This window comes from Amblyomma mixtum, chromosome 2 (genome assembly GCF_055824585.1).
Source record: "Amblyomma mixtum isolate Tamu chromosome 2, ASM5582458v1, whole genome shotgun sequence".
NCBI lineage: Eukaryota > Metazoa > Arthropoda > Arachnida > Ixodida > Ixodidae > Amblyomma > Amblyomma mixtum.
Genome location: NC_143013.1, coordinates 284905029 through 285042382, shown reverse-complemented (window position 1 = coordinate 285042382; position 137354 = coordinate 284905029). Strand labels below are relative to the sequence as shown.

The 137354-nt window shown below is 45.8% G+C and overlaps 5 protein-coding genes, 3 long non-coding RNA genes and 1 other non-coding gene across 11 annotated transcripts; 3 read left to right on the top strand and 6 right to left on the bottom strand.

Moving 5' to 3' along the window:
• Positions 1-16535: 16535 nt before the first annotated feature.
• Positions 16536-24241, bottom strand: LOC149364332 (uncharacterized). Its single transcript, XM_089574271.1, has 4 exons — positions 22706-24241; positions 21841-22094; positions 20630-20774; positions 16536-19075 (listed from the first exon to the last, which is right to left on the bottom strand). The coding sequence occupies exons 1-2, from the start codon at positions 23210-23212 to the stop codon at positions 21909-21911; spliced, it is 693 nt and encodes a 230-aa protein (XP_089430397.1). The 5' UTR covers positions 23213-24241; the 3' UTR covers positions 16536-19075; positions 20630-20774; positions 21841-21908.
• Positions 24242-25172: 931 nt separating this feature from the next.
• Positions 25173-25244, bottom strand: TRNAA-UGC (transfer RNA alanine (anticodon UGC)). The gene has a single exon. It is a non-coding gene; the product is annotated as a tRNA-Ala (tRNA).
• Positions 25245-36042: 10798 nt separating this feature from the next.
• On the bottom strand, positions 36043-47155 carry LOC149364329 (vacuolar protein sorting-associated protein 37B-like). Of its 2 annotated transcripts, XM_089574269.1 has the most exons (5): positions 46985-47155; positions 46454-46601; positions 42633-42804; positions 40305-40387; positions 36043-38364 (listed from the first exon to the last, which is right to left on the bottom strand). In XM_089574269.1, exons 2-5 carry the CDS (start codon positions 46589-46591, stop codon positions 38101-38103), a joined length of 657 nt encoding a protein of 218 aa, XP_089430395.1. In that variant the 5' UTR covers positions 46592-46601; positions 46985-47155; the 3' UTR covers positions 36043-38100. The 2 variants fall into 2 exon arrangements, with proteins under 2 accessions (XP_089430395.1, XP_089430394.1); XM_089574268.1 differs by lacking the exon at positions 46985-47155 and having other exon boundaries at positions 46454-46790.
• LOC149364330 (uncharacterized) lies at positions 37369-39992 on the top strand. The gene is made up of 2 exons (XR_016289174.1): positions 37369-38428; positions 39059-39992. It is a non-coding gene; the product is annotated as an uncharacterized LOC149364330 (long non-coding RNA).
• A 4055-nt stretch (positions 47156-51210) lies between the features above and the next one.
• LOC149364327 (replication factor C subunit 1-like) lies at positions 51211-88849 on the bottom strand. Its single transcript, XM_089574267.1, has 23 exons — positions 88541-88849; positions 88048-88236; positions 86555-86612; positions 86329-86418; positions 85837-86045; positions 85034-85108; positions 84028-84127; positions 81516-81608; positions 81045-81331; positions 76928-77056; positions 74311-74490; positions 72561-72872; positions 71420-71558; positions 70331-70434; positions 68993-69101; positions 64501-64583; positions 63985-64122; positions 61287-61382; positions 61087-61185; positions 60045-60199; positions 57554-57817; positions 56547-56760; positions 51211-52954 (listed from the first exon to the last, which is right to left on the bottom strand). Exons 1-23 carry the CDS (start codon positions 88541-88543, stop codon positions 52751-52753), a joined length of 3330 nt encoding a protein of 1109 aa, XP_089430393.1. The 5' UTR covers positions 88544-88849; the 3' UTR covers positions 51211-52750.
• On the top strand, positions 53446-58362 carry LOC149364328 (uncharacterized). Its single transcript, XR_016289173.1, has 2 exons — positions 53446-53616; positions 57577-58362. It is a non-coding gene; the product is annotated as an uncharacterized LOC149364328 (long non-coding RNA).
• A 3400-nt stretch (positions 88850-92249) lies between the features above and the next one.
• On the bottom strand, positions 92250-93128 carry LOC149364326 (uncharacterized). The gene is made up of 2 exons (XR_016288614.1): positions 92873-93128; positions 92250-92371 (listed from the first exon to the last, which is right to left on the bottom strand). It is a non-coding gene; the product is annotated as an uncharacterized LOC149364326 (long non-coding RNA).
• A 3573-nt stretch (positions 93129-96701) lies between these two features.
• LOC149364325 (uncharacterized) lies at positions 96702-98431 on the bottom strand. The gene is made up of 4 exons (XM_089570079.1): positions 98314-98431; positions 98134-98250; positions 97459-97515; positions 96702-97359 (listed from the first exon to the last, which is right to left on the bottom strand). Exons 1-4 carry the CDS (start codon positions 98396-98398, stop codon positions 96821-96823), a joined length of 798 nt encoding a protein of 265 aa, XP_089426205.1. The 5' UTR covers positions 98399-98431; the 3' UTR covers positions 96702-96820.
• A 288-nt stretch (positions 98432-98719) lies between these two features.
• Positions 98720-126916, top strand: LOC149364324 (uncharacterized). Of its 2 annotated transcripts, XM_089574265.1 has the most exons (14): positions 98720-98941; positions 107245-107533; positions 109477-109633; positions 111112-111289; positions 114570-114679; positions 114995-115569; positions 115717-115829; positions 118663-118966; positions 120654-120810; positions 121095-121263; positions 122021-122133; positions 122421-122739; positions 123339-123618; positions 125997-126916. In XM_089574265.1, the coding sequence occupies exons 1-14, from the start codon at positions 98896-98898 to the stop codon at positions 126127-126129; spliced, it is 2943 nt and encodes a 980-aa protein (XP_089430391.1). In that variant the 5' UTR covers positions 98720-98895; the 3' UTR covers positions 126130-126916. The 2 variants fall into 2 exon arrangements, with proteins under 2 accessions (XP_089430391.1, XP_089430392.1); XM_089574266.1 differs by lacking the exons at positions 123339-123618; positions 125997-126916 and having other exon boundaries at positions 122377-122558.
• Positions 126917-137354: the final 10438 nt, after the last annotated feature.

Genomic DNA, 137354 nt, shown 5'->3' with positions numbered 1-137354 from the left:
CGGCCAGTTTTCAGATTGTTCACGGGCCTTCACGGGCGATTTGTAGGACTGTAAATACGATTTTAATCGCTAAGCAGATCACCGAGTAAATTTAGACGGCGGGTAAAACGAGGACTATAGGTGCGGGGTTTCCCCTCAGCTAGAGGACATCTGGCTCCCTTTTTACCTTTCTGTTTAGAGTGCGGCGTTCATCTAAGCCAGAGCACATCGCTTCACGACGAATTCACCATCATCGTTCGCTCGCTGTGGGTCGTGCTAATTAACAAAGAAGCATATACAGAATTAACTTTTCATTCTCTCACTGCGTCCACACCAAGCAGTTTTCAATGGTTTTGTTTTGCGGATAGGATTCCAGGGGGGATTCCAATTTTCTCTTGATACAAGGCTTCCCACTAAGGACGGTCCCCATAGTATTATGCGAGGCCTGATGAAACCCCAGAATCGCACAGTAATTTCAATTCTGTGGAATTAAATACAGAAAAAAAAGCTCAAGAATTAAAATAGTAAAATTCAAGCGCATTGCATTCATTGATGGCCGCACGCGGCGTGTTCAAATGGTCGAGAGGCAGAACTGAGCATCGCGGAAAGTGCCAAGCGCAGCCGATTTCTGTTGCGTTTAACGGCAGTTAAAAATGCCCGTCTAAGCGGGTTATCATCTGCATACATGCCAGAGCAACACTGGCTATGACTGATGGTCTACCTGTGGCTTGAGTGAATCCCGACATTCTGGTCATGCACCGGCAGACTTCCCCTTCTCTGCTGCTGCGAAGGATGCTCTGTTGAGCGAGTCGTTCTGGGACGATAGTAAGCTTTCGTTGTTGGTGTTGGGGGTGGCTGTGTACCCGATCGGAAGAATATATTTCTCGCACCATTCATTTTACCGAGCTCATTTAAGCGTTTTCTACTGAAAACAACCCCGGTTTTCAATTTCATGCACTTAGTATGCAGGCAAGCGGATACGCGGGTGTTCTTGTTCCAGTTAAGGCTGCCTAATGAAAGACTACCAGTTAGACATTCGATAGGTTGGGGCAACCAAAAGGAAATAAAAATAATAAGCCCCTGCCTGCACTACCAGTTAGACAGTGAGATTTCTGTAACAGTCGCCGCTCAAGATGAACATTTCCGAAGCTTTCCAGATTATTCCATCACCTTATACTGTCAGAGGCCGCGGCTGACACGCATTCCACATAGCGGAGGAATGAAGTGTTGACGGTGTTCAGTGTAATGGAGAATCCCAGGAAGAGCAAAGGTGAGACAATTAAGCCGAACCGCCGCCGCGGTGGCTCAGCGGTTATGGTGCTCGGCTGCTAACCCGAAAGACGCGGGTTCGATCCCGGCCGCAGCGGTTGAATTTCTTTGGAGGAGAAATTCTAGAGGCTCGTGTACTGTGCGATGTCAGTGCACGTTAAAGAACCCCAGGTGGTCGAAATTTCTGGAGCCCTCCACTACGGCGTCTCTGATAGCCTTAGTCGCTTTGGGACGTTAAACCCCGTAAACCAAACCAAACCAAACCAATTAAGCCGAACCAAAGAGAAAAAGAAAAGTATGTGGTGGATCTGTCACAACAAAGGCCACAACAGTTTGTAAACTGCGTGCACGTCATGCCGGTATATATACTAGCCACGGGGTCAAAAAAGTTTTGGAAGGGCCGCTGGATAGATAGCTCTTCTTGCAAAGGTTCCAGGCGCGCGATAGTTTGCGACAGTGCGAGGCCCACACGAACCATCGGAAGGGGCGCTGCGCGCTAATGAGATGGCTATGATTGATCGATTCTCCTTCTTAGCGATATGGCGGCCCCCGTTCTTTCATTCCGTGATCTTCCATCACTGAAGTGGCAAAAGCGCGTGCACGACCCGTGCGCAGACTTTAGTCTTCATTCTCTGGGCCGTTCATATAATCATTTTTCTTATCTGCTGTTGTGCCATATGAAGCGCTGTCCCCGTGCGAAGGGCAAGGGTGGATACCATGTACGCCTTTACAGCACTCTCCTTGGGCAGATAAGAGATTTTTAATATTAGCTTTGTTCCCAGCGGCAAAATAAAATGAAGATGGCAAAGGAGAGGGAAAGGGGGAGAAAAGGGGGCGTGTCAAAATACGAATAGAATGAAGCTGGTGGATATTACAGTGGCTTCAAACAGTACTTCATCGTCGGGTGGTTCCAATTCACTGCAAACGAAAGGATAGTTACAAGTTTTTTCCTACTACTCGCATGTCTCGCCGACTATGGCCACCGTGTTGTTACGCCCAGGGCCACTGTGCAACTCAGAACCAAATACAAGATACGTCAAAGGTTCCCAAACCACGGGGTCTGCTTTCTGCAGTATATTCTGGCACCTATTATGCCTATGAAGCTGCCAAGGTTCTAAGAGGTGAGAGTGATTCTTCAACACACCGTACAGAGATTCTGAGGTCCGTGAATGTCGCAGATGTCCAACTACACAGCTCAAACCAGACCCAGTGGTATGTGAACTTTTTACGCACCCACTACATCGCTTAAGAATCGACCGTTTTGACAGGTGCCCAATTTGTTTTAAACGAGGAAGTTATGTCATTATTTTCATAGGAACAAATGTTATGTCATTGATGCAAAAATGCAGTCCGGGACAAAACAAGCAAGACGGTCTAGTCCCCAGTCTAGCCTTATTCGCGGTCTAGACCTTCCCCAAGCTGGATTTCAGGAATGGCGTATAATTGGCTCATTGTGTACATGGACCCCTCAACTGCACCGTGAGCAAAAAATTGGCAGTGGCTTAGCTCGGCTATGCCACGATATATGTAGCGAAAGCAGGACTCACGTCTCTCCTCCGGCTGCTGTCGCTGCTGATAGCGGTCGAGACATCGGACGTTAAACGTGCAAGCGTCTCGCGACGGCATATTCACGGCGTTTAGTCAGTCGTACGGCGTGCTGTTCCTCTGTGTCCTGGGCGAGTCGTTTCCTCTTCATATCGTTACGATGTCGATTCCAGGCCTCCTTCTGCTTAGCAGACTTGTCGCCGCCCGTACTGCCGCCTCAGCTGTGCTTGCGGCGCACGCGAGCTCTCCTGTTCAATCCTCCGACAAGTTATCAGGCATGCGACACAGCTGGCGAAGCCAGCGGAGGCGAGCGCGACGACAAGGCAAGCGGTGTGACTTCATACGAAACGGCGGCGGCGGCGGCTCCGCGGTGAGGCGCGCGGTGTGACGTCATGCCAGATGGCGCGGCGAAAGCGCAGCGTCCGCCATCTGTGGCGGTTGCTACTTAACGGCTCAAGGTCGGTCTCTGTGCCTCCTAGGAGCACCGCCACAGCGAAATCGCAAGTTCATGGCCAATGTAGCTACCCGCCGCGGTGGCTCAGTGGTACGGCGCTCGTCTAACGAGCCGGAGTACCCGGGTTCGAACCCGGCCGCGGCGGCCGCGTTTCGATGGAGGCGAAACGCAAGAGGTGCCCGTGTGTTGTGCGATGTCAGTGCACGTTGAAGATCCCCAGGTGGTCGGTGGAGGCGAAACGCAAGAGGCGCCCGTGTGCTGTGCAATGTCAGTGCACGTTAAAGATCCCCAGGTGGTCGAAATTATTCCGGAGACCTCCACTACGGCACCTCTTTCTCTCTTCCTTCTTTCACTCCTCCCTTCCTCCCTTCCCTTAGGCGCGGTTCAGGTGTCCGCCGAGATATGTGAGACAGATACTGCGCCATTTCCTTTCCTCACAAACCAATACACCAATTTACCAATGTAGCTCTCGCTACAGAATTGCTGGCGGTTTAGCGTTGCTAACCAAGGAATATATATTTATTGAGCAAAAGAAGGTTTTTGTGGCTCAGTGGTAAGGCGCTCGTCTACCGAGCCGGAGTACCCGGGTTGGAACCCAATCGGGGCGGCCGCGTTTCGATGGAGGCGAAACGCAAGAGGCGCACGTGTGCTGTGCGATCTCAGTGCACGTTAAAGATCCCCAGGTGGTCGAAATTAGACCTCCACTACGGCACCTCTTTCTCTCTTTCTTCTTTCACTCCCACCTTCCTCCCTTCCCTTACGGCGCGGTTCAGGTGTCCGCCGAGATATGTGAAACAGATACTGCGCCATTTCCTTTCCCCAAAAACCAATTTACCAATTTAGGTGGGCACCAACGCCAGTACATGAAAGCGATATTGAGGTGTCCACTGACCCAGGGACACGTTTTGTTTGGCTTTTGAGGAAAGGAAATGGAGCATTAACTGTCACATCTTCGTGCACACTGACAACGCGTTGTGCCAGAAACGCGGCGCTGCAGCCATAGGCCTTCAGCATTCGTTGTGTTCATTGGCGTTGTCAACATTTTACACTCCGATCATTTTAAGGAAAGGAAATGCGCATAACGCTCCCTGGGTCAGTGGACGCCTGAATCGCGCTTAAAGGTACGCGGGGTGATGAGAGAGAGATGTGGGCTGAACGTGGTGTTGATTCGAACCGCGCCGTAAGGGAAGGGATAAAGGAGGGAGTGAAAGAAAGAAAGAAAGAAGGAAAGAAAGAAAGGAAGGAAGGAAGAAAGAAAGAAAGAAAGAAAGAAAGAAAGAAAGAGAAAGAAAGGAAGAAAGAAAGAAAGAAAGAAAGAAAGAAAGAAAGAAAGAAAGAAAGAAAGAAAGAAAGAAAGAAAGAAAGAAAGAAAGAAAGAAAGAAAGAAAGAAAGAAAGAAAGAAAGAAAGAAAGAAAGAAATTGAAAATTGCTTTTGAGGAAGGAAGTGGGGGAATATCTGTCCCACATCTAGGTGGACACCTGAACCGCGCCTTAAAGGATGGTTTAGAGGAGGCAATGAGAGAAGATATATCATGTAGCTACCACACCTCTACCGCTCCTCCACTTGACGGTCAAATTGCGGCGCCGATGATCTTGGCTTGAGTAGGCCAGTAAAACTTTCGCTCTAAAACAAATGGCGCAGCAATTGTCTCACATCTCGGTGGACACCCGAACCGCGCCATAAAGGAACGACGGTGGGAGTGAAAGAAGAAAGAGGTGCCGTAGGAGGTCTCCAAAATAATTTCTGTCACCTGAGGTGGTGGTGAAAACTTTATTTACAACTGGGGAGTTTGGGACACACAGGTCCGTGGGCCCCCGCACGGCCCCACTGCACTCAAACGTTCATGTCCCGGAGGCTCTGACGCTGGCAGCCCGGCCGGTGGCGATGGCTTGCCTGGCCGGGTCCTCAGAACGCAGTAGGGTCTCCCAAGCCTCCCAAGTGGTAAGGTGCTCCAGGCCCCGCGGGGGAGGATCCGCCGAACAGAGGTAAAGGATATGGTCTAGAGTGGCTTTGGGGTGGTGACGGAGGGTACAGGAGGGGTTTGTGAAGACTTGGTGATAGCGCGAGCGTATATAAGGGGAGGGTAAGGTGCGTGTTTGAAGCCGCCTCCAAAGTGTCTGATGATAATCTTTAACGTGCACTGACATCGCACAGTACACCGGCACCTTTGCGGTTCGCTTTCATCGAAACGCGGCCGCCGCGGCCGGACTCCGGCTTAGTTGCCGAGCGACCTATCCACTGAGCCACCGCGGCGGGTGCCATAAGTTTACAACATATTTACTGTTTATTTCTTGAGCCCTTACTTTTCATAAACCTTTCCTCCTCCCTGTGCCGAAACAGAGACGTTGAGAAAGGTTCAAACTACAATCACAAATCATGCAACTGTTCCGAATGCGTCTGAATATACTAAGGATATGGAGATTTCGCTCGAGTTCAAGAGAGTTAAAAAGTTAAAAACACGCGCAGGTGAAGTGCGAAGCTAAAGCCATTTTTTGTTGAACATTCGAGTTCGCAACCAGCACAGCTTTGTGCGCATTTCGCAAAGACATGCTGATACCGTAACAAACGAATGTTGACTTTTTCTGTGCAACACCAGACTTCTCAGTACAGCCGCAGCTTTGTACAGCCGCAGCTTTGTACAGCCGATGTACGGTTGTCTTTTCAGACAATGGTGCAATAAAATTCTCTTCAAAGCTTTGTTCATTACCCCAAGGGGACGTCATGTATAGAGTCTGTCTGTTCAAATAAACTTCTCTTTTTGTGAGCTTTGTGCGCTGCGCTTTACACAAGGGCATGCTGATGCCGTAGCTCACTCTCCTATATAGATCACGACAAACTGGGAGGGAGGCTTAATTGGGGTATCTGTTACAGCCGGAGTCGTCGTTTCGGCGGACGCGGTTCTTGCGACGCGCGTCTGTTTTTGAAGAGAAAAGCTTCAGTAGGCTAGTCAACACCGCGCTTCGCGTGAGCCGAAGCCCAGATGTGCCCCTTCTGCACATGCGCGAAACCGAGTGACGTCACGCACGGTGCAGGTGGCCGCAGCCGTCGCCGCCGATTCGTCACTACTTAAAAAAAAGAAACTGTGTCGAAGCTGGGAATCGAACCAGGGCCTTCGGCATTTGTAGCGGAGAGGCTACCTCTCCGCCTTGAAGGCTCAAAGTTTGAGCATGAATAAAGGCGCATCTAGTGAATGCATGGGTTTCATAAATAAAATAAAAGGAATGAAAGAGTAAAAATAATGAAAAAATAAACAAAAGTAGTGGAAGATTAAAAAACAATTAAAATAAAAGAAGAAACAAATATAAAAAATGAAATGAAAAATAAAATATGAAAATTTTTAAGAAAAAAAAACAAATAAAAATCAAATGGAAAAGGCAATATGAAAAATGAAATAATAAATACAATAAAATAAGAAAAGAAACAAAAAATAAAATGGAAAATATGTAAAATAAAAACAGTGCGCCACGAAACGATTTCGCTTTGCATGCTAACCGCGCCGATTACCGTCTCCTCCTCCGCCTCCGCACAGGCAGTGTGTGGACGGCCGAACGCCTCCACCGTTATCGCGGTGCTCCCAGTGCGCGAACTGCGACATCCATGACGTCAAACCAAGCATAACTGCAGCTTTTCGCTTGTATATCCAGGCTTAACCAGAGCTAAGCCGCTGCCTAATTTTTTCAAGCTTTCCTTTCGCATCTTCCAGCTCTCCTCTGTCTGCACGTGGCAACGACTGTGGCTCAGCCCGAGCCAGTGGGCAGGCCCGTTCACTTTCATTATCATCCAAAAGCGGAAGAATCAAAATCTTAAAAAATCCAAGGCTAGGTTGCCCTCTCCCGCGTCTAAAATAAGTGCGGCACCGCAGCCGTTACCGCCAGTGTGGGAAGAGAGCACGATGGTCGAGGCGGCACTCCCAACCCCGGTGAAACGTAAAATGCACGAGGTGGACCCCTCTCAGCCACTAGAAGAGAGAAAGACGAGGCTTGAGGAAAAGCTAGACGATTTCATCAATCGCGTAATGACCGCCATGCAAAACCAGGCGGAAGAAACTCAGAGGTTACGTACCGAATGTCGAACTCACATTCTCACAACTACATAATGGCCAGTCATGCTGACACCCAAATTTGGCAGTGTAACTGTCGAGGCTTCCGCCGCAAGCGGGCGATATTGCAACAACACCTGGCCTTGCTAGATATTATGCCATTGGTGTTTGGATTGCAGGAAACCCGGGGTCCGGCAAAGCTAATCTGGGTATCAGGCCTTTCACAGCGATAAGGGCGCAAAATCGACCGTAACGACGTTAGTAAAACGTAACGTTGCGGCAATACAACATGAGTTTGATTCGTGAGACATTGAGAATGTCTTCGTAGAAATTTTCACAGTCAAGCGGACAGAGATGAACCTGTTTGTGTTAAACGTGTATAGCTCACCAAAGCAGCGGAAGGCAAAATTCAAAGCCTTGCTGCGTATGGCACTAAACATCAGTGGACAAGAATCAATCGTTATAATTGGGGATTTTAATGCGCATCATCTAGCATGGGGATAACCTGAACAGTGCATAAAAGGAAGGCAGCTATGGCAGGATCTCCAAGACTCCGGGCTAGCACTACACACTGGCCTTTCCGATCCGATGAGGATTGGGAACGGCGTCAGTCGGGACTCGTCCCGCGCTCCGAGGATCCGGCCAAGCAAGCCATCGCCGTAGGCCGGGCTGCCAGCGTCATAAGCCTCCGGGACATGAACGTTTGAGTGCAGTGGGGCCGTGCGGGGGGCCAAGGACCTACGTGTCCCAAACTCCCCAGTTTCAAATAAAGTTTTCACCACCATCCCCGGACCTCACAATCTCGAAAAACACCAATGGTTTAGAGTGATACAACTCAGGCTTGAATTTCGGCAGTGATCACTTTGTACTGATCTCCGTGCTCCAGAAAACTCTCAAGAGGCGTAGAAGGAAGGCGCCCACTGTGGCAAAGTGGGACCACTTCGGAGCGGCCAGGGATGAAGTGGAGGCAGAGCCAGTTCGTGAAATTGCAGAATGGACGGAAGAACTAAAATCGGACGTGGGCAGGGCAACTGTGATATTAGAAGGAGAAGGCGCGCCAGAAGTAGCCGATAGTCGACTCCTGCACATGTGGGAGGCGAAACAGGGTCTGGAAAGGAGTCTTAAGAAACAAAAATGGAATCGCAGTCTTCGCCGCAGATTAGCGAGACATTATAAAGAAATAGAAGAATACGCATTCAAACTATAGGGCCAAAATTGGGGCAATAGATGCGATCGCATGGAAGGTGAAATGAACATCACCTACTGGACCCTGAAAAGACAAAAAGCCTGCCAAGCCTTAGACTAGCAAAGGTCCGGCATGCATTCAAGGGAGATGACGAGGATTTCGTGGCACAAATGACGGCGATGTATATAGGTGACACTTCGCGGGACACACTCCCGCAGTATACCTGGGAATCAAACGAAATACTCGGAAATCGAAGCTAAACTACAAAAGACAACTGACATAATAGTCAAATATGCGGCGGAAAGAGGACTCGCCTGCGCCACAAATAAGTCGGAAAGTTTCGTATACAGTCCAAAAAGGCTCAGAGGCTCAGAGTGGCCCGTCCACTCTCGCGCACTGTCACCTTCGCCAATTCCTTTTTTCCCCGAACAGCTGCAGACTGGAACGGCTTTCCAAGCGACATTGCCACCATCACCTGCTCATCCAAGTTCAATGAAAATGTAACAAATTATGTACAATTGTAAGAACGTCTTTTTTATATGTTACCACCCCTTATGTAATACTCCAAGCATGGGGCCTTTAACGAAATAAAATGAAATGAAATGAACAGCCCTATAACAGAGGCAGAGGTCAGGGCAGAGCTAACGAAACTCCGCACAAACTCGGACCCCGGTCCAGATGAGATACCAAACCGAATGCTTAGGAACCTGGAAGACGGAACAACCAACCAGTTAACAAAATATATGCAGGAATGCTGGGGAAAAAAAGGAGCTGCCGCAAGAATGGAAAACAGCGGACGTAGTATTAATACCCAAGCCAGGAAAACCCGCGATAATCGAAAATCTCAGACCCACATCGCTAACATCGTGTGTGGGAAAGCTCATGGAGCACATAGTGCGAACAAGACTACTCAAATACCTCGAGCACGAGGGACTCATGCCTCACACCATGATTGGGTTCAGTTCCAGCTCGTACACGCCGGACATACGAGGTCTGTTAGAAAAGTATCCGACTTTATTTTTTTTTTTACGAACACCTGATGGATTTGAAACAAGCACGCTTGCACCAGCCTACCTTGAACCTTCGTGCGCATGCACAAATTTTTTCTCGCCTGCCGATAGCGTCAGTCACTGGCACGCAGCGTTTGAGTGAGGCAGTGCGCAGTGCTCTCGTCGGTTTTTTATTGCAAGGAAAATGGCGGAGCGACAGGAGCAGAGCTATACTGCATCAAATTTTGCCAGAAACTAGGCGACAGCAAAGTGGAAACCATTCGGAATATTCAGACGGCTTTCGGTGACAATTCTATGAGCAGCACACAGATTAAGCAGTGGTACAATTGGTTTAAAGACGGCCGCACATCGATGCAGAGAGAGCCACGCTCCGGTCGGCCATCAACATGCCGAAATGACCAGGTCATTGCCGAAGTGAACGCTGTGGTGAAGCGGGACAATCGTGTGACTATCCGAGAAATTGTGGAATAGGTGGACATCAATTTTTCTGCACGTTCCATTATCACCGAAAATTTGGCCATGGAGAAAGATGCGGCGAAATTCGCGCCGAAGCTGCTCACGGTGGAGCAAAAGCAGCTTCGTGTTGAAGTCTCATAGGATATGCTGGATTCCACAAACAGTGACCCCGACTTCATCAACACCATAATCGCTGGTGACGAGTCTTGGGTGTACAGGTACGACCCGGAAACCAAATCCCAGTCGCCACAATGGCAGCATTCCACGTCACCAAGACCAAAGAAGGCCCGCTAAGCGCGCAGCAATGTCAGAGTGATGCTGCTGACTGCTTTCTTTGACTCCCTCTGTGTAGCACACCACGCGTACGCACCCCACAAAGTAAACATTGACCAAAAGAATGATACAGGGATGTCCTCCGTCACCTGCGTGGTGACGCAGACCTGTGCGGCGCAAGAGGCCGAAGTTGAGGTCAACAGGAAATCGGCGCATCCATCATGACAATGCTTCTGCACATTCCTCGCACTAAATTCACACTTTTTTCGCGAAAAACCAGACCGCTGTAGTTCAACAGACTCCTTACTCTCCTGATATGGTCTTTTGTGACTTCTGGCTGTTTCCCAAAATCAAGAGGCCATTGAAGGGAGCACGATTTCAGACAAAAGAGGACACTATGGCTGCAACGACAGCTGAGCTAAACTCCATTCCGAAAGGGGCCTTTTCGGAATACTTCCAACAACGGCAGCACCCCTCGGAGAAGTATGTGGAGTCCCAAGAAGACTACTTTGAAGGTGATCAGGTTTCCAACACTCCAGTTATGCCAGTTTTTTTTCTTCGGCTAAAGGTCGGATACTTTTCTAACAGACCTCGTAACGCTGCAACTAAAGCACGACATAATAGGCTCGTGGTCGAAGGACGCGAAGGTAATCGTACAACTAGATCTTACGAAGGCATTTGATACATCAGCCTAAACGTCGGGTACATCAAGGACTTCCTCTCTAACCGGACGGCTCGAATACAATTTCAATCTGTGGAATCCCAAACCATTGAACTAGGAAACAAGGGTACCCCGCAAAGGTCGGTACTATCACCACTCTTATTTAACGTAGCCCTTCTGGCGCTCCCGGCGAAATTGGAAAAAGTTGAGGGACTTAACTTCAGCCTATAAGCTGACGATATCACGATGTGGGTCAATCGCGGCAGACTCGGAAATCGAAGCTAAACTACAAAGGACAACTGACATAATAGTCAAATATGCGGCGGAAATAGGACTCGCCTGCTCCCAAAAGAAGTCGGAAATTTTCGTATACAGTCCAAAAAGGCTCAGATGAATGACGCATGCAGATATTCGAGTATCAGTAGAAGGGAAAGAGATGCCGAAGGTAGAGCAGATAAGGGTCCTCGGCCTGACGCTAGACTCACGGCTTCAATGGGGAAACTCGAACAGCTACAGCGCCATGCGATGCAGACGTTGAATATCATCAAAAGAATAGCCAGCAAAGGACGAGGGCTGAAAGAAAGGAACCTGATGAGGCTATTGCAGGCCTTTGTATTCAGTGGGATGTATACTCGACGCCGTATTTGGACCTGAAGATGGCTGAACAAGACAAGATAGATGCGCTGATATGTAGATGCGTAAAGCGAGCGCTAGGACTACCTGGGTGTATGTCCACCGAGAGACTCTTGTCGCTCGGTGCGCTCAACGCTTGGTCAGAAACGGCAGAAGCGGTACGTGTAGCTCAGATACAGAGGCTTAGCGGCACAAAAACTGGCCGGGCGCTACTCGACAGGGTTGGGATAGCGCCCAGTGGGGGTCTACCCCAAAGGTTGAGTTGGACAGAAACGTCAGGGAGAGGTTGGTAACACAACCGTTACCGACGAACATGCACCCTGAACACAATGCAGTTTGGTGAGAAAAAAGAGCGGAGGCCATTGGCCGACGCTACAGCAACATGCAGCACAAACTAGTGGCCTACACAGACGCGGCGTGCGGGCGAGACCGTAAGGCGGTCGCCGTGGTAGTGGACGGGCAAGGGGAAGCGGTTACGGCCGCAACGATCAGAACCAGGGCGGCCGAAGAAGCGGAAGAAGTTGCAATAGCGCTGGTTTGCGTGAGCACGGAAACAACATTCATAATCAGCGACAGCAAAAATGCCATCCTAAATTTCGGTAAGGGCATGATTTCGCTCCCTGCGGCGAGACACAACGGAACCCTGCGAGAGCATTCAGGTTAATCTGGACGTCGGCACATGCATGCCTCCATCCCTAGCAACGAGGCGGCACACAAGCTAGCCCGAGGTATTTACCGCCGGACTGATTCGGGACCCCTCGACCAAGGGAGCGGAGAGCGCATGGTAAAATTCGGAGAGATTGCACAACACTACAAACTAGAGCTCAGGCTGGCGCCACCACCAGACGCGTCGTTAGATAATAAACAGGCGACTCCAAACTTATAAATACCCGAATCCAGTTCCCGTGAACGCAATGTTCCCCGAATTATGATCGGCTCAGTGTTAACGCTGCGGCGAGACGGAATTTCCAGACATTGTCTGGAAATGCTCTTTTCCCCGGGAAGGGCATTAAATATCGATAGTGAAGTAGCCTGGGAAGCCCTGCTGCGGAGCTCGAACCCCGAGACCCAGCCGAAACTCGTCCGACTGGCTGAGGAGGCCGCCGAGGAATAACATATCCCGGCCAGCATCCAAGGCAGTGTCTCCCCCTGACATCCTCGGCCTGCGGCCGAGGTTGTTGGGGCGCGCACGTTCTCTGTAGGACATGTTCTCACTCTCTCTCTCCCTACGGTCGCAACAACTCTCCTCCCTATGCACGTGGCAACGGTTGTGGCTCAGCTCAAGCCAGCAGGCAGGCCCGTGCAATTTCCTTTTCATTCTTCATTCAGTCGCAACGACGAATGTTGATAGGTTGGAGGTAGGGGTATCTGTTCTTTCAATCTTTCCTCTCACATATTTCAGCTCTCCGCTGTCTGCACGTGGCAGCGATTGTGGCTCAGCCCGAGCCAGCCATGGGCAGGCCCATGCACTTTCTTTTCATACTTCTTTCAGTCGCAACAACAACAACAATGGATTTTGATAGGTTGGAGGGAGGGGTATCTGTTACAGCCGGCGTCGTCGCTTCGGCGGACGCGTTTGCGACGCGTGTCTGTCCTTCGGTTTTTCCTGACATCTTTTCCTGCCTTCACACGTGACCAAGGAGGCACTCGTCCATGTCCTCAGCCAACGTGGGAAGTTCTTGACCGTCATAGTGCCCCACGTTGGGTCTCACCTGGAGTACGCGGTATATGTCCGTACTTCAACGTCCTCAATCTCAAACAACATGCGCGCGTCGCTGGTCATCGGGTCACTTTCGACTACAGAGGCATGCAGCGCGTCTTCCAGCGACGCGGCTCCTCGGGCCGCTTCTGGGAGCAATATTCGGCGCCTTTTTGCCGTCGCTACGGCATCCATGGCCACCAGAGCAACGACTGTGCGCTTCCTTGCCAACGCTGCGGGGATGACCACCCGACAGTGGCGTCTCCTACGCGCCATTCCTACTCGGACGCGCTGGCGCCCCTCCTCACCAAGCTCCAGCTGACTGCCATCCGCCTGGATCTATACAGCCGAGCAGATCGAGGCGCAAAATGGACCATGGCGAAGGTCCCTCGTCAAGCACGCGCACTGCCACGTCCGGCTCTAGTGTAGCACCGGAAGGAACACGCATCAGTGACCTGGCGTTCGTTAAGTGAGCGGCTGGTCTAACCGCGCGCCGTTTCTGCCATGTCTGCGTCTACAGCTGGTCCCGATGTGGCCCCACCTGCGCTGGGCGCGCCTTGCGCAATCGAGGCGGTTTCTGCTGCCGCGTCGATGTCTCCTGCGTCGCCGGCCCGTCTAAGGTTCGCGGAGCCCAGGGCAAGCAAGCGGGCCGTGTAAAGACGCTGCAAGTAGGCACGACCTGCGACTGTGATCCCCTCCAAGGTCCGTGGTACCCTGGGAAAGCAAAATGGTTGTGTCGTGAAGCTAACAGCAACCCCTGCGTCTGCGGGCCTCTCCAAGGTACGTGGTGCTCTGGCTAAACGGGACGCGTAAAGAAGCTGCCAGCGTTGTGCAAGTTGGTTTATGGGTTTTAAGGTACCAAAGCGACTCAGGCGATGAGGGACGCCGTAGTGAAGAGCTCCGGAAATTTCGACCACCTGGGGTTATTTAACAACATGCACTGACATCGCACTGTACACGGGCTTCTAGAATTTCATCTCCATAGAAATTCGACCGCCGCGGCCGGGATCGAACCCGCGTCCTTCGGGTCAGCAGCCGAGCACCATAACCACTGAGCAACCGCGGCGGCGGCGTTGTGCCAGGATCTATATATTCTCTTGCAACGCTGAACTCGCACCATAAAATGCTTCTCTCGTTTAAACCGCTCCCTTATTCACGCCGGAATTTGACGCAGATATGGCATGTACTTTCCTGATTTGATCAGGAGCCGCACTCGGGTGCATGCAACCGTGCACAAGGCGCCAGCCCAGATATGCCAGGAGCGTGACGTGGACATCCCAACGGCACTTTCAGCCCCGGTGTAGGCATGCAGTTTCCCAAGCGTTCGCCAAGAACTGAGTGAGTGCGATGTTGAGCTGGGGCTCTTACGTGAAGTGAATCACTGTGAATTATCTTCGAACTCTGGGTTTGACGCAGCGCAAGACGGACTTGGACCGGAGGAGCAGCCTCCCAAGTCCCGTCCTTCCTCTGGAGGGACGGCATCAGACTTTCTATATTTAAATATCAAGGGATTTCGTAGCCACCGGAACCAAACTGAAGTGACCGATTAGGCTTATATAACCCCACATCATATTTTATGCCTACAAGAGACCAATTTTACAACCTATTTTTAAACGTGCTTCAGCTGGACTACTGCTTTTCATTCGTCATTTCACGCTTGGGTCGCATTGGAATCGTGGCGCTGGATACATCCCTTTTGCAATATCATCATTTCCCTTATGACTGGTTTGGACTTGTGCCGACTTTCCATTGCGTCTATTAATTCTCTGAGGTTGCATATTTTCTGCATTTGGACGGCGGTGACTGCAAGCCCAGTGACTTCTTTCGGGGTTTGGATCTGTACCACCTATACGGCTGCCATGTCACCACTGTGAACGACTGTAATTGCCTCTTAGACACTTCTGCTGAAATATAGGGCCACGGTCGGGGTCGGCTGACCTGGAACACCCATAAGCTGCGGCATCTTATCCAGCAGTTCGCGCTTCTCGACGCGCACGGACTCCCCTCGGGGTTTTTATGTTACATGACGTCATGGTTCATCGGCTAGCAGGCCCGACCCCGTGCGTGTATGAGCCTCATCCACTTTATGCACACATGCCGGCCCAGGCTTTAGCCATAATTTAGCCGCAGTCGTAGTATCGGCCAAGCCTAAATGTCTCCACATCTGCGTTTCAAGTGCTGAAAAGGAAATGTGCCGCACGTTAGTAAAGGTGCTTGGGTACAAACTGCATTATGCTGTGCCATAGCAAAAGCATTAGTAGTCCCATTATGAGAAAAAACTGGCATCATGTCTGTACTCGCAGATGGTACAGAAAAACCCAGCGATGGCAAAATAGGCTGACGTCATCAAGCAGCCAAACCGAAGACCGCCACTTCAGACAATCCTATACATTTCTTTCGCAGACATATATTCACCTATGACCAACCTCCATGTGATGCCAGTTTTCTCTGAAATTCGTACAAAGATTGTGACACAAACGTTTGTCGTACAGCGTTCCGGGTGGTGTCATACGATTTCTCATTGCATATAGCTTACATATGCTAGTCAAGTTGGAAGCTAACTTGCGACAGGAATTCAAACCGATGACTTGTGGGCCTTCAGTCATATGCCTTCCCAGACTTTGTTATAATGAGGGGTTCCAGGTGGTGTCATACGCACCCAGGGACAGTAATGCTTTCGTATTTCCACACATAAGCAGTCGTGTATGTGCCGAATTTTTTTTAGAGCGAAAACTCTTACTTCACGACCAAAGCTGCAAAAGCCGGGGCATCGCTGAATAAATAAATATTGCCGTGACTAAGATTCCAACCAGCAGCGGCACGAACTGGACAAGAGCACTATGCTATCACCACAGCCTATCACACCTTGTTTTGTTGCCTCTGAAGCAATAGCACCTCGTGTTAAACTGCAACACACCCTCTTGCCGTGCACTGCACATCATCGTCTTCATCAACCTCCATCAACAGCGTGAACAGATAAGATCAGCTTAACCTAGCTCAGAGATTAATACGAGTCCAATATCGTCACCAGACGTGCTAACAACACAGCGAAGCAAAACCATAAGCCAATCAAGCTAAACACGTTCTTTCACATATCTACTCAGTTTAACTATGTTAAAACCCTGCCACCTTTTTTTTGCTCAATGCTAATCCAAGGGCTTTAGAGAAAAATGCAATGGCAACAGAATTTGCTGGATACGTAGAGGCTCTATGTGAGTGTTCGTTACTAAATGAACATTTTATCAGTCCCTTCATTACCAATATCTTCACTTTTTAAAGCCAATCCTATTCGTGCCTTCAGCACTGGTTGGTTTCTCATAAAGTTTAATTTAGAAGTCAATATTTACACTTTGATCGTGCGCACAGGCTTCTTGAATATTTGAAGCCATCAGGCATTTTCAGCATACACAACTAAACTTATCTTCAGTGGCAAGCCTCTTTGCTTTTGTATATATAAGGTGTATATCTGCTTGCGAAGTCAATGTTCCATAACCTTCGGCAGCATCATGGCAGCGACCGTTCGTTGGCGCTGTTGATTTGTGGCATCCTTTCATGCTGCAGTCATCTTAACACATGGCTCGCGGTGATGCACTCAAAACACAGTTTTTTTTTATGACTTGGCTGCCTCCTGAAAAAGGCTGGAAAAAATGAATTGCAAAAGGTAAATAAAAAGAAGAAAAGAAGAGTTGGGAGTGGGGAGGGACACTTTGGTAGGGTTTCGCACAGGGCACAGAATGAGGTAAGGCTTACCCTGCCCATCACTCCAAAATAGTGGTACAGGGCAAGCTTTACCTCGCAATCGTGGTCGAGGAAAATACCTGAAATTTAGCAACTGGATCTTTGCGCCGTGATTTAAGCTACTTAATGCACATAGATGTTGGACAACCTGATGACGTGACATCTCATACATAGGAGGACCAGCTAATGCGTAAGAACAGTTACAGTAATGGGCAAGCATGCTATGTGGCTTTCACATTCCAAAACTGCACAGAGGCTATGAGGGAGGCTACAATGCAGGGCTCCAATTAATTTAGGCCACACGTAGAGTTTTAAAGTGATAGCAAATTAATTTAGGCCACACATAGAGTTTTAACGTGATAGCATTAGAGGTATCGTGGGATGAAAAATCCAGTGGTGTCACAAAATTCTCACTGGTCAACAGGGCCATGACATCACAACCACACAACCTCACGTAGGTATTCCAAACAGCACACAATGATCACACTGTATGACAGTGATGACATCACTACACAATTCCTCACTGGTCTACAGGGTCATGATGTCATTCGACCACACTATTTTTCACTGGTGTACAGGGTCATGACATCATCAGACCACACTATGTTGTGCCTCCAAAGAAAGATAAGCGTTGCACTGAAAAGAAAAAAGGTCGAGTTGGGACTCAAGCCACTGCCCTTTGGGTCGTGAGCCAAGCACGCTACCCTACAGCCGCTGTGGCCAGAATTCTATTCCATGGCCTTGTGCTCCGCAGGAGAAAGCCTTAGCCACCGTGCTACCATGGTGGGTAATCACAATAGCAATAGCAGCTGCAACATTTATGAGCGACAAATACAGCCACTCCTCCTTCTAGGTATTTCTTAGTAGGCTTCATTAGGAATATCATGAGAATGCGGGCTGTCATCGTCACTGTGAAAGGTGACAATGTACAGATGAAGATCTTATTGGCGGGAGTAGGTCTGATACGCCTTTACTTGCCACAGCATACCAAAAAGCTCATTATGAAATCTGTACATGCCACAATGTGCTTACATTTCTCAGTTCACCAGCAGCTGACTGCTTTTCACCACGTACAGTGCAGAAATATTGTCACATAGTGGTGACTGCAGTCCGGAGAGCAGGAAGATGGCGTAAATGATCTTCTAAACAAAACTCTTTATTTGGGCTGACTTGCACCCGCAAAGAATTGAATGAGTCTGCGGTGGCGTAGCAACAAGCGTGCTTGGTGTTCGTCGAACCGAATTCTGGCCGCTCTCGGCCGTGCTGAATTTAAAGTTGATAGCGAACTTTCGAGATAAGGCGAGCAAAGTTACTAAAACATTCTGGAACAGCATAGAAACAGCTCCGCCTGGATGCGGAGCTTAGAGGAGTCTGGTCACTTCTTGCATAACAAAGTGATAAAGCGGCGTGTTGGCAGCTTTGAAGAATGAACAAACACTACAAAGATTCGCAGCAGTATGCAGGGGCCAAATGTACTAAACACAAATTAGCCGGAGCAACACCAGTGTGCTATGCTGCATGATGGATCAAAAATCGGAACTGATTCATTTAACACAAGCCAACAATCATAGCAGTGGAAGCAGTGTCCCTCTTTTGCAGCAAATGCACTGTTTCACAGTGTTGGTCTGTTCTGTTTTTCCTGCCTAACTTTCATTTCACTCTCATGCATCGCAGCTGTCATCATATCTTTTAGAACTTCTTTTTCTCTCTTTCAGAACAGCAACTGCTGCCATAACAAAATGGTTTATGGGTCATGGGGACTTAACGTCCCAAAGCAACTTGGGCTATGAGGGACACCATAGTGGAGGGCTCCGGAAATTTCGACCACCTTCGTTTCTTTAACGTGCACTGACATCGCACAGTACACGGGCCTCTAGAATTTCACCTCCATCGAAATTCAACCACCGCGGCCGGGATCAAACCTGTGTCTTTTGGGTCAGCAGCCAAGCACCATAACCAGTGAGCCACCACAGCTAACAAAGTGGTCTGGTCTAAGACACTTTATAGGCTTCTTCAGTCAACTCCATCCAGTCTGTGATCATGATGGCAATGATAAGTCCATTTGCTTCAGATATATAACATAACCTTCCCAGGTTTTCCATCTTCACATTGGTACTGGTGTTTCATTTGGCTGCAAGGAGATCAAAGAGGAGTCAAGCAAGTTCCTGAACGCCATTCCACATTCAACTAACGATGCATTTCTCACATGCATGCTACCATTCTGCGCAGCTTCAACAAGTAGGATGTTGTTATGGGCAACATCAAACGGAGAGTATGCCCAGTATTTTTGCCACTAGCACCTAGTGCATGATGCTAGTGACAAAATGAATGAGCTCCTTTGTCCCAAGCTACACGTAGTAGCCTTCCATCAACTTCTGATTGCTTGGCATTTTTTCCATTTTTTTCGCTTTTGCCGTCCACCTCCACTTAATTACGCTTGAAATCTCTGGGATCAAACCCATGAACTCATGCTGAGCAGCCAAATGCTATACCTACTGAAGCCTAAAAAGGCTATGAAACCTAAAATTGTTGCATTTGAGAACACAGCTCCAGCGACGAGCAAATTATTTCTCTAGGGTCTTGAGTTGGCTGTTATTGAAGTCTTCGATATTTGTTTCTACCTTTCTCTGAATTGCAGGCTGCATACCTGAAACAGCAACATGCAGGCTTAAAATAAGTAAATAATCACAAATAACACCCAGGTGACCGCAAGTTCACACCTACAAAGCAAAGCTATAAAGCTTCCTGAAATGTTTGTAGGTGAAAAAAATTTGTCCTGGCTCACAGGTCGAACCTAAGCCCACTGTCTTACTGAGGCAGTCACTCTATCAAGAAAGGACAAACTGCATTTAGGTTTTATGTTTTATGAGGGTTTAACGTCCCAAAACAGCTCAGGCTATGAGGGACACCAGACACCATAGTGGAGGGCTGAGATAATTTCGACCATCTGGAATTCATTGACGTGCACACGCATCGCACAGTGCACGGGTCTCTAACATTTCGCTTCCATCAAAATGCAACTGTATTTGAACCTTGTTTAAAATTTATCCGACACCAGGGGACTCCTCTAAGCACGTTTCACTGACATGTGGGTTCTTAAGCATGCGTTCAATTCACAGTTCAACTTGCAGTGAGTCTCCAATAGCTTTGTCAACAGCCATGTTTGGCTGCGACCCAATGGGAATACTGAGGGTTGATCCAGGCATGATTCAGATGATATTCTACACTTAATTCAGGCCCAAAGGCATCTGGCAACCTTGGTTGTGTACCACCATTACAAATTTTGTACAGCATCTTGCCTCAACCCAGAATGTAAAGCTGTCCTTGACCTCAAACAGGCCTCAGGAAATGTATAAAAATAGTGCACTGCAACTCATAAGAAAAAGCAGAATGAAAGAATAACTACAAGGCCAGTGAGCAAGAGAAAGATTCAAAACAAAATTAAAACTATCGCACACTGTAATGGAAGCAAGCAGCAGTTTCACTATGTCACTATGCTGATCGACATCTTCAGGGGAAAAATGCGTGCCCATGCATGCTGTTTTCACTGCTGCAGGCGGCACTGATGACAGGCACTTTATGATATACATTCTGTGAATACTCTGCTTGGTGACCATCATCCCTGAAGTGAAGAAAGTCTATGCCATTGATCAACTGAGCTATTTCAAATGACCTATGCACACACCTGGGACCTCCTGCATCTGGTGGCGCATGTGACCAACTTTTGCCCCTGTTGCCATGTCCATGACTGATTCCATTTCAGAGGAATGGGTACCAGATTCTGAAAGCTGGAGATGCTTGAGACTGTGTATTCCCAGCCGTCTACATTCCTAAGGAGGATAGTGCACACAATTTTCAAATGCTGGGATAAATGAGAAAAAAAAATGCCTGTAGAAGATTGATGCAAGTTAACCCTCTGGTAAACAGCAGACACAATGCCACAGTAATTCTGAACAGTTCAGCAAGGGAAAAATAATTTGCAGTATGCAATAAGACACTGGAAGTAGTTGCATTTGTAAGTTTTGCAGAACACAAGAACAAACTTTGTAGAACAAAAAAAGCTTTTGCCTTTCCCGCCTAAATTATGATTAACAGCGCTTGAAAAAAGTTGAGCACACAGTCAATGTATTTCTCCAGTTCTGACTTGTGGTGCTGAAACTTGGAAGCTAGTAAAAGGACTTGAGATTAAGGACATCACAGCAAACAATTGTAAGGAAGATAGCTCTCACACTAAGAAACAGAAAGAATTCCGCATGTACTTATAGTACACATGTACAGGTTATACGACACAAATTTAATTAATATGAACATGGGCAGAGCATTTAATGCACAGAAATGACAAATTAATGGTCCATTAGAGTTACATAGCAGATGCCAAGAGGACAAAACATGGTGGTGGCTCAAATGACTAGCTTAGGTACTGCAGTAACGACGCCACAGCTAATGCAAAAGCACAATAAATGGCAGAGATTGGGAGAGACCTTTGTCCAACAGTGAGCACAACTGATGATGACATAACAGATTTGCAGTGAAGTGGTATGTGTATAAGAAAAGAAGTATAGAACTGCACTGAGCTACATGCCTATACTTTGCTCGATCACAGCTGCCTGCACTGCTCTATCTGATGAAGTTATCTGGTATCGTGCCTTATTTTCTGTTTGACTTGCAGCATGAACTGTCTTTGTACGACCAATGTGTACTGATTGTGGACACACATAGTGATGACCTGTTCCAACTTCATCACTGTTCCCAGTTTGACGTGCATGCTTTTTGTGGAAAGCTGCGTGAATGAAACAACACAATATGAGAAAGGAAAGTCCAGCAGCAGACCCTGTAGTTCTAAAATAACACAAACACAGGTTAATGTTTGAATAATCAACTGAAGCCTGAACATACCGCTTTGAACACTTTTAGAGTGTTTGGTTGATCGATTGTGTGTCCTGAGTGCTGCTTTTTTCTTGTCTTCAGTATGCGGCCCTTTTAGCAAGTATGCCTTCCGTGCCACTCCAAATTTCCATCTGGCTGGTATTTGCACCGCCAAGATTTGCGTCTCTGCATTCCAGTGGCACTTTCTTCATTGAATCAACAAGAGGTGTGGCTTGCAGCTCCACATGCTGCTTGCTCTCTTGAAGCAGCAGTTCAGCAACAATCTAAATCCCAAAGATACTGAACATATTATGTGGCATCCGGATAATAGGCAACTGCAGAAAGCACTGTTCGTCGAAGGTTTGCAAGGCTCGATATAATCTAACAGTAATTAAGGCAATGCATGTCAAGGGAAATTGAGAAGAAAAATTTCATTTCCCCTGTTTTGTCCTCGGTAGGTTTGGTTAATAGGTTTCGTTCATTAACGTCCCAAGGCGACTCGGGCTATGGAGGGATGCCGTAGTGGAGGGCTCCGGAAATTTTGACCACTTGGGGTTCTTTAACATGCACTGACATTGCACAGTACACAGGCCTCAAGAATTTAAATAAGTAAAATAAATTGGTTTTTGAGGAAAGGAAATGGCGCAGTAACTGTCTCATATCTCGGTGGACACCCGAACCACACCGCAAGGGAAGGGAGGAAGGTGGGAGTGAAAAAAATTCGCCTTATCGAAGTTCGACCACCGCGTGTCCTCGGTAGGTGAAATGTCAGTGACAACTGTGCAATTCTCGCGCAACAAGGCAGAGCGTTTCTCGGTTCTGTTCGACGAGAACACATACAACACACTGACAATTGTTTTCACACTGACAATTGTTTTCAAGATTCAGCACACACCTCAACGTTTTCCGATTCACCCGAGGATTCGCTGCCCGAAAGCTCGTCATCCTGCGCGCATGAGGGTGCGTCGGACTCTGTCCACTTCTTATCGCGCACGTCGCAGGCAATATCGAACGGGTTGAGAAACACTTCCACGGACTCTGCGTCGTTAACAGGAAGCTGCAAACGACGCGCACTCACATCACCCAGGCACATATGGAACCGACGAAGTCTCTTCGCCTCTGCTTCGCGTAACCGTATCTCTACGTCCTCGCGTCTCCGTTTTTGTGCCTCCGCTGCGCGCTTTTTCCATTCTGGGTCTGCTCGCCTTCGTCTGATGGCATCCGCTTCGCGTTGTCTCACAGCTGGGTCCTCTCGCCTTCGTCTCCTCGCTTCACGTTCAGCCTCTCGCTTCTCTTCACTCTGGGTACGACGCCGCTCGCGAGCTGCGGCGGCGCGCTGCGCCTTCAACGCTCTCTCTTCGGATGGTGTGCGCACTTTCCGCGGCCTCCCTGGCCTCCCCATGGAGAGGAGTACGGTACACCCAGTACACCGGCTTTGTGTTAGTGCCAAGTGCTCTTACAGCTGTATGATCATTCGAGTTACGAAACTCCGAATCAAAATTCGGGCAATTCAGGTGTGACCTAAAGCCGCTTTCTGGAGGTTAGCAGACGGAGGCGCTGCCTACGAGCTGGGAAGTAAGCTTCTTGTGCCGCTGTTCAACCTTCTTTTCGTTTTTTTTTTTTTTATGCGCGATGCAGCCCACACAGCTGTGCAACTCGTTTGTATCATTAACAGCCTGTAACCTCATGTATGAACTCGTCCATCTGTCGCCGTCATAGTTTTGCCTGTTGCATTGACACAGGATTTGGAAATAATCGAGGCCATTCTGGTTTGGTTTTAAGGGGGTTTAACGTCCCAAAGCGACTCAGGCTATGAGGGGCGCCGTAGTGGAGGGCTCCGGAAATTTCGTCCACTTGTGGTTTTTTAACGCGCACTGACATCGCACAGTACACGGGCCTGCGCGATCGAGATCATTCTGACAAAAAAAAAAATTAAAAATTAAGCAGAGACCAGTATAGCTTTTGCGCCTAGAATAAGCAGTTAAACGCAAATTCTTTTTTGCGCAAAACAAAGCTAACTTTCGCAAGCATGTTAGCAGATGATGAAAAGAACAGAGTTTCTAAACAAGAAATTCAATGGAAAAGAAAACAGACAGAGGCGCCGCCTATGCATTTCCATTTAGCCAATTAGCTACCGGAAGCGCTCTGCAGCTTACTGCAGCTTTGAGCCATACAGTTTTGAGCTTATCTGAGCAGTTCTGACAGATGACATCCACACACCTCCAGCTCCTTCAGCTGTTCGAATTTCTAACAAAAGAATGAAAACCTGACAGTATGCAGAAACAGCGGAAGGGATATACCTTTTCTCGAGCAAAGGAAAAAAACCCTACAGAGTGAGCACGCAGCAGGCGCAAATTTCACTAACTCCAGCGCAAATACTGTGGCGTGGCTACGGCAGAGCGAGCTCGCTCACGCGACAACCCACGTGACATCACACGAAGGTCGACGCGTACTCGAAAGAAATCAAGCATTTCGATTCGCGAAGCATATGGCTCGAACCCGTGAACTTCTTAAATCAGCCTGTAACAATCTGCAGTAAACAGTAGCCTCGCTGTAAAACGGAGACCGGCGCATTGAAAACCGAGAAACGCCGATGTCTTCCAGCGCGCCGATCTCCTGTCCGTACCAGATCCGCACAGAAACCACGGTGTAAGAAATATATTGAAACGCACGAACCTCTCTCCGTCTCCTCTTCGCAAAAGCGCCTCTAACCTATTCCTGTTTGTGTTTTCTTGCAAAAACAGAAGGCGCAACGCCGGGCTCCAGACGCAGCCCTTTCATCGACATCCCTAAGCTTCTCAGCAACGCCGGGCTGGTTTCATAATCACTGTCCACAAAGTAGTCCACGCAAAGGAAGGCGTTCGGCGACGCCACCCACTGCGGCCGCGACGGTTCCGCTGCGCGAATCCATATTCTGCGAAGTTTCTCGTCTTTTGGAAAACTGTGGCAAGGCGTATCCCTCCCGATGATACTGTTTCCGCACCCTTGTGCGCAACAACGCCTAGGCATTCCGTAAGTGTGTAAGGGAACGCTGAAAACGAAGGAGCTCGAGGAAGAGTGAAGATAAAACAGCAGCTAACGCAGCACGGGATGGCAAGCATAAGCTGGGCAAACGTGCCGTCACATCCGCCGTTTTCGCCAGGTTTGCTAACCATGGCGAATCATATGCTTGCAAACACGGAAGAAGGAAAGAATGCTTGCAATCATTGCCGGTTCGATCGCTATGACATAAAACAAGCCGAAACGTTTGCAAGTGTCCGTCACCCTTTACGCCATCATTACCTAGAACCTGGTATGTCCAAGTACTGCTGGCATCGAAATGCAAAGAAATATAAGATGACAAAGTAAAAAAAAAAAAGTAGTGGAGGTGCCGGGGATCGAACCCGGGGCCTTCCACATGCAAAGCGAACGCTCTACCACTGAGCTACACCCCCAACTGGAAGGGCCTTCCGAAAGGTATCTACTTAATCCGTTGGCGAAGTAAATTATGTTTTAGTCATATTTGCTTGAAAAAAGAATCCACAGTGCATTCAACAGTTTTGAACCACGATATAAACGTTCCCCTGCGACGTTCCTTTAGACCCGGTATTCAAACCATACCATCGTCAAACCCTCGCGCTCGCCGGAGTGCAACGTGGTTACCCTTACGCTAACGTGTTGCTCTCGCGCTGTTTTTACAGTAATTGTACGTTCTTGATAACAGATACTGATTTGCTGTCTGTATAGTTTTAACGTTACGAGGAGTGCAGAAATCGCTTAAGGTCTTATGGTTTATGGGGGTTTAACGTCCCAAGCAACTCGGGCTATGAGGGACGCCGTGGCGAAGGGCTCCGGAAATTACGACCACCTGGAGTTCTTTAACGTGCACTGACATCGCACAGTACACGGGTCTTTAGAAGTTCGCCTCCATCAATTCGTTAACTTTACACCGTGAGTAGGGTCGTGCGGAGACCCAGGATGCCTGCGGGCCTCGAATTCTCTGGCCAAAAACTTTGTAGAGTTCACCGCGGCGACTCGCATCGAAGCAATGCGAAAGCAAAACGCCCACATGCTATTTCGACGTCCTTGTACTATATCGACGTCTATGGTTATTTTGACGCCTACGAGTATTTTTTAGCGTTTACCTCATCAACCAAAGTTTTCCCACTGCAACATTTAAATCGCACGCTATCTGTCACAATCACACTTTCACACATTTATCTTCAGAGAACGACGTAATCGTGCGGACAAAATTGCGGGCGCTTTTTTCTGACGCGACAGAGCCATATATTGCTCTTGCATTAATAAAGTTTCACCACCGTCGCGGCCTAGATCGAACGCGCCTCTTTCGGGCTGCCGCACCATAACCACTTAGCCACCGCGGTGGCTCACTTTAGGTTTTAATTACACAACTAGCTTTCAATAAATAAAATTATTAAAATGCTAAAGGCTGGCCATCCATCCAACATTTTCATAACCCTGCAATCACAGGATACACAATAATGAGCATGGATGACAACTGCAAAGCTCTAGTGAACTGGAGAACACACTGAAGTTAGCCATGACTGAGAGCAGCAGAAGACTGTCATAATTTTTTTAACCTTGCCTCTCACCTGAAGGCAAACTAGCAGTGAGGAAGTGTGCCAAGCGTCCAATTATACCACAGAACAAACACTGTTTTGTATACCTGTACAGTGTTGACAGGTCAAAATGGCATGATAAGGCACGTGCGATGTGATGTCCCAAAAAGATGCATAAGGGCTGTGGAGACGCCATAGCAGAGAGCTCCAGTTTAATTTCAACCACTTGGGGTTCTTTAACACACACTACCAATGCACACACCACACGTGTTGTTGCATTTCACCCGTCAAAATAAGGCCGCTTTAGCCGGGACTCGATCCCATGGCCGTGTACTTGGCAGCAGAAGGAGTTAGCCGAGAAGCGTTTGCGGGACGGCAGGCTGGAAACGCTGATTGGTCGATGGGATGCGCTTCTCCGTGACGTTTTTTGACTTCGCCCTCGTTCTCAACCGGACGTGGCGTCAGCGCGCCTTTCTCGACCTCTCCCTAGAGCGCCTGGGGAATCGCTAGGTGCACCCGCCGCGCCGCGCGTGCGTGGTGAGCGGGCATGCCGCATTCGTTTCGTGATCCTCGGCGCGCTCGTTTCGAGGCGTGTGCAGCTATGGCGTTCGTGCGTGGTGCGCTCGGCGGCGACAGCCAGCTGAAATTTCTGTGCAGTTTTTGCTTGCGGCTTTCGCCGTTTCCCCAGGAGCACGTGGCTAGTGTCGTGCTCGTATTTAAAGTTTTTGCCGCGGCACTACAAGGATCCGCATCAGGCGCGCTTTGAGGACCGCCGTTTGACAGCTACGCTGACGCGCTTGTCGGGGGTGCGCATTCTCAACCCTGAGGTAAGGACTGAACTACATTGTCGCAAGTTTTCTCGTGCATTGAGGACTCACCAAATTGCGGTGCTTGTAACGAAACTTTTTTTTTTTTTTTGCAGCGTCGTTCCCTGGATATGCTTCTCGGAAGCCGATGTCATTGTTCGCCGCGGACGCTGGGCCTACTGCTCGCCGCCACGCCGCTGTAGGTTGACGTTGAAGAGCTGCTCCAAACGGCCCTTTTCAGGGCCGCTTCATTGCTTCCTGGAAGATTGCGGGCATCAATCTCGCGGCCGTGTTCCCTCTCTTTGTCGAAATCGGCGCCAGACATCAGAACCCGCGCTAGGCCTCGTTGCAGGGTTAAACGAGTGCAGTGTGGCTTTAGAGAAGTTATGACTTGCGCTTAGTCTATCTATATCATTCATTCAGTGCAGTGTGCCTTTGCTTCTTTAGCGACTTCTCACGCCTTGTCGAAATCGGATTTAAAGCTCACGCCACGCCTCGTTGAATGGGTTAACCGAGTGCAGCGCCTAGCTTTGTTTTTGTGTTCTAACCTGTAAGCAGTGCACCTTTCTTCGCTCCTTACTTTTGTTCTTTTCAGTCGTTTCCTGAATCCGTCGAAAGAGCCAGGCTTGCCGGATGGTTGTTCGCCGTGAATGGAACCACGAGGCGATCGCATCTGTATACACAGCGCGACTTTGTTCCCTCGTGTTTTTTTTTACCAAGGATTGCTTCGACAGCTCGTGCAAAACGAGGACTGCGCACGCCGTGTCGTCGCTGCTTAGTGAAGAGGCACAAAACGGATGTCGTCCTTACTAAAGGCCCTTCTCGGGGCCACCTCAGTGTTTCCTGGCAGACCACGCGCTTTCCGCCCTGTGCACATGTTCCCCTCATTTCCAATCATTTGTAAGTTGCATATCAATGAATTAATAAATCAGTCAATGCACTTTATTTACCAGAAAAATCTGGCTGGTCACCCTGGGCTAAAAGCTGTGCACACAGCTTGACAAGGCCCAGGGGACCATTAGATGACAGATTTGAACGTAGGAAAAACAAGTTGGTACTTTAAAAGAACATGGAAAGTACACCAAACAATATAAGAGATAAACATTACAATCGCGCATTGCAGTAAAGAAAAAGAAAACACTTTGACAGCAGACATACAGTATCAATTTACACTATAATACATACAAAAATCACGACATTCAGCATTATGGCACGAAATATAAGAACAGCACATAAAGCAAAAAAGAGAATGCAAGTTACAATAGTACAGATAGATTAGCTGTTTACATTTGCATATGCATAAAATTAGTCCTCGTCTCCTTGGGCCTCCTTCAAATCCTGCAGAAGGCTTGAATTTGCAACTGCTAATATCAAAGAAGATTTAGAAGAACTTCAGTTTGGGATACACGGTGCATAGTACTTGAGAAAACAAACAATAGCGCCTACAATGACACACACAGAAGAATAACTATGCAGCACAAGCGCTATCCTGCGCTCTACAGTATGGAACTGTGACTGAAAAATGAACCTTCACGTCAGTGAAATATGAGCCTTTAGGCTGTCTACAAATTGTTATTACAGAAAGAAAGAAATATTAGTGAATGTTGTGTGAGAGGCTTGCATATTACTCTGTTTGTTTATTTATTTATTTACCCCTCAAGGCCAGTGGCATTACACAGATGTTAGGGTGGGCTAGTCTAAAAGGAAAGTAAAATAATAGAGCCCGGCCCGCACCGCTTAGAGCACAACGGGCTAGTGGCATTACACAGGGGGAATGGTAAATATACTAAAACTGAGAGAAAAATACAGTTGATTACATGAACATTAAACAGCGCCTGAATATACAATGTTAGCTAGTGCTACGCGGAACTGCTCGTAATTTTCAGTGCCGGCAACTTCTGCGGTAAGGTGGTTCCAGTCGCATGAGGTTCGCGGCAGGAATGACTGCGAGCAGCATTTTCTGTTGCATGACATACTTCCAACTTTGTGATCATGATCAATGCGGCGGGATACAGAAATTGTACGGGGGATGAGGTGATCACGAAGAGCGGGATGATGGTACAGCTTGTGGAACAGGGTGATACGAAACACTTTTCTACGCGATGTCAGTTATGGGAGGCAGATATTAGACTTCATAGCTGTGCGGTTGCAGTTAACAAGGATTAAACGCACAGAGTTATTTTGCACCAGCTCAAGATCATTAATGAAGTCATGAGCAGGGTGCCATACACGTGTTGCATGCTCGAGTTTTTATCGTATTAGTGTTTGATAAAGCAGTAGTTTCAAATTGGAAGGAACGTTAAAGAAGTTGCGACGTAAGTAGCAAAGCATGCGATTAGCATTTTCAATTATGTTCTCGGTATGAAGAGACCAGTTAAGATAATAAGTAATGTGGACGCCGATGCACTTATATGATGAGGCTGATTCCAACGAAATGTTATCGATGTAGTAGTGAGGTGGGACGGAAGTTTTTCTAGATACACGCATGACTTTGCATTTGTTCATATATAGCTGCATTCACCATTCTTCGCACTGAAGTCAGTGGCGGTCTCGTCAAGTAGTCCCCTGCTTTGTACGTTCACCTTGTTAGCGGCTGTCTTATTTCACACAATTCCACGTTCTACACGTTGATAGGTATCGTGTTCCTGCCTTGGTGGTAGTGGTTTATTTAAAAAAAAAAGGAAGCAAAAGAGTGTTGACGGCTGCGGCAATTGCTATCTAATATCTTAAGCACCCGAGCTGCAGCCGGCGGAAACGACAGGGAAAGGGAGAGGATAGTAAGGAGAAGTATAGAGGGGAGCGACAGCAAGAAAGGACAGGGGAGAGCTTTGTACACTATTTACAAAATACAAAAGTAATCAAGTTCCCGCCACCGTTGTCTTGCCATGCCGCCGGCGCGGCGGCGACGGCGGTGCCATTTACCTGCGGTTGCGGTGGCCAACAACCTCGTCGGCGGGAGGGGGGGGGGGGAGCCACCCATTCATGTCTTTATCCCACCAGGGACACAGCGACGCAAGCGAGGGGACCATCCCTTTCTGGCTTGACAAGGAGCGCCGACCAGCCGCCTTGGGGACTGAGGGCAGAACAAATTAAGCCACTTCCCAGAACTGATAAATGAAGGCCGCTAACCCCACTGGTGAAATGTCCGGGCAGGTGCTTTGACCTTAGTGGACATGTCGTGGCAATTATCTCAGACGTCGATTCGTTTCCCCTGGTATCGAAATGAATATATCTCGCGTAAACGTTAACATTCAAAGATTGAGTAATGGTATAACGTCTATACCTTTCGCCATTTATTTTTCAATAACAAAGCGCAAAAAAAATTTTGTGCAAATAAAATGAAAAATCGTTGTTTCTATTTTTTCTTTTTTTATATACAGCAGTCTGTCCGCTCCCCCTAAAACCACTCTCTGTGACCGCCACTGACTGAAGTAATGTAAGGTTGTTAGTGTTGGTTATTTCTCTAAAAATGACGCAAACATCAGCGAATAGGTGAATATGAGAATCCATAAGAGAGCGGGGATCATTAATGTTAGATCAGGAACAGTAGCTAGGGTCCAAGAACTGAACCTTGTGGAACTCCGGAAGACACCTCTGTAAAACAGGTGTTATAACCGTAAGCAATAACTAATTGTGAGCGATTAAGTAGACATTCAATCCATTTCAATAAGTTACAGTCAATATTAAGATGTTTTAGTTTGTGAGCCAAAAGGTTGTGACATACATCGTCGAAAGCCTTTGAAAAATTCAGAAATATACAGCCAGTTAGTGATGATAGGTCTAGAATACAGTGCAATGCATGTGTAAACTATATTAACTGTGTTTCGCAAGAGTAAAGTTTTCGAAAACAATGTTGCGCTGACATAAAAAGTTGTTCAATGAAAGGAAGTTAACAAGGTTGGTGAATATTATATGTTTGAACATTTTGGGTCAAGTATTGGTAAGGGATATGGGACGATAATTAATAGGGGATGTTTTGCTGCCGGATTTGTAGACTGTAACCACCTTTCCGATCTTCCACTCAGTAGCAGCGTTGACTGGTCAATGCTGGAAAAGTTTGGTTAGTATAATGGGCGAATAAGCTGCAGTGCTTTTTAAGTAACGCAGTCATAACCCGGAGCGGAATGAACACTGAGTCCATCAATAAGCTTATTCACACCAGTAGGAGCAACAGTTATAGGTGGCATGAAAACATAGTTGAAGTGGTGAGTTGTAGGCATATGTATACATCAGATATGGGTGTAAAGTTGTCAGTGATTACGCGGTTAAGAATCGTGACGCGAACGTCGGAAGGGATGAGGTCGCCTAACGGGTCAGATAACGCAAAACTATCGTCGGTGGAAGGATTAATGACCCGCCAGAATTTTTGACATTGGTGGTTACATGTGAGTGGAAGTGCTTTTAGCGCTTTTGAGCGCCTGAACATACATGTTGGAAGCCGCTGAATACGAAGTCCGATCGCTCACTAGTTGGCGAGAACTTTGCGATGCGGTAGAGGCTTTCTTTTTGTTAGATAAACGTTTAATGTGATTATTACACTAGGGAGCTATTGAGTGGGTGGTAGCAGTGCGTTCAGGAGTGTATTGTTCTGTGAGTTGGGTGATTATAGCTGTGAACATGCTCCAGTTGGTTTGAATGCTGCGGACACCAAAGCTATGGGAAAGCATCGATAAAAAAAAATATTTCATTATTTATCGCCTGAAAATTTGCTCCATTGTAGTCTCGTATTATTATTTTTTTCTTTTTGTTAGTGTTCGGAGTGGCTAGATTAATGTCATAGTGCATTAGCAAGTGGTCGCTGATGCCTGGCAGGTATGTAATAGGTGAGACTATGTCAGATCGATTTGTCAGGATTAAATCTAGCGTATTAGCCGCGTTGGCTGTTATAGTCCCTTGTGAGCACAAATGCACTAACAAGAATACTGAGCGCACATCTAAAAATTCGCGACTTCGAGACGAGAACGGGGACATTAAAGGGGAGTTGGTATCCCATGTTATCTTCGAAAAAATTAGATCGGCAAATAAAACAATACTGAAATAGATCATGGTGCTTTGTTTTTAAGTGTTTCCATAAAAAAGTATGGCAACAGATAAGGAAAGGCTTAGGTGATCGTGATCGAGGAGGTTAGACTGAATTATAGTGCAACAGCTTGAAACAGGTCTTCACATCATTCATATATACTAGAACATTGCAGGAGCCCGGACAAAGCAAAATTACACAAATTACGTTTGAATAGAGATTATGGCAGGAAAGTGGATGAAATATAGCTAAAAGAAGAATTGTGAACCGAAGCAAAGTATGTAATGAGCCAGAAATATGCATATCAAAGAAGACACTGCACTGAGAAAATGGACAGCATGAAATAAATGAGCAGCACAAGTGCAGCGTACAGGCCTTTATCAAAGAATTTATATTTTGTTTATTTACCACGTCCTGGTAGTGTTAGCTCCATAAAGCATTATCAAAATTATCACAATTTTCAGTTTTATTTGCTTAGGAGAACGTTAGAGCAATAAGGTTTGGTTGGTTTGGTTTATGGGGCTTAACGTCCCAAAGCGACTAAGGCTATGAGAGACGCCGTAGTGGAGGGCTCCGGAAATTTCGACCACCTGGGGTTCTTTAACGTGCACTGACATCGCACAGTACACGGGCCTCGAATTTCTCCTCCAAAGAAATTCAGCCGCCGCGACCGGGATCGAACCCGCGTCTTTCGGGCCAGCAGCCGAGCACCATAGCCACTGAGCCACCGCGGCGGCCTTTAGAGCAATAAGAACTTGGCTCATAAATGCACCTCAAATATTGCCATAAATCATCGTACTCTTCGTCCTGGGCCACAAGAGCTGGGGCTTCATGAGATAATTATTACGGTGCATTAACGAAAATTTCAACATGCCGTCAGCATGCAAAGATTTTATACTGGCGCTGAAAAACCCGCATTTTTTTAATTTTCGCTGGCAGGAGGGAGTAACTTTCTTGACTGCGCTGCTTTCTTCCTAAGCAAATGAAAGACGTGTATGCCGAGCAAAAACAATTCGAAAATATGTAGCGTAAGATATAACACTAATGCACTGTGAAGCTTGATGCCTTATTGGTCCAGTAGAGTGGAGAGCTGGGCGAGTTAATTGGTTCACGATTGTAGAAAGAAAACCAGCGCAAAAGACGGGGACACAGAACTCGGAACACAGAATACAGGAACACAGAACACAGCGTCGTCCTGTGTTCCTGTTGTGCGTCTCCGTCCTTTGCCCTTGTTTTTTTTTTCCTTAATTGGCCATGCACTTGTGGCAATTTAAGTGCACTTCCTGTGAATTTTGCACAAAAGTAGTGTATTTTTGCATTCACCTTTTTTACACGCTGAGTTGTTTTATCTTTTGGTCACTTCAGAAGGGAGGAGTTAGTATAGAAGTAATTTACTTGGAGAATACAAGGAAATATATCTTGCGATGAATTTTCTCATATTTTAATTCTGCCTGATGGGAATGCATTACGCGCCATACGGTGTTACTCACAACCAAACGCCCAAGGCTCTAAGTTGGGCAAAGCATGTATCATATATGTGGAAGTGCGAATATGGCTGTGGTGCGCTGGGCGTCTTGCATGCACAGCAGGAAGTGATTTGTGTCTAGACCATCCAGGAGGGCATGTACAAGGACGGGAGGATAGTACAAACGCTAAAAAAAAAAAGCTAGCTGGGGCTAGAAACGCATTTTTCGTTCTAGCAAGTACCAACGTTGGGGCAAAGCAACCAGTTTTGGGCGCCTTGTAAGAAGAAAGGATGGTTCTGGGAAGCGGAGGCAGGGCTGCGTACGGCGCACGCGAGGTCGCGGGGTCACGGAGTAGCGCTGCAGCAGCACATCGGGAAAAGGTTAAATTCTTCCACTCGCCACTCGCAGCGCACCGCAGAGCCGGCAGCCTTCTCTCTTGTCCGCCTACCCGGCAGGTTCCGGCCGGGGAGACGGACAATAGTCGCGGGCGAGAGCGAAGGAGGGGGGGGGGGGGGGGGGGGGCACCACATGAAAGGCATTAGAAGAATGTCACTGGCGCCTCCACTACGGCTCAGCTTGTACTATTCTGGCGCAGTGCTGCGTTTCGCCGTAATCGCTTGTCAGCAAAGTGAACACAGCACCGTGCCTTCCCGTGAATAGTACAAGCAGGGACGTCGCGGCCACATCGGCATTCGCAGTATAGCGCCGCCCTGTCGCTTATTTGCTCGCTTATCCTCTAACAAGTCAAAAAGTCTTCCTGTTGTGGCACGCCATCCATGGCTTACGACACCACGTCTGTCATTCCCCTTCATACTTCAAGCGTTTCTCTTGCTATGGAAGTATTAGCCGTTGCGGCCACCAATTCAAGCAGCGAGAAAAATTTCAGCGCCGCAGGATTCGTAATGAAAGAGCGCCGCTCTTGTTTCGATCAAGCCATCATCAATGAACAACTTGCATATTTAGAGTGATAAATCTATACCTTTATGCGTTGTGTCTTGTGTATAATCCCAAACTGTGATCTGGAATGCGAGGTCAAAATTTGAATGTCATTGAAATAAACTCATTTTCCTCAAATTCTCTTTTTGTGTCGTCGCCGCTTTGCAGGTAGGGCCGAGCACGAGCGTGCTCAGGGTCCTTCAGTGTCGGGCCGGGCTTCCTGTCGGTAGGTTAAGTCCCGGGCCGGGCGCGGGTTCGAAATTGCGGCCCGTGCACAGCTCTATTCAGAAACCTAATCACATTTCCTTTTGTGAAAAAAGAGCTATGTGCAGAGTTTAAATGGTGCAAGTATGAAGCTACAATGAAGTCAATTACCAAACACATCGAAACATCAGTTGTGATGCCTGAAAAAAGATGTACTGCAACATATAAATACTTAAGTCTCGATAAGCAGGAATACTGAAGGGGAATAAAAACAGTTTTCTTTTGTTCGGGCTCACGCACCTGCTACAAACATATTCTTTATACATAGCAATAAAACTTGAAATAACTGTTTAAGAAGCCTTTTGGTCAAAGTATAGCTAAGTATGACTGAAAGGAGTCCGCAAGAAATGCACGGAAGCAGGCATGCAGTGTGACAGCGCAGCGCGACAGGTGCGCTTTTTAATCTCGCGCGCGCACTGAAGAACATGGGTTTATGGTTTATTGGGGTTTTAACGTCGCAAAACGAGTCAGGCTATGAGGGACGCCGTAGTGAAAGGGGTTCGGAAATTTCGACCACCTGGGGTTCTTTAACGTGCACTGACATCGCACAGTACACGGGCCTCTAGAATTTAGCCTCCATCGAAATTCGACCACCCCGACCGGGATCGAACCCGCGTCTTTCGGATCAGCGGCCGAGCGCCATAGCCACTGAGCCACCGCGGCGGGTCGAAAGACATGACGGGGACACGCCGAGGAGGCAACGCTGCAGTGCACGCTGCCTCCTCGCCTCTCGGCTCCTCGCGAGCAGCCCCGTCCGCTGACGAGCGGTGGCGGGGGAAAATCTAGGGAAAACATGCCTGTCCCCAACCGGACATGACGTCATTAAATATCACGTGACCTATGACGTCACGCGTATGACGTCATATTTTTTTGACCAATCAGCGTTTCCAGCCTGCCGTCCCGCAAACGCTTGTGTTAGCCGCTGCACTATCGCAGAGGGTTCATAGATCAGGATGATGCAGCATTAGCGCAGTGGTAAAATGGCACTCCTTTTATTCATTTCATGCAAATGAAAAGTAAACAGACCACGTGACTGGAGACGGGCTTACGAACACCACTCTCCAAGGCAAATTAGTAAGGAGCCATAAAAGTGCTCAAGATTCTTTACCAAGGACATATGTGAAGAAAAACACAAATGCAAGACAATGCGTGCCCCCCCCCCCCCCCCCCCCCCCCCCCTTCATCTTTCTGTCTTCATTTGGAAGCTCATACAATACATTGAACAATAAAAAACAGGCAATTTCAACACTTTAGTGTACTGCAGTGTTCTGGGGGTGTCACACAATGCAGGAACATGAACCAAGTGACCACAGAACTTCACTTTACGTATTTTAACCTGCATATCAAGCCATTTTCAGATGAAGAAAGGAGAACATGTCCTTAATTAACAAGTTGGCCACAGCACAGCAGTAAACATCAAAAGCTACAGCTGAAGTCGCTTCAAATGAGGCAACTAAAATAAAAAAAATGCAACATCGCATCCACAAGCAAGTATATAGTTCACTCACTGCATAACGCACGATAGTACAAAAATCATCTAAAGGACTTTGCCCCTGGTCTGCGTTCACAGAGCACAAAATAACAGGCGAAGGTCTCTGTATTCATGTACACGCTGCACAATGCTCAAAAAGTTCTGCTTGTCACAGACATCAATTGTGTGCAACCATTTGCAAAAATTCTAAACCTTTAAGTTGCAAGAACCCCAGATTCAGCAGTGTCAGTTCATGCAGTTATAAGTGCGTGAAAAGGAACAAAAAAGTTTACTAATGAAGTGCACAACTTCCGGTTGCCAGTATTGTAATTTGGCGAGATGACATGATCAGTGCATGCGCCCGTAACTCTCAAGAAAAAAAAAATGTGCTCCTGATATAGTGTACATGCAGGCAAACTTGTAGCAGGCAAAACTGTAGCATGTAAACTTGAGTTGCATTCTGTGTAATGCAGATGACTACACATTACAAATGAATGCAATATGCATGGAGAACATCCGCTACACTCAAGTACACTGCATACACCGTGCCAGAAATATGGTGAATTCTGTAAATTTAATCATTTAGCACGTGAGCTACAAAAGGGTTATCGACACTGGCTTCCCCTAACACAACTTATGTAGTCTGGTTTTCCCAGCTTACGGCGATCAGATTTCTCCCATTCACAAAAGACAATTACAGACAAGACGCGAGATTATAAAAGAAAACGGCAAATGGCGACTTAAACACTGCAGACCCCATACGACTTGCTCTGAGCTTAAATTACTGTCTAACAAAAACCAAGTATGACACGTTTGAAGCATAACAGGCAGCACAGATAAAACATATTTCAATTTCGGGTACAGCCACTTTGTACTGCCATTTAACATATAAAATAACAGTAGAAAGTCGCACTCACCAGAAACTGCTGTAGTATGTTTGGCAGACAAGCACAACGTTGACTTTTGAATTCAAGATGCCTACTACGAGTGCCTCAATGCATTTGAAGAGCATCAAGTGGCAAAGAGGCAAAAAAAAAAAAAGAGACCTGCCTGTCACACCTCAGTCGCAGGAACCATGCATCAAAACCTGGTGCCAAGAACCAGTAATGCCGACTGCAGAGTGCAGCCAATGTTCGCTGTCTTGAAGTCAACCTAGAGCTGTCAATCAGTTGATCAAACGCTGCTGCATCTTCTTCACCTTGTATACGACTGAAAGTCACCCGGAAACTGTATTCACAAACAGGAAAGGGTGGTGCACTCAAACTACTCAGTACAGGCAGATGAAAAGCCATGTACTCTGCTTAGTTTGTGCCAGAGTGGCACAGGACTGCTGACGATTGAAATATGTTAACCACCTCCTGGTAAAATTGGACTAACGGCAAAGATGCGAGAGAGCATCAATCAGCCTTGCCAACCTCCCTTGCTGCATAGGGAACACAAGAATCAGACGCAATGGCTAAAGCTGAGGCTCACACACTCCAACATTTTGTGTTAGCCCAACATGGGCTTGCATTAGAGAGGAAGGAGCTCAGGCTAAAATTGTACACAGAGGACCCGTTCGTGGACCGCTGCAGGTACAAGCTCCAGAACACGGCTTGCACATGCAGGCGGCTTCTTCCACGATCGAGCGCAGAACTATGGACTGGTTGCAACTGGCCATTTTCACCAGTTAGCATTCGTTGGAAAGTTTCAGGGTGCATTTCACAAGCAGCTTAGCCCGTCCAAAGGCTCGGACCTAGGACACACACACACAGAAACACGCAAAGGCTCACATGAACGGCATTGGCATGGGATAGTGTGTGGTAGGGTAAGGAGGCATGGGTCCACCGACGGGAGGTAGAGGATACGCAGGGGCAGGGGGTGCAGGCCGGCTTGGCGCGCCGCCCATCGGCCTTGGAAGCCGGCGTGTCAGCAGCTCAGTCATTTTTTCTGCCTTGATGCGCCGCAGGTGAGCGAGCTTGCGCACCTCAACAAACTCCTCCAGGAAGGACTCGACTGTCCTCTCGCCATCCAGAAAGCTTGAGGCTACCTTCTGCAAGGTCACCAAAGCCATTCGCATCATGTGCTGTAATTTCAGCAGACCTTTTCATCCAAAGGTTGGTATTTGCAGCAAATTTCTTAGTTTACGTGAATTTAGCTCTTGCAGCTAATCAGTCGGTTCCTTTGCACTGTGCCTCATTAAGCTGGTATAACAGTACATACTCCTAGCTTGAAGCAAGGTTATAAGCTTAGTAAAAATACTTGACTCAAGGACAATTATTTCATCTAGACCTTCTGATTGCTGCTACAAATGCAATATGCTCCAAGGACCCATTGTTCTCAAGTAATAATTTTTATTTCTGCACCCAGAGCAACCGTAAGTTAATTAAACCCACTGCTCTATGAACAGCGCACCCTTACGAAAACATGGTTATCAACATGCAGAGTATGCCAGTGCAAATAGCAGAAGTTCTGAAAATAAGCACTTACGTTAGACTCATTTTACAAAGGTTCAGTGAGCAACGTGACATTCTTACCAGATACTCAATTGCTTCAAGACAAACTAGAAAGGCACCTTTAATCATGCAGTATGCACTGAAAGCACAGAGTGGTGTCGCATGGCCATAAATAAATTCGTATTGTTATGAAGACTAAGAAGAGGGCAGTGGCGCGGGACGGAGCGCTCGTGCTAGGCCCGCAGCCATTAAATCATGTTATCATCTCTCATCATGTCGTCCTTTTCCTAGGCTTGCCACCTCGTAACAATTGGTGTGAGGTGCGGGTTCCTCATGGCCATCCTGGTCCCTGGAGCATCGCCGCCTTCTGCTCGCTTTCGTCGTTGGCCGAGGGGACCTCGACTCCGCCGCCGGCTCAACCACAGCAAGACCCGACCAGAACCGACCAGCTGCTTTCCCCCACCCCAGCCCCGACCACAAGACACGACGACCAGGACCAGACGCAGTATGACCCAATGACGACCTCAACCAAGATGGCACCCCCGCCCAAGCTGTCCGGCAAGTCCTTAAACCTTGACCTTCGGCTGTGGGCGACCGACCGCTGGGCCTGAAGCTCCAGGGACAACTGTTCATCAGATCATCTCGTTCATTTTAGTGGCAAGCCTTTCACCCTTTCCTATCATTTCTGATCATGGTCATCGCCACCTCACCATTCAGAATTCAAGCAATCGATCGGGACGATCACTCGGAGGACCCGGGTCCTGTTACGAAGACGAAGAAGACGGCAGTGGTGTGGGACGGAGCGCTCGCGCTAGGCCAGCAGCCGTCATCGAAATTCGACCGCCGTGGCCGGGTTCGATCCTGGCTCATGCTAGAAAAGTTGTGACAAAGCAAGTGCCATGGGTGTGAGCATTATGTATGTACCACACTATAGAGGGATCAGACAAAAACCAGTGTGCTTTCACGTTGTGACTGTTTGAGGTCGGTGGTTGGCCATCTTGCTATGTGTGTGATATGTGAAGTCCGCCTGCAGAATTTTGGACGAGGTCCAAGCCTATCAGCGTCCGAATGTGGCCGGTCCATGCAACAAATGATGGAGAAGAGAACGAAGAGGACACCTCTGTACTGTTTTCCTGACACTTCAAACTAGATCTTCGGAGAATCTTCCCAAATACTGTGGCTTTACAATGGTCGGATTTATTAAAGTCTGCACGGCATTTGATGACTTCCTATATTGCGAATCAAATAACAAAAACCTTTGATTCTCACTCAAAATTTTGAACAATTGTACACCCCTAGTACTTAAACCTCGAGATGGGCTGTGTAAGCACTTGCCGATAACCTATAAACAGACAGTGTTCAGACAAAACAAAGAAAACAAGGACTATGAACTACACCCTTGTATTTAGAGTGTAGTAGCAGTAATAATAATAATAATAATAATAATAATAATAATAATAATAATAATAATAATAATAATAATAGCTACACCAAAAGAAACTAAAGCAAGCACAATAACCATGCAGTGTTGACTTACCTCTGATTCTTCCTCTGCCTGAGCTGCTGCAGTCTGCAGTAATGCCAGTGTTGTCTCGAGGGATGACTGGCCACCCATGGAGTCTGAAAGACAGACGAGACACTCATGCAAAAGTCCAATCATACGCTCGCAATCTAAACCAAGAAAAACACAAGGCAAAGCTGTAGTACAGAAATAAAATTTTGAAAACGCTCCATCATCTGCACTGTTCCAGAAATGAACAGATGCAGAGAAAAAGTCCGTATCATAATAGTAAAGAAGAACTGAACACCAGACTACAAGGACATTTTTTTCAATTCAAAACTTTCTTCAGAAACAGCTGCAGGTACTGTCCATGTAGAGCACTACAAAGCAGTTTCACCACTTCCCGAAAATTAGCAGTTTTTGACTGAGCAACCAACAGATGAAAAGTGTTTTCCGTGTTCTGCCGACAGTATAAGCATGAAAATCTAAGCATACACCTTATCACGCCAGTTCAAACAAGGCAGGGCACCCTGAAGATGCAGGCTTCACAATACACCTGTGCCATTGTAATTTTTGACCCATTTTTTAATGCATTAGCATTAGAAACCTAGTGCCAGAGAAAAAATATGTCGGCGTGTTCTCTGAAGCCTCTCAGAAGGTGTAAACAGAGAAAAACATGGCCTCGAGGGCGGGGATTCGAACCCGTGGTGGCGTAAACAGATCAGCTTCTCTTGCCATTACTGAGCAATCGCCGCGGTCTTTAGCTGAATGTGTTAAACTGTCAACCTCTTGCGCTATGCTTTTGATATTGTTGTCTGCAACAACTTTCATCCACTTTCAAATAAATGCAAGAGCACGGCACTTGGACCCTTCCCCCAAAAAGGTGCAAGGAAGCACCACTTGGCAAGCATGGCACAAGTTACACGGAAGATCTGAACCACCAAGCAGAGTAACAAAGTTTTAGTTTTAAGAGGGTTTTAACGTCCCAAAGCGACTCAGGCTAGGAGGGACGCCGTAGTGAAGGGCTTCGGAAATTTCGACCACCTGGGGCTCTTTTAACGTGCACTGACATCGCACAGTACACGGGCCTCTAGAACTGAACTTAACTGTTATTGGTATGAATGAATCCAGTTTGTCCACACAAAGAGCTGACGAAATCAGAGCCCATATACTAATGCACTGCCCTGCGCGTCAGTCGCATTGATCGCCCGTGATTTATTTTTTTCTTCATGATGCAGGTTTGCACGACACGCCTACGTCATGAAACCTCCCAAGAGAGCTACTTTGGAGGCTGTATTTTTTTTTTTCTGCACTGTTCGGAGAGTATGGGAGTGGTGCTAGTGTTTGCTGCCAGTTTTTATATTTGCTTTATTCTAATGTGAGCTAAAAAAGAGGCTGGAATATTGATGACTGGCTGAAACCGAATTGGGCACAAAAACAAAGGAACATGTGCACGAGGGAAAGAACTTGGAGGAGTTGGCTGGAAATGGCCTGCTGAGTCGGTCAATGAGCGGACAGCAGTTGTCTTAGGCTGTATCTGAAAAGAGGCTAGAAAAGTTGCTTAAAGGATGTCATTGTACAATGAGATTTAAAGTTAACCTTGAGTTCTTAGTGTGCAACGAAATGCAGGTCATCTTTTTTCATAATAAACCTCTGTTCTAAACCTCTAGGCCTCTCTCCACTAAGTTAAAACAGCTTCCAACCTCCCTGCTTCTTCTTTTTGCAGGCATTCAGCACATAATGTCACCCACCATTGGAAGACATGGCCACAATTCATCATATTTGGATTTGTAGCTCTTTATCAGTCATCTCCTGTGCGAGTGCCCTGTCTTTGTGAACGAAAGACGTAGGCTGCGTTGTGCTTTGGACCGCCTTTCACAGAGGCCAAGATCCACGGTCCGTGGCCACAACAATCGACTGCAAGGCTTACAAGGCACCGTTTTGTTTTTTTGCGAGAGACTGCCTTGATTGACAGACTGTGACTGTGTTTCGCGTTCCTTCTCTCTTCCCTCTTTAATCCCCTCATTCCCTTCCCCAGTGGAGGGTAGCCAACCGGAAACCTTTCTGGTTAACATTCCTGCCTTTCCCCCTACTCTGCACCTAGGTGAACCTGCCAGTAAACAGTGATGCTTAAATATAATTGGCAAACACACTGTTCAATATTGGCATCAGTGGAAACCCACAGTCACAAGTCAGCTCTGTGTGAAGCTGAAGGGTGAACTACAGTCAGTAGGTCAGGATGGAGGAATGCTTACATCTACTTTCCTTGGTGCTTAATAAAGGGCAGGCTGCAAAAGATCTGCTTCAGCATCGACCACTGCACCTCCTGACTTGAACGTGGACAAAGACAGAGGGTGAACTAACCTAAGGTCTTCTTGTTCTGCTCCACTTCAGTCATCAGCTCCTGTGCCTGCTCGTACAGCTCCTTGAGCTGCTGCCGTGACTGCCTGAGCTTGGGCTCCCGTGACAGGTTGAAGTCTGCGAGGCTCTTGTTGCTGGCCAGCAGCATCTCACGCTCATTCTCAGCATTCTTCACCTGTTGCCATTGCAACCACACAACAGCGCATATAAACCACCGTTGCTTTATAATATTCAACACAGCACTAAAGCATGAAAAATAATTTCTTATTTCTTTTTCCAAGAGCATATCAACAGAGACAAAGGTCTGTTTGCATCATAAAATTTTGTCAAGTACTATAAGGTGAAAACAGAGCATACTCACTGCGAGACTATGCCAACATGTGGCCACAGTGAACACACTAAAGGGGAATGCTAAGTGAAGCTAGACCAATAGTTTAGCATCACATGATAACATATAACATATGACTGTTAGCGAAAACAGTGCTTTGATAAGTGAGAAAAAAAGTGAAGTATACATGGCCCCCTCGCACTCCTGTGTCTGCATCTAGTGACGTGAATTCTTCGCTGGCCGTGACAGGTTCATAGCTTTCTCGTTCAATGCCATTTCACCGTTATGGGCAAGTACAGGTCTCTCTAATATGAACGACAACAACTATTTTACACAAAAAATACAAATGTTTTGCTTATTTTTCTCCTAAGGTATTTAAAAAAACAAACTTTTGGATATTATACACCAAGAGGAAAACTAGTTACAAAACAAAAAAAAATTGTGCCTGACATACAAAATTATGCAGTAATCAGTCACTGAATGATCAAACTTTGATCCCCTTTCATATTGGAGGGATCTGTACCTTTGAGTGGACAAAGCCAAGAAGACGGAGAGACTCATCATTAAAACACTGCAAACCACAGAAAGACAGAAAGACAAAACACAAACACGGGTGCAGAGTCTTTTGCCCCAGTATTCTGAGCACTCGGCCTATGTGTAGTTGTAGTACGCAGCAAGTTCTGAACAGCGATCTCTCAATGGCATTCACGTTCGAAAATAGTGCCTCGGATTGGCTCCAGAGCTCCAGTGAACAAATGTCGTGAAATTGATGTAATCTTTCTTAAGTTCTGGGGACTGTAAATGTGAGAGGATGTCGGGAACTTCACTTCAGATTTTTTTTTCTCAGCAACACAGCTAACTTTCTGCACAGCAAAAAAAAATGTTGGTAGTGATCCCAAGGAATACTCTATGTCTAGCATAGTGGTTTGCTTAGTTTGCTATTTCTACTTAGTATTCCTTTAATATCTGCACCTCTAGATTGCAGCATTTTATGTACAGCATATCAGGTACAGTCAACTTTCGTTAAATCTAACACAGTCAGGACATGCAACTTAAGTTAACATTATATAATGTTTGAATTAAAAGGTGCATTTGAAGTTACCAGCAAACTGAACCATCATCACCATCACCAGACTGCACTGTAAGACAATGGCTTGCCCCAAAGATAATTGTGTTAAACTCAGTTGGAGAAAATTAAAGCTTTCTTACACACATCAGCATTGTTTTTTATGCTGATGCCCATAAAAAGCGATTGTGTAAACAAGTATGGAATGCACAATAAGCTGATCAGTGTAGGTTTTGTATGTAAGTAACCATTCAAATCAAAGCACACCTTCCACTGCAGCCATGGTCAGCTATGGCTCTTAGACACTGTAATCGTTCTTACTGTTTTCTGACAAAACAATGCAGCATTACATACGCATGAGGCTGTCCCAGTTTAAGGGACATGGTTCACAAAGCCACCTGCAGTAAAGAGTGCGAGACAGGTCATGGCAGTGTGCTGTCCAACCACGATTGCAAGGAATACCGCACCGGCCAGTCACTCATCGTTTTTGTGTGCAAGAAGCTTCGTGAATTTGTCTTCAGCAGGCCTAAGCTTTCCTAACAGAGCAAGGTTTAGATAAGAAAGGCTGCATATACTGTTTCTCGTTCTTCCCGAATAAACTGCTAGAGTCGTTTCTTTGGCACTTGGATATGAGTTCAGCATCCAGAGTACTGCAAGCCTGTCCAGATCAAATGCACTGCATCCGTCAATACAGTCCTCATTGCTTTAACAAAAGCTTCTTTCTTTTGACTCTTTTAGCATGCCCGGCACCTGCCAGCGATAATCCACAGTTCAAATAGTCCAAATCATTAACGTGATTAAACTGAGACAATGTGCAGTTTCCTCCACAGAAAAGAGCAGGGATCTATTGAAACCCTTGAACAAAGTCAAATGAGAAGACAAGTTAACCAATATCAAATTACCAGAATCCAACTGTGTTTTCCCCGTACTATTCAGTGCGCCTATTTAATGAAAAGTAAGCAAAGCACAAGCCTGTTTACTGCACTTGAATGATATGCAGACAACAAATGACACCCATTATAGCAAAGCAAAATGGTACCAGTATCTGCGCAGCAATAACTTTGAGTATGTGTTCACACTAACATGAAACTAGCCAATCACGTTTTGCATTAGTTATTTGAGCTGTAAACCAAGAAGCTCAAGGCAAGTGCAAAATTATGTCTCAGGGTGGCTGCAAGAGTAGAAAGTACTTTAAATGACATTCAAAAAATGCGCAAGACAACATTTTTCCAAAAAAGCAGCACCTAACGCAATTGCTTAATCCAATACAAGAAAACAGCCCAAAAAGAAACATTAAAGGTCTCTTCGATTTGGCAGCACCAGCTGCACCAGTTCAAGGGGTGCAGCACCGTCGTCCTCGTTTTTCCGGTGCCGCGCGCGCCCCCTGCACTTTCCTCCTCGTTTTGCCAAGGTGCAGGCCTAGTTCTGCACGAGTTCTTCGCCGCCTTGCACTCGGTCAGAAGGTAGTGCAGCATGGCGCGCCTGCACTTGCGCCTTCGTTTTGCCAGTGGCCGGTGCGCGCTAGTGTACGGGCTGTATCTGCACTTGTTGAACTGGCGCTGCACGCTCACGTGACTGCTTGGCGCCGCTGCAGAACTAGTACAGCCAGTGCAAGCCAAATCGAAGAGACCTTAAATAAATAAAACACTAGCGATGCTCAGCATGTATACAGCCGCAAGAATGCATACAGCTTGAATGAATGCTGCTCTACTTTCCAGGGGAAACAATAAAACGATAATAAATGTCACATCAAAGAGGAAACTGTGCTACCATGTTTGCAGAAAAAAAGAAAAAGTGTAAAAGAATGGCTCAGCAAACTGGCATCTAATGTCAACATCACAGAACTACATTTCCTGCTTTAGGAGATAAAGCATCCTTCAGACATCCATCACCACATGTTTTGGCTAACCAAAAGAGGATGGCGTATAGTATGATGTGGCATGGCATTTCACATGTCAGCTACAAAGTATGCTAGGCATACAGTGACTACATACAATCTCGTTAAATAGTGTGGTCTACAGCAATCCATGAGCTGACAGTCTTGAAAGAACCACCCCTATCACTTGAAGGCTGCACTTACAACAAACTAAAAAGGCGATAAGTGACAAGGAATTACGACAGGAAACTTCCCTTTTTTTCCTGCCATGAAGTTTCGATTCTTAGAACAAAAGTAGGCACACGAGCATGACATCAGCCACGTAGGGAATGTTGTGCCTTTTGTTTCAGTTAAGCAGCATTCCCCAAAATTTCCTGACACGACTGCAGCGTCGAGCAGGTCTCCTGTTTCGCAAACAGAAGCATAGAAACTACGATCTACGTTCACAGCGACGTTTCACACACGTTCACACACTCGATGAACATGACACTTAACGACGGCGATGAAATCACTTCCGTGAAAAGATGACCAAACGCCATCGCATGACGACACACCTGTTGGAGATCCTTGACCATACTGTCAACTCGGGCATCGTCGTTTAGTAGCTTTTGTAGCTCTTCTGTGTTGAGGTGCTGGAACAATCCCAGGGCTGCCGTGTAGTCTGGGTTCACGTCACTCACGTAATAAGGCATGTCGACCAACCTGCGAGCATGGGCAGGGGCAGGAGGCGGAGGTCGTTTAGGACGAGGCATTTTCACGCCGTGAACCGCAACGAATGCCGACCCCTAACTCCGCTGCCCGAGATCAACCGTTCACCAGGACGGGACGGGGCGCAACGGGACGGGAGGTGTGCTTATCGCATTGCTCTCGACACCGCAGTGACGCGCACAATAGAGCAGCTATGGCAACAGCCAATCGGAACACCTGCTTTAACTTTATGCGTGACGCTTAGAGGAATTGCAGGAAGATGACGAAGCTTACGGGCGTGCCGGACCCCTCCGGCGTCAGAGAGACTTCGGCAGCGCTGGCGAGCGGACCGAGCAGTTGAAACAGCTCGGTCCGAAATGAGGGAAGCGGTGATTTACCTGTGGCCTCAGACGTCTTCAAGCGTTAGGACGTAGGCGACATTCACGTAAAGTTACAGGCCCGAGTGACAGAAAACAGGATCAAGATGACTCGGGTAATGTAACTTTAGCGCACCTCAACTGGCAGCACGATGACCGCGACCAAGAGCGAGTAACAACAAATGGCGTACAGTGTTGCTAGATCAGTCGAACGGCGGGCTCCGCTTAGAAAGCGAAACCTCAAACGCAACATTTTCGCTTCATTTCTGATGCAAATTTGCATGATACTAATGCCCAAGGAAGCATTGCAAGCAGTCGCTTGACAAAAATGCGACCTGTCAGGCTAAGAATGTCTGCATGTCTGCATTCGTAAGGCCGCTGTGGTCACCATTGCAAGCGCGTACACGCACGCCATATTGCTATTTCTTTCGCGAGCCGCCAAAATTTCGCGATTATTCTAGTTATTGTAAAGCTATAGTGGCAGTTATCAGCTAGTGCGTACTACTGCTGCCCTTAAACATGTCTGCACCGATTACAGAACTCAAGTGAATGCCTCCTTTTTTTTCCCCTCGCTAGGAAGCTCGCTAGGAAGCAAAGAAGAAAGTCTACAAGCGGCAGCCACCTGCATTGAAGGATACATGAAGAAGAGGGGACTAAGGTGTTCCACCGAAAAGTCCGAACTTCTCAGAGTAGGAAGGCACCCTACAGAGGCTAACCTCGAGGTGAAACTAGAAGGGCAGAACATACCGGAACAAAGAATGATAAGAATACTCGGTATGTGGCTGCAAGGTAGCAGGAAATGCAGCCACACACTCAGCCTGCTACGCAAAGCGGCGGAGCAAGTAGGCCGAATGATAAATAGAGTAGCCAGCAAAAGGCATGGCATGAAGGAAGAAGACACAATCAGACTGGTGAACAGCCTGATAGTCAGTCGAATAACATACTCACTACCATACCACGTAACCATCAAAGCTGAAAGAGAGCAAGCAGAAGCTATCCTTCGCAAAGCGTACAAGATAGCCTTACATCTACCAAGGAACACGTCCAACGAGAAGCTAATGCAACTAGGGCTAAACAACACTTTTGAAGAGCTGAGTGAATGCCAAATAAAGGCACAACTTCAAAGACTCAGCGACACAAGAACCGGACGAGCACTTCTGACTAGGTTGGGTCGGGAGACGGAGAACCATCACAACAACAGGGCAAACATACCAGACGCACTAAGAAGAAACATAAGCGTACAACCCATCCCCCGCAACATGGACCCAAACCTCCATGCCAGCAGGAGGAGAGCCAGAGCAGAATACTATGAAAAAACAATAGGGCACAGGGACAGCACGGTATACACCGACGCTTCCCCGTACTATGGTGAACGAGGAAATAAAATGGTGGCGGTAGTCGTCAACCGCCAGGGAGAACACATAACGAGCCTCACGGCCAGGGCATCAAATGTAGCAGAGGCGGAGGAGATAGCGATAGCCGTAGCAATGAGGGAGGGGGATAGAAAGGGGAGACCCTTGAATATTTTAACAGACTCACAAGAAGCGTGTCGAAACTACACAAAAGGAAGGGTAGGCAAAACGACACTCAGGATCCTCAGCGAGGGGACACCCTCGGGGAGGAGAGAGAAACATAACATAATTTGGATACCAGGCCACGCGGGGGTCTGGGGCAACGAAAGGGCGGACGAACTAGCTCGAGGGCTTACTATCCGAGCTGGGGGGTCACAAGCCCCGGAGGAGCTCTGGACTAGCCTAGGGGCTGGGTACTCTGAAACACTAAGTTTATACAGGGGGCTAAGATACAAATACCCCCCACCACACAAAGAGCTAAGCAAGGAAGAAGCCGCAAAATGGCGGAAGCTACAGACAGGCTCCTTCCCCAACTTATATATACTAAGCAAGATGTTCCCGACACAATACCGCGCCACATGCCCTTGGTGCGAAGCGAGGCCAACACTATACCACATAACATGGGAATGCGACAGAAACATATCGTTCCACAAACACGACACACCAAGTGCGGAGCAATGGGAGAGCCGGCTCACCAGCTGCGAGCTAGAGGCCCAAAGGGCACTCATAGCACACGCAAGCGAGGTGGCCAGACTCAGTGGAGCCCTGGACTAGGGGACCACCCAAGGCTAGGAGGCAACCTCAAGACTTGAAGAGAAGACTTGAAGAAGACCTCCACCGCAGGCTAAATCTTATAAATCAATAAAGTTTCTACTCACTCACTCCCCATTCTGCGCCATTTTGTGTCCATTTTTTTTTTTTTCAATGATTCAGAGCCTTATAAACTGGTCATAATTGGTTGACGGCAAATGTCCACAGTTTACACAACCTGCGCGCTCAACCTGGCGCGCAGTGCAAGCTCTCCACACTCGAACTTGAGTATGCTCTGTGCAGATCTTCCATGAGTAAATTTAGCTCATTCAAGTGAAAAACCAAGAGGAAACAAGCACGCTAAAAGAATAGACTTACTAAGACAGTACAGGATACCTAATGACTAAATATAAACTGAGGCTGCACGCATAAACAGTGCACAGTGCCGAACTTGTGTAGGCTCCTAACATACGGAGGCACACATGCTATTCACTGCTTTCAGCAACAGGTTAATGATAAAATGGCAGGTTTCTGCACATTGGAATAAAACCGCTTCTGTGTGAAACCTACGTAATGCAGACTAACGTATTCTTGGGCAATAGCAACAGAAATAACCAAGATAATTTCAGACGTTTTCCAGTCAATTTATTTAAAGCAGACTTAAAACAGCACTTTATTAGACAACACAAGACGGTGTTACAAAAACAAGTGGCACGTTTTAGAGGTAGATATAAGCAACATTTTACACTTCCATGAAACAAAACCCATTAAAATAAATGCTGAATTATTCCTGCAATAGAATGCAACTGTGCAGACAAGCGCAGTCACCTCTCATCTATAAATGTGTCACTGTCTCCAAAATGTTCGGCAATTAAAGTTTTAAATACCTCCCTCATGCTTTTAAATGAAACACAACCATTCCGCGCTGCATGCCTTAACAATAAATCTGAAATTTGCGTCTTGAATACACAATTATCTTTTTCTCTACATATACCCCTAAAACACGACGTGATCTGAAGATTCTGGACCAAATTACTGTTACAGGCAATAACGGCTGGCTGCCACATCACCAAAAAGCTTATTAATAGCCTAAAACAGTAACATGAAGAGTTGCACTAATCTATTTTTCGGTCAGCAATAAAGCAATCCTACGCAATTTCTCTCGGACAGACCTCAAAAGAATGGTGACACAGTTTTCAAAAACTGGAATGCGGCTCTCTGATGTAGTGTGCGATCAAATGTTCGTTTATAACAAATCGATTGGGCCCAAAATTTCGAAGTAAACAACACCATGAAATATGAATATGTCTATCGAAGCCACATATGTTGATTAATGAGCAGAGTGCACTGTGTGTGAAAGTGGTAATACGGATTCATTCCAAATATGAATGCCAAATAATTGTACTAGTTTGATATGTGTACTTTTTGTGACACCCAATAGATTTGTGTGTTCAGTGAGAGGAACCATCTGCCAATGTTGCCATGGTATATACACTGAATAACAATGCCCACAAAAGAGGACACGACACTTATTTACTCAGCCCCACCTGAGAATGCGCCTTTCGCAGGACACACAGAGGTATTAGTTAAGGGGGGACCCTGGTCTTGAAAAAAAAAATTTTATTAATGAAGTCACAGTTATGAAATTTTCAGGCCACATGTATTTTTGTGCGCTGATTCTAGATATGTCATTTAATTTTGTGTAAAACAATTCCTTGAGCACTTGTGCAATTTTTATGCAAGTATTTTGGGAAAAGTTTTGCAGAAAATTTGCTGCAGGAAACTCGCTGAAATGCATGCCATTGGGTTCTCTTCACACCAAGGAATGCAATAAGGGTAAAATTATCATCCTGGCTGTCATAGAACTTAAGTTATAGACTTTTGAAGTTGTCGCCTCAGAAATGAGAATAAAAGTGTGTATTCCTGTCCGTGAAGTGGCAGCTTCAGTACCCTATATCTCAAGTTCTATGATAGCCAGGATGATAATTTCACCCTTATTGCATTCCTTGGTGTCAAGAGAACCCAATGGCATGCATTTCAGCGAGTTTCCTGCAGCAAATTTTCTTCAAAACTTTCCCAAAATACTTGCATAAAAATTCCAAAAGTGCTCAAGGAATTGTTTTACACGAAATTAAATGACATATCTAAAATCAGCACACAAAAATACATGGGGCCTGAAAATATCATTACTGTATCTAGATTAATAATTTTTTTTTTTCAAGATCAGGGTCCCCCCTTAAATGGTGGATGTATGGGTAGTAGTACTACAGAAACGAAAATTGGCAAAACAATGATACCACTCTGATATGCCTTGACCTGCTGCAACTTCTTTTCGACCGCCTGGAAAAATGTGACTAAGTTTCCATGAAGCTCAATTTCAATTTCCTTCTCAACAGCATTTTCGTATGGCCAGGATTAAATGACTCATCCTAGAATTCACTCAACCACACCGCCTATCTGTCATTTCTGTGCACAAAAGGGACGGGTAAGCACACATCGGTCTTACTGGTGTAAGAGTGAGCAGAAAGCCTTGTGCTATACACAGTATTGGTGAAGATGCAAGTAACACAAGCTTGACCAGCATGGTCAGCATTTTTGCCACTCACTTTACTACAGCTGTCCCTCTATGCTAAAGTCTTTCTGAAAGTTTTGTATCTATGATGCACAGATAAGTTTTTTAATTTAGACCATGCATGCATTGTTTCCTTTCATTTTCATGCTGTCTGTTGCCTGTGCTGCAGCAAAAACATGACACGACGGCATCAACACAAAATTAGTCATCCCAACTGTATGTGTTATCAACACCCTTTAATGAGCTAGTGTCTCAGATTAGAAGGATTAGTAGCAATAATTAAGTCTGACAACCTGACAAAGAAAATAAACCGTTAATGATCTATGACTGGCACACCACTGACCATATAGTTTAATGGATTAAGGTGAGTGATCATGCTAACTGGCGGAACGAATCTTTGTTCGCCCACATGTATACATTGAATCACATTACTGTGGCCCAAGTGAAGGTCATGAGCAGAAGGAAAGTGCTATTGACTGCCATTGTAATTGGTTATTATGGTAAAAACTTGAATTTGAACAACATGGACAGCAACTGCCTCTGCATAAAACAGAAACAATAGTGTGGAATATTGTGCTGTGTGCACAGCTCATCAATGGGATGAGTACAAAAACATGAAACATGCTGAAAGACTTGCAGACATAATCACATCACATCGCTTTTTCTTTTTTGCGAAAAAATAAGAATTACGGCCTGCTACTGGCTTGCAAACTCACCATCAGAAATCAAAATTTATAAACATCTCTTTTCAAGACAACAGGTACCCGATGATAAACACTGTTTTCTGCCTTCAAGTCCTGGGTAAATGCCACAATTGGAGTTACGAACTAAAATTTCTCTATTCAAGCTATCCATGTCTGTTAAGCCTAAATCTTCTAAGAAACAGTCTGCACATCATGATCTGTAAGCCTTTGACAACTGTTCACGTTCAGCATGCAATGACATACCGCATTTCTGAGACAGAAGTCTTCTTCCAAGCACGCAAAAGGGCCTGGAAAGAGTCCCACATCCAAAACAGCTGCAATGACCACTTTGAAAGCAGGACAGCGATATCAGCTTGTAGCTGATATCGCTATCCTGTTTTAGAAGTAGCCAACAGAGTTCAACAAATGTCTAGTCATAGTCAACAAGTGTGGGGTCTGGTTCATCCTCCTCTTCCTCTGCTTCTTCTTCAGGATTTTCTTCATCGGTTGGCAAAGCAGCCGCCTTGCCAGCTTTGCCTGCGGCCTTCTTTCCCTTCTTCTTTACCATATCGTCGGTAGCATAAGGTGTCATGAAGGCCTCCTTGTTGAGGGCCCGTGTGAGCGCTGCCTTGACCTGCATCCACAGTGGGCGGGGAACACAAAGAAATGAGAGAAAAAAAAACATTAGTTCTGGAATAGCTGGGTTGCCATGTGAAGAGGTATGAAGTTCTGAAAGGTAAAGTCAATAAAAAGCCTACATGAAAGCGCAATGCAATCCTTTCATCAATAACATGTGCTTAAAACAAATGCATCTCAATATACATTTCTCAATTCATTCACTTGGTAGGGAATTCCAATGAACTGTGCAGTCAATGAGACGATGACAACAGAAAGCAATCAAAAACAAAAAAAGTAGACCTTGGGTATTTTTTTAAGGTCAATCTGCTCATCTTATTGTGAGAGAGAAAGAAAGGTAAGATTTGAAAGCCAGTGTCTAATTGCACCAAAACAATTAGCTGGGAAATGCATACGACTTTTACTTAAACTGAGGAAAAGTGCAAGTTGGTCTGTATGGATAGAATAACCAGGTTCTAATTACGCAGGGATCACTCTCACCAAAAACGAAGATTTTTAGAACCAGACAAGGCCACAGAACGAAATACAGTTCAGGTGTAGCCCACACCTGCCAATTTTGCAAGCAGAATGCACATGTCAACACCAAGATTTGGGAGCGGATCCCAGATGCTGCACTACACCTTCAATCACCTTTAAAACAGCGACAAGCCACCCTTTTCGGTAAGGACGTTATGAGTTTGAATAAACTGGCAGGAAAGTTTTTAAATCCAATTTTCTCGCCAATAAATGCGCTTTTACTTCAGGACAAACATCAGCATAGCCGGAAGCAGTTAGAGAATTAATTTTTACTCAGAACAACAACAGGATGAAGTCATCCTTAGCTTCCTTTAATAAACCTTCCTGAGCTGAAGCTTAGGAAGTGGTTACGAAACATGCAATAATGGAATGCAGATAGTTAATTTCAACCAATGTGCACAATGTCACGGTGCACGAGTGATTATGGGTTTCTACTCTATCGAAATGAGGCATCAGAGCCAGGACCGAACTCTTAACAGTGTGTCCCGTAGCAGGATTCTTGTAACGCTATACAGTTGAACCTCGATGTAACGAACCTCAATGTAACGAAATTCGCGATGTAACGCATTTTTTTCATTTCCCAATCACTTCCCCATTGAAAACCATGTATTTTTTTTCGCGATTTAACGAAGTAATTTTGCTCTGCACTTTCGATGTAACGAAGTCCTTGCGCATCGCATGCATGTGCCAGGAGCTACCTTGACAATCGAATGAGAGCTAAAAGTTTAGTCGAGACGAAACGCAGTTTGTATTTGCCCTTTTACGCGCCAATTTTGCCGGCACTGTGGGAATCTGCGAGAACGTACCGCCGCGCCATCTGTCGTGCGCATACAAAGCCCGCGGCATGGAAGTTTCAAGACGCGCCGCGCCATGACGCCACTGGCGAGCTGTAGACTCTGAACGTGAAAGCGCAAACCGGAATTTTCTTGCAGCGTCCGTCCGTTCGTTTTTTTGTTTTTTTTTTGCGTGCGATGTCCTCGTAGACAACAACAAAAAAAAGTCTTCAGTGTTGACAAACTCGTGGAGCTAGTGTGGTCGTACCTTTCAAACGGGTGAGCGGCGAAAAAAAAAAAAAAAAAACGTGCCCTGGCAGAGGAGGCGAGTGGCGAAGGGGGTAGAGGGGAGGCGTGGCGTGGGAGGCGCGCGCGGTGCATTCTGGGTGGGCGGCTTCGGCGCGCTCTTGGCGCGGCCCGCGCGAAATGCAGCCGGCTGCATTCCGCGCCGGGCGCCGCCAGAGCGCGCCGGTAGCCGCCGAACACGCTGGCGATCGGGCGCCGCTGTTTCGCGGACGTGACGTCGCCGTGCCGCGCGCGCACGCGCGCTCGCGCTACGTCGGAGTATAACCACGCCGCGAGCACAATCCCACCGCGCCGGCGTGAGCGATGCGAACATTTTTCTTTATTTTTCTCTGATGCGTCCCCGGCTGCAAATGTTCAATGCTGATGATGATGATACCAGTAGCGACATCTTGTGGCGGCTTTCAGTACTAGGCGCTGCGCTCGTTCTTTTGCTATGCGCACACGGAGAAAAATGATGCCGTCGCGGTGTTTGCTATCACTCATTATGCTCCTGATGTAGAAAAAAACATCCGGTGCCCTTGTTAGCGATACTATTACTCGATTTTCTTGCGTATTTCCTCAATAAGTGATTTACAAGTTCCCATCAACAAGCAGTGTTCCTGAACCAGTTATACTTTATTTTGACAGCTGAAACATGGGAACCTCGACGTAACGAAATTCGCGATGTAACGAAATTTTCGGCTGCAAGTAGGACTTCGTTATATCGAGGTTCAACTGTATTAACTAACAACTTGCTCCTCAACCCTCCTAATTTAAAAATGGAATCACTCGAGCTCTGTAAAACCGGCACTTTGTCGGAACTCGAGGTAAATTAACAAAGCCACGCGTCTGAACCAAACAAGCATCTCTGCAACGACAAACACTCCACCCACTCAACGGCCAAAAAAAAGTATCTTTCCCTTTCTGTGCCAATGCAATTAATGCAAATCAATTTTTTTGGTTCATAATGCACAGTCTGTGAACCAATACGACAACTGCCTACAAAAAATGGCTGTTGCACGTCTGAAGCCCCAAGTGACAAATGCAGCAACTGCGGACAAGTCAGACTGTCCATCGGCAAATCTTTAGAGTCTTTGCATGAAATACATGCAAGTGAGGCCTGACCATGGAGCACAAAAGTTTAGTGACAGGGAGGTAACAAACAATGGCACATGCGGTTCAAAAACAGCATGCAACAGAAATGCACAGAGATGACCACAAAAGTCCATACAATAAGCAAATAAATCCAAAAGCTGAAAAAAAACTTTGCAGCATGAGCTTGAGATAAGAAGTTTCATTTTCACCAATATCATCATCATCATCATCAGCCTGACTATTCCCAACGCAGGGCAAAGGTCTAGTTTGGGCAGCGATGACGAAGAGGTAGAGCATCCGCCTCATGTGCAACAGGACTGGGGTTTGAATCCTAGTGCCATGCAATTCTCCACCGGGTTAAAAAAAAACTCCACGTGTCGATGGAATTGCATAGCCAGGCCTGGAGTGTGGCCTGATCTCGGTGACCAGAACTGACAACACACTTCCTCACCAGAACAGGATTTGGTCACTCTGGTGTAGTACTTGGCCACAACCTTCTATGAACAACCCAATTTGATCAATATATGGCCAGGTAAAGAGGAAACCAGCAGAAGCACAAAGGTTCAAAGTTGGGCTAGTTAGTGTGACATTTGTCGAGGCAAAAACAGCATGACTGCAGGGACGGAATGCATACTGCTTCTCTACATCCCTGCAGCTGCACCATTAACGTTATCCTGACATTAGACTGTAAATGTCAAGTGCCAGCGCTTTCATGTCGCAACATTAGGATGCCATGTTGACGCCTAGATGCAGCAGATGTTGAGGAGGCCAAAAGCCTGAAATGGGCTCAAAATAAGCATATAAGCAGCAGAGGTGCAAGGCAGGAGCATTGGTGGGCAATATGCAACAAAACAGAACACTAAGCATCCCTTGAAATTCTGCTTGCATAATCCCCTTTTTCAACAAGGCTAGTCGCTGTACCTTGGAGTCAACAAGTGCCATGGGGTCTCGCATGCCTGGCCACATGGCCAGTTCGCTCAGGCTGTCGAGGTCGGCTCGCTGAAGGAAGTAGTGATGCATGCGGCGCACAACAGTCGGCACGCCTTCTGCTCCTCTGTCAATCAGCGGCTTCGTCAACGAGTCCAGCAAGGGGCCCACGTAGTCCATGGATAGCTGCGTTCTGTCTGCAGAGACTCTGTGGGACAGTGAAAAATGAACAGGAAACACATTAGTTCAAGTACTATATACAACATTGCAGCCAGCAGAACTTGAGACTCACAAAATCACATCAAAGGGCTCATGTCCAACAATGTCATCAGCAAAATCAAACTGAAAGCTGATTTCAGTGCATGACTAAAGCAGTCACTTCATGATGCTAAGTGCATCGTGACAAGTGAGACAAGCGAGTCAAACAGGAATCAAAAGCTCTAAGAGCATAGCAATTAAAACAGTAAATGTGGAAAAGTCAGCCTTCAGTCAGAGCTTTAAAAGAAGGGCCACAGGAATTTGGACACAGCCTGCAAGTTCTTTGCACTGCACGATAAGTGTCAAACTACCCACAGCGAGCTTTCGTCACAACAGCGCACAAGCATTAAGCTAACAAATGCTCAGCACATCATACTTATGCCTACTCTCTTTATATTAAAATGTCTAAACAAGACTTCCTTCCTTTCGCTGAACCTTCTACCACCAACCCACTACTTGGACAAGTCGATGTGAGCCTGTTTCTGTGAGGCAGTCAACTGGGCAAGCTGGCATGTGCAGAAGAGCGAAAAAAAAGGCATATCAGCACAAGTGAGTTGTCTGTGTCTCTCGTGTGTCTTTCCTTTATTTTTCTTCCACAATATGAACAGGTACGAGCTTATACAACTGACTGCCTTACTGGAGCCCTAGAGCCCGCCTTCAGCCCTCTTTTTAGGCTGAAGACCCAACCACTTAAGCTTGCTGCTCCATCATTCTCTGCCACTGTGCGTGAGTGACCTCCTCACCGAGTGTGCATGTGGTGTTTCAGGTCGCGGAGCAGGCGGTGCCGCTTGGTCGTTGAGGAGTTCTTGCCAAACCAGGCAGGAAAGGTGATCATCTCGCGCATGTGACCCCGCACCAGCTCCCCGGGAACGACGCTGGAGAAGAACGCCTGCAGGGGCAGCAGGGCCCAGCTGCTGTCCTTCCGGATCTGCCGCTCCACCAGCTCACCCCAGCTGATGCTGTCGGCAGCCGCGCTCACCAGTTCCAGGTGCCTCTGCCGGTCGCCCCTGGGCGGTGGACCAACGTACGTGGATGAAGGTTCTCCCAAACTTAACAGAAATTAATCCAGACCCCACCAATACACATGCCTCATAGCCCTCAATGCAGTTTTACCCTATTAAAATCCATGATTATACTATAATTTAAAGAAAATGCAAGAGACTATCACACAACATGCGAATAGATTGACCTTCGCTTTTATTCTTCGCTCTAATTCACATACAGAGTACATTATTGCATCCATATATACATATTAGATGCAAGTAAACACGGTACAGACCATATATAGCATACACATAATAGGAATAATTAACCAATTCTATGTGGGCTGGCAGTCACAAGAAGAAAATCTCAGAAAAGGGGGGCTAGCACACACGAGCTTTCGATAAAGATGAAAATTTCGTAGCCTGATGAGTTGCCCCAGGAAATAAGACACAATTCTCTATAGTGAAAAATCTGACTGCTCGATAACAAAGTTGTAGTAGTTTATAATTAGCTACGCAATTGGCTCATATGTTATGCTGTAGAAACATGATTAAACAATTGTGCTCGATATGAATTCATGAAGTTCTCTGGCCTGAGTGAATTGTGTAGAGCGAGCAAAATTTCGGATGTTCCTCACACTCTCCCATGCCACTATGGACGATCAGCATGCGTGACCTGCGACCACACCCTTGAACACTAAGCACTACCCACACATTGCTGATGCGCATTCACCAGCCACACAGTATGCACCATGAGCAGTGAGTGGTGGCAAACAGCCCACACGTCGCTGACACCACAGAAGTGCTGTTCAATGCTGCCACTACGTCTCTGTGACATCGTGGACATCGTAGCTGAACTTTGTTGCAGAGAAGCTTCAGATGTTACGTGAATTAATGAACTAAGCACAGATGTGCTTATAGCTTATAGGCAAACGAGGCTGCGATTCTGCATGCCCAAATCCCTAAAGTTCTTGAGCCATTCGTATTTTTTTTTCTAAACTAGAGGGTTCTAAAATACATATGCAAATTAAAAATTTTTCTAGATACAGTACAACCCCACTACAGTAAACTCGGGTATAGTAAAGTCAAACTGGCCGCGGCGAAGTACTTCCCGCTACAAAAATTCAGGGGGCACTTTGGCCCTCTAAAGTGCTGCAAGGCAAAAGCCTTTCCTGGCGCGCTATTTGGCATTGACTGTGAGACTGTTTGTGCTGCACTAGTGCTTTACTTGACTACACACTTTGACTACACATTACAACTACACACTTTAACTGCCAACTTTCACTGCTTCTTTAGCACGACGCTCTCTCTGCTTCGATAAGTTCGGTTGTATCCATGGCTCTGTTCGCAGTAATGAGGTATGTAATGTAGTCCCCCACGGACGCCTTACGCCCCCTGTCGGAGCGGATGACAACTATTTTATTAGTTGTCGTGTGCTCCAAAAGGGGGCATCAGGCATCCGTGGGTGACCTCATTACTTCAAATCCGTGCACTCTGACGTCATAACCATTTCGACCAACCGAAAAGCGTGACACTTCTGCTGACAACTTTCTGTTGACAACGATGAGGCATTAAAGGCTCTCGCCTTTAAAATGATGACATCGCGGCACATGCGAAGTCGAGGATCGCGAGGCCAATGTTCAGAGGCAAATGGATACTGAAGACAAAACGGCGTTTTTTGAGATAGCTTCACCACCAAGCTAAGGAGCGCGAGGACAAGCCACCTTTTCGAAGGCCTTGGAGCCGTGAGGCAAAGCTCTCTGCGCGCGAAAAAAAAGAAAGTAAAGCTGGCTATGAACCTAGAAAGAAGGCGGCACGGTACTTCCACAAGGCGCAAACGAAATCGAAAGCGGGATAACACAAAATTTGATAACAAAAAATAAATAATTATCATATAAAGGGTCAATAAGAGCAGGATAGAAGGCATATCTGAGTGTTTCTTTTATAAGCCAACACTTGGAATTTAGTAAGTAGCCAGAGAGCATCCTCAGAGCCATGCCATCACCAACAAGTGATATAGTAAAGGTCCTGGTATAGAAAAGATCTTTGCTGGTCCGAGTGACTCTACTACAGAGGGGTTCTACTGTAGTAGAACATAATGTATGCCTGAAAGGGTTATTAGGAGACCATTTCTATCAATCGTTTACCGTTTCAATCCTTTACTTTGCCAAGTTTACTTCCACACGCACAAGTCCCTGTCCCTAAAAGCCAACTGAGCAGAGCAGGGAGAGAAGCTCAAAGCAGTGCTCACTTGGCTTCGAGGGGCTGGACGTGCAAGTAGTTGTCTTGGACGAACAGCGGCACCATGTTGTAGTCGTGGAAGAAGAGTGCCGCCTTTTCATTCAACGTCATGGACTGGCCGCCCTCCGTGCTCGACAGGATCTTCCGCACCACGTCAAATGGGCCCTGAGGAAAAGAAATGGTACGTCTGACTGACCAACCCTCTACTGCTGCTGGGACCTTTCAAGCACTCGTTTTAGAGAAATGTGGTTGGTTCAGCTGTGACTTGATACGGTTGATTCAGTGAGAAGCTGTCACAGGGATCTCAGCGTGGCATCTGCTTTGGCTGTCATTGGATTATAGCGTTGGATGAGCAACGCGTGCTGGCCTAGCGGCTTCCCTCAAGAGGGTTTGCAGCTATAAAGCGACTCCAATGCTCAGTTTGACTGCAAAGCAAAACTAGACCTTGTCGTAGCCAACGCTTCTTGCCTTAATCTTCTTCCTTTTCTTCTTCTTCGGTAACATCACGAAGCTACTGATTACACCGACGGTTATACCGGATGATGTCCCTTAAACAGCTTCTTACTGTAAAAAAGAGAAAGAAGAACAGAGAACAGCGAGAGAGAGAGAGAGAGAGAGAGAGAGAAAAGCTAGAGCAGGCAATCTGTATCAGCATCAAGTACGATCATAAGCAGGGCCATGACAGGCAAATTAGCAATTCCTGGCACTACGTAATAGCACCTCACTATATATCTCTATGTCACAAATACATTACAAATGCAGCGCTACCCAGTGGTATGAATACCTAATGCACTGACTTTATTGCAGTGCCTTGCAGAGCATGTTTTATCATTCACAAATGGTCTCAAGTGCAAAGGAGTATATCCTACAGGGCCTGCACTTTCAAGAGAATCCATGTTCACTCCTTATATCTCAAAAACATAAATCCAGCCAGGGAGGCTGTAGCAAAAGTTGCTAGAACCCGTCAGAGAGTGAAGTTCGAGCACTCTTTGTTCTTTTGACCAACACTAAGGGGAAATCTACGAGATAAACAGTTTCAAAGAAAACCTCACCAGCCGGATGTCCTTGGTGCCCTTGCCAGCATCAGCCTTTACTTGAGCCGCATTCACGCTTTTTGTTCGGGAGCTCCAGAGCGAGAGGTTGTGAAGTGCCTTGAAGGAAAAAAAACAAAGAAAAATAAACATACACAGTGGAAGCTCGAAATAAGCGGTAGAAAAAAAATTATGATGTAGAAAAACAAAAGAGGGCTCACCTGGCGCACATCCTGGTTGGAAGCCATGACAATCTCTTGCACGACAGCGGGGCTGATGGAGAGGCCCTCCTTGCACGCGATGGACATCAAAGCAGCCTGCAGAACACACAACCAGACAAGGCCTCTGGGACACTGATGCCAACTTGAGAAGCAAGTGCAGTGACCGCAGCTCTCTTTTGGTAAAACTGTATAACCGCCAGTTTCGTAAAAAAAAACAAAAACAGCAAGTACCTTTGAAGACTTGCCAATAATAGCCACTCAACTTAGTGGACACAAATGCTGTCGGCACCAAAACAAATGCAAAACAAGACAATTGCAACAGGAACAGCAAAATGAGACGGTTTTATCTGACAGGGACTGACTATAAGCACACTTAATTTTCGCTTCCATGGACCCACGATGGCTGCTAGAAGTATTGCACATTTCCTCTCCAGCACCTATCATTTTCGTTTGTTTCTGCATGTGAGTTACCTTGTTTGCTTTACACTTGACTCTGACAGTACTATTCCGAAGCACAGGAACTCAATCTCAAAACAGACAAAGTTATAAGATTCCTATAATAATTCCTGTAATCAAGAGGAAGGAGTGGGCTTGGGCAGGGCATGTAATGCGAAGGCAAGATAACTGCTGGTCCTTAAGGGGGGATGAGGGGATCGAAGGCAACTTTTCTATTTTTTGACTTAGAGTGATGAAATTTGGCAGAGGCTTAAAACAGCATCAAACAGTCAGATAAAAGGTTTCACAATGACAGCTTTAGTAGTTTCCCTTTTATCATTGTTTATATGTTGTCCCCATGTTGCTTGCTTGTGGAAAGCCTAGCATGACAAAAAAACAAGCTACAGGTCTGTAAATGCTCTCAATATTTACTAACAAGTGTGGTGTAAATCAAGACTCTCTTAATTTAAAAAAAAAATTCTCTGCTCTTTTTTATAAAGGACACAATATGCATCTTCTTTTATGTTTAGAATGTATCATGCTCTAATTACCATGTAATAAAAATATGCGAGCCTAAATGGTAAATCTGAGACTGTTTGACGCAGACCACATTTCAGGGATCACAACAAAACAAACGGGGTAAAAATCCATGCACCCATTGCTGTGCTATGCTCTCCACGAACAAGGTATTAGGCTAAAAACAAACTTTCGAGAAAACAAGCCTGAAAGTTCCAAGCTAGCACACACTGTCTATGTGTAGATGCCAACAAATATATTTATTTGGAGCGCTTAAAGTTTATTTTTGGGTGAAATATTTCAGTAGAACGTAGAAACAGTGTTGAAGATGCCAAAAAGTGTACTTTTCAAAAATCAACTTTTTCCGTGATTTTTGCAATCTGATCCCCACATCCCCCCTTAAGGGTAACGGAGTGGATTCCAAGAGAAGGCAAGCGTAGCAGGGGGCGGCAGAAAGTTAGGTGGGTGGATGAGATGAAGAAGTTTGCGGGGATACGGTGGCCGCAACTGCAAAGGACAGGGTTAATTGGAGAGACATGGGAGAGGCCTTTGCCCTGCGTTGGGCGCAGTCAGGCTGATGATGATGAATATTAGTGCCAAAGACGCTTGTCTACGAAATTTAGATGATGTGACAAGTGTAACCCTTCTAGTGGCTTTAAAATGCAAAGCTCCAACATAAGACTTTAATGTGCACTATGCTGTGAGCGAACATAAGCTATTATAGGGAAAATAACTATATACTGCATTTACTCGCATAATTTGTGCACTTCTTTAAATTAAGGTTTCAAAAAGGAGGTGCATAAATTACATAAAAATTTTCTGAACATGTCCTAAATAAAGGCGACAAGGTCATAACACAATATATACTGTATATTGCCGCTTATACAGACCGGGCTCCCATCTCGCATATCCCTCGCTGGCCAAAAAAAAAAAAAAAAGAAAATCGGATGTCTTGTAATAGTCACCCTTATGCCATCTACCCCGAGCAAGCTTGAACTGAAACATATTATGTCGTTTTTCTTCAAAACAGCCAGTGACTGGAATGGACTTCTAACTGAAGTGGCAACCGTCATCAGTCCCCTTCACTTCAAATCCGCCATCGAACACCATCTGTATGCCTGCTATAAATCTCATTTTGTCATCCCATCCCTCCCATCCCTCAGGTTCCTTGTGGACCTTTGAGAAAAAATAAAAATAAATAAATAACTTTTAAACAGGCCTCATGTTTTGAGCTATCGAAAACCTCAAATCAATTGTTAACCCAATGAAATGGGCCTCCCTGGATCTCTACATGTGTAACCAAATCCTGCCCCAACCTCTTTTTTTTTTGTGCCAGCTCAGGAACAGGAAGCAGTTCACTTGTTTTTTCACCACTGTACTAATAGTTTACTTCAGTTTAGTTTTCTGGCGTTTAACGTCCCAAAGCGACCCAGGCTATGAGGGACACCGTGGTGAAGGGCTCAGGAAGTTACCACCACCTGGGGTTCTTTAACGTGCACTGACATCGCACAGTACACGGGCCTCTAGAATTTCGCCTCCATCGAAATTTTACCACCGCGGCCGGGATCGAACCCACACCTTTCGGGTCAGCAGCCAAGCGCCATAGCCTTGTTACTGAGCCGCCATGGTGGATACCAATATAAATGCCCCCAGAAACACAAAGGGCAGAATGGCATGCTTGCTCTAAAACAAGCCTTGGCATTTTTTTAATATGCAGACCAGCACACTGCCGTCAGCTTTGGCCTACCTGAATCTGCTTGACCTGTGGTCGCTGGAATCGCAGGTCGAAGCAGTAGTTGACCAAGGAGCGCATCTTCGGATGCGAGCGGTCATTGCAGATGCAGATGATGGGAATTCGCGTTGTCTTTATCAGGGCTATCAACTCCTGCAGATAGAGACCACAGAGAGAATAGTAAATATGAAACGTTGGGGCACATGATTATATGAAGTGAGATAAACAAAGCTTTAATGTCAGGAAGGAATGAAATGCAAACAGGAGAATGAGAAGATTGTACTTCGGGGTGATTAATTAGCTGTCAGTAACATTCACTTTCAAGCTGCAGTGACTGCTCCTGAAAATTGATAACAAAGCCTGTTTTTGCTTCTTCTCCTTCAGTTATTATATATGCGTTCTTGTTTTCGAGTTCTACTTTTCCCATTAGCAATTTACTCATTCTCAATAATAGCAATGCCTCCAGTTTCAGTCCAAATACTGCAGGAGGGAACACGTAACGGAGTTCAAACAGCACGGGCTCTCACTTGCCTGAACTCCACCTCTGTCTTCATTGCCCGCCATGCCATCCACTTCATCCATGATGAGCACGTGTTTGGACGTCATCCCACACCCTGCAAGAAAGCGCACACTGCCAACTTTGCATGTCACAATTCCTCCTAATGTATAGCTAATATAGTTCCTTTACCTTTATGCATAACAAACCAGCCAAGGTGGGACTCAAGAAAGCAAGAAACTAATGGCAAGGTAACTAATTAAAGAGGAGTCACAATAATGACTGTTAAAACACACTGATATATCAGAGCTATTAAAACATGTTTAACAGTGACATCACAAGAGCTGTGAATAAGGTTAAAGCTTTTACAAAAATTTGAATTGTCCCAAATGGCATGTACCTTCTGCCTTGCCTGTAAACACAAGATAGAAAAAAAGTGGCTAAAAAGGGATCTGCGCTCTGAAGCACAAGCAATTCGAATTATTCAGAAAAAGTTGACAACCAAACAATTAAAGAACCTTGCTTTTTAGCAGTTTTTGCCAACAGACATATTTGCTAGGCTTCTGTGAATGGTTATTTTGTTCGAATAGTTTCGAATCGAAGCAAATAGTTTACGATTAGAAACGGAAGTTGCAAAAAGAAAAAAGAAATTGATAGAGCTGAACAGCATATGCTGAAATATATGGTTTGCAGAATTCACTCAGAGAACTGAGATAAAAATAAAACAATAAAATAAAGGATTTAAAACTTGCATTAGGCAACGTTCAAACAGCAGCAAGCCCAAATGCACTAATTACCATTATAGTCTCAAGCCATTCCCATGTGATTCTTTATATGCTGCTGATTTTAAACATAAAAGTTACCAACAGAATTTTCAGACGCTAAAATTTCAGATATAATTCTTGCTTGTGGCCCGTTGCGGTGGCTCAGTGGTTACGGTGGCTCAGTGGTTACGGTGCTCAGCTGCTGACCCAAAATACGCGGGTTCGATCCCGGCTGTGGCAGCCGAATTTCGATGAAGGCGAAATTCTAGAGGCCCATGTACTGTGCGTTGTCAGTGCACGTTAAAGAACCCCAGGTGGTCGAAATTTCCGGAGCCCTTCACTACGCTGTCCCTCATAGTCTGAGCTGCTTTGGGAGATTAAACCCCAATAAAGCCAAATCAAATTCTTGCTTGTGCAGCACAGATTTCAGTGTACAACCGTGGCTGAAATTTCCGACACGTTGCATCAGATGCCATTATTTCTCTGACCTCATTCGCGCGGCATATGGTCCCGTGAACGCATTGCGCATGCGCGAACGCGCATTCCTGCCAGTGCTGGAGGAGGCTATGGCTCAAGAATTCGTTTGCTTGAAAGCCGTAAGATGTCAGAGAAGGCACTGCGTGCACGTTGTACACCAATGAGAGGATGCGGTACCTGCGATTTCTGGGATGGGCCTTTGAGTAGACCAACTCCGCAATGTTGCGCGTGGCAATGCGAGCGTGCCCCTTCCCCCGTGTACATGCGCCACTGCGCAAAGGTGCGAGGTGTACCTATCCAAGGTAAGCAGGTGTAAACGGAGCTCTTGTGAGCAGTCTTTTTGTCTAAACACGCGAAAAAGAGAAGTCGGGGATGCGTAGCCCTATGCCAACATTGTCAGTGCAAGAAAATAGTGGCGCTCTTCAAAGTGAAGACTGTGCACCTGCGTCAAAATGCTTTGCAGTCCCGGCATTCTCATCGCGATACAGTCAGGCCCACTTATAACAATACTGGTTATAACAATATATCGGATATAACAATGATCAGTCATGGCACCATCAGCTTTACCATGTGTCCTATGATAAAATAAACTGCTTATAGCAATGCTGTCAAGGCACAGTATTGGTTATAACAATTAAATCTGGTAATTGCGTGTCAACCATTTTAGAAAAAAAAAAAAAGAGGAAATGCAACAACCACACCAGCAAAACCATGCTTACAACATAAAAGCGCGCTCGTGGGGCCGACCAATTGACTAAGCTGGCGTAGCGACACTGCGAAAGCATAAGAACCCATGAATGCATTCCCCTGAGCAAAAGGCCCATGCAGAGAAGAAAGTAGGGAGCATGGTAGGGAGCCTTGGTGGAGCAATCCATTATTAATGTTTGTGAGGGTGCGCCGCTCGCAGAAAAAAAATGCGCTGACGCGTTTTTCTTTGTTTTTACTTTCTGAGCTATGGCTGGCACCGGCAGCGCGTACGTTGTCCCATCTTCCACGGTCCCCGCTTAACAAATTTCCCGAGTCCCAGGGGCAGGCGTCATCGTGTCAGGCAAACTGCTGCATTGCTGCATTGGCTACGCGCGCCATGTGTACCCCCAATCAGTCGGTGCAGTGCGCGTGCGTGCAGCCAGCGCAGTTTTTCTCTTGTCAGCTGTCACCAAACCCTTAGTTCTGCATGCTTCTTGAATTTCCCGTAAGAATCACTTCCAGAAAGCTGGCTTGATTCCTGTGACATGGAGGTGAACGAAGCTCCTGCTGGTGCAGTGATGGCGGTGCTTTGGTCATCGGTGAACGGTGAACATTTTTCCGGTCCCCTGAAGTTCGAATTAACGAGCTTTTACAGGCATTAGAACAATGAAACCCCTCTGGGCATTTACTGTCAATAAATGCTCTGAAGTTTGTCATCTTTTCTTTTTTCGGCACAACCCTGTTATAATAATTATTGGTTATAACAATGGTATTTCCATGGTCTTACATATTGTTATAAGTGGGCTTGACTGTACCAACAATCACTGGCATTTCACCTCTTAATTAGTATCAGTTGTTGAAGGGCGCAGACGATTGCATATCGCGTGCCCCAAAGTTGATTTTCAGCAACACTGCAACCACGAAAGCCAATGCCAACGGAGCACTTGCCTAGGTCATGTTGGTAGTTCTGCATTCTTATCCTTTTTACCATCTTTGTCTTTGGGCCCTTTCATGCAGTGGGCTCGCTTTCGCGTCTCAGCTTTGTCCCATCATGCACACTCGTCACCGACGTGTTGAAAAGTGCAACCGAAGAAAGGCCGAATTTGTGGATACCGCTGCCGCGTCGCGTGCATGACACCTGCTGACATCCAGCGCGGAGCAATAGCGCGGAAGTATCAGGGCATGCATAAAACTGTCGACAGCTTCTTCCAGCAGCTTCTTTTTCTAAATTCTCGAACTTCGAAAAACTTCGATAACATCTGGGGTTTTAAATTATCGCTATTTGCTCCGATAATCAAAACATTCGAATATTTCCACAACCCTAATATTTGCTCTTCACTGCAAAGTTCAAGCAGTGCTTGAGCAATAATATTTTTCTTGTATACTATACTTTAGGAATGTCTAAATATAGTAAGACATGTAACTTTTTAAAACAAAAGAAATGGCTGATGCATTTCATGTGGAATTCGTGTGCACTGCTCAAGCAAATGAACAATGGCTGAGAGCAAGGAAGCATTACTATAAATTCTCTTCAGTTTTTGCTCCTGAAAGAAGAGACCTATAAGCGGAACTGGCTCCCGTGTTTATAGTAAAGCCGTGTTCAAGCCCACTTTCTTCAGTGGTAGTTTAGTCGCATGAAATCCCTGACAGAGCTTCCATTAAACCCCATGCATTTGGTGCCCGCTTATGACATAGTGGCTTATCACGAATGTCTTGGTTAGCACACATCTGACGCATACAAGGCTGAAGTGTTCTCTCATAAAGCAGCCCATGAACTACTTGGCATACTGTAACGAAACTTCACCCATGCTCCTAACTTGCTGATCACAGCGATGCATCAAGAGAGACGCTGGTGACATGGCATAATAACACACAATGAGCACTTAGCCCCTAACATGCGTAGAAAGAGACAGCACTTTCCAACCTTCTCGCTACTGGGGGCACCAGTGTACCCCCCCCAAACCCTATCATGGCCCCGGCACCACCCCATTTCCAGGTGTTGGCATCTGAGCGGCCACAGTCTGAGCCACGCGGATATGCCGATTGCCATAGCCATCACTCATTGTTGTCATATGACTTGGCCTCTCCACAACATGGTGGGTCCACAGTTCAAGCTGGCCACAGCAAACTAGGTATTGTTTTCCTGCATGTGCCTACTATAGCCGCTATTGCTGAGTTGCAGGCTAACGGCATCACTGCATAGCTGTGCTTCTGCTCCTTTCGTGGCGCTGTCGTGTCATTAGCATAGTCATGGATCTTGCTTGCCAAGTGACATCATTCCCCAGCGTGTCTCACATCGGAGCTTCGACCCCGAGTGCTGACCATCATCAGTGACGACATCTGAAAATGGCTCTGCGCAGAAGAAGACCAAAACTTGCTACCAGCCTCTAATGCTTATCTGGCAAAGCCAGGTTGTTGTAGATGGGTCACGAAAGTCTTGTAACGTAAAGCATGAGACAGCATGAACAGAGTTCAGACTAGAAATATCGTCTTTTAAGAGACGATGCACTTCACTTGATTAGCTTTTTTTGGAGCTAAAAATGCCACTGGTGAATCCCTCGAGATCTTGTTTTACAAGTGCAGACCACAGCAGCCATACCTGAGCTCGTGAGAGCGAGGTTCCCCAGTGTTTCAGCCACGTGTTCGACAAGATTTTTTTTGGAGCGTGTGTCCGAAGCGTTCATCTCCAGGACGCTGTATCCAGCCTCCTGCATTGCCAAAGCAGTTGACAGCGATTTGGTATGCAAAGACTTTAATGACCTGCCACACCATTGAAGCAGCGATCACATGATACAGAGAGAAAGGCCAACATCAGCATGGCAGGCTGCTGTACCAAAGGCAAACCTTGGTACTAAATTGTAGGAGTCAGGAAGAGGTCATGATAGACATGAAAAGATGGAAACTGATTTTTGAAAACAAACTTCACATAGTAAACTTGTTTCTGCTGCAAGAATTAGTGTGCACAATCAATTTGACATCACATGAACATATAGTGCTGCTGCAGAAATGCAACACCATCAGTCTGCACGAAGCATCACGAGTGTAGAAGTACCCTTCTTATAAAGATGTAATGCAAATGTTTTGGAGCAAAAGAAGACATAACAGTCTGCATGGGCAGTGCTGCATCGACTACTTTGTGCTCTTTTTGTCTGCATTCTTCGTGCACTAATTTATCCACCAGAATGAATCACCCCCAACTAGTCCACATTGTTGTTCTTATACGTACATTACATCAGCTATCACTTACAGCCTGGCCTTGCCATCTCTCAACTGAATAACAGTGAAAGTATCTGTGCTATTCAGGCAGCCTCTGACCAAGTTCTCAAGACTATGAGAGGCGCCAAGAATGACATGGTGATGCGATGTAATGGCAACATCCTGCAGTTCCCAAAATTGCACCGTGATACCCCAGATGGAGTTGTATACTGTTCCCATATATACTACAACAAAATCACAACTCGTACAGAATCCTGTCTGCCACTAACAACAGTGCTGAAAAAAAATATATAGCACTTATACTACAGTGTAACAGTACGACAACAAGGGCTTCAGGTATAACGATGCAAGAGTTTCTGTGAAGTGGTCATCAAGTAAATACTACAACAGCAATGGCAATGAAGAGGCATCTATGTTCTAGTATAAACTGTTTTATTATACACGTGTAGTGAATTACATTAGTCTTGTGTATATACCACTTCATTACAACATTACTCAACTGCACTATTATGCAGCTAATTATTTCCTATTGCATTCACATTATGGCTGCATAAAATGAAAAAGAGACTGAACCGAATCATTTTACAAAACGAATGTTTATGTTTTTTGGAAATGCTTTCAAACTAATCCATTTCACGAAATGAAGTAACATAATGGCTCACATGCAATCAGGCAATGAACCACCTTGTCATAATCCAAAGCAACACCAAAAAAGGCTCACCCGTGCAGCCAGATTGGCAGTGGTTGTCTTGCCAATACCAGGAGCTCCCGAGAGCAGCGCTGCCTTATAAGCTGAACCATCTCCTCCACCTCCTCCCCACTTGGCTGCATTACGAGTTTAATTGCAGAACACTTTCAAGGCGGCACAAACACACAAAAGGAGTCGAATTAAAAATGCTATTCAACTACTAATCGCTGTAAGTAGGCTTAAAGGTGCACTGAAGAGGAATTTGAACTTGTCTTTTTCCCGCGGGAACTCGATCTACACGTTCCGAGCTTGCTTAGAAACTGCGATTTACTGCCCTGTGTGGCGGATTTCCCCAATTAAATCGAATTAACGTCCGGCTCCCGCCTTTTTTTTTAAATTCTGCCTCGTACGGTGGGCGGAGTCGACCAACGCGTGGAGCGCCTTTCACCCAGTCCCATGGCGGCTTGCCGCTCTGCCATCGGCGGAGTAATACGTAGTAGTCCGTAGTAGCAAATAGTCCGCGCGTATTTTTATTTATTCGGGCTTATTTTGCGGCTATATTATCTGCGAATGAAACTATTTATTCATGGAAACCTAAAAAACAAAATAAAGCAAAAGCAAAGCCTCCACGGGACTGGGTGAAAGGCGCTCCACGCGTTGGTCGACTCCGCCCACCGTACGAGGCAGAATTAAAAAAAAAGGCGGGAGCCGGACGTTAATTCGTTTTGATTGAGGAAATCGGCCACACAGGGCAATAAGTCACTGTTTCTAAGAATGCTAGGAACGTGTGGATCGAGTTCCCGCGGCAAAAAGACATGTTCAGAATCCTCTTCAGTGCACCTTTAAGTATAAAATGCACTCCAGTCAGTAGCTAAGCTGCTTCTGGTGCTACAGAAAGGAACCTAGCCGTGTTGCATCTGACATCATAGCCAAACCCCCCACCGGCTGCTACTCCGCAGCTCAACTGTTAATACATGCTTTGTGGGTGGCACCAGCAAAGCTGCAACTCTGAGCCTCTAGTTTTAGGAAATCTACTCTGAAAGGCTGCAAAATAACACATCTAAGCAATTCGTGCTGGTAACGGCAAAGAAGGAGAGGCATCACAGTGAGCCTGCAACTCACGCAGTGGCTTCTTTGGTCCCGAGCGACTCTTGTGCCAGTTCCGCAACCAAGTGAGCAACTTGCCACAGTTGCTCTTGTCGCCCTGCTGCCCGATGATCTGCTTGGTGGACTGCGGTTTGTACTTGTCCACCCACATCTCCTGCAGGGAAGGCGAGGACACAAAACGGGCTGGAGTCAATTCCTAAACAAAGCTGGCAGCGCCACGCAGGATTGCGGCAAGTTTTCCAACGCTGCCCCAACAACGTCCCATCAGAAAACACTGCTTGCAGTTCACAAGAGACCATTGAAATGCATGTGGCAGAGTCTCTGAGACAGTGGTACTGAAATGGGAGCCCACAGACCCTCTCACATCCTTGAAAATGACCGTCATGCTACCTTTTTTAATGAGGCCTCATGCTTGATTGTTAACTTGATGACAACACAACACTGTGCTGTGAGTTTGTTTGCTCTGGTTTGGCATGTGAGCCAAATCACACCTCTTTAAACTTCCGTGGTTGCTGCCATACATATACAACAGTGTGGACAGATCCCATATGATCACTGTGATACATGAATGGTGACAATTGTGCGTTTGAAACTTCGTGCAGTACTGAAAGCAAGTGCTTACGGGGAAGCTAGAGTTTCCTGCCAGCACTCACGTGTTGTTACCGTTCTTCGCTTTGTTTATGTTTACTTCAGTGTGTGTGTGCTATTGTTTTTTCACGACCGCGTGCACCTGCTACTCCTCTGGTGATGACACTAATGGCCTCTCAGTCGAAGTACTAGCCATGTAGCGAGTGTGAATCAGGGGATGAAAGCTCGTCTTCAGAAGAGGTACTGCACGCAACCAGTTATGACACCAAGTCCAATACACTCGCAGCGTCACAGAAGCGGGCCTGATGCGATGATAATGGGACTGAAATACCATTTTTCTTTCTTTTTTCTTTTCCTTTTTGTACTGAACTTAGTAACCTTTTTTTTGTTGTTGTTCTAAGCACCTCTAAAAAAAACTGATCAAGGGGACATATTTTCTGAGTAAAAAAAATTCCACCTTAAAAGCTTTGAGAGCAATTCAATTAGATGCAACACTGCAAAACACCTCCACCAAGCATTTTACACTAAAAAATAAACCATGCACAAAGAGGCTAAAGCATGATCTTACAGCAGGTGCTCGTGACCTCTGACTGTCAGGTGTAGATGTCGATGGCAGTGCTTCTGGTATGGAACTGCAAACTCCCGACTTCTTGGCAGGGGATGAAAGTGGCCTTTTGGCTGCCGGTGCCTTCTCCTCTGATGAACCATCGGAGCTCTCTTCACTTTCCACCTTTCGTTTCTTTCTAGGTGTGTCTTCCTCTTCCAGTTCTTCTTTGACCTTTGCTTCCTCCTTCTTGCCCTTGCTGTCCTTGCTCGAATGGCTTTCGATAAGCTCATAGAGCTCATTCTCGTCGATTATATTCACCTTGCACTCTTCCGCCTGAAAAGAAAACGCTTTTTATAGATGGTAAACATACTTCCCTGCCCGTAAGGCAAAAGGGATTGCATGTTTTCAGTTGACGCTTGGAAAACCTAAAACAGTAAACCCATTTCTTCAGGAAAGTGGTTCACATTAAGTTTTCACAAGTTTTAGTTAAATTTACTTCACCGAATGTCACACGTTGCCATTCTCTCTGTCATGGCTCTCTGTCAGCAACAGTTTGACATCACAAGAATGGTAAATAGTAAATGCATTGACAAGGATGGAACAACTGGAGAAGCTCTCCTTTGTTCTGAAACAGTGACATGACTGCCCCTTCCTGAAACGTGAGCTCCATCCGTTAATGCCCTCAAGAAATTTAGAAGGGCATTCCAGTGCTCTCCTCAATACTTTTTTGATCTGAGCACACTCTGAAACCACTTTCGACTGTGAAAACTGGAAACTGAACCCTTTGGACGGTTGTGACAAATTCACAGCAATACACAAAAGTATGAACTCATGACAGCGAATGCCCACACTGTAGTGAGACTCAGCAGTGAATATTGTATCCCATAAAAATGCAAAAATTGCCAAAAGTTACTGTTTCAGGCAATGAAAACCTTGGCTTTTGCTTAGGTCCCATGAAGTAATTTGGAAATCCAGATAATTCAAACAGCCCACTCAGTCCTGCTCAACAGATATGCACATCCATGGTGTAAGGCGCTCACTAATTTGGACGCTAGGGTCTCGCACCGGTTAATTCGAACAGACTCCCAAAGGAAGCCGTGTCCAGGTATGACCGGTGCATCAAGAGATCGTTGAAATAGCCATGCTCGAAAGCAGTTTTTGCTTCAATGCTCTCGACAGTATGCATGCAATAAAGCATTGATGGAAACATGAAAAACAGTCAATGCCATGCTGTTTTCATCTTAAAATTAGGCAGCCACTTACCAGTCTTTCACCAAATAAATTAACTGCACTGCCAGCAATTCTCAACAATTTTTTTTTTGATAATTAGTTTCTCGTTTTCTGTCACTGCCGTCTGAACAGGAGAGGAGAACTCCGTCAAGCGGATAGCCGCTTTTTTTCTCCCCTCCTCCATCAAATTGTATTTGATTTGGTGGAAATAAAGCATTATTATTATTATTATTATTATTATTATTATTATATTATTATTATTATTATTATTATTATTATTATTCAAACTTTCGGATAATTCGAACATTTTCTCCAGTCCCTTGAGGTTTGAATTAACAGCCTTTTACTGTAACAGCATGTTGGCGTTATTGCTGTAAGCACATTCTTTTTGGCTCCCGAGGAAGCAAAAGTACAAACACAGATTTCAGAGCACAGCTTTTCTGCCCACAACATGGTCCAAGGTTCCCTTCTTTTACCCTCCTTGAATGCCTCTTCCAACTGAAACAAGCCATGATGTGCCACCTTCTGCCCCGTGAATCACCTTGCGTATCTTGGCTGGGCCCGAGTCCCTGCCTGCAATCAGGTAGGTGGTGTTGCGGCTGACGCTCTGCGTGACCTTGGCACCACAGCGGTCCAGAAGGGCCCGGGCATCGTCCCGTTCGATACACTCCAACACCCCCGTCACCACAATTGTCATGCCTTTCAGGCAGCCAGGGGTGCCCTGGAGAGTTGGAGAGCACACATTTTGTTTTTGTTTTTTTTTTTTACGTTCAAGGGGTTCTCAAAACCAGCTCCCTATGCAACCCAAGGAAGCCTTGGGTTGCACACTGAAAAAATTGCGCAGAAACACGAGGACTAAGCAGAGACAAACACAAGGGCGAGCGCTCGTGTCCTCGTGTTTCTGCGCAATTTTTTCAGTGTGCGTATCAATCAACTAGGCCAACTTTCTGCTCTCCTAAGCGCAACCCTTGGGTTTCCTTGAGTGCCTACTGGTTTCACCCAAGCACCTAAATACATGAGCGTTTCAACCCCAACACTTCCACTTACCCACTTCATTTTCAGGCTAGTTATACTGCAGTTGCTCCTAGCAGAGTGCTGCACTATACAGTCGCCAATATTAATTGAATCTGGAAAATTTAGGGCAGCCATGCATCTGCATGAATCTTAAGCAGGAAAATACAGAGGCCAAGGCACTTGGGATTTCTCAGTACCTTTCGAAAGCTGTTGGCTTTGTCCGTGGGCTTTGAGTGAGAAGCCCTGCGGTAGACGGTAGCCTTAGCATAATCCCTCGGCTATTCTACACTGCCACGTATATATAAACTCCGAACATAAGTCTTCAGCTCTCAGCCCTTGGTGGCCAGAAAGAAGTTGACACCAAATATAAGTCAACGCATACTGCCCCCTCCACAGCTGCACTTTGTTATGTAGCCTCCTGCGGGATGGCATCACACTGCGCACAGCTCAAAGCAGCAAATGCATGAAGATGCAATTGCAAGGTTAGCAGTTGGAGGCAAATGGAGATCAAAGGTGACACAGAGATGCTCCATTCTGCTTTCCACACACTCCTGTAGTCCAGATGACTGGCGGCAAACCAAACTGCCAAAGGCCCTGTAGTTTTGATTCCGGCGCGATACAAGCTTTGGAGGTAACTGGGAGTTTGCTCTTGTACTGTCTGGGGAACAGGACCAACACTGCAAGCGAGCCAGATAAATGGCAAAAAATTCTGATTTTTGTTAACACAACTGATCTGCATAGATATGGACTGCCCTGTCCACAAACAAGCATGCATGCTTAAGCGGACAGCTACAGACTGTGACGTACTATTTGGTTTAATAATAAAATTACGAATTACAATTAAAACTTACAATGAAATTTTTTTTTAATTTGATACATGGATCTCCATGCGTCCTGTCGGTAACTAGCACCAGCACAGGGCGGATACTAATGGCAGTTCAGCCGAAGCTACCTTAGACCCATTCATCATCATCATCAGCCTGACTACACCCACTGCAGGGCAAAGGCCTCTCCCATGTCTCTCCAATTAACCCTGTCCTTTGTCAGTTGCCGCCACTGTATCCCCGCAAACTTCTTAATCTCATCCGCCCACCTAACTTTCTGCCGTCCCCTGCTACGTTTGCTTAGACCCATTATTTCTTTTTAATTTGATACATGGATCTCCATGCGTCCTGTCGGTAACTAGCACCAGCACAGGGCGGCTATTAAGTGCGGTTCAGCCAAAGCTACCTTAGGCCCCGAAAATAGGTCACCTCCGTATAGAGGCCCCCTCCCCCCAAGCCTCGTTTCAAATGGTCATTTTCGAAAAAAAAAAAAAAAAAACTAATGTGCGGCAATATACAACATACCATATGCATTCAATTGTTGCAGTGATCGTGGCAAGTGGTATAAAAAATTTCCGTAACACAAATGTTTGAACATTAGCTTTGGTGCGAAAGCAAAGAATCCCTTAGAAACAGGCTGCACTGCCACTCGGCCAACACCATCTTTGTGCGCCGCCAAGTTCGCTGAGTGAGCCACCGACACTGGTGCTCCCGTCAAAACAAACACACCCTGCCTGTACTAGCGCAAAACTAAGGAACGAGCTAAGAAAAGCTAATGCTCTACAATACTTCAGACTGAACTGCTTCCTCACCTATACTAAACTTTACACAGGCATGATAATCACAGATAGGTTTGCACAATACATACTATACCACATTAGGCTACACTACTTGCTAGCTTTGTTCAATACAAACTGAACAGCCAAATTTAAAAAATCCATTTGAACTAAATTAACACAGATATTTTCAACCATTAAGTCCTCTTCCAAGTTGATGCATACAGACAATAAATATAACCGATGAGAATGAGAGGCTTGCTAAAAAGAACAGTGTCATGCCCATCATACATCAATATTTACATTACCTGTACATTTTTAACTTGAACATTGCTTGCATGCTGGCCCAATTTATGCGTCTGTATTGGTTTATTAAGAAGTCCGCTGTCCCCAATGCCTGTACTAGCCAGGTCAAGAGAGCCTAGCTACGGTGCTATCATGTTTGCCACTACCTTTTGCTAAGTGCACATCCATGTTTACTGAACATAAAGCAAGCAGATTCCGTAAGCAAGTGGCAGTTGGCCAAAATGACATGCAACAGCACCTCGGGTATGTCCCGTGTCCCCAGCAGCCTCGGGCCTTCCCTGTTGAGGTAGCTCTGGTAGCTGGCTGCATTCCCTCTCCGCTGAGCTGGCGTGGTAGCGGGGGCTGCTTTCTTGGGAGCCTCCTCCTTCTGGACAAGGAAAACAGCCACGGCAAGGGGTTCCTTGACGTGTTCTCACAGTGCAAACTGCACAACTCATGATTTACGCACTTGGCAATACTTTCCCAACGACCGTTCCAACACAGATACACATAACGACAAGCAACAAGGCATCACAGCAGGTCAGCACAACCATGCTATTAAAACACTGCTCCACATCCTGAAGCATTTCTCAGGGTGTCTAACTGCCACAGTGAAAGCCTTAGTATCGTCACAGAAAGGGAAGCAACGTCAAACTCTGTACAGAATCTTCAATAAAAGCCGACACAAAAGAGAAGTAAGAAAAGAACAAAATTAGATGCGAAGCAGTACACACGCCTACATTATCCGTAGCTCAAAGTGAACCAACAACAGCCAACCCTCCATGATTTGAACTTGGAAGTGACAAATATTTTGTTCAAATCATGCAGAGTTTGAATTAAAACTCTCGATCTCCTTTGATTTTTGACCACCGCGATCATCCCTTTAATGTTAGGCGTTTCACGTGCAGAACATTTAACTATACGCATTCAATCTTACCACGCACAATATCTGACTGGAACACTCTGCCTTCACATATCGCAACCACCACTGATCCTGATAAATATTTTAATCTTATATCTTCAATAACTACTGCTTAACTCTCTGCGTACATTGTCATTTTATTTGTTCATGGCTTCCTTTTTTGCAGGGTATGTTACTAAAATGATTCTTGCATTAGTGTTTTGTTTGTATAATTTTAATACTGTAGTAATTTTCACTCTTTGCCGCGCTGCCATACTTTTGATTCTCTTGCTTATTTATGTCATGCTAAGTGTTTTATTTGTGGTTTTGTTTTCTTTGATCAATTGCCTGTCCCCCCCCCCCCCCCCTATGCAATACCCACTTGAGGGCCTTTAGGGGCATTTTATATAAATAAATAAATAAATAAATAAATAAATAAATAAATAATACAGCCTTTTTAGTTTGGTTTATTGGTTTATTGGGGTTTAACGCCCCAAAGCAACTCAGGCTATGAGAGACGCCGTAGTGAAGGGCTCCGGAAATTTCGACCACCTGGGGATCCTTAACGTGCACTGACATCGCACAGCACACGGGCCTCTAGAATTTCGCTTCCATCGAAATTCAGCCGCTGCGGCCGGGATCGAACCCGCATCTTTCGGGTCAGCAGCCGAGCGCCGTAACCACTGAGCCACCGCGGCGGGGCAATACAGCCTTTTTAATACACTTGATGTCAACAGGGCCATATCGTCAGTTCGATTAAATTAGCAGCTCAAATTAATGAGCACCCTGCATGCATGACAAATATAAATGATAGTCTACCTTCTCACATAATTCACACCAACCCCCTAAAAACTGCACATTCTTCGAGTATCATTGTGTTTTGCAAACTGCTATGAAAATAATGAACACACAGGAACCTGGATAAAAGCTGCAGGCAAAATAAAAACATTATTTAGATACGAAGTGAACCGCTACTACTGAGATAGAGATGTACACAAACAAAAGGTGCAATGATACAATATACTGCATGTGGGCACTCGGAAGGATTTGCAACTACGAGCTTTCAATCTACTGCAGCTCTCCTTAAAGGTGCAGTGAAGAGGAATCTGAGCTCGTTTTTTTGCCGCGGGAACTCGATCTACACATTCCGAGCATTCTTAGAAACTTCGATCTATTGCCCTGTGTGCCTGATTTCCCTAATTAAATCGAATTAACGTCCGGCTCCTGCCTTCTTTTTTTTTTAATTCTCCTCGCACGGTGGGCGGAGTCGACCAACGCATGGAGTGCCTTTCAGCCAGCTCCGTGGAGGCTTTGCATTCGCTTTATTTTGTTTTTTAGGTTTCCGTGAATAAATAGTTTGTGCGGCTTCGGTTGCCCCGTATCTAGTTGCATTATTTCAGAAATCGTTAGAGAATTCTTCTTTACCCCTTGACTGGAGAAGTGCCAATGTCGTTCCGATTCATAAGGGTGGTGACAAAACTAAAACATGTAACTATAGGCCCATATCGCTGACGAGCGTGTCGTGCAAAACACTGGAACATGTCATTTATACTCAGTTAATTAGCCATCTACAAAACAATAGTTTTTTCTGTTTGACACAACATGGATTTAGGTCCGGCTTCTCATGTGAAACACAGCTCGTGGAATTCACACATGACATTTCTGTTTCCTTAAACTCTGCCGGTCAGGTAGATTGTATATTTTTAGATTTTCGAAAAGCGTTCGATTTAGTTGCTCACAACCTATTGCTACAGAAACTTTCAGAATTAAATATTCCTACCTCACTCTTATCCTGGATTGAAGCGTATCTTGCGGAAAGGAAACAGTGCGTGGTTATCGACGGTGTCAGCTCGGAAAGTGTGGGTGTAACTTCAGGTGTTCCGCAGGGGTCGGTTTTGGGCCCTCTTCTTTTTCTCATTTTTATAAATGACCTCACTAGTAACATTTCAAGTATAATCAGACTTTATGCTGATGACTGTTGTATCTACCGCAACATTTCTTCTGAAGCAGATGCAATTTCACTACAGCATGACCTCAACTCTGTATTCTCTTGGTGCAACAACTGGAATATGGCGCTAAATATCTCCAAATGCAATCTGGTCCGGTTTACAAAAAAGAAACAATTCTTCCAAACAGACTATTTCCTTGGTAGCACTGAATTATCCACAGTTTCAACTTATAAGTACTTGGGAGTCTTTTTTTCTACTGACCTATCATGGAATACACACGTAAATTACATATCTGCTAAAGCCAGCCGCACATTAAACTTTCTCAGACGTAACTTTAAGGACGCTCCCCTTACGCTGAAGGAGACATTATACATGTCTACTGTACGTCCGATACTTGAGTATGCTTGCGCGGTTTGGGACCCGCATACAAAACTGAATATTGAGGAGCTGGAGCGCGTCCAGAAACGGGCTGCTAGGTTTCTGTCTGCCGATTACAATTTCCAAAAAAGTTCTTCTGGTTTGCGCGAGAAGTTGGGATGGCCGTTACTTGAAAACAGGCGCAAATATTTGAGACTCTCTTTCTTTTATAATGTGCTTAATAATAAAACTGGAATTCCAAAAGAGAAATACATTAATGAACCCAGCTACATTTCCGCCCGCACTGACCACCCACTTAAGGTGCGCGAGTACAATAGCCGTATAAACGTATTCAAATATAGTTTTTTCCCACGAACAGTGCATGACTGGAACTGTCTCCCTTCTCGGGTCGCTACCGCTCCTCCTACATCGTTTCTGGCCGATTTGCAAAGCCACCTGTCAATATAAGTGCAATAATTCTTGTCCGAGTGTATCATGCTGCTTTTTTTGACATTTTTACAAAGTTGATTATTCCTAAAGCTTTATTCTTTAAGCAGTGCTGTATTTTAAAATGTATCTTTTTTGTGTGTGTGTGTGATTACGGTATGTTTGCCTTTCTGCAATGGTTTTCTGTATTTTCTCTGTAGACCGCATCATTTGCCTAATTTATTGTGTACTAGATGTTTGTTCTTATTTATGATGTTTCCCCCCTACAATAATGCCCCAGTGAGGGCGCTGTAGGTACTGTGTATAAATAAATAAATAAATAAATAAATAGTTTCATTCGCAGATAATATAGCCGCAAAATAAGCCCGCAGAAATAAAAATACGCGCGGACTATTTGCTACTACGGACTACTACGTATTATTACTCCGCCACAGAGCTGGCTGAAAGGCACTCCAAGCGATGGTCGACTCTGCCCACCATAAGCGGAGAATTAAAAAAAAAAAAAAAAAGGCGGGAGCCGGACGGACGTTAATCCGATTTAATTAGAGAAACCGGCCACACAGGGCAATAAGTCGAGTTTCTAACAATGCTTGGAACAACGTGTAGATTGAGTTCCCGCGGCAAAAATACGAGTTCAGATTCCTCTTCACTGCACCTTTAAAGGTGAAATTTCAAACAGACATCAATAATGATTATATATAGGGCTGAGAATACATTCGTACCTTAACTGGCAGTGGCTTCTCCTTCTTTGAAGTTTGCTTCGTAGCTACAGCCTCTTCAGATCTCCTTGGTGCTTTTTGAGGGGCCTCCTTTTTGTGGGTTTCCTTTTTGGGTGTTTCCCTTTTAGGTGTTTCCCTTTTAGGTGTTTCCCTTTTGGGTGTTTCCCTTTTGGGTGTTTCCTTTTTGGGTGTTTCCTTTTTGGGTGTTTCTTTTCTGGGTGTTTCTTTTCTGGGTGTTTCTTTTCTGGGTGTGGGAGCCCTTTCTGCTTTTTTGGATGGCAGGCTGGCAGCTACATGGGCATGAGATCAGGAGATGAAAACAAAGAAGGCACTTAACAAAAATCAATACAGTGTCAAAACTCCCTGGCCATAAAAGTGAAGTTAGTCATACAATAGAAACTTACACTCGTCAGCAATGCATGCATCTTAAACAGGATGAGACCATACAGGAAATAAAAAATACAGTGCACCTACCTGAAGTTTCTGCTTTTCGCTTTTCTGGAGTACGTTTTATTTCAGACTCTTCCTTGTCTGGCTTCTTGCTAGGCTTTGCCTGTTGTGTGCTCCCTGAAAAACGAAGTTATGAAGCAGGAAAGAGTTTTATCATGATATATCCGATAAATACATAGTTGAGCCCACTTATAACAAACCTGACGGTCATGCAGACTGCGTTTGTTGTATCTGATGTTCATAGTGTTTCCATTTTGCAGGCAAAAATACCAAGTCTGACTAAAGTGACTTGCTGTTGGACTCTGATGATATATTTATTTCTTAAAAAGTGCATTAGTACATGCGTTTACAACTTCAAACAAGACAACCTCAAGGTTCTCCAGTGTGGTCATATTTTGCTCACCAAAACTTTTGCTGCGAACAATCTGCTTCAGGGGTACAATATGCCGTATTTAGACACATAATGAACCGACTTTTTTTCCAGAAAAGTTGACATTAATTCGGCGGGAGGGTTCAATATGTGGAGAAAAAAAGCTTTGGCAGATTTTTTTACGAGCACCAAAATTTCCTATCACAAGTCCTTCCTTCCCCATATCCATTATCAAGAAAAACCCGTGGTCAGCCAAGTTCCGTGCTGTCAGTGTTTAGCATTGTTCATTTCAAAAGGTGTTCGCTGCATCATAGTGCGATCTGACGATTTTCTGACAGTTGACGGCACCAGCCAAACATGGCAAGATGAAGCGAACATACTTTGCCACTGCACCGCTACAGCGCTTCGCGCGAGCAATTGATTTTCTTTTGCTGATCGGAAAGTTTAGCATGAAGAGCTCTGTAACTCTGAATAGTTGTTTCTGACATAGTAATGCATAAAGTGCAAATTCAACATTTTTTGCTCTCCTGATTTCCAACTGAACGTATTTATTATTTTTTGAGAATTTTTACGCAAGTCTCTCAAACATTTCCAATAAAATATCTTTTCATTTGTCACGAATACATATCCAGATTTTGTTCTTTATGTCACAGAAAAGAGAGCTCTTTCACCTACACTATGTTATGTGCTCTAATGAAGCAAAATTTTCAAATCTATGGGTGAATAAATTTTTTGTACATCTCACCCTCCCTGTTTTCCTGCAGTAAGGAAAGGGTTAATGTCTCGAAGTTACAAGTGTGTTATGAGGCACGACGCAGTGGAAGGCTCTGGTTAAATTTTGACCACTTGGGGTTCTTTAATTTGCACTAACATCGCCTAGGACTTACGAATTTTTTGCATTTCTTCTCGATTAAGACGAGATCACTGTGACCAGTATTTGATCCCGTAATCTTGGGCTCAGCAGAGAAATTCGAAAGCCACAGCGACATTGCAGCAAATGGAATCTGAGTACTGTATTTACACGATTGTACGTCGACCCTCCCCCTTATCTCATATGAGGAAAAAAAAAACCTTGGAGGTCGCTTAAGATTTGATAGCAGAATGTGATAGCATTATCTGGCCTCCGCCACTTATCTTCAGACGCTATTGGCTACCGCGTGCAGGCGTGCCCGTAGGCACATTCCAAAACTAACATGTATTAGTCACTAGACTACTCGTCCAAAATCACGCCATCGTGCGCACTAGCGCGGTCGCTGCGAGCGCTGCTGCGGTCCCACAGCACATCGTTCTAACACGTAGTCCAGCAGAATCCCGCACTTCGCATACAGCCACATCACGAAATCACGTGAAACAGATGAAAATTTCGCCTTGCTGCAGCCGCCATGCCTGTATCACCCGTTTTAAGACGTCGAACTTACGGCCTGGCGTGCAGTTTCTTCAGCGTAAAGAATGACAGCCACCTTGAATGTAGCCATGAACGAGCGCCGGACGCTTACCAGACCCGGAGCACAAATAACGACTGAAGGAGCACTATGTTAAAAACTGGTAAAATGTGGCGGGCAGTCGCCAAATGTGTCAGAGCCAAAGAGAAACTGCACGTGAGCGGTGTCGGCTCTTCGATCAGCTATCGACACTCACCAACACTATTGCCGTTCCGAGTGGCGGTGCCGCCATGATTGTAACAGCGGCCCTTTCATCAACTATCGGCACTCCCTTGAGCGCAGAGAGTGCAGTTGAAAGTAAAAGAAAAAAAAACTTGGAGGACGCGCAGGGACTGGGGTGCCGGTTAACAGAGCAGCTGCTCTGTTAACCCCAAGAGGGATGTGACAGAGCCACACAGCGAAAATGCAGCCACGCTGTAGTATCCCTGATAGTACCTGGTTTGTCTCGCCCTTACTTATGGTGGCATGCTTTGGTTTTGATTGTAAGTCAACTCCCCCCCCACCCCAAAACTTCAGATTTCAAAAAAAAAAAAAAAAAGAGGCAACCTACAATCGTGTAAATACGGTAGTATTCTGATGAAGAAGGCAGAAATAATGCCCTGCATTTCCAGGGAGCTCTAAGTACTCAAGAAATGAGCAATGAAGAACCAGTGCCCTAATGTACTACTGGAAGGGGTTTTTCTGATTTCCACAGCCACATATAGCATGCTGACCATCTGCCTACCTTTAGAAGAGGATGAGGTAGAAGGAGCTTTCTTCTTGTCAGGACTCTCTTCAGCTTTTCCAGTTTTCCTGGGACTTGAACGTGCAGCTGGCTGTTTGACCTGATAAGGCATTTGACAATAAAAGTGAAAAAAAAAAGGGGGGGGGGGGGGGGGGGGGCAGGGTATAATGACACAGCTGCTCACCAGTTGCTTGAGAAAAGCCGGACATAGAGGCTGCGGAGTACAGTACACTAAATAACACTCTTGAAAATGAGCATGTGCTGGCCATCATAATCTCATATAACAAAGAGGGCAAATTAAGGGCGCAGGGTAGGTTGAAGTTGAAAAAAATATTGATTTTTAGTTTTCAGGTGATCTCGAATGCTAAAACCTTCTTGAAGGTTATTCAGTAACTGCAGTGTTCTTCCACCCTTCAATAGCGCAAGAAGAAGCCAGGCATTCAAAACTATGTGGTGAGCAGGCATGCCTGATTTCTTTGGAGTTTGCCCTCATTCACATTTCTGCCATGACAACCACAGAAAATGATGCCCAAAGCAGCACTGGCAATTTTTCTAAGCTCAGCTTGTTCTTTACTAGTAGTAAGGCAAGCAAAAAGGTATATATTATGATTTATTGAATGCTGGCAAATTTTACTCTGTGCTCTCTATGCCTCGTGTGAGGCACCTGATCTCTTCACTCCTGCGTGGTCCTTTTGAGTTTTCTTTTGCTTTTTGGTTGGAGGCTTAGAAAACAAGCGTAAGGCTGCATCGGCCATAAGTGCCATAAGTGCTCCTGCAGATTTAGTTCTAGCCGTTTATCAGAACAACCGAAAGCTGGCATCGCCTTTTATGTAACCACAGCCTGTAACCAATGCCCAATAAACTTAGCTTCAAACATCCACAACTGTGCACACATCTTTACAGTACTTGGCTAATGGAAGCAACCGGCAACCAATGCAAAGAACTGGCTTTTGTATAAATGCAGTATGGTCAACAGTATTTACAAGCTAGTAATAGTTTTTCTCACCCCTTGCTTCTCGTCTAGCTTCTTGAGTGTCGCCTGGAAATCATCATCATCGTGAGACTCCTTTGCACTGGTGACCTGCACAGCGCAAGGTATGTGCCATGATTTGCTGTGAGCCATGGTATAACAATCTTTCAACAAAACAGTACATGTTCGAAGACAAAAAACGAAAACACTACCTACAAGGACACCATCATTACATCTAGGGGCGAATTGGCACTGGACGCAAAATGCAAGTGCCAACGACAAGCCCATAATTTATGATAAGTCCTTTATACATAACACCCACCATATAATAAGTGAGTCAAGTCTAGATTTGCCAAATAGACATAACGCCATTCCAAAGTCTTCTAACCAAACTGAAGACATGTGGCTTATATGATCTGTCACCAAATTTGAATACAACACGAAGAAATGAAAAGAAGCACAAGGAGGCTTTGCGCATCCTCAAGCCTGTTATACAAGAGCCGTGCATAACTAGGTGTTAGCCTCCACCAAACATGACACTACTTATTGAAGCATGGATTACATTGGTGAATGTGAAAATGTGGTTGTGTTCATCAGCTACTCATATTTCATTATGGCCTGGTAGCACATTATATAATGCTTTATGGCTCCTTAGAACTTCGAATGGCCCAACTTGAAACAGCAAAACATGGTTTAGCTTACATTCAAAGAACAGCACTCATGGCCACACAATTCACAAATTTACAGAACCAGAATTATCTATTATCTGCAAAGGTATGCTCGCACTAAAGTAGATACAAGAAAAAACAAAAACAGGACCGAAAATACCAAGTACATACTTTTTTTGCTTGAGCAGCCTTGAATGAGAGCTTGGAGGCTGGGCTCTTAGATGTGCTTGCAAAAAAGTCGTCAGCAGATACGGGCACTAGTTTCTGAGCTGGGGGTTCCTTGCCATTTGCTTTTTTAACCGGCTTCTTTGGTGACGGAGCTTTCGATGCTGAGGTTTGCTTGGTTATGGCACGCTTCGGAGGAATGGGATCTTCCAAGTCTCGAAGTAAAAAAAAGGCAAAGCAAAATAACTAAGAAAATTCTCAATGAGCAGGACTGAGTACAGCACAAATACATATTGCTGTATAACAAGACACCTTTCGGTAATTTTTTGAGCGGGTGTGAACAATAGTGTAACACAATAGTATAACACTACTGTATGTTCATGCAGCACAGTGTCGCTTGAGCTGAATAAAAACTTGGAAGCATTTTGGTTCACACTTTGATGAATGGCAATGTCAAGAACATTCTAAAAGCATGTCAACAATGCAAAGCCAGCTCACCATTATCAGAGTCAGAGTCAACAGCTGCAGCTTTAGCTTCTTTGGCTTGTTTCTTTGCTTTCTTGGGTATCGGCTCTTCATCATCTGAATCTAGATAAAATTTATATTGCACTTTTTCCATGAGGTTGCCTATTTTTGAACTCTTGACACCTTTTGCACAAATAGATGCATTACCAAACCTTGCAGGTCACATACATGCAATTCCAACAATTTGAAGTCAACTAACCCGAATCAAGCATGACAATCCTTCGCCGTGACTCTTTCTTCGCAGGTTGCTTTTCTTCCTGAAAAGTGGAGAGGCAAAAAGCAGCCAAGAAGGTACTGAAAATTATGAGCGTGACAACTCTCACAACTTGCACTGTATAATGTAGTCAATGAATGGACAACTTGTAGAATTGCAAGAAAGCTGACTTACAGGAAGATGTTTTCCAACCAAAAACCCTCATTCACAGAGCCCGTTTTCACTTCCTGCACCACTGACTGAAGGATGGCGCAAGGGGAGATGAGTCAGTCGCCCTCCACTGTACCCTTCGAAAAGGTGAGGGGGGCTGCCCTCTAATTTGGGTGAACCTGAAGCCCCGCCACTCACTACCAGCTTTTGAGATAAGTGTAAAGGAAAGCTGTCGAAAGGTTGCAATCCTCACATTCCCAACTCCTTGCGTTCGCACCCCTGCTCTATCGTGTCCTTTCAACAACTTACCCCTTATACACATAAAGGGGAATCTCCCCCTCCCTTTTCGAACAAGAATGTGAGACTGCCGTCTGCGAACGAGGATTTTTGGTTGGAAAATTGTAGAGGGCGCTCGTTATTGTGAAAGTTGTCAATTAGGTACAGCATATGGTGTTCAATGTCCCAAATTAACAAAAGGGCTATGAGAGGTGTAGTAGTGGGTGGCCCCAGATTCATTTCGACCACCTGGGGTGGTCGAAGTTAATTTAGTTAGGGCAAGATTATGTCACCCTGCCCTGTGCTGGATGAATTGAAGCTCGATTACTTAAGGCAGAGCCAGCAAGAAAAGGCATGTAAATAAGAAGAAACACAAGGAAGAAATACTAGACCGAAAACATATTTTTCACATTTGCGTGGGTCTTTAAGAAAAACTCGAAACATGAGCAGTATGCAAACTACTCACTTTGTCAGTAAATAACCTCATGCCCTGCACTTGTTGCATGCACTCTCTTGACAGAAAGTGCAGCACGTAACGAACTGTGCGAAAGCCTCTAGAGTGGTATACGTGCCGACACTTTTGCTCATAAAAACTTGAGTGAACGTCAAAGATCACTTTCTGGCATATTACTTCTTCAACTGTACATACCTTTTTCTTAGTTTTAAGTTATGTATTTGGTAACTTTCTGTGACAGTGCTAAAAAGCAACATTTAAGGTGCCGACACTCAGGCTGCAACAAATTTTACTGCTTGCCAGCTCGTGCACTAATGACCTACTTTTTTAAAAACTTTGCTTGATATAGTCCTCAATTTTTCAATTTTAAGTTGCTTTTTAAAAACGAGCTTTTTTTTTTTCGTACTAGCCAGCTAGTTGATCCATAAATATGCACAGGTGGCGCATGCTTATTAGTGTTTCTTTTTCTATCGAGTAATTATCGAGACTCCTGAGAAGAGTCAAGTGGGCACATAACAAAACAAATACGCAACTGTTCTTTCAGTAGCCTTTTATGACGTTCTAGGAATGGAACGCAGTTTTCGTAGTACACTCATACCTTCTTTTCCAATTGTTTTTCATGCTCTTTTGCTTTTTTCGAGCTCTTTCCTGTGGCCTTGGGTTTCGCTGGTGCTTCCGCTGATCTCGCTGGCTGTTTCGATTTGCCTTTCTCATTTGTTTGCTTCTTTGTATCGTCTGCAGTTCGCTTGGCTGGCGCCGAACCAGACGAGAAATACTTGCGAATGTCCTGCAGTTGAGTGGACGTTACAAACAGTGGTAATTAGAACTTCCCGCTGAACATAATTCTGTAACTAAACAAACAAATGCCGTAGATTGTGTATCGCAGAAAGGCTGTCAAAAAGATCCTTTTTCGAGACCATGGACGTGCACTACACGCGCAAATAGATAGCACGCTAACATAAGACACTCTTTCACAAACAAACGAAAATATGTACCGTAGTACGCGTTTATTCTCACGCTAGCGCTCAGGAGGCACACAGCAAAATTAACGAAGTGGCGAACCAGTCACTGGGGAAGGCAAAATTACACACCATTATGAAGATTTGCGCCGGCGGAATGGCAGCATCAGTAAAATGTAGCGTTGAAGCCAATTTCGACGCGAAACGCCTGTGCAGGACAAGCTTTGACTTTCATGCTACGACATGTGCTTCTACCACAACAAAAACGGCAGTTCGCGCCATATTCTCCGACTTGGTAGCTGGTTGCCAGGCGTCACCAGTGCAGCCGCAAAATTGACGGTTTTCGTTATATAAGATATTACTGCCATGAAATGAATATTGTACAGCCTTTTCTTGCTTAAAGCTAATCTTTATACAACTGTAACAGAGAACTGCAGCAACAAAAAATGCAGAGATGGAACGTGCCTACCACAGACATAACAGACACCACTACTTTTTTTTTTTTATGATGACGCATGCGCATCACGCGCTGGAATGTTTGTCGCCATCACGGTGTAGTCGCCATAGAGTTTCTTGGTTTGTCGCGTCTGTGCGCTGATCGCTGTCACCCAGTGATGCCAACCCTAGAGATTTATCCCTAGATCTAGGGGTTTTTTCTTTGCTTCAGGGATCTAGCGTCTTTTTTGTGAAATCTAGGGATTTTGAAAGGCCGTAGAATTGCTACTCTAAGCGGCTTAATGGCAGGTGTATCTGATTATTTTGCCTTTGAAACAGAAAAAACTATGAAAAATGCTAATTACTACTCCTTTATTTTTAGTATTCTGCCGAGCCGAGAGAGGGCGAAAGCAGTTCTGCAACGCGAAATTATCGACTGCTGCACAGGGAGGAAAAACGAAACCACGTGAATTTCAAACTGTTCAACGTGCGTGCCATCTCTGGCGCTTCGAGTGACTGCTCCTCTACGAAAGACGAAGTTGAATTTTGACTTCTTGTGCCTGGATCAACGCGCTACGTTTACGCTTACCTTTTACAAAAAGTGCCACAGTTGTTCTCCACGTATCCTAGACCACTTGATTTAAACGCGCTGTTCAACCAAAAAACACATTCAAAGTTGTAAGGAATCACTTTCTGATTTTGTAATTTCCAATCTTACGTCTGTATTATTGCTGTGTGACTATAACAAGATTACATTTTTGGTTATGTCCATGGTTATGTCAGTTTCTCGGGACGTCAATCCTTAGTAGCTCCAAAACTATTTGACGGTCTTTGGTTGCGACTATGATTAATAAATAACTGTGCGGTGAGATATGCCATTTCACCGCTCCTGAATGTTCTCTATGAGGCGAGAAGGGGTCTTTCATTAATGCAAACATTTTCGTCTTTCTGTGTGCCTCTTAAAACAATCCTTAAAACAACCCTTAATGGTGTCTGAATAAAATACTTTCATGTGTTGACGGGGCTTAGCAGAAAATGCCAGCTCTTTCAACCTGGTATAAACTGCATTTTTTTTTCAAAGGGCTGCATAGGTTCTTTGCATGTAAAGATAAGCCGGCTGCAGGAGCAGCTCAAAAGCCGGTGCGGTGAAACGGGAGTCGTCTGTGCGTGAGTGTCGTGCTCACTATCTTTCTCTCCAGTGATCACACGTCTCTGTAAAAGCTGGCACCATCTGTGGGCCCTCTATGTAAGGTAAATCTACAAAAAAAAGTGCAATAGACGATATGCGAAATGCGCAGCGCCATCTCTCGGCGCTCCGAGAACTAAGTCCTCCATGTTGGCACGGTACAGAAAACGAAACCGCTGCCCAGCGTTGGGTTAAAGGGACACTGAGGAGAGCACTATTAATATATTTTTTATAGCAAAATCCGATAGTTCGGCATGTCATGGCTTTGTTGCCACTAGGCCGGCAGCGAAAAATGCATTTATTTCTAAGAAATTTGGATTCGAAGTTGAAAAGGTTTTTCCCGCCGCTGTGATTCAAACTTGGGATTCGGCTATGACGACAGAGGACTAAGTGACACGTCGTGAAACATGACGTGACATGACGTGATGCAGACTCCGTGATTTCTGACGGCCAGCAGTGCGGCCTAGCAGCAGCCGAAAAGAAAGCTACCGCCGGCCGCACGTTGAAGGCATCTATCGGCTATTGCGGCCGTCGCAACAGTCGCTTCGCTTACGTTTGCACCGGCGTTTTGCGAGCGTTACGATGGATCTCGTTCTCGAAGTCGTCAACGAAGTTCTCGAAAATAGACACCTTTAGCATACCGTGTACCTTGATACTGATTGGTCCCGATGCTTCAGGCGAGCGCGTAGCTGCCCGGCACGTGGCGCCATCTGGCGACGTCAAGGAGATTTGCGCATGCATTGGCTGCGCCTCAGTGATTTGTGCTTCTCGTGTCCTAGCGTTGCTAGAACCATTGGTTCTAGCAACACTGTTTTGTTATATGACGTCATGACGCTTGTACTTGCGAGTTTGGCCTGTGGCGGCGATACCTGTGTTTTGGTTCTTGCTCTTTTCTACGTTACAAGAGCTTTGTTGTCAGTATGAGTGGCGTTTTTGTAATCAGGAGCTGGTATTCTGTCGATACAAGCCAACTTCAATTTCTCCTCAGTGTCCCTTTAAAACGGCTGCGCTTTGTTTGGAAATAAAATGCCGATGCAGTGTTGCGCTACCCTCTCCACTGTGAAAAGACACTACGATGTGTGCCAGAACTAGGTGCGTTCCAGCTTTTCGCTTTTCTATTTTTTTACTCCGTTCCAACGTTTTAGTAACACAAAACGCCATGCGAGGTATCATGTGTCAGCACGCGGATCAGTGCGCAGCTTTCGCTTTCTGCGCTGATTTTTGACAAATCTCTCGAGGTGATTTGCGTTTAAATTAAGATAAGGACCACATCCTTTGTTGTCTCTGATCAAAATTAGAAGCCGATTTCGTGTATTTATCAACTTTCCGGTCGGGCGTGAATATATATAGACGCATACTTTAAAACGTAATAGAGAAGGTAATTTTTTTGAGCGGGCCAATCGCTCGTGCCGTGGCGAAATAAGTTCACTCGAAGAACCATATGCCGATTACTGCTTAGTTTGCTACGTGTTCAGTTAAGTTTTTCCCGTGTTCAATTAGTTTTAGAAGGGCGAGCAAACTCTCTGGACCATGCGCATATGTTATGCGCGTTAAGGAGTCTTTGTGAAGCAATACACCCTACGTATAAAAACTCAGGTGCGAATGCTTTATTTCTTGAGGATTCCTATACCTTCGATATCTGCGGCGACGAAAATCTAAAAAAAAAAATAAGCGAATAATATAGCTACTTTATTATGAAGGAGGGACGCATTTCTAAGCTAGAAAGTACGTGCAACAGTGTTCTGAAAACGCTTCAGGCCATCAGATTTTATTATCGTTGTGGCAAGCTCCAACAGCTTGCTTCGCAACAAAGCCATTTGTCCAAGTTTGGGAGTAAGCTAATTAAGTTTCGGAAGCAACCGAACATGCTAATTTCGCCCCTGCACACACAGCTTGACCAGTGTATCGAGTCCGTGCATGCACCTACAGCTGTAGCATCTTTCTCTAATCAAGCCGCCGCGGTGGCCAAGCAACCAGCGATATCCATCGGCCGGCCGTTGGCCGTCCGTTTCGGACGTTCCGGACAGCCGACGGACGTCCGCGAACAGCCGGTGGACGTCCGTCGGCCGTCCTATAGGCGTCCAAAGGGACATGTTTGTCCGGCCAACGGACATCGATTTCGGACGTCCGTTCCCGGATCTTTCTCGGATGTTTGCATATATGGCACATGCATACTTTCTTCGTGTCCGCGGGGCAATAAAATGAAAAAGCAACTGAAAGTACAGTGAGAATATTTTATTGTGACTGTACATCAGCACATGACTGAGTTCTCAATAAGACGTAAAACTTCGAGTGCACACCCATCTTCCTACTTCCATGATGAAGCGGAAGCGAACAGCTTTCTGCAAAAAATGAAAAGAAAAAGGTTAGTACTCAAGCCCACACCAAATCTAAGACCATGACAAATTCAAAAAATGCTTGGCAACTTTGTTATTATTCACGTTAATGAAGCCCAAAATAACACAGCGGTGACAGACGCACCGACATAGTCATCATCCTTGACACCAGAAGGTATTCTATGCCTGCAAGAGGCCAAGAGCTAGGAAATTGAGCATTTTTCATGATGGCACCCGCCCTACAACCCACCTGTTCAATGCAGTCTCTAATTTCAGAGTTCTGCCCTCCTTTCCCTAGACTCAAGCAAAAACCAGTCAGGACTGCTGACAAAAAGATTATGCCTGCGCCACATTGCAAGAGATCATGATAAGTAACACAAGTCTCAACCCATCTGTAGCCCACACCATAGTATAGCCATAACATAACTCCAACTCTCCCGCGAGAGAATGTTACAGATCCTGCTCCATTGTCATAAAAGTAATTCCCAAGCAGTGTACTGTACTTACCTCCGTAGGCCATGCCGTAGGCAATCACACTAGGCCTTCTTTCATCCGAAGTCGGTGTAGTACGATATTCCAACGTTCCAGGAGGGCTTCAGGCGCTTGCCGCATCCTTCGAATTGTTCAAGTTACACACCACTTTCGTCCGCAGACTAAAAAAAGCCACACATTCTAGTAACAGAGCTCAAAAGGGTCACCACGCTTCGCAGGAAACTGACAACGCCGCCATTAAGCCGCTGCACTCTGTGGCTGATGGATTGGATTGGGCTGACTACAAGTTGCATTTATGATGATGATGATAGCAGAGTTCGGCGCGAGTTTTGAATTTACAAGTGGTTTCAATCGCGTTTGATCACGGCGGACACGATGTCGCTACTGATTTTTAGATGTTTTTAGATGTAAATTAGTAAGTGATTTACTGTAAAATTGTGCAGCACTCGCTCCTACCCTTAAATAAATTTAGTTCAGCAGTGGCCCTTGCACTGCAAGTATAGGACTAGGGAATTGCGCGAATTTACAAAAGTCCTCAAGTCAAACCCTGCAGCTCATAGAAATAATTTCTCCAAAGCAGATATGCAGATATTGACGCAATTTCGCACACATTAGCCAATAAAACTGACAAAATTTCTTTCGCGAATAAAATTTTCTAGGTTAAAAAAGCGAACTCTACAGTATACATACTCGAACGGCGCGAATTTTCTGTGTGAAAAATTAGAAAAAAACTCTATACTCATATCCTGAGAATATACTCCACCGTACATCCCTCGGACGTACACCTTGTCTCTAATGCGGATATACAAAAGCGGATACTGTCCGTACGTCCGGCGGATGTACGAATACGGATATCCGAAATCGGATTGTGTTCGTACGTCCGATGGACGTCCGATCTCGGCAAAGGACGTTCGGATCTAGCTCGTACGTCCGACGGATATCTGTGGTTGCATGCACGTGCTTATCTGAAAAAAAAAAAAGCTGCGTCTTTGCTTACAATATTTTGAATTATATGTGCATGCCTACTTTCCTCTTGTTAATGTCGACTGACTGCGTCTTAAGCAGGACGCGGTTTCAACGAATTGTGGCGAAAATCAACCGACGCCGGGCTCTGAAACGGTGACGTTGAAAACCGCGGATGCGCATTGCACACTACAGTAAAGGAATCGAATTACGCGGCTGGTCGAGGGTCTTGTGTGATTATACTGCAATGCACGAAGCTCCTGGCGTCGGCGCGAACGAAAGTTCGCACTGTCACAGAAGTTTGTCAACACACGTGCGCACTCACCGCAAAATAACCGCTCGCTACCCTACCAGATGAATTCGCGTCCACCTGGGAATAAAATAGCCATGATAATGCGTGATGCTTGAACTGGCGCTTTAATGCGAGCATTAAAACGACAACAGTACACGGTCACGGTTCGACTTTCCAACCCACTTTCGAGTGCCGATTATTGCGATCATCAGTGCCAGACTTCAAGCGAAGCTGAGGACGCGGTAGGAGTAAGCTGGCGCTTATTGAAAGCACCTACATTTGGTCAAAGATCAGCTGTGAAAACAACGCAACAGCTGAAGCTTGCCTGTTGAAATCCACTCGCAAGAAGAAAGTACGCATAGCAAACGATGCACCAGCCATAGGGCGCGTTAAGTTAGCCTGCTCCGAGCTCCGAGGCGGAGTAAGGCGGAGTACTCGAGCGCGACACCTAGGAGCTCAGTCGGAGCGCAACTTAACGGCCATTTGATTCCCGTGCACGCATGAGCGCGCCACCTGACGTTTCCACCATTTCCGTTTCCGGGCAATATTTCGCGCGCATTTTGACCATGGCAGCAGTCAAGCGCAAGTTACTTCAATTCTTGCTAGACGACGACGAACTCGACGAACTTGACGCCCGTAGGCGCAGGCAGCAGCAGCGGTTTACCTTCATGCTGCAAGCTGCCCGTGTTGCCATTCAAGGTAAGATTCCACTGCTTTATCGCATTACAGAATATTAACTTTGCTCTCTTCGTATGAAGACCACAGAATCGCCGAGAGGAGCATCCGTGGCATTGAAGGATACGTACTCAACGTAGTACCTCGGTACACAGACATGCAGTTCAAGGAGCATTTCCGGATGACCCGAAGCACCTTCGAGGTAAACGACGCGATCAATTTTGTTGTGCAGCGCTAAAGAACGACACACAGAGAAGCACAGGATGGTGCTGTGCTTCACTGTGTGCCGTCCTTGAGCGCTGCAACAGCTTTTAATAACTATAAATCAACAAGCCCAGCTGACAGTTTTGCTACAATTTTATTTGTCCACCATGGCGAATACGAGTGTATGATTTGGGTGACCGGCGTCGCGGCCAACCAATAGGAGCGGGGCAGCGAGAGCGGTTTTGAGATTATTTTGGACTGGGCGCGATCCGTAATTCGGCCCCAGTGGCTCCCTAAGCACAAGCAAGCACTAAACACGCTCGTGAGTTACTTTATGACGGTAAAAGGGCAACACTTTCTATACATTTTGTAACTGCAGTGAGCTAGTATCTTAAAATGCACTGGCCCATTTTGTTGCTGATGAAATTCATTATATCTAAGCTCATATCTTGAGCAGGAGCAGCAACCACTGGACATTCAAAACTTTGTGGTTGCCATGCAGGTGCTGCTGAGAATCACGCAAGAGTGGCTCATCATGGAGAGGGCACCTCGAATACCTCTGCAAACTAAAGTCCTGATGACATTGTGGTTGCTGGGCAACCAGGAATCGTTTCGTGGAGTGGCAGATAGATTTGGGATCAACAAGGGCTTACTGTTTTATCTAACAGATCGCATTATAGAGGTCTGGGCACGTGCTGCAAAAGAACTCATCCGTTGGCCTGCAAACCTGCAAGATGTTGCTCGGGAATTTGCCCGAAAATGGCGCTTTCCAGGAGTTGTTGGAGCTGTGGACGGATGCCACATTGCAATCAAGGCCCCCGAAAACGAACAAGATGCATACTACAACAGGAAGGAATTCCACTCAGTCATCTTGCAGGGTTGCTGCGACAGCAATATGATATTCACTAATGTACACGCAGGCAGCCCAGGACGGATGCACGATGCCAGAGTTTTCGCCACATCTGGCCTTGAAGAGGTAGTAGGCAACTTGCCGCAGAATTTTCATATTCTAGGTGATTCAGCTTATCCCCTGTCAATGGATCTCATGCGGCCGTACAGAAACAATGGCCACTTGACAACACAGGAGGTCAAGTTCAATGAAACGCTAGGGGCGGGAAGGTCAGTAATTGAGCGAGCTTTTGCTCAGCTGAAAGGAAAGTTCCGAAGGCTTAAGTACCTTGACATGAAACCCACTGTGAGAATGAGCAACTATATTGTGGCATCGTGCCTCGTTCACAACATAATCCTTCAATGCAAAGACACATTCGGTGACGACGACAGCACCATCGAGGAAGAGAGTGATAAAGATCCACCTCTTGATGATGAGGACACAGAGCCTGCGGACAGCCACGCTGCAATGAAGAGGGTTTCAATAACACGCTTTCTGTGCAGAAAGTAGTGTTAAGGTTTACAACAGGTAGGGTACTTCCAGTCCCGAAGTACTATGCATGCAAGATGCATCACACGCACAAGCTCTATGCGGTGAAATTATTTATTGTGTACATGAGTTGATCATTTTTGGCCAAAAGAACTCTCACTGGCAATAAAATGTTGAACACAGTGTCTGGATGTTTTCTCTGAATAAAAACCAAACTGGGCGGTACTGGCCTGTACCACATTCACTGACTAGAATATAAACTGAGAAATTGCACAGTATACAAACAGCAAACGCATACAAAATGAACAAAGTTTTTGCCCCAACATGACATACAAAAAGAACACCACAAAGTTCACTGCTGCTTATCCAGTGCTGCGAGGCGTTTTAGCATACCCAGTTTAAGCCTCTGCATCTTTAATTGCTGCTGGTATCTTTTTCTTTCTTCATCCTGTCATGAGTGCAAGTTCAGCAGAATTTCCTCCAATACACCAGCCGGTGTTCGACGACGCTTCGCATTTGGTTTGCTTTTCTGGTCCGGAGCACCATCATTTCTTGAGTTCTTTTCGCAGTGCACAGTTTCTTCTGTTGTCGGTGGTTCATTCATGCTGCCCGGGGTGGCCACAGCTAATGCGCAGGCAGCTGAGGTGGAGGGCTGTGGGAGCTGGCTTGACGCCACTGGAGCCTGGTACTCTATGTTATTTGCAAGCAAGTCATCCATCACCTGAAAAAATGGCCACTCCTTTCTTTCTCTTCCACTCTTCTTCTTGTGCTGGCGGTGCTTGTCATACGTGCGTTTGAGACCTTTGAACTTCGTTTCACAGTCCGCAGCAGTTCGCGTGTACCCGTGCTTGCACATTTCTTCACTAATTTGTTTCCAAATGTCTTTCCTCTTTCTCTTTCTATCACTGAAGTCTTCTTTATGATTCTCATAAGATGAAATCAGGAGAAGTACCTCGGCGTGTACCCAACTTGAACTTCCTTTTGGGAGACCTACAGCATAAAGGAGAGCTACAGCTTAAGCCCCCGCATAAGAGATTAGTAACAGAGCATGAAAACCATTTCAATTCAAAGAAAAGAGGCTTTACTCACTGTTGTAGTTATGGTCGTAGTCATCACTTTCAGCAGTCCAGAGGGAAAACTGGTCCTCTGTAAAAGTCATTCAGTCATGGTGTACATCAGCCTACATCAGGACTCATTTAAGAATTGACGCTAAAAAAGTGACAAAAAAAGAGGTCTTCGTCACCCTGTGCGTCAAAAATAGTGGCAGTGAATACCTCCAATAACCGCCTGTGTGCGAGTACAGCGGAGAATTAACCCGGCAAAAAGTGAAAATTCATATCATGTCACAATTTCTATCACAGTGAAAATGCAACTCATGAAATTTAAACAGATTTCATATATTATAATATTCTCTCAAGAACCCTACTGTTGCAAGCACTTTGGCAAGAACGAGCGTTTGCCTGCACCAAGTACAACGTTTGAAGGAAGTACCGATTTCATGAATTTCCGAACGCGCTTTGTACTTATTTTCGCTAAGTGCGGCGACGTACAACATATCGCGCTCGACAACGTGCCATAAACTTAGCTACAGCTTTACAATAAAGCTGGCTGCGCTACGCCAGCAACACAAGGCAAAAGCAAGAATTTAGATTTTCAACGCAAGATTCCCGCAGTTGTCGCTCTTAACTGCTCGTTTTCTGGAAACGAATAGAACACTCTTGATGGCTCAAAGAACGAAACAAGGCATTAAAAACTCATACACACCTGAGTCGTCGCATTGAGCGGTTTCCGCGTAAACATCCGACCCTGTGCCCGCCGCATCTCCGCAAAGCTCAAGTAAGTCAGGTCCTACAGTCGCAGCAGCCGTATCAAGTACGAACCCTGCAAATGCACCAACGATTAAAACAAGGTCACCGACGAACTAGCAACAGTTTACGTACGTACCTGTGTTTGTGTTCACGACGAGCACAGACCGCGCAGCCATAACTGCCGTTAACCGCGAAAGGCGCCAAAAAGGAAGTAGCACCATAGTACCCGGAAATACGTCACGTCGCCAGACGAAACCAGACCCGCGCTCCCGCACACCGTCGTCTAGGGCGGAGCGCGTAGAGCGCGCTCTGCAAACACACACCGGAAGTCAGTTGTGGTCGTTTAGCTTACTTGGAGCGCACTCTGACGACTCGAGCGCGCCAATGGACGAAACAGTGATCTGCGCTGAGACTTTGTTAAAGCTCAAATGGTTGCATTAACAATTAAACAATTATAGGCTAGAGATTTTTCTTCAATCTAGGGATTTTTGGAGCTTCAATCTAGGGAGAAAACGTTGACCTGAGTTGGCATCACTGCTGTCACCGGTAGTTTCGTTTTCTCGACGGGGTAGATGGCGTTGAATGTATTCTCGAAGATATCGAATACCTGGCACATGCTAGCACTTGCAAAATATGTCACTTGTTAAATGAGTACAGATGTGTGCGTATTTGTGACACTCCGCTAACACTGAGTCGAAAAAAAGCACCACATGTGAAGATGGCTTCCAGCGAGGAATTTTCCACCGACCGGCGACCGGCCTCTGGTATGACTGATTTATGTTTCTGCCTTCAATTAAGCGTGTGTTGTTGGAGCGCTATCTGCGTTGCGCTGGCTGGTCGCACGTAAACTGTAGCTTGGAGCGTACCGTAGAGGGTTAACTGCATAACAGCTAGCTACTTCCAATTTGACAGCGAACGTGATGCATGCGTGTTTGTGGTACGGCAAAGGGTCGATCGAGCGGCGCGTTCCAAAAACATAAGCCGGAAATTTTAAAAGTGCGGCGGGAACATGGGTGGGAACCAATCGGAATATATTGGGTTTCTAATGGATTACAGTTTTCAAAAATGTTTCCGGTTGGACTTTTTTTCGTGGATTTTTGAAGTGAAGGGGGCGGGGCTGCTTTATCGCTGTACCGCTGTTATATCATGGCTGACATTCCTGAGCGTTTAGATAACCAAAAACAGACATATTACTGGACTTCTCCAAGGCCTTTACGAGTTCAGTTTCCAATTGGTTCCAGTTGGAATGGTGTTCCAATTGGATGGTCCAAATGGACTATCCAATTGGACCATTTGGGTTTCCAATAGACGATATGCGAAATTGCTTGGCGGTCTGGCAACACCGCGCCCACAACTTCCGGTTTCCATCTTGGCGCGGTCGAGCTCGTCGAGCTGGTGCATCGTTTGCTATGAGTACTTTCTTCTTGCGAGTGGAATTTCAACAGGCAAGCTTCAGCTGCTGCGTTGTTTTCACAGCTGATCTTCGACCAAATGTAGGTGCTTTCAATAAGCGCCAGCTTACTCCTACCGCATCCTCAGCTTCGCTTGAAGTCTGGCGCTGATGATCGCAATAATCCGCACTCGAAAGTGGGTTGGAAAGTCGAACCGTGACCGTGTGCTGTTGTCGTTTTAATGCTCGCATTAAAGCACCAGTTCAAGCATCACGCATTATCATGGCTATTTTATTCCCAGGTGGACGCGAATTCATCTGGTAGGGTAGCGAGCGGTTATTTTGCGGTGAGTGCGCACGTGTGTTGACAAACTTCTGTGACAGTGCGAACTTTCGTTCGCGCCGACGCCAGGAGCTTCGTGTATTGCAGTATAATCACACAAGACCCTCGACCAGCTGCGTAATTCGATTCCTTTACTGTAATGTGCAATGCGCATCCGCGGTTTTCAACGTCACCGTTTCAGAGCTCGGCGTCGGTTGATTTTCGCCACAATTCGTTGAAACCGCGTCCTGCAGTGCTTAAGACGCAGTCAGTCGACATTAACAAGAGGAAAGTAGGCATGCACATATAATTCAAAATATTGTAAGCAAAGACGCAGCTTTTTTTTTTTTCAGATAAGCACTGAGCCACCGCGGCGGCTTGATTAGAGAAAGATGTTACAGCTGTAGGTGCATGCACGGACTCGATACGCTGGTCAAGCTGTGTGTGCAGGGGCGAAATTAGCATGTTCGGTTGCTTTCCCAAACTTGGACAAATGGCTTTGTTGCGAAGCAAGCTGTTGGAGCTTGCCACAACGATAATAAAATCTGATGGCCTGGAGCGTTTTCAGAACACTGTTGCACGTACTTTCTAGCTTAGACATGCGTCCCTCCTTCATAATAAAGTAGCTATATTATTCGCTTCTTTTTTTTTTAGATTTTCGTCGCCGCAGATATCGAAGGTATAGGAATCCTCAAGAAATAAACCATTCGCACCTCAGTTTTTATACGTAGGGTGTATTGCTTCACAGACTCCTTAAAGCGCATAACATATGCGTATATGGTCCAGAGAGTTTGCTCGCCCTTCTAAAACTAACTGAACACGGGAAAAACTAAGCAGTAATCGGCATATGGTTCTTCGAGTGAACTTATTTCGCCACGGCACAAGCGATTGGCCCGCTCAAAAAAATTACCTTCTCTATTACGTTGTTCAAGTATGCGTCTATATATATTCACGCCCGACCGGAGAGTTGATAAATGCACGAAATCGGCTTCTAATTTTGATCAGAGACAACAAAGGCTGTGGTCCTTATCTGAATTTAAACGCAAATCACCTCGAGATTTGTCAAAAATCAGCACAGAAAGCGAAAGCTGCGCACTGATCCGCGTGCTGACACATGATACCTCGCATGGCGTTTTGTGTTACTAAAACGTTGGGACGGAGTAAAAAAATAGAAAAGCGAAAAGCTTGAACGCACCTAGTTCTGGCACGCATCGTAGTGTCTTTTCACAGTGGAGACGGTAGAGCAACACTGCATCGGCATTTTACTTTTGAAACGAAGCGCAGCCGTTTTAACCCAACGCTGGGCAGCGGTTTCGTTTTCTGTACCGTGCCAACATGGAGGACTTAGTTCTCGGAGCGCCGAGAGATGGCGCTGCGCATTTCGCATATCGTCTATTGGTGAGCCCAATTGGTCTTACCCATTGCATCCAGTTGGTCCGCCGAACTGCACCCAATTTATCCAATGAATGTTTGCATGTTTGTCGAAAAAGGTAGAACTAATATGGTACTTACAATAAGAGCTATCAGCAGCTTAGCCTAATAAATTGTACTCATCACCTACACCACCACTGGAGCTGAAATTAAATTAAATATCTGCGCTCAGTGGGGAAGCGCCACCGGCCCCAGCATGAGAGCCTAATAAATTGGGTATATAAGTTGGAGCAGAAGTGTGTTCTCTGGATGTACAGGTACCCCAAAAGTAATACGGAGCACGCGAGCGGTGGCCGAAATTGAAAAAACTGCATGCCAGCGCGCTCTATCAGCAGATGCGCGGCAAAGAACTAAGGGGCGTCAGCACATCCGGCTGACCCATCTCGATAACTTGATGCTCGCGTTATCGCTGCCACGAGCGAAGTTGCGCTGCTGCCATCAGTGCTCGCCAGGGGCACTTTCAATACATCATGCAAGCGTTTGTTGTTTGTCCGCGCCGTGTAGAAAGTGGCGTTCGGCAGGTTGCACTTTTTGCTTTTTCAGGAATGCCACCATTTTCAGCCTGCTAGACCGCCGTGGTTCGCTCTTCGCTTCGCGGCGAGTTTGTGACAGTAAAAACTGAGCAAACTTCACGAAGTACACAAGAAGGGAAGACGAGACACAGACGCTGATATAACCATGGAACGTCTTACTCTGATCGTCTTCCCTTTCTGCGTTCGTCATGAAGTTCGCGCTGCTTTTATCGTGCTGAACAAGCTCATGATGTGTTCGTTGAGTCTGTGCGCAACTGATCTAATTAAAGATCACTTCCGTTGGCAGAAATTTGCTTTCTTAGAATGGAGGAAAAAAAGACAAACAAAAAACGAGCTTGTCTATCATTTAGTCGTCCCTTATCGGCTATATTTTGCAAACATGCAAAGGAGAAAAGGGCAACAGGGTGGAGGCGATTAAAAAAAACAACTTCCAGAGGCACTTCTCATGCAAACTCAAAGTTTAATGACGGGTGAAGCTCCCGCTCACGTTAATGACATCGACCATGCGTCGATGAAGGGACATACTCGTATGAGTCGACGTATCCGGGTTGCTCTCGAAGGTTGTCCAGTGTAAGAAAGTGAATTTGTGTGGAAGAAAATGGTCTTGAATTTTTAGGTCACTTGCTATGCCGTTGAGCACCTGTTCTTATCAAAGACAGCACATGCATGCTACTGTTTTTGTTTTTTTGTTTGTCATGCGTTCCCTAGAGCGACGCAAAGTTGTCACCGCATTTGCCAAAACGTTGCTCGAGTGCTTATACTCGTCAGCGCACAAACTCGCCGCCATGCGTGGCACAGACTTCGGCTGCTCCACAGACAAAGATAATGTAGGACCTGACGAAGCGTAATGCGCACGGTGCCGATGGCAAACATTTCTTCACGGCCCGGACGAACAGCAAACCATGAGGTATTGAAAGTGCCCCTGGCGGGCAGGAATGGTAGCAGCGCAGCTTCGCTCGTTGAGGCGATAACACGATCATCAAGTTATCGAGATGGGTCAGCCGGATGTGCCGACGCCCCTTAGTCCTTTGCCGCGCATCTGCTGATAGAGCGCGCTGGCATGCAGTTTTTTTCATTTCTGCCACCGCTCGCATGCTCCGTATTACTTTTCGGGCACCTGTACATATTGAGCTAATGTATGCTACTAGTGCCTGAATGTGCAGTGTTAATTGATTGTGTGTGATGCATGTGCGTCTGTTGGCTTTGATTTCCATAAAAGCATGTTAATTTCAATTCCGTAGAAAAATGTTGATTGGCACTAGGCAGAATGTCTCCCCACAGTCCTCATAAATCAGTTTTTTCTTTTGCACATTACAATGTGTTAAGTTGTAGAAATATTCATCCAAGATCCTAGAGCATATTATTCAAACATTTAGCAACCTTTCTCAATGAACATAACATATTTTGTGAATATTTTCTGGGTCAAATAACTGCCTGGCCTAATGGGTCCAATTGGCTAGTCCAGTTGTATCCAATTGGTCGAGGGCTAAAAACACAATTGGAAGCAATGGGAATGTCCATTTGGTTCCAACTGGAATGTCCAATTGGTTCCAATGGTTTTTTTTGACTGGGTGACCCAGCGTCTCAATTACTATCTGTATGTCCGGTACATAAAAATTCTCCTGCTCAAACTACTGGCCTATTTGGGCTCAAGCACAAACCTAGGGTAGCTTATGATAGCCTATTCTTTTTTTTGATAAATAATTTAACATCAGAACATGCCTGGACTGTCCATAATCGGCGGAAATTCTGCGCGCAGAGGACTGTAGTTTTTTGCCGATTCCGGTCAGTTCAGGCAAGGTCCGATGTTTAAATTATTATGAAAAATGCAGACTATCATGCTACCCTGTGGTCTGTGCTTGAGCCCAAACAGCCAGTAGTTTGCGCAAGAGAATTTTTATAGGACAGATAAATACGAAACCCCTGTATATTCTGCTTTTTGCAAATAACTGTAGCTTCTATACATATAAATTCCCCTAACGATCACGACATATATCTGTACTTCATAACAGTCTGTTTGCAGGTGGTGTGAGGATTTGTAGATTGTTCTTATAATATTAAAAAAAAATATGAGAAAAAAAAATGACCACACATTTTCAATCCTTGATACACCCCTAACTGCAGTTTCTGAACATAGCCACCTCGGCCTAACATTATCTTTGATAAGTGGGAGGCTAGCTCCTATATTAATAATTTTACTTCAAAGTAGCTGAAATTACTGTTTTCTCAAAGGAAGACACCAGCAATCGCATCATCTTCAACAAAATTACTGGCTTATAAGACATTCATGCAAGATCGTTACTAAAATATGCTAGTATTATTTGGTTTCCTTATAGTAAACAACTCACAAAAAAGGTATAGAAGCGATGCAGAGTAAAGCAGTGAGGTTTATCTATAACAAATACAGACTGACTGCCTGCAACGATGCTGGGATTGCTAACTATACAAAACTAATCTGAACTAGCATGATTAAAACAATGATACTTTGAAGTGTGCACTTTCCTTTAAGCACCAGACCAACATATTCACCAGTGCGCATGCCATACACAGTGCACACTACATGCCCGGCTGAGTTCTCACACTGCACAAAATGTTTTAAATATTCTTATTTTATGCTGGTAACTTAAGATTGAAACTTACATGATCCATTCAGTCACCAACATTCCACCATTAAGCTACCTTATAAGACTTGTGGAAAAGAATTACTTGCATCAGTTCTCAAAACTATTGACTGAGTTGATATTGTGCCGTAAGAGCTACTGCTTTAAGTTTACTGAGCTGCTTATTATATTGTGTTTAGTTTTGCACTCTGAATTTGCTTGCGTTGAACGAATGGTTATCTTAATGTTCACTGCTATTTCCCTTTTACTTGACTTGTTCTGAATGGTATTTTGTATAATTTATCTGGTTTGTCATGATTGTGTCCTGAAAAATATCTAAAATGTGTCATGTTTTCTTCATACTTTATATTCCTGATATTTTCACTTAGTTGCTAATTTTTGTTCATATTTATCACTTTTCTTGTTTATTTTATCAGTTCTGTATTTGCACTACTCTTTAACTGCAAATATTGTTTTTCCCCCTTGGTTTTGATCTTGAATTAGGGATCTACAGTGTGCTGAAAATAAATGAAGCATTCAGTCAGAATAATTCTTTATTATCTAAGTGCAAGAAAATACATTACAATATGTTTGGGCTGATAACCATGTGGCTATATAGTAGATGGACCAATAAAAAAAATATTAAATTAGACAGCAATAGGCATTAGTGAGCACATATTAAATAGCTCTAAAGCCCCCTTTTTTTTTTAAAGACAGGTGTATTCTCGGCAATTGATTAAAAGAAGGAAGAATGCATCAAAAGTGAATGAATAAAGCCTGTAAAATGAATAAAGCCTGTACTGCAAAACATAAAATAACAATTCACCAAGTAATAAAAAGATAAATAAGTAAATAAGGGGCTAGGCAAAGTGCAGTTGCCAGTAGCCTTCTAATAGGGAACAGTAGGCAAATCTGTTGACGTTTGTTATGATGTTTATGGGACTCGCCAAAGAGTTCCAAGTTTTTGGGCAAGAAAATTTAAATAGATATGTTTCCTGAATGCATGAGAAAAGCCTTTGAAAATTGAAATAAACATTTAATGCATGTGTGGATCGAGTTACAAGCTGATAACAAAGGAATACGGAGCAATACAGAAATGCTGGTATTAATAATATGGTTGACTATGGCCGTGTGGATATTAAAAATTATTTCCAACAAATCAGATCCGTTCTCAAGTTCTCGAATAGTTTGAGAATGGTCTGCTTAAAGTTTGAATAGGACGTGGCACATTTTTTTTGATGACTGTTTCAAAAACAGTGCCCACTCCAATGCTATCCTGCCACGACCTGTCTGTGCAGCAATGAGCGTTCAGTACCGTTATGTGGTCCACTATGGTGTTCGCATTCATATATACTGCTTATAGCGGACTCCCCGTTCGACGAACTCGGTTAAGACGAATTCTCGGATAAGATGAACTATATGACACGGTTTGGTTGGTTTTCCAGAGCTCAGTGTAAAAAAAATCCACTCAAGACAACTGCTTTGTCTATCCTTCGGCTGTGACCACAAACGTCAGTGAGCTCGCGAAACTGTGCTTACGGGTTGCCCTCGCGACACTGTCAAGGAAAGAAAAAAATGTTCAGCATTTAACGCAGTTAAACTGGGCAGGACGACAACCGCATGCAAAACCTTATCGCCAACGGCTATCGGCAGCCATGCGCAGGGATATAGCAGGGAGGGCGGCACCAGTTCCGCACGCTGACGGAGCAGCTGTGCAAGGCCTCTGCCGTTGCCGCTCTATCAAAGGTTGAGGCTTCACACATACCTCAGCTACTTCAGTAGCTCTTTCGCACTAAAAAAAAAGAAATAAAATACTTGTATGCAAGAAAGCCCATCCCCACAAAATCACTTCCGCGCGCCTTCGCGCTAAAGGGGCAAGGAAGCCATGTGGCGGGAGCTCACTTTTTTGTGGTGAAGCTTTCTTGCCAGAAAAGGTGCCTTCATTAGTGTTAGCCTTTAAAAAGGGTGCAAATTTTTTTACTACGTAGTTTTCGGCAAAACAAGTTAGCCCTGCTACATCTCATAGGAGGCTTGTATACCGTTGCCAGACCCAGGTATATTTAAGATTATAATGCACATTAGTCTTTAGAAGAATTTAAAAACACATCAGTTCTGTAGCCCACTTTCAGTACTATCGAAAGTCAAACGAGTACTCACTATTTTTTAAGCTTATCCACTCAGCTTTTCAAGAACTGCGCAATAATAGAGGTGTTGTGAGCAGCTTTCCAAGTTTGCTGCCTTGTCTAAATCAGATTTTTGCCCCAGCGGCCAAATAGCTCCCTAGTTTCTCGGGTTTTGCCGTAAGATTATTTGTAGATTTGATTTAAGTATGCATTCCATCGTGCAGTTATTTCACTAAATGTACGTTACAAGATGTTTCGGTTTCTGAAGGCAAAAAGGCCTGTAGGATAGAAAATGAAGAAAACTCATACAGCTAGCTAGAACTGTTGGACATAAGCCTGAAAATTGTGTACATTCATGGAAATGCTCAAACTTGAGGACTGTATTTAATGTAATACCCTCTTCTGGAGGGCCTTTAGGGGTAATATGAATAAATAAATAAATAAAAGCTGGAAAACGAAACTTTTTCTCAGGTCTTATGAGGATATAACCTTATTAAGCAAGGCGGCCAGAAATGTCTAGGATTAAAAGCAGTTTTGCAATTGATATGGTATAAGTAACCCTTATCGAGAAGAAATCGCTGGGGATTTAAAGCATAGTTTTCTCATTGATAGGGTTAAATAACCTGTCCTGCATTGTTAACAAACCCGCAACCGCCGCGATTTCGCAGATCACAACAGTGGCAAGACGCATTTCACGGACGACATTGACGTCCTGGATGTTGTAGACTTTCCCTGCCTTGTGGATGAGGAGACGATGGAGTTCCTTCGCAGCCACGGACGTGTGCTCTTCCTGTCGCGTGGCCCGCCCGGCTCGGGCAAAGGAACGGTGGCCTCCAGGTTGCATGAGCTGTACCCGGAGAGCCGCCTGTACTGGTCTGACAAGATGTTCCTCTCGCCTGCGGCTCCGGCTAGGACCAAGGAAACATTGGCTGAGTCGCATGTGCTCTGCAGGCAGAAGTATGAACATTGTGTTGTTTCCTGTTGCACAGCTCTTCAGCATTGCCCCCGTCAGGGTTGCTTTCATTTACAATGGCAGCTGTTAATGGGAGGAACCTCCAGATCCGCGACATTGACATTGACATCCCTCGGACGTACACCTTGTCTCTAATGCAGATATACAAAAGCGGATACTATCCGTACGTCCGGCGGATGTACGAATACGGATATCCGAAATCGGATTGTGTTCGTACGTCCGATGGACGTCCGATCTCGGCAAAGGACGTTCGGATCTAGCTCGTACGTCCGACGGATATCTGTGGTTGCTTGGGGAGGTAGAGGAGTAGGGGGGCATGGGGTGGCGAAAGCTATATAGCATAGACGGAAATAACAGGTGCATAGCACGGAGGGTGAGCGTTAGCTACAACATGGTTCAGTGGGAGAGGATGAGTTGCTACACTACGTCGCAAGAGGCACAGAGGGCGCTGCATTGGCGGTGCAATGTAGAAAGTGGGAGGGGCGAGATGTTACATACATAGCATAACGTAACGGTATCGCTGGGCACGCAGCAAAGTGTAAACGTTTTTTTTTCTTCTGAATATTTTTCTTTCTCCCAGCATTGCAGCATGCTGGCAGCTCCAGTGCCTCGCCTGGTGTGGCATAATGGTCAACTGTTAGGTATACCTGAGTGTAGCATATCATGGTGCACGTTTTTTTATTGCCTATTTTGTTACAGTGTCCTCTTGAAATAGCTCACCTCGCTTCTCCTGACAAGAAGAAGTCGTTAGTTGGTTTGTTTTTCACAAGGCTATGGACGGCGGACTAATGCTGAGTATGGCTGCAGGGGAGATAGGAAAGAGGCAACAAGAGTGCAATGAGGCCTTTCTACAGGAGTCCTAAAGGGATGCTTTTCAGAGGCACAGGAAGCCGGAGTAGGAGGCACAGTTGCAGAACTGTTCTACCTGAGCAACATTCAAAAGCATGGAAATGTGGGCATGGTAATAAAGAGGTGAAGAAGCACTGCTGCTAAGGGAATCCCAGTGCTTCAGTGAAGTTCGAAATATTGGAAATAAAATAGAAGGAAGGATAGCTTGTCATCAGTGAGTATAGGACACATGTTGTGCGCGGTCCTTGACCGACTCGTCTGCAGTCCCCCTTTCCAATGCTGCGGAAAATTTATACGAACGAATCTAGCCCAGAGAGTGAATAGAAATTGGCAAGCCTAACTGAATTGATGCAGCACTTTTGTTTTTGCGCTGTTATCACCTTTTAGAAGTAGAAAGTAGCAACGGCGAATTGCTGAAGTTAGTGCCGTGTAATGGCAGACTGTCGCATAAAAAGGTTTTTTTTTGTGCGCACTGCATTTACTTTTCACTGTAGAAAAGCAGGTATGAAGTGAGAGAGGTTATGTACCTTTATCAAATTGCGAAAAGGTTGCATGGTATCGTCTCAGGACGTGACTGAGTAGAAAGTTGAGGTCAGGAAGAGTAGCCATATGGCGAATAGGTTTTTTTTTTTGGTGATGGGGCTTGGATGATTTTCGTCCAAGATCACAGTTTTTCAGAGCGGTAAAAATGACGTTGTAACAGCAAAACATGGATGAAACAGTGTATCGACTGAATAGTGACGGTCAAAATGACGTTGAAGCTGCAGGACATGGATGAAACAGTGCATCGACTGAACGGTGACGCAGTGGCCCTGCAAAATGCATGGGGTGATGGTCAAGATGTGTCTTACTACTAATTTTTAGGAGTGTGTCATAGTATTGGAAAGAAAAGCTGTGTGGCCGTTGTGCATTTTACTGCAGTTCTTATAGCCGACTAAGCGGGGCAATTTTGCAACAGGCAGCCTGAGATTCTGACGATCTTGTGATGTTGGAGTGTTTTGCAAGACTTCCTTCTTCAGTTTCAGCAAAAGATTGTGAGTTTGGCTGTCAGTCTCAGCCTTAACTATCTTGGTTGCAGGATTGCTGAATACATGAAAAAGAACGTTCCAGTCATTATCAACAGGAACACCAATATGACGGTGTGGGAGGTGTCTTCGTTTCTGCAAATAGCTGCAACTTATGGATATACCGTAATCATTCTGGACATCGACAGAAATCTCATCTTGGATCCGCAAGTAAGCAGCTTTCTCCGGTTAACCCCTTCGATAACTCCGAAAGGGTGTTGAGTGCCTGCATGAAGACAAAACTATATTGTGTTGCTTTTTGATGTAGGTGTTGCATGTGTCATCACACATTAGGTGTATAAAATGGAGCTATTTGTTGTTTTCTGCTGTAATTGCCTCGCTGTGTTCTGCTTTTGTGCAGTGGTACTACCATCTTGCCGTGCAAGGACTGTAGGCCTGACCAACTACAACTCTATTTTTTTGTTGAGAGCAGTGCCAATCAACATTTTTCTATGGAATTGAAATTAACATGCTTTTATGGAAATCAAAGTCAACAGACACACATACATCACACACAAGCAACAATGCACATTCAGGCACTAGTAGCATACATTAGCTCAATATGTACATCCAGAGAACACACTTCTGCTCCAACTTATATACCCAAATTATTAGGCTCTCATGCTGGGGCCGGTGGTGCTTTCCCACTGAGCGCAGTTATTTAATTTAATTTCAGCTCCAGTGGTGGTGTAGGTGATGAGTACAATTTATTAGGCTAAGCTGCTGATAGCTCTTATTGTAAGTACCATATTAGTTCTACCTTTTTCGTCAAACATGCAAACATTCATTGGATAAATTGGGTGCAGTTCGGCGGACCAATTGGATGCAATGGGTAAGATCAATTGGGCTCACCAATTGGAAACCCAAATTGTCCAATTGGATAGTCCATTTGGACCATCCAATTGGAACACCATTCCAATTGGAAACCCAAACGGTCCAATTGGATAGTCCATTTGGACCGTCCAATTGGAACACCATTCCAATTGGAACCAAGTGGAAACTGAACTCCTCCAATTGGCACCAATTGGAACCCATTGGAAATCCAATTGGTTCCAGTGGTTTTTTTTTTACTGGGGTGTACGACTCATCTGGTCTGCACTGATTATATAGCCAGGATGGTGGTGGTTTCGCATTAGCAAAAATGAGTCCGTTCTAGGCAGACATATAAGATTGCTGATTGTATAGGCAGCACGGAGAATAAGAGATGGGAGGACGCCTAAGACAAGGCCGCTCAGGCTGTAGTAGCTCTGGTGCTTCTTTATCTTAAATTTTTCCTTGCAGGCATTTTAAAGCTTCATCTATCTGATGTCTCAGGCCCTAAGTTGTCTTTTGAGAATTACGGCAGTTGCAACAATTCTAAGGCCACGCTTGACCAAAGTTAAACGATTCATATCGCGCTTTTGATTTGGTAGAACAAAACTTCCGTGCAAGCATCTTTCATTTCTCCTGAATATAGGCTTCGATATTTGCTGCATTGCCTGGCTGTCATTCTGCAGCAGAAGACTGGCAATTTCTAATCGGCAGACGCAAGTTTGTGAGCCGCGAGTCAAAGTGTTGCAGTTTGTTGATGCCTTCTGCAAGCGCAAATCGGGCAGACAGAAATAAACATGAATTTATTTTTTTTTTAATGTGTGCTTACGTGTATGCAGGTTCTCGCTATTACCAACAGCAAGGGACTCGACCAGCAGTACATGAAAAACAGAATGAAGCAGTGGGAGCACGTGTACCCATTCGCCACGGGCTGGTCTCCGAGGCCGCGGGATGCTGCATTGCTCCTTCGCCGTTACAAGGAGCTCGCTGCCGACCTCACCAACGGCAGCAACAACTGTGAGCAGTGACTAAACTGTCTATTCCAGCCTCTGTGTCTGCGATGCGGCCTGGCAGATGGAGGTGGACACACTGGACAAGAATGGGTTGGGTCTATCATAGGGTATTCTCGTACATTCCTTGGGAAGGGGCGGAAAACGGCTCGTTGCGTGGCCGCTACATTCTGAAGGTGCGAGTGCATGATATTGGCGGAATGTTTAGTGTACTAGCACGAGGACTTGAGCGAGATGGTGATGGACTTGTACCGGCACTAGCTTTGTATACATCTCCCTTAAGGTATGATCATGGTTTCACTTAGCTAGCTGCAAACAGGCATGTAGTATTCTATGGGCTCTGCACCTGAACATGCATGGGGCCACCATGCTGCTGCACTGCTTTTCAGAGTGAGAATGAATGACTGTCAGGGTTAATGGTGAAGGTTATGCTGAGGTCACAATAATGAGGTGATGCTTTGGTTCATCTCGTTCATCTCCTTGCTGCTGCTTCTCTCCTGTACCAGACTTGCTGTTCATCATTGCTCCTTCTCACCTGCGCCGTGGCTGTGAAGTCAGTCACACGATCGCGGACAGATAACATGCACTAAGTGAAAATGAGAAACCGACAAACAGCCAGTGCCGTAAAAAGAATCGATACAAAGAAACTCCTGGATGCTCATGCAACTGACTGGTATTAGACGGCATTACGTTGTCAGATCATGAATTTTTCAGCAACTGAGGTAAATGATTTGTGATGATAATGGACGACCAGTATGCGATTGGGATTTCAATTGTTCTTGTTTCATTGTCTCTGTCGACAAGTATTGAACGTTGCGCATTTTTTTTTAGGTGTGGAACAGAGTAAAAAGCACTCTTGAACATATTAATAAAGAGCTGACACCCTTATTCAAAGGTTTGACTAACACTGCCGTGGACAGGTCACATGATAGGGCAGGGAGAAGTTGCGCAGTGGCACGGTGAGTATATTGGCGGTGTGAAATATGGAACCGAAAGGTACGTATGGCAATATAGCACCCCAATGATAAGCTGCACAAGCCCCGCCACGGTGGCTCAGGGGTTACGGCACTTGGCTGCTGTCCCGAAAGACGCGGGTTCAATCCCGGCCGCGGTGGCTGAATTTCAGTGGAGGCGAAATTCTAGAGGCCCGTGTACTGTGCGATGTCAGTGCACGTTAAAGAACCCCAGGTGTTCGAAATTTCCGGAGCCCTTCACTACGGTGTCCCTCATAGCCTGAGTTGCTTTGGGACGTTAAACCCCAATAAATCAAATAAATCAGATAAGCTGCACAAATTTACAGAAGGCACCAGGGTGCCTAAAGCATGCACCCGGTACGCTGCTTTACGAGTTCGGCGACATAGAACTATAAAGAGAACCTGCGCTGCCCAGACAGCTCCGCGATTGTTCCCCTCTTCGAACAAAAACTACCTCCGTCAGCCACTTCAGTCACGCCAAATGCCAGCGACTGATAGTGCATCTTGTTGTGGAGTGTCCGACGGAGCTCTAATCACACACAGATGCACACTACATGTGGCTACGGTGAAGCAAGGATGCTCGTCGTTATGAAAGGGCTGCGCGTCTTCATCAAGTGTAATTTTCCCGCTCGCTAGGCTGTGTGTTGGTACTGCGATCAGAATGGACGCCTTCGGCTTATGTTCTCAACAGTTAAAATATGCCTGTGTGTTAGTGTGTGACATAAGCTTACATTGGCGATGGATGGAAATGCGAACAGAGTGTAGCCTATGTGCTCTCTGGTGTTCGCACTTCTTTAAATCACGCTTTTGATTTGGTGGTAGCAAAACGCACTAGAGTTGTCCATGATACATTCATGAACAACTTTAATGTCTTTTTCTCACCAACCAGGCAAAAGCACGATGAAAAGAAATTCGAATAGCGGAGCACGTAGGTGCCATGTTGTTTGCACTTCTTTTCATCGCGATTGTACAAACCATGCATGTACCTTTTTTTAACGTTTACAGATTTTTATTTTTTAGACTGTGAGAGAGACGTCAGTGCAATATATGAAGGTGAATTATACGGCAAAGGGGACATTATACGTACCTGATATGGGTAAATAATTTTAAGGATGATTAGCTAAAATTAACTAAAGCTTTTTATTTTAAATTTTCGTGGGCAAGGTTATATTGCGAAACTGAAGACTGTCAGCATTGAAGGTGTGTCCTATTTTTGATATTTTCTTAATCAGCAATGCAGTTCGAAATATTCAACTTCAAAAATGCGCATCTGAGAGCCTACTCAGCGAGTTTTCAAATGCATATTTTTTACTTTAAATATTTCGAACTACTCTGCCGTTTAAGAAAATTTAAAAACAGTGCTCAACTTTGATATTGACGGCCTTCAATTTCTCGATATAACCTTACCCCCTAAAACAAAATTAAAGTTTCTTATTTAATTTGAAATAATTAATCGTCTAATTATTGATTCATATCAGGTACAAAATGCCTGTCTTGCTGTACAATTCATCTGCATGGACTGTATCGATGTAGATCTCTTAGTTTTTGAAATAAAGATCTATAAATGGTATAAAAATTGCCCTGTATGTATTTAGAACCGAGTGGCTGCTATCAGATTTCTGCTCCGCAGTGTGCTGCTTACATTCTAGCTAGCACGCTGGTGTACTCTGTATGTAGTATGCAGACTTATAAGCTCGCGAAATGCAGGAGACATAAAAAGCATGGGATGTGCCTTGAACTTTGAGGGCGATATGTGTGTGTGTGTCCAGAAAGTGGAATTACGACTTTCTGTTCTGTGGATGGGGCATAATGGGTGGAATCAGTAAGTGATAGTCTCTAGAGTAAATTGGAAGATTCAGAGGAAAGGGAAATGAGAGACATAGCCGGGTAACTGAGCAGATTAGTTGAGGAAATTTGCAGTGGCGGTGTGGTCATCCATGGCTAGCGCAGGCCGGAGCTAACGAGATCAGTCATCAGCATCATCGTCATGATGCGAGGCCTATGCATTGCATTAGACGCAGGCAGTGATGATGATGTTGAGATGTATGCGCGGTTACTTCGCTATGCGCTTTATTAATTCCATTTACGATTGTAGGGCCGGGGATGTACTTAATTCACTAGAGCCATCAGGGCCTCAAAGAAAATGTGTTCAGAGGGAGTATCTTATGCCATGTTCTTCAGTGCTCACTCTCTCGCTGATTAAGATTGTGTAATATGCCTAGAAGTTTGTGTCATAAGGCCCATTATATACACAATCATGGAGAGTGCTCCTGAAAAGAAAAAACAACTTCTGTTTCTTCTTTTTCTCGGCAGATGTGGGCCTTAAGCCTGTTCAGAACACACAGGTTTTCCCTTTCTGTCTGGCACGCGTTTGCTGGTTTTGCTGGGAGGAAGGAAACAGGAAGTACTGGCACAGTGAACAGGTAAGGGAAGAAAGCCATGTTTGATGTTACCTCGAAAGAGGCCTCCATAAATATTAACGCCCTGTATACTTCATCGTCTTTTCAATCAACTGGCTTTGCAAAACTGCACTAGGATTCGTATTTAATTTTTAATATTAAAATCTAATTTTTGTGATGGCGTGCTACAAGTGGTCGAAATCAATCCGGAGCCCCTCCGTTAGTATGTCCCTCATAGTCCACGTGTCTCTTCGGGACGTCAAACCCTACAGTTTAAAAGAATTTTTTTTAATTACTTTATGCAGCGGTGCAATTTTTGGGGGGAATTTGCTCGCGCAGGTTAAGAAAGCTTACGGCTCAAAGGACACGATCAGCGTCTTCGGCTATGCCGTCCTCGGCGATCTGGTCGCAGCCGTGGTGGACCTCACAGATGTCCAGGCAGCGCTCACGGGTGGCGGCGAGCGGGCAGTAAAGTGGAACTCAGGCAGAAATGGTGCCAAAGATGAGCGCTCGGCAAACGGTGCGTGCTCGAAGTTCTCAACAGTCCTGCAATTCGACGAGATGCGGTGCGTCGTCAACTTAGACGCGCTGGCTACTCCAGATGTAGACAATGAGGAATTGGAAGAGACTTCTGCATGCAGCGAGCTTCCGCCACCTTCGAGGGTGAGCTTTATCATCCTGGGCTCCACCAGCTCTGAACCCATCACATACAGTCAAGCTGTGCACAGCTGCTTTTCATCCCTGTGTGATGGCTTGCTGTCCTGGAGAGACTCACCTGATGCGCAGTCAAGGATTGGTGGTGTCGCTGTGTACGGCTCGAGTTCAGGAAGTGGCTGCCCTGTTCTCATCCTGGACGAGAAGACGGTCAAGCTGGATGTGGTCTTCACTGGCTACTATCAGGCTCACACCACAAGGTGAGTTTGTTTTCCCCGGCGCATTGATTCTGTTATTACATGCGGAGGAAAGTATTTTCTAACATCTTTGTCTCTCGTCCCTTCACCCGCTGTACACTTTTTTTTTCAGTTGTCATGGTCGTAAACTAAAAGGCACCTTTTCTGCAGGACGAGTGGCCGTTGCCCAACTTGGTCGACTGGTCACAAGGACTCAGCTTGTGGAAGGCGTCCTTTCTGGGGAGGACCGCAGCTCGGCGGCAGTGCCACGCATTACACGAAGGGTGAGTTGCTAGGAATTCAGTAGTGCTTGTGAGTGGTCTAACGTTACGCGAATCGCGCGTGCATGGTCTGAAATTCATGGTCCATCGCGAAGCTTCGGGGCACTTGCAGTCGGTGTTGTCAGTGCCATGAATTGACATTGTAGAAGAGGCAAGTCCGCCTTGCTGCTACAAATAGCGCGTATCATACCATAAGTGCAGGGCAGGCCACACATAGCGTGAACACTTGATTGCACGGTTCTGTGGCTCGTGCAGCGCCACCTGCTGGTGCCTCTCATAGAAGCTATATGTGAAAGGACGCAGGTACCGTGACATTGCGCTGAGTCTAAAGCTACACGAGCCTCAAAAGTGCGCACTGAAGTGTTGCCGCTTAGTGTTGTGCACCCTGTACATTTGTTGCAGTTTAAGTGTGGCCTTGCTTTTATGTGTGATCTCTACAGCCGACAGTGGATGCTTTGCTCAGACATTGTGCAGGGTATTTCACGAAGCTGTGGACGAAGCTAGTTTCGCCAGATGCTGATACCTTTTGGCAGTGTACAGTTGCCCATAGAAGTTCTCTGAACACGGACGCCACAATAAGGTTAGCTTTCCTCGCTGCCTGGGGTTATGGCCTGACTTTGACGGGTGCATAATGTTTAGATTGCGCAGGGTAGTGCCGAGCACACATTTCAGTTCATGGCAGGATGCTCAGATTGTCAAGCATTTATGCTGTTTCGTGATTTCCATGTTCTGAAAACTTTTGTGGCCACTTGTACATTTTAGCAATGTAGTGTATCCGTAGGAGGCATGGGAAAGTGTTTGCCATTTTATTGAAATGCTTTTATTTGGTCAACCTCAGCACTTCCTGATACTATCTGATATTCTCTCTTATGAACGCAATGCTATCCAGGTAAAATAATAACAAGAAGACGTAAGGGGGAGGAAGAAAAATTAGAGGAAGCAATGGAGGCAAAAGTGCAGCTTTCACTGCAACGAGCATGCGTTACACTCAGGGTTCGCTTCTTTACACGTGAAAGCTAGAATTTTTAACTTAACATGCTTACTAACCTCAGCATTTTGTGATGTCCACTGTAACATCAGTACAATGCATTTCGACAGGTTACAAGCACTGGAGAGGTTGCTTTGCTTGCAAGTTTCTCGAAAGCTCATGTATTTTGGTGCGATGTAGCCAAAATTTGTTGAAAAGGGTTGAGAATTGGGCGAGTTGATACAAATTCATAGTGCTGTTGCACCACACACTATTTGTTGGGCCACAGCGCCGAGAGCAACCGCATTTTCTTAATTCTAAAAACTGGTATGGACATTACTGAAGTTGGGCTACACGCCTGTCAGTAATTAAGGAGTCTAACAGGAGCTTAACAGTAGGCTAATTTTAGCATGTTTTAGCTGTACCTTGATGCATTACACCGCTGTCAGGGCTGTGCTGAAAAAAAGCATTCTTCCGACTCGAGAACCTATTTTTAAAATTGCTTGTATAGGTTCCCCCCCTTGGCAGGTTGCAATTCAATTAGTTGCTAGATATGGTCAAACATAATTGCGCTTTTGAAAAGACTGGACAAAACAGGGACGACACAAACTCTCGTGCACATCTCTCGTAGCATAGTTGCTAGAGGTTGCTTGGGAAGAGCAACCTGGGTCTCGCTAGCCCCACCGACAACAGCACCTGCCATCGCAGGGCTGTGGCGCATCGCTTAACCGCTGCACCACTGAGTCAGGACGGGTATGAGGAGCCAAAGGGATCTATGAATTTAAATTAGGGAATGACCAATTCCACATATGTGGGGATTAACCTACTATTGCTATCCGAACCACTTTCATCCGTGAACAAGGGATCTGAACCCTGGAACCAAAGTGAAAACCGAAGTGCTCAGCGCACCTAATGCGCCTTTGGTCTGTAGCTACGCAAAGTAGTAGTAGTAGTGGTGGTTTTCATTTGCATTGAATATGGAAGGTAAAAGAATTTTTGGTACCCCGGCATCTGCTATCATGGATGGAAGCACCTGAGCTGGGGGAGCGGAAATAAAGGATAGCAGGCAGTGTGTAGAAGTGAAAAGAAAGAGGTGAGGGGATAGTAGAAAGGACAGGGGGAGGGGTACACTGACAATAAATCTATTTACATATAACTAGGCAAAGTGACCGTCAACAACAGCATGCTGGTGCAGGGCTCAACAACACTAGCAAGAAGACTAAAGAGACGAAGAAAGAACAACAGCAGTGCTGTTATTCTTTCTCTATGTCAGCCTTCTTGTTACGTCACTACAGTTTGTGCTGATAGTGAGCATGCCTGATTAATGTTCTGGTAGGTGATATTTTGAAAGCAAAAGACAGGGGTGGGCGGGTTGCAGATGTATGCACGTCCAAAGATAAAAAAAAATATCTACGCAAAGTGACCATCATATTTTTTTATCTTTGGGCATGCATACATCGTGCAACCCACCCACCCGTCTTTTGCTTTTAAAATATAACCCACCAGAACATTAATCGGGCACGCTCACTATCAGCACAAACTGTAGTGATGTAACAAGAAGGCTGACACAGAGATCGAAAGAATAACACAGCACTGCTGCTGTTCTTTCTTCGTCTCTTTAGTCTTCTTGCTAGTGTTGTTGAGCCCTGCACCAGCATGCTGTTGTTCTTTCTTCGTGTCCTCAGTCTTGCTAGTGTTGAGCCCTGCACCAACAAGCCCAACAATCGACGTTCACTTTGTTGCTCTGTGGACAATAGAGATGTGTGATTGTTGCATGAAGAGAACGATGTATATTTCGAGCTTTCGCATTAATGCTCTCTGCCTGGCCTTCCACAAACCAACTAGTTGCACTTTCATCATCATGCCCAGCCCCGCGAGCAGTGATGGGAGACCGTGGTGCCGCGTGTCCAGTGGACAGCACACAGCTGCTGGACCGCATGGATGCACCTTGCCTCAAGGACGAGAAAACGCAGCGTTTCCTTCGCACCCACGGGCGCCTGCTGTTCCTGGTGCGCGGACCTACTGGCTCGGGCAAGGACACTGTTGCAGCCGAATTGGAGCAGCTGTACCCCGAGAGCCGCGCCTACTGGTCCGACAAGCTGTTCAGCTCGCCCATGGCTCCCGAGAGGAACGCTGCCAGCATTCGGGAGTCACACAATCTCTGCCTCAGCAAGTGAGTCCCTTCGGGCACCGACTATGTTCACAAAGTTACCCAGTAGGAGATGCGCTGGGAAGGGGAATAATACGAAAGGTGCGAGCAATGAGGAGTGAGTATGGGTAGTGAATACGAGCTACCAGTGGCGTAGCCAGAAGTATTTTTCAGAGGGTGTTTTACACCACTGTTAACAAAATGAAAAGAAAGAGAGCCTGCGTCAAAATAATATCATAGTCAGTTTTTTGTTTTAATAAAGCCAAAGGGTTAGTTGTTTCATTCACTGTAATATCTAAACAAAAATATGAGTGCATACAGGGCTCTGACTACTTGAGTCGTAAAGAATATTTATTTTCTCACAAAAAAGAACTCGTATGAAAAATCGCAGCTATTCACAATATTACAATATTACACTCAATGCCATCATCTAGTTTTTACAACAGGAACCATTTTTGTCAACAAACTTCCGTTTTTACATTTTAATATATTGATTCGGTGTGTAAATAACATGGGTGAAAAAAAGGTCGAAAGGAGGAGCAGGGGAGCAGATGCAGCGGTCAGAAAATTTCGGGGGGTGTTTTGACACCGAAACACAGCCCACCTGGCTATGCCCCTGCCGGGTACCTAAGGCAATAGTTCTCTCGGCATACCATGACTGCTTCCAAATGAAGACATGTTCTGGTTTGAAGCTGTCTCAGAGCAGTGGAGACAATGCCATTTATTGTTTCCTAAAAAGAGCTGTGGGTAGCAGAAGGAAATAAAAGTTCATTTAAACAGTGTTGTCCTATGACAGTGTTACAGTTACACACACGCACGCGTGCGCGCACACATGCGCACACGCACACATGCGTACGTATTTATGTATGCCTGTGCTTCGATGTTTCGCAGGTCACTAGCTGGTGTACAGTGAGATTCAGAATTATCTCCTTCATGTTATGCGGGCTGGTCCTACATTTTGTCTCACTTTTTTGGCATTCATCTCCACAGCCGGCTTTGGAAAATGAGGGACTGAATTCTGAAAGTCCGTTTTATGTACGGGTGTTTCGTGATTGGCCAGCTGTCGTGATCCGGAGTATGTTGGCGAAGGCTCCAGCCAATGACCATTCTATGTAACCTGCGAACAGCACTGAGAATTAAGTGACTGATTTGCTTGCATCAGCTGCAGCTTCCAGTTCCATGCCAGCACACTGGAAAGGACATTTGGGGGGGGGGGGGGGGGGGAGTATGTTTTTTGCTTATTGGGGGGGGGGGGGTATGTTTTTTGCTTATTGGCATTTGATTTAACTATTTTTTTAGCCCCAGTTCATTTATTTTTATTGGTCTAAGCCTCTGATAGCTATGCTTAAGCAGGCATTCCCCCATGTTTTTAAAAATTCTTTTGGCTTTTGCTTCTCAAAGATGGACTCCAAAATGAGGGGGTGTCAAGCCGCAGTGCGCAAGTTTTATTTCCTATTTTAGTTTAGTGCTAAGCTAAGTCCAAGGTCACGGGATCAAATCCCTGCCGCAAGGCCGTATTTCGCTGGAAGAGAGGTGCAAAAACGCTCATGTGCAAAACCGCCAGTCTACTTTAAAAAAACCTAGGTGCTCGAAGTTTATTCAAAGCCCTCCACTAGGGGCGGCCATCATTGTCCACATTCAGCTCCTAAACGTGAAGCCCCACATAGCATACGCTGTTTATTTTTATTTTATTTTTTTTTGCTTGTTTCAGGCTTGAGGGCTTCATGAAGGTTGATACCGCTGTGATAATCAACAAAAATCCAAACATCATGGTCTGGGAAGTTGCAAACTTTTTGGTGCTGGCATCGAGATACGGCTATACCATCATTTTCGTCGACATGCCGCACCAGTTTTCCTCAGATCCCAAGGTAAAAGCAGCACGTTTTATTTATGTTTCTTCAGAGAACCACATCTTGAAGCCTCGGCGGGATCATTGGGCTTCACGTCGTTGCGGGTCATTGGCCTCATCGAACATGTTGTCAAACATGGGGTGTATACTAACTGGATTGTTTCGGGAATGTATGGGCACTAGCGGTCGACACTTCTCCAACTCGACACTTCTCTTGTCTGTCACTAATTCCGGAAATGAACCACTTTTCTTTTGCTATAGCATGCAAACATGTCACATGCGTCGTTCACTTTGTATGGCCAGGTTCTGAGCACTGCCAACAAGGGATTTGGAGAGCCGCACTTGGCTAACCGAGTGAAGCAATGGGGGGAGGTGCACCCATTTGCCACGGGCTGGTCCCCGAGACCCAAGGATGCGGCGTGGCTGCTTCAGCGGTTCCGGAAACTGAGGACAGCTCTGCTTGAGAAAGACTGTGAGTGCAACTTATGCCATTTACTGCAGTGTTTGACTGCTGAACGCAAATTCGCAGGTGCGATCCTGGCTGCAGCAGTTGCTGAAATCAGACAAACGTTACTAAGAGAAGTTAGCCACTCTGTGTGCATCTCTTGTTTCGTGCCGAGAGTAGTGCATTAAGGAAGTCAAGCATCAGTAGAAATTTTTAGCTAAGCATGTACTGCCACGGTTTCCAACAACCGCTACCGTGCGCCACCACTGCACATGTGCAGATCACCTTGAGGGTGCTAGATGGCGCCAGGTGTTGGCCAGCTGCGCGTAGGCCTGCCGCATCGGAACCAATCAGCGCGTGCTTACTGCTAAAAAGCTCTTCTACTGCTCTGCAATTTTTGTGTTACTGGGATGGCCGTCAGAGCATGTCCTAAATTGAGCTTCCCTTACTGAAGAACGGGCGGGTCATGTACTATCACGATGGAAAGAAACGCGAACAATGCGGCGCCTACACGCTCTGCTATTCGAATTTCTTTTCATCGCACTCTTACCTGGGTGGTTTGAAAAAAAAATTAGAGTCATCTTCAAATGTATCAAGGACGACTCGAGCATCTTTTTGCTGTCATCAAAGTAAAAGCGCGATGAAAAGAAATTCGAACAGTGGAGCGTGTAGGCGCCGCATTGTTCGCATTTCTTTCCATTGCGATAGCACACGGCTCTCACTAAGTGGCCCTGCATGGGTCTTTCTACATCCTTGCTTAAATGTGAAACCCTTTTGCTTCCAGCAACTGTGGCTCCACAAGACGTGTCCACCAGCCACATATTCCCCTTCTGCCTGGCAAAGCTGTGTCTTTTTGGCCGCACCACAGCAGACAGTGATTACTACAGGAGCGAAAAGGTATAGATATGCCACTCACCGGGTTCCGGACTCTTGTGTCCTTCCCAATGTCTTTCTTGACTAGCTTCGGATGGTATCAACTTGCCGCCCGCTTTTTTTTTCATAAATTTCAAACTAGGTATGTATAAGCCCATCATTGTCGTAGCAGTGAGATATTTTCTGCACTTAATACTTGCCCTAGACTAACTCCACTCATTGCTGTTGGTTATGCGACATCCTAACAATATGCTTTCCTTTCTTCAGGCGCACCTGTTGGGTCGTTATTGTATTTGACCCAACTGACGCAGGTGAGAAAAGCTTTCGGCCGGAGTGACACGCTTCGTGTGTTTGGCTACGCCGTGGTCCGAGGATTCGTGTTCGCCTTGGTGGACCTGAGTCTCGAACAGGCTTCTCTGAGCAAGACCGATGGTGTCGACGATGGCGGCAGCTTAGGTGAAGCTGTCGATGACATGGATGCCCTGTCACATAGCTTCGCTGCGAACCTCAGTCCGCAAGATTGGGATGAAGTCTCTTGCATCGTCGACCTGGCTAAGTTCTCACCAAAGGGGGATGACGGTGACCAGGGCAACATCCTGCGCTCCGTTGGTGACAAGATCAGTCTTGAAGGTAAGGCCGCACTTTCATCTAGGAGAGGAGGTACGCCTCAGGCAGGGATTCATGTCAAAAAAAAAAGAAACGTCCAGTCCAGACGCATTGCTGCCATCATGAGCTCATCCACACTTGGCAAAAACCATGAATCACTTTAGCTGTGTAACACTTGATCACCATATTGTTTGTACTCGCCCCTTACGTGATACTCTTTAGGGGGTCTTTAAGGTAATAAAATGAAATGAAATAGAACGCTCTAAAAAAACTTGGTCAGAATCACTTACGCTATGCTGCCACTGAATCTGTTCACTGCAGAATGCATTTGATTCTGGCAAAATCTTAGAAAAACCCTCAGGTAATGCACCTGAAACACAATGCATGCTTGTAGCATCCCTTAGCTCGGTCGCTGCATGAACAACTGAGCTAGGAGAGGGACAGAAGAAGAGCAAGCACGTTGCAAAGGGACAACTGTGCCTTACGTTGCGCTCCGGCAGGCACAGCGTTCTTGGCGAGCCGCCAGCAATAATGGTTGTTGAAGATTACAATGACAATGTTGACGGTCACTGTAGATGTATAACATGACATCTTGCCTCCTCTCGGGCTGCTCTTCTTGCAAGACGTGGACCCATCGAGAGTCACCTTTATGCCCCTTGGTTCGGTTGAGGGGACCAAGTACAGCTACAGCGGAGCTGCGGGTGCTCCATGGAAGCTGCTGTCTATGATGCTGCATTCCTGGGCAGCGCAGTCAGCAGGTGGCGTGGACTGCTCGAAGAGAGTCGCTGGCATTGGCGTGTATGGCTCCATGGGTGCGACCGATGACGTCCTTCTCCTCGTGGACGAAATGACTGTGGAACTGGACGTCGTTTTTACGGGATACTACCAGCCCCACACGACCGGGTGAGAAGTCTTTCCATCTCATCCGAAAAACAGCAAATGTTACTTTGATGTTCGGTCAGTCTCGTGTGTAGCAAACCCTTCAAAGGAGTACAGACTCCAAACTTTGGGAAAGTTATCTCTATAATGATGCATAAAATTCTAGTAAACATAAATCGTCATGTGAAATTCGCCTACATCCAGTAAATAATTTAGAATTGAATTTCTTCTCACATGTTTTAGTCTCAGTTTCAACAGCGTAATGGGGACTGCAACATTGAAGTTCAGTTAGAGATAGAGGTATTAGAGCTACTTCTTCATTCTTTGCCAATGCCTGCTCTTGGGGCAAGCTGGCATTACAGCCGTGTAGTGAAACGACCAAGTAGCGATTATATCAGTTTTTTTGTACCTCACATGATGTAACCTAAACTTTATCGCAACTTAAACTTTGTCGTCCTTGTCATCATTCGGCCATTGAAACTGAAGCAACAAAAAATTCATTGCAGAGGGAGAAATTCTATTATTGACCGGTAGATAACAAATTTAATGTCATTTCCTGGTGGAGGAGGATTACTAATGTCTCACAAGCATAATTCTAAAGAAAACATGCAACCTAAATTTGCTGTTCATACTTTTTAATGCCCGAATCGAGATAATGTTTGTCGAAAAAATTATAATTGCTACATTTTGTGTGCCAGTTCACTACACAGTGCATGAATTGAGCTCAGTTTATGCAGCTAGCACAATTTCAGAAGGCCATTTTGGAAGGTTTTTAGAAGTGCAAACTCTTGAAAATTGCACAATCTATTGTTGTTCTTGCATAGAGAATGGCGCAGATGTGTACAGAAATCTGCTTAACCATTACAGTTAAGTTGCTTTTTCTCGTGATAAATCGCAGTGTGAAGTCATCAGAGCATTGGCTTTTTATCCGCTTGGCCATTATTAGAGCGCAGCTCTCGAGTGTCTGTTCATGGGTTGAGCCACGTCGTCGTCGCTGGCGTCGGTGTAACCGAACAAACGAAAGTACAGCCGCTCACTCATATGTGGTGCCAGAGTACTGTACTGCGCGCCATTGTCCATCACCACTGCACGAGCGGAGTAGGGTGGCTAGGGGAGGAGGGGAGGTCTGGCTGCAGTTGCAAGCACCCACGCGCACCCAAGCTCTGCCTCCTCGCATTCGCACCACACTCCTCTCGGTTGGTGAGCGGTGCTGTGAAATGTGCTGCACACAATAGATTGCCCGCGTCGGCCACGCCACTAACAGCATTGTCTTCCTAGTATAATTATCCTGCTCCACTTCCTCGTAACTCCTCCCACTACCGTGACAACCTCGCAAAACGCTTGCACCGACCTCATCTTCAAGAGCCAGGCATTGGTGCAGCAGGTTGAACATATCTCCATACATTTTTCCGACCGAACCACCTTCATGACAATCAAAGACTGTGAGAGGAGTGTTAATTGGAGAAAGAGGTGTCCCTAGAAAATAAAGAGTGCTTTGTAACTGTACATACATACACGTATCTATTAAATTCTTTACCTCAACATACCGCAAAATCAAAGCACCTACAGAGCTGTGCTCAAATTTCACATTAGAGAGTATCGTAATCGTCCGTAGGATTTTTTTCATCACTGCTGAGACCAAACTCAGGCAGTCATTGTCTTTCGTCACCAGCCTGATCACCCTCACTGCTTCCTGCATTCAACAAATTGGTGTGCTTTGTGAAGAAAGCATGCTGTGTGGGTTGTTACCCTTGCTGCTGCCTGGCAGCTGGTGTCTTCCTGGGTCTGCCTGATTATCCATGCATTCGCTTTTATGATGTGTCTGTTTGCTTTTTGTCAACTGGTGTTTCCTTGCTTTGCTTCTCATTTTACAGTGACAGCTGTAAAGAACGCGCTTCCCAGTTCTGCAGCATTGGTGTTGGCTTAACACCACACTACACTGATTGGTTAGCATCTAGTGATGTCACGCATGACACTACTCCAACATGCCATTCTGTTCGCTCAGTATCCAGAGATGTCACATATGACTTTACAGCACCGTGCCATGGCAGGGCAGCATGCTAAGTGGTCTGGACACACTCTACCAGCGGGTAGATAATAATGAACAAACAGCATCAAATCACAACAACTGCATACAGCTGGTGCTGAATCTCGCGATACTCAATGCTAATGATAGTGTGAGTTTTTTTTTTTTTTTTTTGTACAATACGAATTAATAATCTGTTTGAGCTGAAGACTGGCAGCAAAGTCAACAGTTATGGCTTTAAGAGCATGTTAATATGTATTTATTTGTGCTTTGATTGCAAGCAAATGGTGAAATATTTTCAGCCTCTCTACTTTTATGTCAGTGTGCACAAGAATCTGTAATTGTGCCCACCCTCTCATCTTCATTTTGCACCTAGGTTGAGCCGCCGTACCTGGTCACAGGGTCGAAACTCGGCCCCTGGAAGACAGCCGAGACGCGGTGGCCTCTCCAGGCCAGGCTGTATTTTGTACTCCGCCTCACCCTATGATCCTGAGCTACGAAAGGCATGATATGCACACGTCCATGATGCACGAGTCGGTCTTTGTTGGCACTTTGTGGAGGCAAATTGTAGAGCACAAGAGGCTAAAACACTGTCCGATGGTTTAATACTGCTTTGCAGATCTCCGTACATTGAAGAAAGTGCTTGGACAATCAACTGCCTGGTGCGATCGCATGATCACAGTGTGGCCAATGGGCAGCTACTATAGTTACAATGAAGGGCTTGTTCAGCGTTCTTAGTGCCTGAATTTCGGCATTGTGGACTGGTTAGACAAACTAGGTAACAGCAGTGTGTTCTGTCATATTTATTTTTGTAACATTGCTGTTCAAAGAAAAAGCTTAGAGGTCAGGCTGAGAAATCCAAGATCTGCCCAGGTACCGAGCACTGAGAGAAAGAAACGGTAAAAAAAAGGACAAACTAGAAGAAATAATTGCATTCATGTGTATTGCTGCAGATATGTATCGACGTTGTAATCTCATCTTGCCCACAGCTGTTGCCAAGCCTACGTTTCATACTGTGAATTGCATTGCAGACAGGCCACCTCTTGCCGCCTCTCTGTGAAACGGCCAGAAATTAACTTTTTTAACTACTTGATGTGTTTTTGCTTGGAGCACGTTATATATATTTCCTTATTAGCAACTGGTGGCTAGTACCATCTATCAAATGCCTGAAAATTTTCCTAAAGGCTTGTTGCTGCGGCTGTTCTGCTGTGATTCCTACAAGTTATCCTGTTATCCTAGTCATGTATCAAACTGTACCATGTATATGAGAATAAAACTGGTCCAATGAATTTTGAAAAAAAAAAAAAAACCCATGCAGGTAGAGCCCTGTCGTGAGTATTTTTTTTTGTCCCTGGTTATTGTTGTCATAGTGCCAGAGGAAAGTATATTTCCTGTGTGCACTATGTATATCGCTTTTTTTTAAGTATTAAATGTGTATCCACACGAAATATTTGCTGCATGCTTTTCTTTTTTTGCTTTTTTATTGGTGCATAAGATATAAACACGAATCATCCCACGGAATTTGCATATACCGCGTGAATACTTTGTAATCAAGTTTCTTTTCCAGTGTATTTTCGCTTTCATTCAAGAAATTCCAGCTAGTTTCGGTTTGAAATACTTGAGCACACACTGGTGAGTGAAGTAGAACTGATGGCTAAAATGAATAATTTCTGTTAATGCAAGCAATGCCAGGGGCAGCAGAGGCTGCTGAATTGACTGAGGCACTGAAAAACGAAGTTTGTTCTTCCTGGCAGGGGTTTGAATCCACTCGGGCATGAAGTTTTTTCTGCTGGATACCGTTGCCATGACAGTGATATGATGGTCCAGTTTTGCTTTCCTCCGGCTGCTGTGGGAGAATTGGCTCTGACGTCAGGGTTAGCTAGACAATGGAGTGTATGGAAGTTTCCTACTGTTGTCGTTATCATACTTGCAACATCATAAGCACCATTCACCTGGTGGAACCGAAACATACGTTGGAGGAGAATTTAAATGGCAAACTATTTACCAAGCTAAGACGAATTTCATGAGGTGATACACGCTTAATGATCTGTAATGCTATAATGCAACATAACACATTAAATATACGGACCACTGTGTAGCATCCACCTATGAGTGCAAAATTTAATAGCCATATCTATACAACGGTCTCATCAGCCCTTGTCTGCCCACCTTTGCCAAAGACGTGACGGTAGCTGTGCATGCAGAGTTCCCACAAAATAATACAGCTCCCGCCACTACTATCGCCTCCACTGTGCCTTCAATCTTCCAACATGACTTTATGCCCTCCATCACGACTTCTGCCTAACCCCACCCCATAACAGCAGTACCCACTGGCCCACCTCTACGTTTCACTCAAGGGCAATGTCCTGCGTTTCTGATTTCTAAAATTTAGTGTTCAGATAGAGTAAAAACACAGTAACTCGATGGAGGAAAACGACTAAGCTGAAGATAGGCTATGCAGGGCAAAAACAGGGAAATGAAGTCTTGAAGATTGAATTGGATTGAAAATCATTTTTATTCACTGGCAGAAAGTGGGCTAGATGGCCATCAGCCTGTGGCTTACAGTGGCCTCGTTGGCTCGCCCAGACCAGGTCTGGCAGGATACAAGTCTTGAAGAACATCAAAAAGAAAGCCCATGAAACCAACACAGTCTAATTGTCTCACTTCTTGGTGGACACCACATTTTATCCCCCATGAGGAAAGGGAAGAAGATGGGAGTGAAAGAGAAAGAGCTACAGTCACTGCTGCCTGCTGAAAGGAGTTTAAAGAAACAGTGGTTTTCGAGGAAAGGTAATGGCACAGTAACTCTCCTCGGTGGACACCTCAACTGCGCTGGGAGTGAAAGAAGAAAGAAAGGAGTGCGGTAGCGGGGCCATCTGGGGATCATTAAGGTTTGGTTTATTGAGGTTTAACGTCCCGAAGCAACTCGGGCTATGAGGGACGCCGTAGTGAAGGGCTCCGGAAATTTCGACCACCTGGGGTTCTTTAATGTGCACTGACATCGTTAACGTGCATTCACAGGGTGCAGCACCCGGGCGCCTTTTCCGTTTCGCCTCTATCGAAACGCGGCCGCCGCGCCCGCGGGTTCGATCCCGAGTCGAGTACTCCGGCTCGGTAGCCAAGTGCCCTAACCACTGAGCCACCGCGGCGGGCATTGAAAGAATAAAAAAACATCGAAAGAACTGGCGCGCCTCGCAGCAACTGCATCTGCCTCCCCTCTAGGCCTTGTCAGCTGTTCACCTTCTAGAATGGCGCATACCCACACAGGGGGATCGGCCAAGAAGAGGGGCGCATAGAGGGTTTTTGTACTAGCATACGAGGTGCATCGTCTTCGTCATCTTCGATCACATTTCCGACTTCTTTCTGTTCTACTCACGTTCTCTTTATCTTGTCTCCTCCTTTGTCAGTCTTTCTTTTACAGCGAAAGCTGTTATAGCTTTGGTTTAGCCGTTCATTCTTCCGTGGAATGGCCGCTTCTGTGTACTCAGTTCGATATGCATTAGTGTGCGAATCGTTAGAATACAAATCCCTGGTGGCGATACATGACGCTGTTGTTGTTGTTGTTGTGACTGAGAGAAGGATGAAGAGGAAATTGCACGGGCCTGCTACTGGCTCGAGCCAAGCCACCACCGCTGCCACGTGCAGATAGAGGAGAGTTAAAAGATCAGAGGAAAGAGAAAAGGAAAGAAAATACGCGCGTCGCAGCAACAACTGCGTCCGCCGGAGCGGACGCTGCTCAAAAAGAAGCGGCCGAAGCCGCGCTCGCCGAAGCGAGAACAGATACTCCGTCATGCATCTTCTGGTATACCGTGGAATGGCCGCTTCTGTGTACTCGGTTCGATCACATTAGTGTGCGAATCGTTATAATACAACGACACACCACGCCGTCATCTTCTGGTATGTATTCTTCCGTCTTCTTTTTTTTTCTACTCTCTTAACTTCGGATGATAAAAATAAAGAAGTTTGGCGTATTTTTGTCTTTGTTAATAAGAAAAACTGTTCGGGACTATTCTTGATTCGATATCACTATATGTTGGTTGGTTTACGGCGTTTATCATCCTGAAGTGACTCGAGGCTATGAGGAACATCGTACACTGTTAGCAAAAAAAAAAAAACACCCAAAAGGGAGTAAATAGCTTTTCCTGTAACGCTCACAAAAGGAGGTTTTTTTACCCCATATGTATGGTGTTTCTTATTTACTTCTTTATATAATGGAGTTATTTTGGAGTATAAGGGAGTAAATTTTTTACTACCCACGGAAAGGAGCCCAAAAATGGCGTCATGTTTATTTTTTTCTCATTCAGGCTCATTCTTACAGCAGTGAGAGCGGCGGAAACGGGCTGTAGCTCTGCGGGCCGCCGGCAACTCAACTTTGGAAACTGCGCTACCCTAATATGTAACTGTCTGCGGGGCAGGGACGTGCTTCGGCTCGTCTATGCATGCCTTCGTGACTAGCCGGATCCTCTACGCCGTATCATATCTCCGCACTACTAAGCAAGACGAGGCGCGAATAGACCCCGTCATCCGCAAGGCAACTAAGCGAGCCCTGGATCTCCCGGTGGTTACCTCTAATGCCAAACTCAAGGCATTGGGGGTGCTAAACTCCTACCAGGAGCTGCGGGAGGCCCACCTCGTGAACCAATACACGCGGCTCATGCAGACGGCCCCTGGGCGCCGCCTGCTAAACCGCTTACACATCCAACACGACTGCACTCCAGAGGAGGCGGAGCGTATCCCAGTACTGTGGCGCCATATGCTCTGGGTCTCCCAGCTCCCCCGTAACATGGACACCGACATGCACGAAAACAGACGACAAGCGCGGGCTCTTGAGAGACAACATGGCTCCCGACTCGGTGTATATTATGTAGACGTAGCAGGGCCATTGCCCACGGGATTTTACACGGCCGCTGTCGATCACCAGGAAATGCACGTTGATGGACTCTCCTTTCAAGCCCCGAATTCAATGCGAGCCGAGGAAGTAGCGATAGCGCTTGCTGCCGCCCACGCCAATTCGAGAATCATCATGACGGACTCCCAAAAAGCATGTGATCATTACTTGGCAGAGGAGATCTCCCCCTTAGCTGCTTGCATACTAAGACTGACTGCCACTGATCCAACACCGAAAAGAATCATTTGGGCTCCTGGCCACCAGGGCTTACGAGGTAATGAGGCCGATGACGAAGCTGCCCGAGCGCTTATTCACCGGGCTCCTCAACCCAGCTCTTCTGGCTCGGAGACTAACCAGCCGCTGCTGCGATTCAGGGAAATAATAACGCATTATAGAGACAACCACCGCCTTTTCCCGGCCCTTGCAAAGGGGCTGAGTAAGACGGAGGAGCGAACTTTAAGGCGCCTGCATGCAGACAGGTACTCTACTCTGTCCTGCAATCATAAAACATTACGATCCTAACACGGATGGGCGATGCCCGCACTGTGGGGAGACCTGTGATATCCCGAAAGACGCGGGTTCGATCCCGGCCGCGGCGGTGGAAATTCTTGGGGGGGGGGGGGGGGGGGGGGGGGAGAAATTCTAGAGGCCCGTGTACTGTGCGATGTCAGTGCACGTTAAAGAACCCCAGGTGGTCGAAATTTCCGGAGCCCTCCGCTACGGCGTCTCTCATAGCCTTAGTCGCTTTGGGATGTTAAACCCCATAAACCAACCAACTAAACCATCTTCCACATGGTGTGGGCATGTACTCAAAATCCCCACCTCCCCCCTTCCAGAGAGGCATGGGAGACTGCCCTCCTCAACTGCTCCTCGCTTGAGTCCCAAAGGGCTCTGGTGAAACGGGCGAGAGACGGGGCCTTGTCATGCGGTGTCCTGGACTAGGGACGCCGACCATGTAGCGGGGCCACTCTGTGGCTCCCAAACTCTATTTCATTAATTAAACGTTTTCACCGCGTCACGCATTCTATTCGCCGTCTGCAAGCCCAGCGGTGGCGCAGGCGGCAGGAGTCGTCTGCTTGTTGTCTCCTTTTGCTGTACGAGCTCGTTTGGTTGGCCATGTTCGTAGATAAAGGAATGTAACGTTTTAATCAATAGTTGGAAACTGAAAAGGAGTCGCTGGGTAGTTTTCACGGTCATGCACCACGCTATATTTGACTAAGAGCCAAGGAAAAGTTGAAAACACCCATGATGACAGTTTGGAATGGCCGTATTGGTCTTCATATGCACTTCATTAGGGCTTGGCTTTTCAATATGACTGAGGAAAAATGTAGCCTCATCAGCTCAGTCAAGAGCTCAGCGTTGACACTGTGTTCTATCACAGTTCCATGTTCAGGCAACACATATAATAATATGCTGCAACACAGTGCGAGAACCACACTGAAAAAAGCCTGTGAGAATTAGGCCTAAGCGGGGTGGTGGTGGTGGTGTAAAACATTTATTTATACTATATAGAGAGGTATATGCTTGGACCGTGCCTGAAGGGCCCGGCCCTCACAATCACTAGGAGGGATCCCTAGTCCGGGACCCCTGTGGCCGCCGCGGCGGCCCGGGCTCTTGTCACCAGGGCTCGTTGGTCCTGGAGAGTTGAGCAGCCGAGCAGGGCAGCCTCCCAGTCCTCTCGGGAGGGGTGGGGGTGGGCTGGGAAAGCAGGATTGGCAGGGCATGCCCACACCATGTGATACGTGTCCGCAAACACTTCCCCACAGTGTGGACACTCGCCCGAAAAAGCCGAATTGAAAGGTTTGAGCACTGCCGGGCACAGTACCGTGTTGGTGTAGAGGCGAAGTAGCCAACGCTCCTCTGCCTTATTGAGGCCTTTACAGGGGGGTGGGTATCGGCCGTGAGCGTTTTGATACAGGAGAGATATCTCCCGAAAAGTAATAGCCGGATTAAAATCAGTAGCCGGATCAGGCGGCGAAAGAGGCGATGCCCGGTGGTTAAGCGCGCGGGCGGTAGTGTCCGCTACCTTATTTCCCTCTATCCCCGCATGTGCTGGGGCGCAGATGATGGTGCGCCGGGTTGGGAAATCCCGGTACTCACATCTGTGTAAAATTTGGAAAGCACGATCTGGAATTTGGCGTTGTAACGGGGTGGCGACACTAGCAAAGGAAGGTCAGGTATGGTTAAAGCACTGGAGGCTTCACAGGAGCAGTTCAATTGTGCAGCTTACTGTAGCGTAAAATGGCGACAAGCCGATATCTTGTACCGTGGCAGGCGCCCGTGAAGGAGCAGAAGTGAGCAGAGATCCAGCGACGATGGTAACCAAGCGGTCTTCACTCACCGCCATTATCAGACTGCCCAGAAGCAGATGAGACGCTAGGTGACGGGCGGATTGCACAAAATTGCGTTTTTTTTTACTGGTGAAGTATTTGGCACAATTAACTCCCTTTCTAGACTGGAGTAAATTCAGGTAAATCCTCATTTTTACTCCATTATTCCCTCATGGGAGTAAAATGGAGGACAGTCCACCTTTTTACTCCAGACTCATGGAATAAATGTTTTCACAAATGGAGTGAAAAGGGTGGCCGCCACCATTTATTTATTTTATTTATTTATTTATCAACATACCCACAGCGCCATTGTCTGGCATTACAGTGGGGGGAGGGGTTGAAAAAGAAAAAGTATACAAATGCCAAAGCCCTACAAAAACTGAGCCCCCGTGGTGGCAAACACAGTCACATGACGTCACCTGCTACCACTGAAATCACAGTTTCAGTCTAGCTGCACATCTATGCTCTGTTGAACTCAGTGCTGGTCACTGATATGACATCACGTCACTTAAATTGTTAAGAGTGTATCCCTAATGTGGTCTAATATGTGCTCTTGGGTAGACACGTTGACAGTAATTGTGTGTCATAGCACTGCGCCATTGAAAACTTCACGTCCTATGGCCGAAATGACTGAGTGACTCAGCATATTTCGTGCTCCGAAAAACGTGCTCTTGTGACGATCATTTCTTGCGCATCCAAAATACCAATGCGAACCGACAGGTCAGCACTGAACAGAAGACGACTCAAAATATGCTTTGCCATCTAGCAACTTCAGTCATATGTGTGACGATATCGATGATGTAACCGTTGACAACCGACATCACTTTTGTCCAATACAGCACATATAAACCTACCACTTACATTCAACACTGAGACGTGCAAAATTTTTGCTGATTAATGCTATTTTTGGTCATATCATGGGACGTCATGAGCGACGTGCTTTAACGATCTTCACAGCCTGTCTGTCTACTGCAGCATTCTAAACCGACCGTACTCAGAGTCCATGCAACGAAACTTCATATACGCTGACCTACCCCTTTATTCAGGTCTAATACGGGACACCTTTGTATTACATATACTGTGTATACTAAATAATGCATTCAGGCCTACCAGTTTGACACTAAAGCACGGGGATTTAAATACAGTAGAGCTCACTAATAACGGTAGCAGTTATAACAAACGCTCGGATATTACGAATGAGTTGTATGGTTTGGTTTGGTTTATTGGGGTTTAACATCCCAAAGCAACTCGGGCTATGTGGGACGCCGTAGTGAAATGCTCCGGAAATTTCGACGGCCTGGGGTTCATTAACGTGCACTGATATCGCACAGTACACGGGCCTCTGGAATTTCGCCCATCGAAATTCGGCCACCGCGGCCGGGATCGAAACCGCGTCTTTCGGGTCAGCAGCCGAGCGCCATAACCATTGAGTCACCGCGGCGGGCAACGAGTTGTATGCTATCGTCAGAATATGTATCAAGTCACTGCGTCTCGGATAAAACGAAAAACTACGGTAGTACGTGCCAGTAAATTCTAACAAACGTGGAGACGTGGTTAACTCGCACCTTCAGTCGAAAAACTCGCTTGCAGCAATCACGCGGGATACGCGAGAGCGCCTTCCGGGAGCCATGACGCTTTCGCCTCCCCCCCCCCCCCCCCCCGCCTCTCCCTCCCCCCGAAAGTGGAACTGAAACATGTAGGTAACAGCCGGCTTTGTGGACACCAATGAACTACAAGGTCAATCAGTGCGTGCGTGCTTGCCGGCTGGACAAAGCGCCCAAAGCGGAAGTCATCTTTCGCGCGCTCAAGGTGACTTATCAGCGGCGCGTCATCCATCCAGGTCATACTGATAGCAATCGACGGTCGGGATGCCAATCTGCCGAGTCGGATCTTTTTGTTCGGCGCAACGGAATTGATTAGGGCCGCGTGAATCGAACTGAACGTACCTGCAGTGAGGGACACCGCGTACGGTGCGTTTCGATGGAATTCAAGTGGTGGCCGTCAGCATTTACTCTGAAGGGGGCACCTGACTCTTTTAGTTTCCAAAAAGAGTTCGAGAGCGTTATCTTTGAACAAGACATTTTGCTTGGAAATCAAGCCTTGCGGAAAAGCCAACCTTGAGAATTCCGCAGCACTTTTTTTGAGAATTTCGCGATATTCAAGGATTCAAATCTATGTAGGCTGTAGGTAAAGCATGCGAAGTGTTTTTGCACTAGTATTTAAAATAGGGATGTAATCGACGATTGAATTTTGCACTTCTCCTCAATGCATCGGAGGAGTGCATGGAAATTCAGCGTGACTTCACGGAAGGTATGGTACCAAATTACCTCTTTCGTCAGTCGCACCATGCCCTGACGCGTTAGACGTTGCCAAACGACTCTCGGCAGGGTTCGCCTTCGGTGGCGTTGTTTTTTTTCTTTCAACGCAGGCGTTTGTGCGTTGGAAATGTACCGATACCTTCGATGACGTCATCATGCCCCCCCCCCCCCTTACTTGGCGTTGTGCGCTGCGGAGAAGCTTGAAGGGCGTCCGGATATTAATCGGCGATTACTTCACAATTTCAAGTGCCAGCCCAAAAAGACTTCGCATGCTTTACCTGCAAGTTTCACACATTCGACCCTCTTGAGCTCGTTGATTTCTAAAACCTATGCAGTTTCCCTTTAAGTTCGTTCTAGTTTTCCTTTAACTGCGTGCTAAAGTACCACGAAAGTACAGCCGTGAGCTATATCAAAGGGAACACAGTTTGAGCAGTTGTATACTAATTACTCCATAATTATGTGAGGCAAGCACCATTTTTCCTTTTTTCTAACTAGTTTTCCTCTTGATGAATAATACCTCAAAGTTACTTTCGAATGTAGTGGAGAAATAACCAGAAAATTCGCGATTTCGTGCTAACCTTTTTCCTTCCTCTCGTATAGCTTCCGACTGTACATTGAGCGCGTACATCTCAGTGTGACCGACATGCTGTTTTAGACGATCCTGCGGTAATTATCATATGCGCATTCTTCACGTACATGTGCTTAATATTGGAGTAAAAGGAAAAGATCGCATTCTGTGATCGCGGTAACGAAAAGAATGCTACAGTACATCCAACTTCAATGCGAGCAACTTACAGTCCACAGATGAGCCGTTAGCTGTCTCTTTACCTCCTTATATAAATGTCATCGTTGCTATGCAAATTAACTGCGATATCTTAATTGCTGTTGACTGCGTAGACTCATAAAGGGTGCAAAATGAGGCGCTGAAAACGGATACGACAGATAGGAGCCAGAAGCCTCATAAATATTTACATCGAATCGAATGAAGTGCCCGTCAGTCGGCCCCAATGCTCGAGCTTGAGCGCGCGCCATTGGAGCGCGCTGCTGGGGGACCTGGAGTTGCGCTCAGTCAGGCGTTGGGATTGGTTGCTGCAGTCTTTGTTCTCGTAGCCCTCAGAATGCTCCTCTGCTGTCCGGTGCTCACTGCACATTTCACAGGTGAATTTGACTATTGGTATCTGTGAAGGCATCTCAAGGGGGAAAAAAAAAAGGCTTCTAGAAAGAATATTTCGCCGAGTGGCTGCGGGCATCAGGTACGTTTATTTGATTTATATTTCATAGTGTTGCGGATGAGGCTCCGCATTATGGCTAATACGCCACATGCGCTGCTTCGATTTGAGGTGAACAGCAGAATCTCGGGTCGTTTCGCAGTTCTCCTCCATCTGACTGCAGCCGCTGCGTACGGGATCGAGTCTGCGGCTGCCGCATTTCGAGTTACGCGCTAAGAACAACTGAGGGGATGGGGGAGGTTTAAGGGCAGTTCTTGGAAGAGGTCACTGCTGGACTCATATCCGCACTACACTTCTTAATCTTCACTCCACAAAACTGCTTAGGACCCTGGCTCCGATCTCGGGGTTCAACAGGCCATCATTGCGCGGGCCAAAGCAGCGGTATCGACGTCCCGGACAAAGGATGTCTACTACACTGTAAGGCCCCTTGGGGGCTCTACGCTCTTTGTTGTAGTAAAGTTTCCACCACCACCACCCAGCGTTCTGTGCATCACGTGCTGGCACCATCCCTTCTTCGGGTCGTGGCGAGCGCTGGTCGCGCGGGTCTCCATAAATTATCGCCCGGCGGCAAAGAAGGCAGGGCGTGCTGTCCGTCATGAAGAAAAGCTATAGAGGACGGAAAAAATGGCTTATGAGGAACGCTCCCCGACACTCGTGTGCGGTTATAAGTATCTTTGAGCCGTCGTAGGTTACGGTACGCCGTTCCTGCAGTGCATTTCATTACATGTACTCTCGACGACGAGACAGTGTGAATTTTATTTTTTCTCAGAGGGAAGAAAAAGAAAAAAAAGAACTATTGTCTTTGTACAGATAATGTGTGATTTTTTTTTTCTCAGAGGGGAGAAAAAGAAAGAGCTATTGTCTTTGTACCACTGCTTTTCTATATTCGATATCCAACAGCAGCCGTGTCGCTGTGTCTCGATGCCGAAACACAAAATGATTCATGTTCAATATCTGTGGTCATTGTAA

What these genes read in the sequence shown, in the direction of transcription:
- LOC149364332 (XM_089574271.1), bottom strand. Translation starts at nt 23,212, where the DNA reads ATGGGGAGGCCAGGGAGGCCGCGGAAAGTGCGCACACCATCCGAAGAG. An exon ending in GTGAATCGGAAAACGTTGAG is followed by an intron (nt 22,095 to 22,705) that starts GTGTGTGCTGAA and finishes TTTGGGATTTAG; the next exon opens with ATTGTTGCTGAACTGCTGCT.
- LOC149364325 (XM_089570079.1), bottom strand. Translation starts at nt 98,398, where the DNA reads ATGGTGCTACTTCCTTTTTGGCGCCTTTCGCGGTTAACGGCAGTTATG. An exon ending in CGCTCAATGCGACGACTCAG is followed by an intron (nt 97,516 to 98,133) that starts GTGTGTATGAGT and finishes TGACTTTTACAG; the next exon opens with AGGACCAGTTTTCCCTCTGG. An exon ending in CTACGACCATAACTACAACA is followed by an intron (nt 97,360 to 97,458) that starts GTGAGTAAAGCC and finishes TTTATGCTGTAG; the next exon opens with GTCTCCCAAAAGGAAGTTCA.
- LOC149364324 (XM_089574265.1), top strand. Translation starts at nt 98,896, where the DNA reads ATGGCTTCCAGCGAGGAATTTTCCACCGACCGGCGACCGGCCTCTG. An exon ending in CATGTGCTCTGCAGGCAGAA is followed by an intron (nt 107,534 to 109,476) that starts GTATGAACATTG and finishes TCTTGGTTGCAG; the next exon opens with GATTGCTGAATACATGAAAA. An exon ending in TACCAGCCCCACACGACCGG is followed by an intron (nt 123,619 to 125,996) that starts GTGAGAAGTCTT and finishes TTTTGCACCTAG; the next exon opens with GTTGAGCCGCCGTACCTGGT.
- LOC149364327 (XM_089574267.1), bottom strand. An exon ending in GGACACGGGACATACCCGAG is followed by an intron (nt 74,491 to 76,927) that starts GTGCTGTTGCAT and finishes CCAACTCTCCAG; the next exon opens with GGCACCCCTGGCTGCCTGAA. An exon ending in GCACCAAGGACATCCGGCTG is followed by an intron (nt 60,200 to 61,086) that starts GTGAGGTTTTCT and finishes TCTTTTCCTCAG; the next exon opens with GGCCCATTTGACGTGGTGCG.
- LOC149364329 (XM_089574268.1), bottom strand. Translation starts at nt 46,651, where the DNA reads ATGCCTCGTCCTAAACGACCTCCGCCTCCTGCCCCTGCCCATGCTCGC. An exon ending in TGGTCAAGGATCTCCAACAG is followed by an intron (nt 42,805 to 46,453) that starts GTGTGTCGTCAT and finishes CAATGGCAACAG; the next exon opens with GTGAAGAATGCTGAGAATGA. An exon ending in AGGCAGAGGAAGAATCAGAG is followed by an intron (nt 38,365 to 40,304) that starts GTAAGTCAACAC and finishes GTGACCTTGCAG; the next exon opens with AAGGTAGCCTCAAGCTTTCT.